General features: G+C 38.4%; 2 protein-coding genes across 2 annotated transcripts; one reads left to right on the top strand and one right to left on the bottom strand.

Moving 5' to 3' along the window:
- Window positions 1–20433: 20433 nt before the first annotated feature.
- On the top strand, window positions 20434–21414 carry B3GALT1 (beta-1,3-galactosyltransferase 1; the record flags this gene model as incomplete). The annotated part of the gene is made up of 1 exon (XM_084288792.1): window positions 20434–21414. One exon carries the CDS (start codon window positions 20434–20436, stop codon window positions 21412–21414), a length of 981 nt encoding a protein of 326 aa, XP_084144918.1.
- A 21490-nt stretch (window positions 21415–42904) lies between these two features.
- Window positions 42905–130736, bottom strand: STK39 (serine/threonine kinase 39; the record flags this gene model as incomplete). Its single annotated transcript, XM_084289682.1, has 17 exons — window positions 130458–130736; window positions 114879–114987; window positions 109582–109690; window positions 108364–108505; window positions 106195–106250; window positions 105590–105699; window positions 105400–105501; window positions 103933–104066; window positions 100513–100561; window positions 100341–100406; window positions 82895–83017; window positions 82734–82766; window positions 80327–80394; window positions 65585–65637; window positions 63655–63723; window positions 48581–48645; window positions 42905–42979 (listed from the first exon to the last, which is right to left on the bottom strand). Exons 1-17 carry the CDS (start codon window positions 130574–130576, stop codon window positions 42905–42907), a joined length of 1482 nt encoding a protein of 493 aa, XP_084145808.1. The 5' UTR covers window positions 130577–130736.
- Window positions 130737–144179: the final 13443 nt, after the last annotated feature.

Genomic DNA, 144179 nt, shown 5'->3' with positions numbered 1-144179 from the left:
TCTGCTTGTACTGAGTCCATGATTTTACAAACCTGGTACCCACACTCACATAGGAAGCGAGCACTGATATTTCCAAATAACTGCCTGTGATTTATGTTCTTCCATTAGGCTTCAACGTGTATGTGTGGTTTTGAGAACATTGTCCAGAACAGCTTTGATAAAATATAAGACTTCATTATTTTCAATATTTAACAAGGTTATAAACTGAAAACAAACAAGCAAAATAAAATACCTTTTATAGGCTGTTGTTTTCTGTTTTGCTTTTTTTTCTTCAAGTGATTGGAAGCAACTGTTCATTCCAAGTTCAGAAAAGACAGTCCCTCCAACAGTGCTAGAGAAATTTGGAGAGGGAACTTTTTGTATAAAATGGAAGGGCAGGAACCCTGGCGATGTGACTGACAATATGATCAGACCTTCAGCTTTACACAGTGTGTGCCTGCATCATCAGTGTTAGATCACCGACGCGGGTGATTTTCTGATAGACAAATAGCATTGTCATGAGAGCGTGCATTAGACTACTGCTGGGTACATTTCTTTTGATAACTTCAGCTGTAACCTTATCTCAGATCTTAATTTTAAAATCTGGAGCTGTCATTTGTCTGAGAGGTGTTTAGGCTTGCTTTAAAATCATTACACTTTTAATGCTAACCTGCTGGCACTAAGAAGCATTTGCAGTGAATGTTTTATTCAACAAGACTTAAGAGAGAGTTTTGTCAGATGTGCTTCCTGTCATCCTTTATTACATTAGATCTTTTGATATTTGAGCAGAAGACTTAGAAATAAAGATGAAGGTCAGTGAAATGGGAGGAATATAAAATTTCTTTCATTATTCCTGTTTTCATATTGTCCATCAAAACCACAGTTTGAAAATGTCAGATAACAAGGGTTTCATTTTTAATTGCTTAACTGTATCATACTACAATAACTTAATGACTATACGGAATATTTATCATGAGAAACAGGGATTACAGTCAGACAGTTCTCCTAGATTACTGTTCATTATACAGGCAACTCAGGTCTAGTTATGCATCTTGTGTGATTTGGTATTTTCAAAGGAGTGTTCCCATATATTAGAGAACAAAAGCAAATATTTAAAGGTTTAGAGTTCAGATGAGCATCTGAATTTTTGAGACTGCAAGTGAGCTGTAAATCTCAAGTGAACAGGCACTTTTTCCTCCAGATATTCAGTGCTTACATTCCTAGTCATGCACAGAAATCAAAAATAAGATATATTTAAGTATTTTGAACCTTTAAAATGTAATTAAAAAAACAAAAACAAAAACAAAACCCTTTCACATCTAAATATATTCAGATATGAATTTATATGGCTGTTGGAGTTCCATCCCTATCTAGATTCCAATAATTAATTTTCCCATCACTTTAAACAATATCCTCATTAAATCAGATGCAGATTTTTAGATAAAGCCCCCCCCCCAAAAAAAAAAAAAAAAAAAAAAAAGAAAAAGAAAATTGCACTGAACAACAGCTATTGCAACTATCTAATGAGTTCTACTTTTACATCTGCCTCAACATCTCCATTACTAACACCATCCATCTTAAAGAGTCATTTCATCAGAAACAGACTTTTCCTTCCCAGTGCAGACTAGATGTAGCAGTTGATACGAAGGAGCTGTATGTGCAGTGGCTGCTCTAGCTTAATTGTCATTTGGGAGAATTTGAGTGTGACTTTATTCTGACTACTTTCTCTCATTTTTGTGCTGCAAGCAAATCATGACAGAGAGCAAAGCACAAAACAGGGTGGACTTTTATACAGGAGCATCAGAAGTCCACCATCAGGATTTTTACAATTTTGTTTGTGGTTTGAGGTCTGCTTATTTTTGGCATTGTTCTAATGCAGAGTAAGGACTCTAAAGCCCTTATTTACTTTGAGAATAATGGTGTTCATATTAAAATGCTTGAGGACATGAAAATCTTGACCCAGGTACAGCCCAGGTCCTTGCTACCATTTGTTGTAAAGTTTAGCTGCTACCATAGTCCCAACAAATTAAGAAGACAGCATCTTGTCTAAAAAAATATTTTATAGCAGTGACAGGTAGACATGCTGGATGTGGTGATGGGATGGAGGTGACAATGAAAATTTTAGAAGTAGCAATGGAGAAGAATGAATAATCATTGGTGAGTTGAAAAGTGCAGGTCCTCTTTGACTTAGCCACTGCTTATTTTAATATTTACAGGATACGATACCATATACAAGGAATATAAAATTCCCATCTGGTATTTGAAATCCCAGAAGCCTGAATGGCTCTTTAAATGGATCATATGTTAAAATTGGAATAGCCAGATGCTACATTCACAAAGTCAGTGTTCTGCGTCTTCTTAAAATCCAAGAGCTGCCACTGCTAAATCTGGTCTGTCAGTATCGAACCATTTATCAGCTAAACAGCATAACCTTTACCAGAGAAATAAAGCATTGTGTGATGTGAGATATAAACAGGCATGCACTGCCCAGGCCAATTATAGGCACAGGAGGCAGAAAACCAGGCATCAACAGGATTTTCAAAGGACTTTGGTAAATTAGCCTTTCCAGAGAAGACAGGCTGCACTTCTCACATTTGGAGTCTGTGGCCTCGCAGTCACTGCTGGTAGGGAGCTGCATGTGTCCAGTAGTTAACTGGCCTTCCATCAGGTAACACCAGGGCCATACTAAAAAGCTGCATTTCTTAGGACTATACCTAACATACCAGTCCAGGCTCTATTCAAAGCACATGCTGACAAAAATAACTAATATCATAATAGGCCTGAAAACGTACTAGAAACTTACAGTGGAGACAATTCAGAAGTATTTAATACCATTCTGCGTGCCTTTAAGGAGAACACTAAGTAACCCAGAGCTTGCTTAGCTATAGCTAATATCCAAAGGCTCATCCCAGTAGAGAGGAAACAGAGCTGATAGCATGCCAGCAGCACAAGAAGTTTGAGACGCAACTCATTTATAGCTTTAAATGTCAAGGCTGTATCTTGGAACTGTATCCATATGTGCACATGATCTTAGAGCTGAGAGAAGAACCAGCAGCAGAAAGGAAGAATCTCTCCTCAGCTAACCTCTGACAACATTGGTTGCGTAAATGCTATTTACGCAGCGAGGTCCAGACAGACTGCAATCAAAAAAAAAAAAAAAAAAAAACTCGCAAAATCAAGAAGAAAGACAGCCACGGTCCTGGCCAAAAACCCTTTCATTAGCCTCCGAGCAAGCACTGCACTCTATGCCGCATGCAAGCTCCGGGTCCATCTAGCGGATCTCAGCAATGAGATACCTGGGCTAGTTTTGTTCCCTGAAGGTCTTTTCCTACGCACTAAGATACAAACAGCTGCACTGTTTGGGCAAAGTCTTTGCTGTAACACTCAATTCAAGGTACATCTGTTAAGGGCAGATGAACAAAACTCCAGGTGATATTACCAGGCATCTATTGTAAACCTAAGAACTCCTCCCAGATGTGATGCCTGTAATTAAATATCCCATTTAGACAGAATGCAGAGCAGCAAATAAGCTGCATACTCAGTTTTAGCTGGCTGAGAGTACTTCTGCAATCACCTTGCTCTTGCTCATCAAGTCATTAAATTACTTAATATCCACTGGACATCAAGAAAAAGCATTGATCAGGCAGGAGCGCAGAAAGTGTATTATTAGGCTGCATACAGTCACGATTAATATAAACACCTCATTGAGCACCTCTTGTACCATTCATTGCCCTTGAAAGTTTAGGATTTTCCCAGGCTGTGAAACCCCCTGCAAAAAAGTTTAGCTGCATGTCTGTGTGCTCTATCACTTCTAAAATTGAGACACAGGAAGGGAACATCTGGTTTCATGGAAGCATGCCAAAACATGACGCTACCTGTGTTCACGTTGCTGCTACCCCAAATCTGTAGCAGCTAAAGTCATTGTTGACTTCTGCAATCTGGTCACAATAGTTGTTCTAAAACTGCTACACTGACTGGCCATTGAATTAAAGATGGAGAGGAACTCCACACGGTCATCCTTAACGCGCTTACCCTCTTCTCCCCTGCATTGCACTTTGGGGCCAAGCTGGGCAGCGTGGTGGCACCAGCATTCACCACTGCTTCTGTGAAATGGGTGTCCTGCTTTGTAGCTTGTTGGATGAGAGGGGATATGCAAGCACTGCAATGGGAAACGAGGCACTGCCAAGCAGTCACGCTCCCATTAAATTCAGTTGCATTTAGATGGCCAAATTTTGTACAAAACTTGTAATAAAGGGATAGTAGATGTGCTAATCAAAAGTATTTTTCCTAGGAAGAAAGAAATGATTGAAATAACAAACTACAGCAGGTTGTTACAGTCTTGTGGTCTTGACAAAGTTGTATTGAAACACAAAGTCATAGTGCTAATTTTTTTTCTTTCATTCCCTGGCATTTAATCTCAAATGTCAATAGTAAAGCTATAACAAAATGAATTTAATAGGCTGTGCAGGCACTCGAGATCAACTGCCAAATGGAAAAGAAAGGCAGAATTGAAATGCCCTGCTATATTACTTTTCTGCATGTATCAGAAAAAGTTACAGCTAAACAACTTCTGAAAACTACTGCAAAAGTAACTTCACATCTGTACACAGGTTTTCAGAGACTTAAAGATTGGTGCTCAGCACTCTGAACATCCCCTCATCCACACCTCCATTTCCCCCTGGGTGCAGTGGGATTTCTTGGGTGGGAAGGACTAGCAGAGACCCCATCCCCCCGTCACTTTATTCTTGTGGCACTGTCACATTTTGGCTTGGTGAGATACAGCCTGTGGGAGGGAGATGGGAGGAGGGGAGCACAGAGATGACTTTGCTACATCCAGGTCTCATCTCTGACCTCATGCTGCAGCGGCACGCAGCCAGCCCTGCTGTAAGAAGTCTGCCTGGGGGTGTCCTCACCAGCAAACCTCACCCAGGGAGCAGAGGAAGCACCGTCCTCCCCTCCCACCAAAGCTGCATCATCATTTGGCAAAGAATGAAAGGTTCGGGATGAGAGAGAACGTGTTTGATAGTTTTACCCAGTGGTGATGACACCAGCAGAGATGATTTAATTGTTCTAGTACCTATTTTTCGGAGTGGTTTCCTATGAGGACTGTAAAATGCATAATCCATCCTATGGAAGATTGCCCATTCCCTCTGAAGGGCAGTTATTAAGCAGCAGATGCCTGGGGGCACTGTTCTGTGATAGGGGCCTGCTTTATGAATGGTATTTGAGGCTACAGATGTCAGCTGTATAAAGACAACTCTCTGCAGTCTCTCTCTTCCTCCAGAACTTGAACTGCTGGAGTGTGCTGAAATTTTAAGACTTTCTTTGGTGTCTCCAGAGGTGTACAGGGAGAGGGTAGATGTCTTAGAATACAAAATCTTGTGCTGCAGTCTCTGGCTTTGTGATCCAAAGCAAACTTTTTTGTCTTCCTTTTTATTTTATCTACAGGGGTGGCTGACAAATGACCTACCTCTCAATTCAATATATCCACTTTTAGAAACTTGCAGTTTTGTTCCTGTCACCGCTGGTTTCATCATTCCTCAAATTAAAAGATGATATGTCTAAACTTTTAGTTACTTGACCAAGGCAACTGAGAAATCATTTTTCACATATGATACAATCTGATGGCTTTCCTTCCATATGTGTCAGATAGAGCCATAATTTACAGGTTGTTTCCTGCCAGCAAAGATAATAATTCGGTGTTGTCTGAGGCAGAAAATCCTTTTGGTGGTCCTAAAACAGCATATAGGGAACCTAAAAAATGTTTGTATATTTTGTCTGTTCTCATATCACTAAGATGTTGGAAAGCTCATCTCTGCTCCTTCCAGACATCCTAAATTAGTAAGCCTACTGTCATTTAGATTGTTAGACACTCCAAAAAACAGTTCTTGTTGTTTTGGAGGATGTTTGCCATTTTTTTGCTCATGGCAAAGTAATATTCTTACATGTGTTTTCCGTACAAGCTGTCATTTTGAAATATCTAAAAAATATTATATGATATTGAACATCCTGCTCTGTCCTTCTACATGGCAAGGACATTTGTAGTAGTCTATTAAAAAGACACTATCACCATACTAAAATTGCTTTTATTGTCATAAATTCAGTACACTAATTTCAAGTCACCAGCATTGTGTCTGGCTAGTCCCTGCAACAAAATGTGTTTATGTTGAACAAGCTAAAGCTGGAAGATGAGTGAGATGATTGACCTGAGCCAACATTATTATTATTATTATTATTATTATTATTACCTCTGAACCTCTTCATACTGGAAGCTTTTTAGATAACAGTGAATACATTGGGTATACATGCCACTTCCAGGGCATAACTTTTTTCCATAGATGTGTTTAATCATTCTCCAAAACCTGAGAATGAGAAGGTGAATCATTCTGCCATTTTGTTACAAGAGAAGGAGCAGTATATACCAAGTTTAGTTTGAAGACAAGTGTCAACAGGAAGAAGACTCAAATAAGAATCCAGTGAAAAATTACTCACTCTCTAATTAGAAAATCTGGTGAACTATCCTACCTCACTTTTATCACTATTTATTATATACCTTCATTTAGATGCAATAAGTTATTTTTTAGTTTCCTGGGAAATCTCAAAGCCAAAATGGTTTTTCAAAAGGTAATAAATGACTTAATTGCAACCACGGAAGTAAATTGTACACTAGAGAAAAATCATAGGCAAATCCAAAGCTAAACGAAAGCCGACCTGAGGAATGTAGTGACAGCTTTGAGGTACAGAACTAAAAAGGATCAGCTGCATATTGGCTCTTACCATCCTAATGGTGGACACTTTAACTAATATTTGGAGTGAAAACATACCAAATTTCATCACTCTCAAAACATTTGGATGGAGCTTGTTAATACGGTTGGCCTGATGACAGAGGCTTGACCCTACGAGCGAGAAGTGCAAGGACCTGATGAGAGTGATTGATATGCTATCTTCAAAACTGTGCCTTGGGATTTCATTTTGCCACAATATTATATAACCCTTGGCAAGTGACGAGCAGTCTATCCCTCGTTACACCATCTGGAGGAAAAAACAACGGCAAAAAAGCCCTGACATACACATTCTGTTTTGGCAAAGGCACGTGTGGGAGAATTGCCTACCTGAGCCAAGAGCTGTCTTCTGCTTCTAAAAAGAATCTGGCTGATTCAGAAGCTTGTGACAGCCCCTTACCATGTTTTCATTTTACAACAAAATCAGAATATCACATCGATCTTTCAAGTAGCGGCACATTCTCAAACACTGTACTATTCATGCCCTTTAAAACTGCTATATGCACGAACGGGTTTCCTTTTAAAATCCAATTATGTTTAAGTTCTGAAGTGATCTCAGGAGAGTCAAGGGATATAAGGAATCAGATATTGTGAAAACAAATTTAAAAAAAAAAATCAAAAAAGGATGTGTTTTTGTTTGCTGTTGTTTGTTTTTTGTTTTTTAAACCTCAAATACTTGAATTGATTTCCAAAACATCCCAGCCATCTCTGAAAGTTAAACCTAAATATTTAAAAGGCAAGCAAAGGCTTTTTGTTTCATTATTTGTTTCCAACTGATGCAAGAACAGAGGAGCTATTTGTATGGTCTTATTCTGGTGGAAAGAAACCTTGGGGATACTGCTATAGTCTCACGTACAAAAAGGGGATCGCTCAGCCCTCTCACAATCATTTAAGGCAGGAGTGAGGCCATGAAAAGGGATCTGCCCTGCTTTGCCCCGGCCTCTTGCTTCAGTCCCTTAGCTGTGTTGATCCAGGCTTTTGCACAGCTGGGAGGCAAATCTGACTGGGGAATAGATCTGATTAAAATAATCATTGACTGTTAACGCGGACATTTCTGTGGCAGTGATGGCTTACACACACAAACTGTGGCTCTAATTTCCCAGGTGCACAAGACACAAAGAACCATGTCCCAGCTTGCTGTAATGCAGTACTCAGCCACTGAAGCACCCTTCTCCAAAGAGAGGAGGTTTCTCTCTTCACTTACAGCTGAGAAGAAGCAAAGCGATCCTGCCCCTCACCACCCCTGCCCACATGTGAGGACTGTCACTTCCCCCAGTCACCAAGAGGTGCCCGTTCCCTGAAGGGCTGTGGCCAGGCTGCCAGAAGGCCTTGGCCTGGCTGCTGCAGGGTTGTGGCCTGCCCACAGGAGGGCCATGACCTGGCTGTCAGAGGGCCATTGCCCAGCTGCTAGAGGGCCATGGCCTGGCCATTGGAGTGCCATGGCTTGGCTGCCAGAGGGCCGTGGCCCAGCCGAGGTGCAGGATGGCCCCATGGGCAGTGTGGGCTACCCCACGACCTGAGGGTGGACAGCCTGGCCCTGCCATGCAACCCACAACACCCTCTGACCCCTTGCAGCTGCTCCACAACTCTTCCATCGGCAAATTTGTGCAGCCAAGCTTTAACCTGGACAAAAATAATAAGGAGGGTATAAACTTTAGGCAGCACTCTTGTAAATATCTATGTTGTCATATGTGAATGAACAAATTAAACCCTTTTTCTGCAGGAGGTAGGTGTGGCAAGGGGTAGAGAGAGAGGGAAGACAATCAGGAATAGGGGTTAAGAAAAGTTAAAGAAAAAAAAAAATAAAAAAAGCAGATCATCTTGGAAAGCTATTTGACCTTTATTTGATCCAGCCAGTGCATAGAGGGAAGAGTGGGAATGGAATTATTTTCCCAAATTAATGTGTATTTTTCGCAGAATGAATTAATGCCTCATTGAAAAGGTGATTTGCAGTTGGCATTTAAGGCAGCCTTGCTGCCTGGCTTTGGAATTATTCCCATTGTTGTTCACACAAAGGGAAAATAAACTCAACCACTTGGCTTCCTTTTCCCTGAAATGTATGTCTAAGATCACAGCTTAGAAAAGAAACTAAATGGCAGATGGTAACATCTCTGCAAAGTATGTGCACACTGAGCTATACAGGCTGGCAAATTAATTTGTTCAAAGAAAATGACAGAGAAAGAGAGAGCTTTTCTTAGAGTGTGAAGGAATGATAAAAAAATTGAAGCTCTCTTTAGAAAGTCTTGGGCAGCTCTTTGACTATGTGTGTTGTTACCACATAGTCAAAAAAAAAAAATATCAAGAAATTATTTACTTTTGCTGTAGGGCATTACTCTTCATTGCAATGGTAGCAAGAAATGCTTCTAGAGAATCATGTGAAGTTGTGTGTACTGAGGTTGTCTGCCTTTCCCTCACCTTGAGCCACACTGCATGGGGCGCTTCACAGCATGCACCCAGGCATGGGTCGGGCAGATATCCCCTGCCCTTACCCATCTCTGAGGGAGAGCACCAGGAAACCAGTTCTTTCCTCCCTCACAGCAGGGCAAAGGGGTACTGAGGTTTGCATCACTCCTCGTGATCCCTGGCTTTTTCAGTACGAGCAGAGTGCATCAGTGTGCACCTTCCCGCTCGCTAGACAGAAATAAAGCACCAGAGGATCACTGGCTGTGTCTTCTGATAGACTCCCCATGAAGCGTTTGGTCACACAGCAAAGCTACATCTCTCCCATGGCCCAAGTGATCCCACAGCAGTTGGCCCGACAGCTGCTTTATTGCATTTCATATCATTTTTGCTTCATGCTGCCTTTGGTATCAGAATAGCTAGAAAATAAATCAAACCACAGATTACAGAGTGCTTTTAAATCTCTTTTGTTCAAGAGATATCTCAGATTAAAATAATGCTGAGAGGAGACTGCCAAAAGCAAAGGAAGCATCTGAGACATTGAGGGAGACCTGCACGAGGTTCAAACATGCTCAGGAGAATCCCTGTTGTTTCTAGTGATGATACGAAACAAACACCTATCTCCAGAGAAGGTCTGAGGTCATGTTGTTTATATAGCAATCTCTTCTGATTCCACTCAAAGACCCAAACCCCCAAAGTTTGGAAAATGAACAAAAGGAAGGTTTAATCTTATGCTGCTTCTATAAGAAAGAGTGTCCCAGCAGAACGTCTCTCTGTGAAACAGCTCTATTTTCTTACAACCCTGAGGTGTATATCAAGATTTTGGACCCTAAACTTGCTTGGCAGATTTTATTACTGTGTTACCTGCCTCCTTGGGGTATACAGCTTCTCGGTGAGCTTGTGTTTGTAAAGCTCTAGAAGGTTCATAGATGGAGAACTAAGAGAAGCAATCTTTATCTTTACACTGTGTCCATGTACCTTCTTTCTCCTTAAGGCCTGGCCTTCAATACGCCGGTAACTAAGGTATGATATGGTTCCCCTTGGGCACAGTGACAGAACATATTTCCTATTTATTGCTTCACAGAGTTGATTTCTATCAGTAGTGCAATACATTTGTACTGAAGCAGAAGCCAACACATCCCAAAGAAAAACACACCGTAGAAAGAGAATTGAGTCTGTTGAGCTGCATGGGCATGAAGGCAGGCACCCATCCCCTGGGCCAGGGACACCGCTGGTGCAACACACCACAGCAGCGCAGCAGGGCCCTGAGCGATGCTGCACACACGCTGCTGTGGGATCTCTGGGGCAGCACCGTAACCACAGGCTTTACCCACATCACAGTGGAGTCTAGGTAAGCATCAAGCTGTGAGGAAGAAGACTGCTTTCCCTGCTTTTCAATTCTGAATGTGCTTGAGGCACTTCATATAAGGCTGCTTTGCATATGATTTGAGAAATCCTTCAATATAGACAATGAGTCTCCATTTACACCTATATCAGCCCACTAGGGACCACGTGGTTACACGTGGAGAAGCCAACTGGAGAGTCTCCAATTATCCTGAGTCGCAATTGCAATGGTTACACTTCCATAGTCACAAGACGAAAACAAATAAGGCAAGGTGTGCTGGCAGCATAATGAGCCCCCAGAAATGGGCCCTGCTACACTTAGGGAAAGAAAGACAAATACACATGTACTCCCATTAGGAAAAACTGCTCGGCTATTTTCCTAGTTACCAGTCCTGGCAAATACCCCTAATTAGGAAGACTCACAGACAAAAGATGTAAGAAACCAGAGCTAGTATTGCTGACTACTCATGCTGGTCTTCGGGATTTGAAATTTATGCTCCCCGGTGAAAACTTTGACAGTATATATGAATAACATCTCTAATGACATAAGTGATAAAAGTGAGTTGAAATAGGGTTTCAGATGTACTCTTTACCAGAATACAGGTCTTCCAGCAGCCTTATTAGACACCCCAGATGATCAGCCACATTCCATCCAGCCGGGAGGCAGAGTTATTAACTGAGAAATTCTCACAAAATGTTCCCCAATAACAGTTTGTGAGAAAACTTCCTCAATTTTTGCCTACAACAACTCTCACAGGCCTCAGGTTAAACTCTGATCTGATCACAAACAGAAGAGCTGTTGACTGGCTGCTTTCTCCAGAGACACCTGAGTTTCTTTCACTGAGACTAATGGACAGTGTTTGCAACTTTCACAGCGGGAATGAAATGGAAGAAAAAAAGACAGTCTTTGGGGGAAGAGGATGACTATGTGAGCATCTATGTAAGCTATAAGCATCACTGATACCCCAGGATGGATTTGCAGTTTAGCTGAGGAGGCAGCAACCCACTTATGATCCCCAGCAAACTCCTTGCTGGGAGTTTGATTGTCAAACTCCTCTCACTTGGAGACACAATTTCTTGATCTTTTGAAACATCCTGCGCAAGTGAGGACAAGTTTACTCTTTTGGATTCACAAGGATATGTATTTACCCATTTACTTCAGCATCAACTCCTTCATTTGATTTACCCAAAAATCTTCAGTTGCTAAGAGCCCATTTTTAAATCCTTGCCACAAGAGAGACAGCCTCTTGTGCGGAGTGAATGTTCTGTAAATGTGCAAGTATAAAGTCATATAATGGTCCTTTCAGCAGTAAGCTTCTGGAACCTAAATACTGACAAATTGACTGGGGTCACATCTGTTAAATGCTCCATATGTGCTGGTTGAAAGAGCCTGACACTACCTTCCTCTCAAATGTTAGTAGTTTGGCGAAAACACTCTTTTGCAGCTCAGTTCAATTCCCAGTAAAAGCAGTTTTTCATTTATTGCATTTATTTTTTAAGTTTGACCAAACCCCATCTGCCATTTAGTTATGACTGAAAAGAAACATACTTCCAGTCTCCTTCTACATGCAGGCAGATACAGGCAGCAGCGGTGGGTGCTGGCCTCAGCTGGACTGAGCTGCCCCAGGCAGGCTGGAGAGCTCCTGCCCCAGTGGTGGGTGCACAGCAAAACACCCCTCCACGCACTCATGGCCAAGCCAGCAAAATGACATCATTCCCCCAATGGAAAGAGGAGGCAAACCCCACTTTTCCCTGTGCCTTCTCTGCCAAGTAATTTGCATCTGTCTGGCAGGCACAGCCAGCCCTGCCAGCCCTCAGCACTGCAGGTGGGAACGGAGCAGGGCAGTGCCCTGGGGACAGAAAGCTGTGCCTGGGAAAGTGCTCCAAAAACTGGGGAATCTCAGCCATCACTAACCAATCACCACACCCCCAAAAAGTGTATGTCAAGGAAATATTTTTCATGTATTGGAGAATTAGTCATCTAGCTGAAGTATGCCCCATCTTTTCCAGGTCGGTGACATAACTTCTTAGTTTATATATTTACTGTTTTTTTTACAGCTCTGTGAGAGACTGGCAGGTGGGATTTTGAAAGAAAGATCTTGCCTTAAATGGGTCACAGCTACTTCACCAAGGGAATTAGAAGCTTCAATCATACAGTCATAGAATCTCCCGAGTTGGAAGAGACCCACAAGGACCAGCGAGTCCAACTCCTGGCTCCGCACAGTCAAGCCTGATGTATAAAATCTCATAGCGAAAGGTGCTCCACAGCACTGTTTCACATTAACCACTGTAATGCAAACTTGAATAAACTTGAACTGCAACCTGTTCCTGGGTGGACAGAGCTAGGCTCTGGGACCTTCTTGACACAACAAGTATTTCTAGAGAAAAGAAAATAAGTGCCCCCATGGCCACAGCCACAACGTCACCACATCCAACAGTGTCCTTGGACATCTTATACAATAAAAAGCTGTAGCTAGCTATTTTGCAATCACCCAAACTGACTTTTTGCAAAAAGTTTCTATCTCATTGTTGTGGAAAAAATGAGAAATTAAGTGAATTTAAGCCATTTTTTTAGCCTTTAAAAATACCTCTGATTTTGAGCAACCATATTTTTGGGTTTAGGAATACACTTTGCTCCCTTTCTGGGACAAGAAAACAACCATCTCATAGACTGCACCAATCCCAAGATGATGAAACAGCTATAAGGCATCTTTCTTGAAGAAGAACATATGATTTTTGAATCTACCACTTGCAGAGTTTGTCCACTAAGGCTTTGCACTGAGGACTGGACATGCCCGTTGAAACTCTGGCCTCGGTACAAATGGAACATGCCCCCTATATATCACTTGGAAGAGACATACTTACATGCATGCTATACCTTTTAATATCTTTAAAAGAAATACTGAAATAATGTTTGTAGTCTCCAGAAATCAATGTCCTCCTAAAAAATAAGTCCAGGAATAGCTTCAGATTACAAGATTTGTCTCTCTTCTCAATTTGTTACAACAAATATAGTCATTGTACATATACAACTGAAATAGGGAAGAATCCCTTCAGTAAATGTCAATCAATAATAGCTACACTCTGAGATTATAAATACGGATTTATATATAGCAATAACCAATGTTTTAAGCCTGAGCTGTTCCCAGTTTTGATTAGGTTAAAAAGCAAAGTTCCCATGCATCACAGCAGATACCTGAATGAGCAGGTTCAAAACCCTTTTAGAACTTTCCCCAGTAAATCCAAAAGTTGTAATTTGTATTTTTCCTCCAATACTCTCCGGATAGGACAAGAGCTATGAGAAGCAGATTCATTATCCAGTTCAATGAGTTACCATCACCACAGACCTTGTAAGTGCGATTTCAGGTGTTCCAGTTTTCACCTAATTGTTACTCCTCCTGTTTGTGACAGAGATTAATTAAGAATGGCTGTACTGCTGGGGTAGGCACCTATATAATCACACCCATTGTCATCTGTTCTTAGTGTCATAATGCAGACCACCACATCACAGACATCACTGTGAAAATGAAATAGTGAAATTTAAGAAGGTTAAGACATGAACAGCAATATATTTGATTTCAAACACATTACCTGAGTGTAATTTAACCTATTGACTTTGGTAATGAATTATGTAAAATTGTTTCATGACTAATAGATATTTTGTTCTCTAAAGGCTTTCCCCTTCAGAGGGGGGAAGAAAAGGAAAAAAAATTCAAAGTCCTATTTTTCATCCTAAACTTCCATTAGATGAAAAATATTGTAACTGATTTGGTGGTGACATGAGCTAAGGAACCTTGCTGTGAGATTTCACAATAGAGCACAGCACAATAGCTAAAGAAAATGATGGTTGTGGCTATGGTAACCCAAAATGAAATAGGTTATTTGCATCGGTTTATAACCATACTGGGATGCAATTTACACGTTACTACTGTAACAGGACATGATTGATGTAATCACAAATGACCTATCACAACATGAAGTCACAAAGTGTTTTTCAAAATTGTTTCTGAAAAGCATTCATGGGAAAAAAAGTGCATGACACTTGACATCTCCTGGGCAACTTAAAAAAAAAAAAAAAAGAAGAAAAGAAGAAGCAAAAAAGAAGAAAGACTGTAAAATCATTCTGCTATTTCTGTTCAAGTTATTTATTTCTTTTCTCTCCCTTTAGCTAGTGATAAGAATTTGCCTAAAATGCCTACTAATTGGTACATTCCCATTTCTAATATTATTTTAAATTCAGTAAAATCTAGGCGTTAAGCATCTACATTAATATCTGACCAAGCATAGCCAAGTTTGCTAAAATTCAGAAACCCACCCACCCCACCACTGGTCCCCAGGGTGGGGCCTGCCCTTTCACCTCCTAGCACGAGGTCAGCTGTGTGAGACCACAGCTGGAGACATGGGGGCCTACGCTGTCACAAACACACGATGACTGTGGTTAAGAGAGATGTTTAACAAAAAATAAGAACCACGAAACAGCAACAGGGTTACTGAAAATATAATGTTGAGACACGTCAAACAAGATTAAAAAAATACTTGCATTTCCTACAACACTTTTAAGAAATGATAATTTTCTTCTGTTTAGCAAACTGACTGTGAACATTTTGCTCACATGAAATACCCAAGCCCAGACAGTCTGTGTCTGAATCTCGCTCTCTGAGTGAGCCTGAATCTCTATCTATCACTACTTCCTCCTCCACCACCAGCACTGGGGGTTCTCCAAGGCCGGTTTTATCCAGTCAGGTTTATCAGCAAGAAATTGCAGGTACAGAACCCCTCACAACCACACCTGGTGCAGGCCTTTCTCATCACCCTGAGAGAGGACAGCCGCTCCCAAGTCATGCTGAGGCTGATTACCATCACCTAACTCTCAGAGGAGCTCTCTCTGCCTATCAAAGTCACCAAAAGGTCTGGGAATGAACTAGTAGCTCTCAAGCCTCTCCCTCCTTAAAGCTGCAAAACTTGGATGGGATGGTATAGCTTCAAATCTCCTGAGGTACCATCCAAGCCAGAGCAAAAGGCTGCTCAAATCAACACCGACTTTCCACCTAATCACCAACCAAGAAATCATCTCTTATGCCAAGCTCAGGTTTCCTAACCAATAACTTGTCCCAGTCCCCTCAGTCATGACAAGTCTGATGTTGGTGTGGATCCAAATATTCCTAAATATTTCTTCCAACAGTTTGATCTTCTGTGATTCAAAACTACATTCATAGCTTAGTCGTGGTGGAAACGGTTAAGTTTCTAACTTGTAAGTTATTCGATTTTGAAAAAATAGGTGGATAATTCTTTCTTAAGAACGAGAAATGCAAAGCAAAGCAAATATAGCTTACGTAAGACAATTAAACTGTCTCAGCAGTTCTTAGGAAAAAAAAAAAAAAAGAAAAAAATCTTATTTTTATAGACATTTTCACATTTTCCCTGAAAACATATAAAGTTGAAAATACAGAGTAGTCACCCATAAGTGGACTCATTTTCAGTTTGAATAACCTACAACTGGTAAAAGACAGCAATAGCTCTTCAAAGTTTGGGGAAGTTTCAGTAGCATGGGAACATTTGCTGCAAATTTTAACCAGAACTTGCATTTTTCTATCTAAGATTTAGAACCTTTTCATAAAGTTCCCTAATCCCCAGTCATTCTTACTTTTCACTGGTATTAAGAATACTTAGTAAATGTTGAAAAATAATTTATAAATCCCAAACTTATTTCCAGAGATCAATTCTTCCTCTCAGTGTTGGAACACAGCATAAAACTTTTGCAAATCAGCATTCATGCAAAGAGAACTGTTAGCATGAAAGGATCACTCGTGCAAATACTTGCTCTTACATTCAGTTTCTGCCCTGGGCAAAGTCCATCATCAATGTTTCTGTGAGCAAAGAACGATTCTCCATGTACAAATGGCATATCTTAAAACACGGCCTGATTTTCAAAAAATGCTTGAAGGCACAGAAGGGAAGTGAGCCTTCTTTTAGCATATGACAGCTGGGACCTCCCAAAGTGGAAGCATTGATTTTCCTAAAAAACGTGGACCTGAAATGAACGCTTGTACTTTCCTTCCCCAGGCAGAGACTTTGGCTTCTACTTTTATTACAGTCCCTTTCCACATATATTCTAGAAAGGTCTTCCTTTGCAGCTTTGATTTAGTTTCAGGCCCATTTCACTAGGGCACAGCAAAAGGATTTGGAGTATTTGAGAAACCTTCAAATGAAGTTGCTGGAGAAGAGCTCGCAATCTCCTGCTAAATCACCTATGCCATCTGTCCAGAATTTCCTCAAGAAATTACTACGAAAACATACAGCCAAGATCATAACGGTGTCCCCAGATTCCTTTGTAGATGTGTTCTTAATGTTCAGGGTAATTATCTTCTCAACAAGACTCAACAATAATCACAGACTTTTCCTTAGGTAATTTAAGGATTTCATAAATGGTGAAGACATTTCAATGTCTTGGTCTATATACAGATGAAAGCCATGATTATAGAAAACTTACAAAAATCTCTCTTCAGGGAAAATGAGGAGAGTTTGCTACATTTACTAAATAATTTAGCAGCTGCATTCCCTCCTTTTTTTCAGGGAAAGTAATAGGTCCATTTTGGCAGAGACGCGCAGTGTTAATTTGACTCGGTCGTGCTCTGCCTGGCAGGCTCGCAGGTGCCAGGACGAGCAGCTGCTGCCTCCCTGGGCTTTGCACCCGGGGTCTGCCCACAGCTCAGCATCCTGACTGCCTCCCTCAGCACCTATCTTCTGCCTCAGTAGCAGCTCGCGATATGGTATGGATCACAGCTACAGCAACATGCCAGGCCTCAAGAGCTGTGGTTTCTGTCATACTCCACCACGATCTGGTTATGTTAATCCAGTCATGCTTACATACAATGACTGACCTGGGCATTCTTGAAAGAAAAAAGACCGGCAACCTCTGAGCAGAAATGGCCGTGTGACACATGGGCACAGTCCTGCAGCTGGTGAGTGGCATTTGCTGAACTCGTTTTACGTCTGCCTGAAAATTACCCGTGAACAGTTAGCAAGATTCTCAAATGTGCTCATTAGCTAGAGGATTATTCTCCATGTGCAGTCAGCTTGTAAAAGGTTTGCTGTGAATAGTTGCAGTCTCTATCAGGACAATTACTTACAGAAGTTACACAGTGCTGCTTCTGGGCTGCAGCCGGATGACTCCTCTGGCTTGCGCAGCAAGAGCTGTGAATAGCAAAATTAAGCACACAACTGCAAGTCACAGGATGGAAACATGATGCTAAACATTTGCTTTTCACAACCATTTACCATAGCAAAGCTTGAGACTTTTCTCACTAATAGCATGGCAATCAGATTTGTTTCAAGAGACAGAAGTCCAAGGACCAGTATAAGAAATGTTCATTCTGGACAACGGGTATCTGTAGATCTCATAATTGACCAAGAACTTTCCCTAGAATAGCTTGAAATCTTTATTTGAAATGTTCTAAGACTTTTGTTACCTCTAATCTTTTCACAGCACAGATTGGACATCACAGCCATGACATTACAGGACTAAAAAGCTATTTTATGTAATTTTGCAGTGTGTAAGATGCACTGGCTACAGTCTCCATTTCCCTCAGTTACCTGCGCAGTACTCATGGTAATGAATACACCTGCCTTTATTAGAGAAGAGATTCTGAAAAATATACACATTTAGAGAATGCAATATATGGTTTCCTAAAATAACGTACCATATGCAGAATATTAGCAGCATTAAGGTTTCACAAATACTTGAGTCCTTTAAATGCACTGACCCACAAAGCCCACACTCCACGTCTCAAATCCATGGTGGCTGAATTTCTTAATTAACACAGCCTTCTAGATATTAAACTAATTGCTCTCTTTTTGTTATGTTGTGGCATTTCACACTTGGTTGTTTTCCCCAGTGAGGTTTCCAGCGTGGATGGTTGTCAGAGATTCACAATGAAGCCAGAAAAAAAGCTGCAGATCAAGGGTGTGCTTTGCCTTTCTCAGAACTGTGTCCCAGTGCATCCAGTGGGTTGCTACAACAGGACACAGTTGCTCTCCAAGCATTAAAGTGGCATTTGTGTATATATTTGTCATGGCTATGTTTATTTACGAGGGCATGTGTGGGCGCTGAGGTCATTGTGTTCCACCGCCTAACGGGACAGTTAAAAGCCTCACTTAAAAATACTGCTCCCAAATGTTTAACACTACTGATTAATGGGAAAAGATCACAAATCCCAAGTTCTGCGGCAAGTAGCAAAGGAGATGACAGATAATGTCTGCCTCATTAAATTGCCTGGGTTATAGGGCAAAACCTACTGACACTGAAAAACCTCCGCAACAAGCCACAAATTCATTTTCCTATTTTGAGGAAAGGGGAGAGGGCCATGTGGGTTCCGGTCATTTAACAGCTGACCTTGGATCTAATGAGGAGCAGGGCTGGCAGGACAGTGCCAGCTGTAAGGATCTATCAGCCTTCGTGGGAGATTATATGTATATATTTCTCAAATGTTAGATTGTTTCTCTCATTTTCACACCTCAGTGTGGATAGTGGCAGGGGATGACAGCCTGAAAGCCTGCCCAGCTGGGGCTGTCAGTCTGAAAGCCAAGTGACCCATTGCCTGGCAGGGGACCCTGCTCCAGGCACCTCCAGGCCATGCTCTCATCTGCTTTTATTTAGGAGAAAGAGACCATAAATACCTAATACATGGGAGGCGTGGGCTTCCTAACAGCATTTTGGTTTAATTCAAACAGGCTGCAGTAGCATGGAACCAGAAAGGACATTTCTAAGAGAGGGCTTCTATCATTTTACCTGAATCCCTGTATGCATTGTACTATCCAAAGTAAATGTTTAGTATTTCAAAGACTTCTGTAAAACTCATCTGTTGCAAATTTCCACTATCCTGTAGCTCTGAAGCTACATAACAGTAAAATCTAGGAATCGTGACCTACCCCGTACAGCATGCCAGCAATGTCTTCCTAGGAAGAGTGAAGTCTGGTTTGCATGGAAGGGATAAAGAGGGATAACTTCCAACAGGACTAACTGAATCATGTTAATATACTTCTAGAGTTTTATGGAGTCTACTGGGGTGCTGATTTTTACATGGGTAAGACAGCACACATATCCTCCTTTCTCCTCCATCGTCTGCTGTGTGTTTGCCCATCAGTACAATTCTCTCTCCTTGCCAAAGTAGGCTGTCGTTAGCTGGGCAGACGTTACCAACATTTAGTCTAAATAGGATTTGTAGATATTCACGTGCATCGTTGCCACTGATACTATTAATCCTAAGATAAAGTACATTATTTTTCATTCTTCAAGTAATTTCAAAATGTTTGGTGGCATATTTTGGGGGGAAAAAAAAAAAAAAAAAAAAAAAAAAAGTAGGAAACCAGAACAAAATCCACAAAAATGCTAGAAACCAGAAAATGATTTTCATATACTTTTAATCATGCATAGCATGTTGGCTTTTCAAGTAATTTTAGTCTTTATATATGTATATATAATATGAGATATATCATATATATATGAGAAATTATTCTTTAAAGCATTATTTCACTTATACTGCTTTATTCTAGTACACTATCTTGCACTGTGGTACCTCATGAGAAATAAAAAGGACATCCAAGAAATGCATTAAGGGACTTGGCTTATTAATGGCCAGCTCACTTTTATTGCCATAGGCTTTTATGATGTAGCAATGGAAAATTTTTCTTCATCTTTTTCAGAAATAACAGAGAATTCCAAGAAATGGAAGCTGCTGGTAGTAAAAGAAAAGCTGCGTATCATCAGGGTTAATAGCTGCTACAAAAGATCCATGAATGATTACAGAGTTACTCTTCTATATCGAACTTTCCAGTTCCATTGGTAATATGCTGCCAGTCTGGGACATCGGTGCACTGATGGTGAGAAGGCTGTTTATTCATTACACCAAATAGAAGAGCTACAGGAACAATGGCTTCAAAGGTCTCGTGCTTGTATGTTTTGACAGTAGTTTGTTGGGCAAGCGCTCTTTGGTACTTAAGTATAACTCGTCCTACTTCTTCCTACACTGGCCACAGACAGCTCAATAGCATATCAATAGCCAGGAAAAACGTTTCCTTTGGCAACATAAGAACTCGACCTATAAATCCTCATTCCTTTGACTTTCTTATCAACGAACCTAATAAATGCGAGAAGAGCGTCCCTTTCTTGGTCATTCTCATCAGCACAACTCACAAAGAATTTGATGCAAGGCAAGCAATTCGAGAAACATGGGGAGACGAAAACAACTTTAAAGGAATTAAAATTGCCACGCTATTTCTTCTTGGAAAAAATGCAGATCCCGTGTTAAATCAAATGGTAGAGCAAGAAAGCCAAATTTTTCATGACATTATTGTAGAGGATTTTATCGACTCTTATCATAACCTCACTCTGAAAACATTAATGGGGATGAGGTGGGTAGCAACATTTTGTTCAAAAGCTAAGTACGTTATGAAGACAGACAGTGATATTTTTGTAAATATGGATAATCTTATTTATAAGCTGCTCAAACCCAACACCAAGCCGAGAAGAAGGTACTTCACTGGTTACGTTATAAACGGAGGACCAATACGAGATGTGCGCAGCAAGTGGTACATGCCCAGAGATTTGTACCCTGACAGCAATTACCCACCCTTCTGTTCAGGCACTGGCTACATTTTTTCAGCTGATGTAGCAGAACTGATTTACAAAACCTCCCTTCATACCAGACTCCTCCATCTTGAAGATGTGTATGTCGGACTCTGTCTTCGGAAGCTGGGCATTCACCCCTTCCAAAACAGTGGCTTCAACCACTGGAAAATGGCCTACAGCTTGTGCAGGTACCGCAGGGTGATCACAGTGCACCAGATAACACCAGAAGAAATGCACAGAATTTGGAATGACATGTCAAGCAAGAAGCATCTTAGATGTTAAGATTTTTACAGATGTAAATACCTTTTTTAAATATTGCTTTAGCCTGGTTATTTTTTGACAAAGTGATGTACCGATTTACAGGTTAAACTGTGGGATATTACTGTGAGAGGATTTTTAATGACTGATTTTTCATTCTCGTTTTGACTACTGGTTTACAGACTTCAGGCTCTTTTCATAAGGACATTACACCAATCAAAAGGATCTAGAGTCAAATCTCAGATTTTGTATATTATCCTCTGTCACACATATCAGCTCCTGCATCTGTACGTAAACGGACAGTAATAAACTATCATGAGCTGCTTAACAGTTCATGCCCCAGCCTCTGAGGGCCCAAGAAATGAAGAATTACAAATATACTTTTATCCCTTTTTGACACCCTACAATCATCCCTACTCAGAGCTTTGTTAATAAAATGAACTGTATATATTTGCACTGATCTTACACACCTACCTTAGCATCTGTGTCTTACAGTACAATGTGTGCAATCTCCAAACAGCTTACAGATGGCGCAGTAGCAGAATTTAGACAGGTAAGAACATCAAAGTCTCATAGGCCTTAGAAACAAACCTAGACACACAAGAATATTTTTATTGCCCCAAATCACATCCCTTCAAATCATTTCAGAAAATGCCCCACTTCTTTCTAATGCCAAAAGTAGCCCCTAAAATATCAACTCAAATTTTAAAATGGTATAGGATCTGTAGATAAAATATAAAACAGCAGAGATGTATGAAAATACATCTTAAATATCTGTGATAAGAGTATGAATACCTTAATTTTAAAGCAAATGCAACATTTCTCATTAGTATGGGTGCATGTGGATCTCTTCTTACTTAGGAATACTTCAATAGGTCCAATAGCACTATCACAGACTTTTTTTATTTTCTTTTTTTTTTCCTTTTGTTTTGTTTTTTAAAATGATTATCTTATATAGCAATATATAATTGTTGATACACATCGTATTCCTTCAACATTAGTTCGTACACTATGTACCTGAAAAAAATAAAATAAACAAAAGTAAAGACAAAAGAACATTTCTTAAGGGTAAACTACTTTTTGCTATAGTGCATATATGAATGAGATTATACCATATTTATAGTGGTTTAGACAAGCAGAATTTTATCCCACACATTTTCTGTTGGCTGAAGAACTTACAGAGTACGTAATAGTTACGTACAATTTTTATAGCAAAATAGAGGGCTTTTAAGAATAACTTATTAAAAAACAAACAAACAACCTTCAAGCCTTTGTTACAAATCTGTAGCTCTCCATTAGAGCCAATACTCAGAGGCCAAGCTCGAAAAAGAACCAGAACTCAAGAGATCCCCAGAGCATATGGTAGAAATTAAATACACAAGATTTTAGTCAAGTTTTATAACGTCCTCATATGTTTTGAATATGAACATTGATGAAATGTGATGAAAATTATTTTCTGGAAAATTCTTTGATAGGTTCGAGCCATCCCTACTCAGTATCACCTTCCAACAAAGAATGAATATGTGACGTTGCTTAATGAAGAATTCACAGGCAAGTCACAGGTATAAAACTCACCAAATGTATTATTAGCTGTAGAGTACTCACACCATCCACAGCATGTACAAATATCTCATACATTTCAGCTGGAGATATGCATAATGTGAAAACTGGTAAGACTGTACATTATTCAGGATGTCTATAGAGTTGTCAGAAATTAATGGAACAAGGATTTAAAGGAAAATTCTGAACTGATTTTCCCATAGGTGTACATAGTACTTTGTAATGATAACAAATGAATGAAGATGCTACCCCAAAAGTTTTGCAGTTTTATGACAAAGTGTTAGTCCCATTCACACATGCAGCACTGTTTTGAAAGGAACTACTTGTAAATAAGGTGAAGTGCACCTGGCCCTTGAGCCACAAGCATTAGATGTCTCAGAGATGTACTTCAAATCTAAAGGCGAAGATGCGCAATACATAGCCCAGGAGTTACTGCTAATCAACAGGAGCTTGTGCATCCTTCGTATGTGAAAATCAGTAGTTTTATAAAAAGAAATACTGAATCTCCTGCAGCATATTAAGATTTATCCTTCCCTAGTTGACCTACTCCTTGTTAAAGTTGCTCTTGCTTCCTGTCAAACTCAGAACTCCAGCAAAACAAGGTCCATCTAATTGCACATATGAATATATGTATATAATACACAGAGAATGAAATTCAGCTTTTCTTATCGAGGCCCCAGAATATGCAGTTTAGGAAGGGAAACTAGGGTGGAATTCATCCCCAGCCCTCGTTTAAGTCACAGAGCACGGGCGCAGCCCGACCAGGGCATGCTTTGTAAGAATTCCAGCCAACAGGCTGCCATCACTTCCCCGTCTGTCTGTGCTGTGCTGTAATCTGGGGTTTCTGAATCCACAGCCAAATGGACTTGGTGGCCTTTCTTCTCCCACTGACACTTTTGTGGCCTTTGGTTAGTAACCCAGAGGACAGCAGGGCTCCCAAGTCCTGGTACCTCAGGGCTCAAGTAGCACAGCAGCCTTGAATTTCTCCCCTGGTAATAAATAGACTGCATTAATGATTAGAGGATACACCTTGAAAATAGTATCTGAAAAATGTATTTCCTGCCATTTATAAATAGATAGATCTTCAACAGAAATGTAAATGTTCATCTTGGAACTTATGTACATATTTCTAAGACATTTTCTTCTGTATTCAGCTGTATATATGCATAGAGTCTGCTTGCTGCGTAGTATTCTGTTGTGCATGGAGCTGAGTTAGGCATTATATTTGTCCAGTGTTTCAAGAGCCTTAAGCATGTGTGCCCTAACTTTTGAATGTACAAGATTTTTTTTTCTTTTATTGTTAAGTGAATTAAAAAGAAAACAAGAGCCTAATTTTCTACTTCTATTAATTTTCTGATATTAGACTTCACTAGATTGTTAAATATGTATGAACAGATTTATTTTCCCTTTGCTCATAAACTGCAGTATTGCAACCTAGAGCTAGAAAGGGAGCAATAGAGCTACTCATAGCAGTATGGGAGTTACTGTCCCTTCCACTCAGAAGTATTTGTGGCACCTTGGGTACTGTTAAATAAAATGTTTTGCGTTGGGCTTCCTTTAATCAAAAGTATTTAGTACTTAAAGGCCATTTTGTTTCACTGGGCATGGGGCAGATGAAAATTTGGTTAAGATGTTCCAGCTTCTAGTCACTCCAAAAGTGTGAGTATAATCTTATTTTGATTTCAAAACGTACATTAACAGAGCATATTGAGCTAAGAATCTATTCCTCACTTTTAGAGGAATTTTCCACTTTCTTGGCTAAATCTCTGACAGTATTTAGACAGAAGTCTCAAGATTCATTTTCCATCTTTTCTAATAATAATGTTGAGTATCAATTTTGATTCATTGTAGGGATTTTTTTTTTTGTCTTTATAACATAGGTGGCAATGGCAATTTGTAAATGAGGAATGTAATTAACTAGAAAAGCTTGTCAACAGTAACCGAACTTTAAGTGTATCATTATATATGACTGGCTGTACTTATGTATTTATTTGTCTAAATTGTATATATTGTTTTATCTCTAGTGTCTGTAGGAGTGCATTCTTTTAGATTAAAGTATTATTTACAGTTTTGTGGGATTGCCAGCAAAGCTGCTAATCAAGATACTATTTTTTTGTATCAATGTCAAATAATAAAAAAAATTAAGAACAGAGTCAAAAGAAAGATTAGAAGTGTCATGTACAATTTTCTTCTTCATTCCTCTCTAGAAACATAAATGGTATTCTCCAAAAGCATGATACAAATAAATAGGTTCATTTGTCATGAGAAAGAATATTGTTCTGTAAAAGCAGATTAAAAAAAAATAATCATTGGAAAAACAACAAAAATATTAGTTTTATTCATTATTTGTGCAAAATCTTAATCAGGCAGATGTCCACACTGATAAGGTGTACTACTTTGTTTGGTTCCAAAGAGTTAAGACAGCAATAGTAACATCTAGCAAAATTAGCAGTAAGTTCATCATCTGCTCAGCATGCCCAGCTCATCAAAGTGAAGTTTGGCAGCCCGGAGGTGGAGGAGCTGTTTGACTCCACTGGCCCTGCAGCTGCTGTACCTCTTGGTACCTTAATACCTAGGCTTGAAGCCACGCATGAATGGGGGCAGGGAAGCACAACTGTCCCAAACCCTTGTATTGTTAAACCACAATAAACTCATTCCGAAGTTGCTGTATGACCCCCAGAAGGACACCTGCACAAAGGGAATGGGTCCTCCCTGGCCTCTCCCAGCGACACACCAACACGGTCACAGCCTTCTGCTTCCACAAGCCCCAGAAAAGCAGCAGAGAAATTAATGAGAAAGCACAACCTGAATACAAACAGATTATGGAGTTAGTCTAGTGTGGTGAGTCAGGCTAGGCTCCCGACACAAATATATTAACATGCCATTTTTCCAGTAGGAAGGCCTGGGTAACCTTAGGGTCTCTATCAAAGAGAACAAAACCATAATAAGAAGACAGAGACCCTTTTGTTTCAAGAACTAGCTGGAATAACTCCTTTCCCTCTGCCCTCCCCTTTGCGGTTTCCTGCCTGGGACTCAGTACCTGACCATCTTGAGCTCTGGTTTCAGAGCTCAGTAACCCAACCTCACCCATGGAGCTGAGGAGCAAATCCACCCACCTAAGATGCAGAACAAGCCTTTTGCAAACCAAAGTGTATTTTTCTCCTTGGGTTACCTTTTTCAGAAGCAGCTCAAGCCCGTGACAGACTTGTCAGGCATCCTAGAAGTGTCTGCGGCAACACCATCACCTTACAAATTATAACAAGCTGCTTTAAAACAACTTTGCATGCATTAAAAACCCTCCAATCATTTTCAGATTTCTCTCAATTTCACCATAGCCACCCAAGTCTAATTGCAACACTTACATGGTGTTTAATTAATATACAGCTTGGAGATATACAGATATTAGCTCTAGTAGGGTGGATTTCGTGTAGCTTGATTATCTTAATTACAAGCATTCTATTTTCTCATTTACTTAATTGATTGTCATAGATTTCCAAAGAAATTTTCACTGCCTTAAGTGAAAACAATATATTAAATAAAACCATCTTAAACCTGCTGAAGGTTTCCAACTGAAACAGCAACATGCCACAGAAGAAGACCCATATGACACAAAATGTTGTAGTGAATAACACCTGCTTATTTTTCTCTTGTTAAAAATGGGAATTTATGAAACAGAAGAAAAAGTCATAAGAAAAAGGATGAATATGCATTATTGACTCAACTGCACCTGTAATAGAGTTGTCTCCAGCCTCTCCTCTGGTGACATGCCTAATGCAGAAAAAAAAAAGGTCCATTTTTCTGGCTAGGTCTGCATGTTAGCTCTCTCTACATTATGTCTCTGCCTCATCTGAAAGAGCTAAGGAGAGCAAGAGGTGATTCATTCTTCATGCAAGATTTATCTTTGAACATTTATTCTGCAAAGGCAGTGTTAATGTCAAGCTGTGCAGAATTATGTGAAATGGCTTTGTAATGCAGACAACATTTATTTGAGGCAAGCTAATAGCCCAAATTTGAGGTTTTCTAGGTAATACCTACTAACATCTGCAGTTAAATCAAGACTACCATGGATAATTCCAATTCCAACATCCCCTTTTCCTTTAGGGGTTCCCTTACTCCAGCCTATTTTCTAGTGTGATCCCTTACTTAGAGACTGTGGGAGAGAGCAACAAATCAGAAGCCTTAGTATGCCAACAAAGTGGGGAAGCAGAGAGCTTCCTACAGCACCATTAGGGACGTGCTAGGAAGCCCAGAGTACAGAACTATTTAACGTGACATCCATCCTTCTTTGGCGATGAGGATAGCAGCCATTTAAGTGAGAGAAACCACAGCCAGCACCTCGACTCTTCCAGCCTGATGGAGCCTGTTGGGCTCCGAGGGCAACGTGCTCATATGGTAAGAGCTGATGCGTGATAAGACATTTATGGGAACATCTTAAAGAGAAAAGCAGTTGCAAAGTGTAGCAAGAGAAAGGGATAAGACATTTTGAAACGTTCTAAAACTTTTTATTATTTATTCAACTTCATTAAAAATCCCTCCACAAAAAGAATCTTGAATTGTGAGACATTCCAACAGTTATCCATTATCCATCAGAGCTCACTTCATACATATTCAGAGACAATGAAGTAAAACACCGGGCTCCATTAGCTGCTGTACCGCACATTACATTTGGATTGAGCTGTGTGAAACAAATCAGATTTGACTCAAGTCACAATGCAAATCAGTTTCAAAGGGATTTGTGCCTTTTTTTTTTCTTTTTTTTTTTTTTTTTTTTTTTTTTTAAAAAAAAAAAAAAAGGGCTGGGTTTGATTTGATTCTCTTTATCCAATTGAGGTCTCACTCCAATTCAAAGTGAAGTCAACTGGGATATCACCCAGGTTTCTGGGGAAGATTTCTGGGGAAGAACACCATATTCCAGACGGTGCTTTACTCACCAGAAACTTCATCTCTCATCAAATGCAAGCAAGAAGACAAAGCAAGCAGTAACCTCTCCAATTTCCCATTAAACCCACTCCTTATGAAGACAAAGTAGAACAAAGACCTATGGGTTTGTAAGCTGTGCAATGACAGGAGGTGCGTAACACTTAACTCCTGACAGGAGAGAGCCCTCCGCTGAGTTATCTGCATCACCTGGCTCTCTGCCACTTCACTAACATGTTATATTCTGCTCATAAAAAGCCTGCTTGGCAGCACTAAAAAATGCACACTACTAGCAAGAATAGGAGCCCCACAGGGCCCTATCTGCTCCTTGCAATCTCTCCTTTTCCATTCCCTAAACTGTTTTTATTTTTGCAGTCATTGCATTGGAGAGAAAATGGAGGCACAAAGATAACTTTGCTAAACTTCTTTCACCTGGAAGAATCCCAACAATCTCTGGCTTAGGGTAATTTTATTGCCCCTTGATTTTTATATTTTTTTTTCTGTTCAGAAAAGGAAATAACAAGTCAAGTAGATTTTTTTTTCAAGCTGGCACCAGGCCTTGCTGGTGACCCCGTAGTACCATTGGTGCCCCTCAGATCATGCTGCACTTAGAGCTCATGGTGCGGCCCCTCTGGGCTCTCACCCAAGCCCATAAAGCAGTGCTAAACCTCCTCCCTTTTCTCTGCATACTAACAGCCTCTAGCACAGCATAGCTCCCGCACCAAAGATCTCCCCTCCCACACCCACATGCCCCCTGGCCAGGCCAGGCCAGCCGCCCTGCCCACCCAAGTCCCAGCCACCCACGGTGGTGGCTCAGCCCGCAACATGTTCTTCTTCCCCTCTGGCCCCTGTCTGCCAGCCAGCCCTGGAAAGCTGCCACACAAGGTTTGCTATTCCCCACTTAAACCCTCTTCTGTAAGAGAGGACAGAGACCTTGGCTTTCCTCCTCTTGCTCAATTTGCACAGATCTCACTTCAACCTCACCCCACTCTTCTGCGCTTCTAACCTGCTTCACTTCCCTCGTTTCCTTCACTCCTCGCACCTTCCCATAGCACAGCATCCCCTCACCAAACTGATGTACCCATCCAAAACAGGCACAAGGAACAGAATGCAAGGTTGTGAAGAGATGGTCCCTACCTGAAAGGTTTATAGCCCTACCTTGTCCAAAGCCAGGCAAAGTAAAATCAGTGAGTTTCAGAGGACAAGCTGTCCTACATAATGTACAGAGGACAAAACTGCTCTTTCAAGAAAAGAAATATCTTCTTTGGTGTTGTCTCAACCAGGTTTGGTGTTGTCTCAACCACTGCACAGCCTGTGTGAGATCGCACAGGTCTCGGTATCACACACTTGCCTCATATGAGTTTTTTCCATATATATATATGTATATACACACACACACACTTTTTTTTTCAATCTTTTCTCATGTTAGCCTTAAGCAGCTTGTAATTCAAAACACTTTTTTTTTTTTTTTCCCCCACCACAGTTTAACTTCCACTTAATCAAGTGCACTTTCATCCACCATTTCAATGCCCTAATCTTTATATCTGCTCCTGCTCCCCGCGTTGCCTCCCCTTTCCTCACTGCTTTCTAATATTCAGGCTTCCAGCACTGAATGTGTTACAGGTGCATCTGCATGAAGGCTGAGCACAGCAGTACTTTGCTCTATCCCTGTTTTTGAGGTATCAGCGACTTGGTTATTGGATTCGTTTCAACAGACAGGATGATTTGTCTTATATGATCACACTTTAAAAAAAATACTTTTGCTATCATCTGGAGCAGATAGCAAGTCTACTGGGCTAGAGTAACTACAGACGGTAGGCATCAACATACCCACGTTGCCTTTGAAGTACCTAGTTAATGAACTTGACAAATATTCCTCCTTCAAAGGCCACAGAAAAGTCCTGATCATCCAGGACGAAGTCATCAAGGTGCACCGAGGCTTTGTATTAAGCTCGCCCTCACTTTGGAAACACCTATTTAGCTTCCAGTTTTATTAAATTTCAGTTGCTGGTTGGCTTACAAAATGAAGTGCTGCTGTCTCCGGAGAGTGCTATTATGTACAAACGAGAGTGGCTTGGTACTTCCCGGGAACTGTTTTATTCTAACAATTACAGTATATCTGTACTTTGAATTACAAACTCGGCTGATGGCAAGGTTGATGATAGGCTGCTTTAATTGGTCATTAAAAGCCAGGATTATTTACTGCCTTGTTCCTTGGATTCAGCATCTCTACACATGGGGATAAAACTAATGGGCCAGAATAAAGAATATATACAGCATGTAATTAAAATTACATTTTTTAATAGAGGAACATACATGCACACACTGCAAGTGCTGGCATATACTTGGAAGTACAGGTTATGGAAGTATACATTTTAATTTGTATTATGCTGCAATTTAGCCATTACTTCAAACAGATGGGTGAGTCGTGCAACATTTTTAAACTGATTTAATTACTTGTAAAAGTATTGGCTCGTGTTAATTAGGGGCCATAAATTACACAATGGTTCAAGGATTCCTTTAAAGGGGATTTTGAACGTAAAATGCAGTGAGTTTTTTTCACAGTATCAATAGGAAAACAAACTGAGCATTGCAAGCCAGTACTCGACAAAACAGTTATTGGCTATTTGTTTATCGCTACAGAAACAAGATCAAAACATTCCACCACTCTCACAAGCCAAGAATGCACCTAACATGAGATTTATTGCTGTGCATTTGCACCTCAGAGGTAGGCGAGTGTCAAGAATAACATGTAGACGACATATCCATCCCTATGCGTAGAAGAGGGATCAGACTGAGGAAAAGCAAGCCGATAACCCTCACAGTCCCCCCACCACACACCGCTGCGTGCACAGTTGAGGTACCTGGAGCAGGAATACCACCGCTGTCCTTGTTGAGGGCAAAGTCATTTGCTGAACTGTGAGTTGCAAGGAAGCAGGTCCTTAGGTAATCTAAACGCATACTAGTCTGGGAAATATTCCCTATTCGCTTTAACACTTAAAATCCAGATGTTGCTTCTTATCTTGAACTCCTGGGATGCCTCATAACAGTAACCTTCATGCCCAAGCACCCAATCTATGAAAATAAACTACAAACAAAAATAGATGCATCCAGTAAGTCTAAACTAAGTAGAAAAACGTACAACCCCATCAGTACCATAAAGGAGTACACTCCAAGTAGATAACCAGACAAAAACCATATGGAAATAATGCTTATGAATCTCCCTTGTTGCAATATTAGCACAGCAGAGGTTAGCAAGGAGGGGCCTTTCTGACTGATGATGCCGGCTGCTCCTTCCCATCGCTAAGAGTACTGGCTACCCTCATACCACGTGTAGTGGGATACGCTACAGTGTATCCTACAGATCCTACAACCTGAAGGCTCACATCAGCCTCTGGTTTGAGCACTTTCTAGCATAACCGGGCAGAAACCTGGTAGGATCCTTGGTTACAACTTAGTGCAAAGCTTTCACTGGGGAGCCACACATTTTACCTCGAAGAATAAATCATTGTGCTCCCAAACATTACATTTTATCACTCCTAGGCTGTAAGGAGAGCAAACCCTGCGCAGATTAAGTTGTCTCATTTGTGACAGATGATTATTTCCCAGACATTTCACATGATGAAATGCCTTTTTTTTACGGTTTGGAAATTGCTGTGCTGGAAATGTCATAGAAAACAAGCTTCCACTTTTACCTTCTGCTAAGCCCAAGAGAAATACCAAATCAGAGGAGTATACCGCATTTCATTTGAATGCTGGGCTTGCCACATCAGTAGTAAACTAGAAGCTGCTTGTTGGTGTTAATGCTACCAGCGCCTTGTGTTCTCCCTTTCCAGCTCAGACACTGATCATCAATCACATTTCATTCTCTTCATTTCCATGCCCTTCCTTTTGAAAGAACCTAACAGCCTATTTTCTTATCCATCACAATTTCAGTAAGGCTGCCACTTGTTTAAGGAAAAAATGCTTAATGTAGTGCAAACGTTTGTAAAGAGAATGGAAACAATTGCACCTGAAAAGTTTCACTTGTACGTACACACTGGCTGGCAAATTGCACGTGAAACACAGAAGCGAGATGAGAAACATTTCCCTGTTCCTTGACATTTACTGACAGGAGGTGACAGCTCATGAGGAAAGATTACAGCAGACAGGGAATTGTATGCATTGGAAAAGATCTCTCAAATCTTCAAGTCCAACTGGGACTTCCCAGGCTTTACTTTTACCAATGGTGCTGTTGTTGAAGAGGGAGAAAAAGGAAATGTCCCAACCAAGCTGTACGTGTACTGACTGAACACAAAAACTTAGGGTAGTTTACAAAAGTACATTTTGAAACTAGGCTGCAGAACTTTTATAGGAAGAGACACACTAAGGATACAACTATTTGTATCTTTGAAGCCTACGTCAGATAACAACACGGCTTTAGAAAAGCATACGTGTTCGGAAATTTCACACACGCTGCTGTCTCTGATCCATCTTTATTCTCAGTTCTCTGCAATGCCAAGACGTGTGTTTGCTTTGAACAGTAATTCACGATGGGTTAGGCAACTTCATCTGTGGGATTTGCAGTTGCCTGGAATACATCAGACAATTGGCAACAGATTTATTTTAACAGTTTTTAAAGTACTATAAAAAGTGCAGTTTCGCAAATATGTCAGTACCCACAGGATGATGAAATGCAGCGTTTTCAAGAGCAGTGTGCACTCTGTCATCTTCCCACAACTCATCCTAACACGCTTTCCAATAAATTCAGCTCTAATAGTGCATTTACAGCAAAAATATATTTGCTATCAAATTTAAATTCCAACATACTTAATTTAGCCATAAACCATGTGCTCCATTTCCTCAAGGTAATACGTCAGTAGTTCTAATTAATGGTGAAGTTCACTTCAATTAAAAAATTGTTGTTTTTATTTTTCTGACAAAGTATCTTCTGTGCTAGATTGAAGAATATCTAAACGAGAGATATGTTGTTAATAAAAACTAAAATGGCACACATCACGAACCGACTTAGCTTCACGTGCCTGAATGTTAAAGTGGCATTTATTTAGGCGCTATTTTGCATCTTGCAAAGTAAGGGCATTTACATCTTTGTGCCTAATTTTGCCAGTGTCTGGTATCATAAGACATTACACACATAATCCCTCTTTGTTTTAACTTACCATAAATCCAGACAGTATCACAGCTCAGTTCTACAGGAACAGATAAGCTTTGAAATCCCCTCCAGAAGGCAATACTTTTGCCTTTAATTATAAAAATTATTTTCACTGATAGAGATTTCTTTTGTGACTAATACAAGGATTATGATCTTTGTTAGATAAGCAGCAGAAGCCCCTATTTCCCCTGTTTGTCATGTACTTGTGTTAGCTAGTGTCAACATGTGCATGTGTTTGTCTCCAACTGAACCCTTCAAAGGGTTCTCACTGAGATCTGAACACACAGAGTTGAAGTGTTGTTTTGCCTTTTTTCCAACCCCAAATGCCTTTAAAAGTAGCAACAAATTGTTTAAGTGCAGATCTAAGTTAAGATTTATTTCATCGAGCATTAGTAACACTCCATTAGTTTAATGTGTTGACATACAAACAGAGCCCAGGACTAATTGGAAAAACTCGAGTTCACAGGTGCAAACAAAAGAAAAACAGTCTGCACAGACCCAGGGCTGAATGCGGTAAGAAAGCCCCAATTACATACACCTGAAGCAGCAGCTACCAGGCAGGTGGGGAATTTTTCCCTATACCCCAAATAACTGCGTAGGCATCGAAGCCGTGGCTTGGTTTTGTCCTTAGTTATAGTAGCAGATCTTAAAAGCCACACGTGACTGCTGAGATAAAGCAAACCTGGGGCAGTTTGTGTTACAGACCATTCAGACATCGCTCAGCAGTCAGTGTGGCTGCAGCACAGGCAGCAAGGGGCAGAGCTGGGAGCTTTCAGCACAGCCGGCTTCCTGCAAGGGGCTCTGCCACACACCAGCAGCTGGGGCTGCCAAAGCAGTCTGCGGGGACAGCGCGCACCGGTGCGGCAGCAAGGGCAGGCAGGGCACGCAGCGCAGCGCTGAGAGGACCCCAAAGGCTTCCTAGTAGTAAATCGCCCACAGAAAGGGAGAGCTGCAGGGCAAGTGGCCAGGGTCAGGGGCTCAGCTTGAAATCTCTCATTTCTCCCCTGCAGGGTTAAGTGCTGCAGTGCTGGAGCCCACCCGAAGAGATAAATCCTGATGTAAAATAACATTTCAGAATGAAGGAAAATTATTTATCTTGTGGACTGCAAGGAGCCCGACCATTTCATGTAAATATTTATCTATATACAAATCAGGAGTTAAAAATAAAACTACTTTGGAGAGCCGAACACTTATTGACATGGTTTTGAAAAAATCAAATGTCACTGTAAAATTAAATTGGTAAGTGAAGTAGGAGCTTTTGGCTTGTTTTAATTGCTCCCACGTCCCCACTAGACAGGAACCAAGCCACAAATAAATAAAGAGGAACAGCCCAAAAGCATGTGCACCCCCAGAGAAGATTACACGGTTATCAGGAGCTCAGTCCCCACACCAGCCCTTTGCTGCCATGCAGCAGGGTGAGCTGCGTGCGGCTCCTCCATGAGTGTGGGGACGGCAGCACTGTGCCCAGCTCCATCTCTACAGGAGCTTCTGCAAAGCCACGCTGACTGCTAGCAGCATCTGGAGCCCAGGCATTTGCCAGGAAAATCTCACCAGAACAAGCTGATGGAAGCTAATGTGGTTAATACAGGTTTACTTCCACATGAACATGAATGACGATAGTTCAGTGTAGGAAGAAAAAAAAAAAAAACACCATGAAAAGATGTAGAGGGCCATACAGAGTTACAAAATACTACTTCTGTGTGTTACCTTGGCAGTCATTAGCATCAATACATAATATGGTGTATCTGTAACACAAGCGTACCTGGAACATGCAACAAAACAGAACTTTTACAATTAATAAACAGACAAAATTTTATCTGAGGCTAAATAACATCTTATGCCTCAACTACCTTGAGCATTTATCACCTGCTTGTTCCAGTATCTGGAAGTAATTATTAAAAGCCCTTATTAAAACAAGACAGCACCAAACATTATCAGGATGACAATTTTACAGCAAGAAAAATGTCATCAGTGTTCTGTAACACCAAAACTCTACATCTAACAAACTCTATTTTGTTTGTAAATTAGAAAACAAATCAGTTTACTTTCCTGGACCAAAACTGATTTTTTAACTCAGTTTGTTGTCATTTTTTGCACCCAACAGCTGCCCATAATTTACACCTGCATAAATCTGATTTGCTACAAGGTCACTGAATACTCTTCCAAAGGTATTTTTAGGCCTTTGCCTTATGCCATACACAAGGAAGAACATCCAGTTGAGTGAATATTCTGTCAACTCTTCACATAAGCTCTTACCTTGCCTAGATCAATTTGTAGGGCATAAGGAAATGTAACAACAGTCTCAGTTGTCTTTGGACTGGAACAAACACATGCAGACTTGCTACAGAACATCTGCAATTACTTTGTTAAAAATGAAAATCTTTGCCTATGAAAAAGGCTGCTTGACGACGTTGACAACTGCGCATCATGACAAAAAATGGGGAATAAGTACGGCTCACTGGCACAAACACAGCCCTGCTTTGATTTCCATGGGCCTCTCCAAGCCACGCTACCTTCAAACAACCAACCTCAGATTCAAACGTTTCTCAGCCTCATAAATCCAACAAGGAAACACCACTGTACAGTACACAAATGTGTGACCACAAAGTGCCCTTAAGTACCTTTAGTAATTTATTTAAAGCCAAGTTGGAGCTCAATAATTTCCACCCAAGATCAGAATCCATCTGGAGAAAAAAAAAAGGGTACCAGGCAACATGCAAGTGCAAAAGTTTCTTCACCCTTTCAATCTTTCACGAAGCATCAGGTTTATGGATGACTAGGCCGTGCCCCGTCTGACAGACAGATTTACAAGGTTAGCATTGAACCTAATCAGAAACAATCAGAAAACTCTTTCTCTCTGGTGTCATTTTCTGCTTGGATGGCTGCACTATGCTATTATAAATAGGAAAAGCTTGCAGCACAAGCAGGGTGGAAGACTTCAGGGAGATTTTAGTAATCACCTTCCATTCAAATCACACCTACTCTCTAATCACGATCGGATCCTTTTTCATTTTATAGCCCCAGGAGTAAACTGAGCAGCTCATAATCAACACAGATAGGGAGTGAAATTCTAGTCCCGCTGAAGCTATTGTAAAATCTTATTAATTCATGGGGCCAAGATTTCAATAACGGTCCTTCCCTCTGGATTATCTGTTCTAATTTAAGGTGCTTTTCTCCACCCTCTTCCTGTTTCTTCTAATATAGAGTAACTGCTCCAGCAGAGTCAAAGTTTGTTTTAATCAGAGATGTTATAACAAGAAAAAAAAAAAAAACAATATTGAATTCAACAGGATCCGTAGCCGGTTCTCTGAGCTGCTGGGAATTGTTCCAGGTTTAACAATCCTAACCATGTACCTGTTGCGCTTTTCCTCAATGTGAACGCTTCACAGAAAGCACAACCAAAAAATAAAAAGCCGGGGGGGGCACACTCTCCAAGCTTCCTTCTTTAACGCGGCATTTTCTTCTCTGCTGGTTAGTAACAGAGCACAAGTGCGACAGAGGGCATTATCAAAAGACACTCATTTGCCAGAACAAAACAAAACCAGCTAACTGTCCCCAACCTTAATATTACAAATACCAACAGGTTAAGGTTACAAATAACGCTGGTGTGCTCAGGTCTCTCAAAGGTCTTTGATGTATTGGAGAAAATAGCAACTGTTAGAGACCTGAGGAGCTTTTCTCGGTACAGTCTTCAAAAACTTTTCTTGCCCTTTACATGATGAAACAGCACAGGTACAGGTTCTAACATCAAAGTACGTCAGCTCCAGCTCTCCCTTTATTACTTTTTTCCATGCTAGAATGCTTCAGAAATGCAGTTCCCCAGGTTCAAAAACACAGAGACAGGTAGAAATGCAGACCTCTACCTTAAAGATGCATTCCGATTTAGCACTGCAGCCTTTTTTTTGAGAACACCAAAAAGCTTTGCAACTGGGAAATATAATCTTTTTGCTGTTTTTGTGTTTCTGTATGACCTGAGTAGCACAGAGTTCAGCTCTTCAAAGTCACTGTACACACGCTGGTCCTTCTGGCTCATTACTTATAATTGCCTTTTGATGAGAGCTACATGTGCTACCTGTAAGCAAAGAGGCAGCTGTGTTACAAAACAAACTGAAATTCCCTTACATTGAAATGCCACGTCAATTATCCTCTAAGAACAAAGCCAGATTTACAGGATCTGCAGATGCACAAGTAAACACGATGAAACTAGAAAAGCCTTTTGTTCAAAGTAAATATTAAGAACCCCAGCACTCCTATGCATTAGCAGCACCTTCCCCTAATGAACCTCATTATTACATGGATGAAAGAGAACCAAATAACCATCTAGGTTCTTTTCAGACATTAAAAAAAAAAAAAAAAAAAAATTATATTGGAAAAATAGCTGTTTCTCATTAATTCATAAAATTTGTACCTAAGGGGGGAAACAGGAAAGAATTGTATTTTCCATCTATTCCAATTCAATTTTTCATAGCCGTTCCTCTACAAAAACAGCTCCAGTTGCATTAGTGATTTTCTACACCCTACTGAGACAATAAACAAGCATAGCTTTCACATTTGAAGATTAGATAGCAAAATATTCATGTCCTGAAAGGGACAAGATTGCATCCCTATTGGTTTATGCAGTGAAAATTAAATATTTCTCCTTCTTGCCATACATTCTAAGTCCCTGTAATTGCTCATTGATCCATCATCGCCCATATTCTGGACATCATTAGAAGCAAGCAACTTCACATCTACCGGGTTTGGGTCAACATCTCAGATTACAATGACTATGCAAGCAGCTTGACAAACAATAACCTAACAATCATAAAGCAGCTATAAAATCACATTTTTATGTGCGTTGTAATGTTGGGCTTATTCATAGTGAGAAAATGGATAAACAAAATGTCATGATGCTCGACTAATGCGCCTGGATATTTAATCAGTTGGACCATTGTGTAATAAAACATAAGTAAATCAGACTTTGTTGGAGGTTTTTGTTTGGTTTGAGTAAGTCCAGTTGCTCCACCAGCTCATTAATACAGCACATGAACAGCAAACTTGAAGATGGAGGCTCCTGCTGCTTTTCTAACTTCTCATTTGAAAGTAATTAGCATTCTTAGTGCATGCACATGCATGAGTACATGGCAAGAGGGTGGAAAGGCTGCCCACTTGATGCAGTGAACAAACACGCAGCAATTGATTAAATAAAGTTATATTGCAATCAATTTAGATAAAAAATATATCAACTTTTATTGGCTATAAGCAAGGTCTCATATTTTCTGCTGCTTTGAAAAACACTGGGTGGGGGTAGCACTTTCTGCTCCCAGCTAAATAAAATCAGCATTTTCCATGTACTCAATTAGCTGTGTTTTAGGTCTGTGTCAGATTCCTCATCATAGTTAATTGATTTCAGGCACAGGCCAATCTCACCATCCGACATCATTATGCAGAGGTAGGTGGTGAAAAGGAAAATAAATCTCCGATTAAGAAAAGCATGAGGGGGAGGCACATCATTTACAAGCTGCAAACAGCATTCACTCTCATAGGAAAAGAGTGGAGGTTGAAAACATTCTGAAGGGATGCCCCGTGATCAAATTTTACAGGGCTGCGCTGGAAGCCTCCAAGTTAGAGAGCTTAAGTTAGACTAAGCCATCTGAAATACATTCATCTTCATCTCAGAAGAGGATGTGGGAAAAAATTCAGTGGTGTTTCCTGGCTTATTTACCTCTTTCCACCTCTAATCTCAACCATAAAGCAGAAGTATGCTCTGGGGCAGGGAGGTCTGTAGAGGAAATAACGGTAACACACTTGTAATACTTTTAGAAAGCCAAAATTACTATCACAGCTTGCTAGCTGCTTTACAGTTTGCATACAACTCTCTGTACGTGTGGTGAGAGTATCTAAGGTCAGCACTTACCAGAGGAAAAAAACGATGTGTTCCTGTTTTCTTTGCCTGAGAAGTGCACATTGCCAGGAGTGGGAGGTAGCTTTCCTGGCCCAAAGCCCATACTGGAATCCCAGGAGAGAAAAGGCTGGAAATGTCCCTCCTCCCCCAAGCCTTTATGCAAGCACAAACCAGTTATTCCCCAAACACATCTTTGTGCTAAGTTGTATGTTTATATTCTTCTTTTTTAACGCTTTGAAAATAAAACTACAGAACGTTATTTCCCCTCATCTATTGACTTCCAGCTCAGTCCACAACACACTGCTATTTTCATCGCGCTAAAGCAGAGCACTGACAGGCCTGGGTCCATGGACAGATATCAGCCCACAGAGCCTGCAAGCAGTGGCTTGTAACCATCCCTATAGAAATTTCCAAAACATTTCATTGAGCCCAATTTTCCTGGCCTCAGAGACAGCTGAATGGTAACTCATCTGTTCCAGCTTCATCTCATTTAGAATTAGAGACCTCTTCCTCTAAACACAGGCAGGTGCTGCAGGCAGCAGCAGGCCCAAGGTTTGTCCAGCAACACCTTCGTAAGATGTGCACTACAACTGCTTTGGAGCAGTACATGTCATGTCACAAATGAGAACTGTATCCATTCTCCTTCATGTAAACATGGAACAAGTGAATAGTTTCTGTTTTTCTCTTTTCCCTTGATATTCAGACTATCTGGATGTGGTATTCAGGAAGCTAATTCCTATTAGATTTGGTGTCTATTTCTGTCATCACTTCTACACTACTTTCTATTGCAACTTACTGTTTATTTTCACCTTTTTTCATCTGTATACATTTGGGGGCAGAAACTAATTCATGAACGTCATTTTAACAGGCTTTAAAGCTTAAACTGCCTTTTCCCTCAGGCCAGTTTTCTTCCAAACTCATTTTACTTATGCTGTATTTCTTAACAATACTTTAGTAGCCGCAAAAAAAAAAAAATTTAACAAACAGCCCCAACACAGCTGTGATAAAAAGCACTGCTGCACAAGTTTGCCGCATGAAATTGCTGTCTCACTGAGCCAAGGAAGCTCAGTGAAGTATTTCCATGTTTCTGCTTCAGACTGCAAGTGCGTAACAACTGCAGTTTTATCTTGTTACAATGCTGCTGAATGCTTCAATTAAAGTATTTACATTCCTTTTTATTTAGATACCTCCTGCAGTCCCAACCAGCACGGCATGTAAGCACTTCTGACAGTTGCTACTCATACTCCAACACTCTTTTCCCGATTTTAGGGGAGGCAGCCAGTGAGTGGCACAAGATTCTCATCATTTAACATATTCTGACTTCTTTTATAGACCTGTGAAAACGACAAGGTACCCTGAACAATCATTTGCTTGCCTGAAAAAGAAAGCTAACTGCTTTGAAGATGGATTAGTCAATGCTGGCACAACATTTTGAGAAGCAGGCGTTAATATATGTAACAAAAAATAGTCGAACAGTAATGCCCTGAACATAACTCCTTCTGGTTCTGCACAGCCACCAATTGTTCTCATTGGAGTAGGAAATTAACTCTTTTCCCTGGAAGACACACATTTAAGGTACTTTCTGATTTACTCTCATTTCAATACAAAGGTTGATCATGACTAATTAGCTGTGCTAAATTGCAGCCTTCCCTCAGCTCAGAGGCACGCTGCCCTCAGTCCTCGCCCACCACAACCATGGCAGAGGCACCAGGCCCTGTTCTGGCATCTGTCCCACAGCATGGCCTTTGTCCCCGCTGCCACTGGTGGCAGCCACAAGTCCCCTGTCCCAGCTTCTCCAGCAGCTGGGCTCGGGGCAGCCAGCAGCAAAGCGTGCAGGGGCCAACCCAGGGAAAGCATCAGCCAAAGGTTGGCAAGGATCAACAGCCTGGAAGAGTGTGCTGAGATGAGGTACTGCTGATACGTAAGCGATACTGAGCAGATCATCAATAATGTCACACTAGCTCCTACACAGTACCTCAAAGCGAAGGAAAGACGCACAGTTTTTGTCACCGAGGGGCACACTTACCATTTTTGTTGGCTCTCTTCAGCTGGATGCAGGCCAGGCCTGGCCCCACTGGAGCCCAGGGCCATTCTGCCCACCACAGCACAGCACCCAGCCCCTGGCCACTGCAGCCACGCACCACCAAAGCCTTCACCCAGGCACCAGGCTTTCCAGATACTGGTCCTGAGGGCACCAGTCACCTGGGGAGGGCCTTAATTGCCCCCAGCAAGTCCCAGCTGCAGCCATCAGCCCACACCTGGGCCAGCAGCAGCAGGTCACAGCCCTAGCCCCGCCCTAAGGCACCCTCTCAGACACACCAGCTTCCCACAAGAATAGAAGTCCTGCTCCAGAATAATTTCTTGAAGTATGAACACCTCAGCAGTTCAAAGTCTTAAAAATGGCTTCCGCAAAGCACTGTGAACAGGAAAATGGTATTTTCTCCCTTTCTTCTCCACAACATAGGGAGCCATGTACCTTGTACAGGTACCACTCATCATCAACTAAATAAAGGCAGCAAAGAGTTATAACATCACCCCACCACACAGCAATTGAAATGTACACAGAACACAGAAATTCAAAATGCAAATCTGTTTGTGCAATACACTTCTATTTTTATTTTTTACCTTTGCAGTCATCTTGGAGTAATCATCATGTAAACAAGAGGATGGAATGGAATTACACTGAGTCATACGCAAATGGCTCTAGAACACCTCAACGATTATGACAAGGCATTATAAATAACTTCTCTTAATAATATATATTTGCCATTTTCAGTACATTAAAGAGCTGCCGTTTATCTAGGATTAGCTAGGAAGTAGTTTAAATTGTAATGTCCGAGAAACGTGTCTCCATATTTGATAATCTTTCTAAGGTTCACTAGCTCCATAACATCTATGCCACAGGTTAAGCATAAGACTACTTGGGTCAGAAGTGTTTTCTTTCTAACAGTTTTACTGGATCATTGCACAAAGCCCTATTATTTTTACTCCACCTTGGTATTTTGCAGAATTTCAAGTAAAGCTTCAGAAATCTGTTCTTCAAGTTTTTATCACCTGTATGAAACCAGTTTCTATCATTAAGGATACATCAAGTCAGAGATGGACACAGTAAGCAGTCTACCTCAACAACAACAGTTTAAAGTAGTTCTAGCTCATACACTCCCCAATAAAGCATAGTCAAAATACTCTAACACCTTTGCTACTGTATAACCCCTCCTTGCTCAGATTACTATTATATAGTACCACATATATGGTACTTACAGAAAATGGAGATTATTCTAAATTGAAGCAGCCTCAGGCACATTCTTAAAACATTAATGTCTTCAAGGCACCTCCCACATCCTTGACAATCAGTTTGTGGACTGGTTTTTAGACACAACTAACAAAAGCTTGCTAATGCCTAATTAATTGATTAAAAAAAAAAAAAAAAAACGCAGCCTAGAAGTTCAAAGATATACCTGAATTATTATTTTTTTTAAATAATGGGAGATTAACTGCAAATAACATGTAACCAAGTCAAATAATTTTCTTATTACTAGGATGTGTAAAGCATAAATATATGAAAAATAAAATTCACAGTCAGTTTTAAAACTAGAATTCAAGTTCAGCTAGTAATTCTCAACTTTTATATTTATGCTAACTTCTAAGTATAACAGAACAGAGGCAGTATTATCAACCACAAGTACAAGAAGAAAATAGTATCACTCAAAAGTTTATGAAAGAAGCTTGATAGAAAATTCCTTTTGTAACCAATGAATACAGCCACCTGAGTGCATTTCCACAGGCTTTTCACTTGGGGGAAATCCAAATCAACTGCTAAAAGACATTTAGTAGCATTTTGAACATTAGCAGCAGCGGTGTAGCTGTGGGCTTTGCTTGTTCTGACTTTGTGAATTGCTAGAGAATGAAGCAGAACTCAGTGTGTGGTGCATTAATTTTCCTTTGCATCTAAGCTGGCCTCTTCGTAATCTCACAATTCGGCTTGGGGCATGGGACAGACATCAGCTGACACTTAACTGAGCAAACCCAATCAGTTTCACTTCATCAGGAATCTCAGTGCCATCACAGCCAGAGGCCTGCAAGTAAAAACAGAAATGTTTAGGACATCAGGTTAAAAAGGAGTGTTTGACAATCAGGCTATAAATTTTCCCTGTATTGCCTAGTCAGCAAACAGCTTACTTGGAGGAAAGCTTTCACATTACTCGGTGTATTTTCCGTCAGCATCAGTCAACGCACCCTTCATTTTAGCACAATCTTCGAATCAATATTGGAAAAACAAAACAAACAAACAAAAAAAACATGAAAGATTGTGAAATGAACACAGAGAAACAAAATGCTCTCTGCAGCGATCCCAAAAGGTCACTTAAGGACCAAAATTCTTTAACCCAAACTTCCCAAATGTGAGCTGAACTTTTTTATTCATCTGAGCATGCCATTGTCACTTGAGCAAATAACCTACATATACAGAATCCACCTTTTACTGTTGTGCTGTAGACACCCATGTCTGAAAAAAGGCTCCTGAGTCCAGCTACAAAGTCTGTTCGGAATACCAACCCAATGATTTTTTAAACATGAAACTGAAGCAGCCTATGAAAGGTATATACAAATAGTTGCAAAAGAACGTCCCCTTTCTGACTATACCATCTAGCACTTCAAATTGTATAGATCAGAATCTTTACTAGTGGCTGTTACAGAACAAAGTGGCACAAATAATCGTTTTTCATAAATAACATGAAGAATATAAAAACCATCTTGCTTCAGATTGAACAGTTGATTTAGGTCTGCTTTAAAAAAAACATACTACATAGGCAAAGCATTTTAATATTTTGATTTTTAAATATAAAATCAGCTTCTGTAGCACATAATTGACTTTTTTTTATTTTTTTTAAATGCATTCTACACTTACGGAGCATACAATTCAAAGTAATAATAAAATTGGGTGAAGTGTGTAATGGTAAATTACTTCAAAAAGTGCCTTCAGAATCATTAGCATACCCCCCCCCCCCAAACTGTCAGAACCTTTCAGATCACACATACAATGTGCACCAAGTGATATTATACTTGAGTTTTCACAACCAAAAATAAACTTTATTGGTACTCGTGAAAACATTACATCAAGCTACTCCTTCAAATTTACTTTTATCACACACAGTTCTCCTTTCAGGCAGTATTTAAAAGGTCTTATTCCATTGAAAGAGCAAGCTAAAAGTCTGAGATCACCATCACTAGTTATTAGGAAGCCTCATTGTGTTTTTGAAGTGGAAATTTACTAAATAAATGGAGTTTGCATTTTGCATGTAAAATGTCATGATATAAAGAGTTAGTATTATTTACATCATTCTATACTCTAGCTTTCAATTTCCTGAAAGACATGCTAAGCAACTTTATCTAGATGCAAACAGATTTTTAAATGCCGTCCTGATCATCAATATTGTCTAATATTTAATGTACCGGGAACCTACTACCTTAGAGTTTGTGCTTAGCATAGTAAAGCTATATGCAAACTGCAGCATATGAGAAGAGCTCTTACTATTTGCAATTCACTGTTAAGGGACTGAACGCATTCTTTCATTAATGGTATTTTCTCCCTTTTTTCATACGAAAAATCCTTAGGTAAAATGTTAATTATGCTGCATAATAATTTTGTGTTTCCTCAAGATTACTTGTGTATTAAAGCAGCCTCCTTCCAAAAGTGTGGACAGCTGGATCCTGCAGAGAAGTCATAATTCTGTGTTAGCCACCACAAGTGAAGGAGGTTTAATATTATGCCTGTTTTGTAGAACATCACCATTGTAAGATCAAAGATGCACTTAAATACACAAGGAGACAAAACTTTAAAGACAGATTCATTCAAACACCTTACTTTAATTATTGCCAAAATAATAAATAAGTTCATTAAAGACAGAAATGCTGAAGACATAAGTTCCTGTTTCCCAAATGAGAACACTTGCTATTTGAATAGAAATAATATACCAGCAAAATACCAGCAAAAGCAATCTGCAAGCACTGAGATACTAACCAGATTCCTTGTCCACAAATAGTAACTAATCCTATACTAAAGAACACTTTCCAATTGAATCCTCCGAATGGATATAGGATTACCTAGATTTAGACTTTGAATCCCCATGAAATATTTACCAAAAAATGTGTTTTAATAAAATCATATATAAGCGCTCCCAGATTCAGTAAGACCTTACTGAGAGGTGAAGAAAACAAACAAATGAAAATTCTCCTGGACAGTTTATTTAGCTACCCCGCTACACAATATAAGAACAGGTAGAAATTGAACATGTATTAAGTTAATCAAGAGTAAGAATTAATTAGATACTTGTTGTAGTTATGTTCTTTTCCCAGGGAGCTGGTTAAAACTGTCAACAAGAGACTTAGGATAAAAATTAACCTCAGAAACTGTTACCTAGCCAGTGGAACTTACCTTTAGAAGGGACAAAGACATTGATTTAGGCCTGTCTATTAATTCTCACTGCGATAAGGCATACGAACGTAACACCATTCACTCACTGGAATCTGAAACACCTTGTGACATTGACTGCACCCCAGCATTTAAGCAATACATCAAGCTAAAACACAGAAATACCCCAACCTAAGTTTTCAAGTTGCTTTGTTTTCAATGTATAAAAACAATAACTGGATACTATGGGATATTAAATTTCAGAATCTCAAGCCTCTAATTTAAGTATGTGAATTAGAACAATGCAAACTTCTATATCACCTCTGGTATATCTATTTATCTAAACAGTCTTGGTGAGATTCCATTGCTTATACAATAAAGCCAAAGTAAGATATTTAGACAGCAAGAACAGATCAGTTAAAAAAAAAAAAAAAAAAGGAAAAAAAAGCATCAACCTTTAAGCTATATTTAGATAGTAAGGGGCAAAGAAACAAAACCATTTGAGTTACATGTCCTGTACCCCAATCCCTTCCTAAAAGGAAACAGCTCTTTTCTGCTAATTTTACTAGACTGTAGAGGAAAAAAGAGTCCAAATGATTTAGTCAGATAAAATTACTCAAATCTATATTTAAAAAATGACATCAGAAGAACAATCCTGAATTAATACATTATCACCAACTAGGTCACTTACTCTAAAAATGGCTCTTTACAGCCCATCTGAAGCAGCTGCTTTTATAAACAAAGCTGTGATTCTGGAGACTCACTTATCTAATAGGCATTCAGTCTAGTCTTTCACATGTGTCTGAGTCATTCTCAGCAAGGGGTGCTGAAAGCTAATTGTCAAGAGTTTGGTATTTACATAGCTAATCATTCGATAGTTTTAGGTATGTAAATTTTTCAACTTGATTTTACCAAGAAATAAAAACAAATGCAGCACACATCAATTCTGAATTAAGACTTTAATACTGAAAAATTCAACCGAAATTAGGACTCATGGTCCAGGGCAAATACTGCAATTCAGAACAGTCCCAGGCACGATGTCGGTTTCTTGTGATACACATATAGAAGATAAAAAGAGGATTGGAGGGGCAAACAGTAATGAAATACAGTGGAAGCAAGATTAACTTTCAAGGGTGGATGCTTCGCTGAAAGAAGGTTGATGTGAAGAACTAAGGACAAGAAAGCAGCGGAAAGGGTGACCTTTGTAACTGAAATAGTGGCAGGTGTTGGAAGAAGTGGGATTGGAAGAAAGTGTCCATTTACAGAGGACTACCAGAACTAAGAGTAGAGATAGAGGGAACTTAACCTAACAGGTAGTTTTCTCCAATTTAGTTCTTTCTGCAGTTCTTCCCTGGGTTTTTCACCTGTTTTTCACTGAAACTTCAAAATTCCTCAGAACTGATGTGAATGAATGTCCTCCCCCCTGCAAAGTGGTGGAACTACTTGACTTCATATCCCTAATGTCCTATTAAAGTAGGTTTTAGGTTCTCTCTCACACATAGTAATTTCAGTCACCTTATCCGTCAACTTATCTACTCAATGAAATAGCCGAAAATGAGATAAAATCCAGACTCCATGAATATTATAGCAATTAGTTTCTTTCCTTCATGCTTCCTTTAGACTACCTAAAAACCATTTCCATTACACTATTTCTTAGGTTGTCACTATTAAAGACATTTGACAGAAATACTGGGGTCAGGGTTAAGTCCTTTCACTGAGGACTGCCCACATTCAATAAGGAAATTACTTCACAAACTGATGAACAAGTGACGTCTGCTTCCTCTTCCTGTTGTGCACACAGCTGCTCAATGGCATTTTTATGTGCATAAGCAACTCCTTACAGCTAGAATTATGTCAGAACATACCAGGCAGCTTTTGAAGTACCCCAGCTCTGTGGAAAGGACCTGGGTTACCAGTGGACAACATGCTGAGGGTGAGGCAGCAACATATGCTTTCAGTGATGACTGCTGTGTATAGGGCTGGATTAGCAAAGGCATAGCCAACAGGCAGGAGGTGATTGTTCTCTCAGTTTGATGCTTTGGAGATTTCACTTGAAGTACTGTGTCCACAGTTGGGCTCCTCAGTACAGACAGACATGATGTACTGGAGAGTCCAGTGGAAAGCTACCGAGATTAGTTGGCAAGAGCGCATGACATCTGCAGAAAAGCAGAAAACCCTTAAGAAGAGAAGACGAAAAGGAGATCTTCCTGCCCTCTTCAACTACTACAAGGGAGGTTATATAGAGAAAGAAGAGAGAGAAGATGAAGCCACGCTCTTCTTGAAGGTGTGCAATAGAAGGACAGAGGACAGTGGAAACAAATGGAAGCATGGTAAATTCCATTAAGAAACTGGTGAAAAAAAACTGCTCACAATGAGAGTGGTTAAATATCAGAACAGGTTGCTCAAATGAATCTCTATCCTTCAACATTCAAATTAAACCAGGGAAGGCCATGAGTAACCTCATGCAAGTTCAAAGCTGGCCTTGCTTTGAGCAGAAAGTTGAGCTAGATCACCTTCAGAAGTCCATAATGAAAATAAAATATTCCACAATTCCTTGCAAGAGTTTCTGGATAACTGGAAAATGCAAATTATTACTTTGCAGTGTAAATCTAATTGGCTGTCTTACAAAAAATCAGTGCTGTAACTGGTCTAGAGATTAAAATCAGCCTTGTGAGCACTTTTGATATCATCTTTCTACAGACTTCTGTTTTGCAACTGGTGGGCATGACTGTCAGTCACAGCTCACAAATTGAGAACTTCTCACAAAAAGTTGACACGCTCCCTATTCTGTTTCTCTAAGTAATAACTAAATTCAAATGTAACTGTTCTATAAGGATTCTCCCCACACCTTTACCATCCTTCTCCACCCTATCAAAGACAGAAGTTGCATTAAATTCACATGTACTTAATCTTTGACAACTTTATTGGATGACAGCATCCAACTGGTTAAAATATATTAGGACAGATGGAAGAGAATGAGAAACAGCACAAAAATATAGATGCTTTCACCCTCAGGAAGTCAGAAGAGATACTGTCACAGATAGAAAGCTTTGTTCAAGCATTACAAGCTCAAACCTTTAAGAGTAGTTTCTTGTCATGTTTTTCAGCTGATGTAGAGAAGGCTAGAAAATGTTTTTCAGTTTTTGCTAAATGGTTGGCATAGCATTTTCAACTATTTGAAAAAGAATTAACAGTCTGTTCTTTAATAAGAGAATAATTCTGTTTCTCAAGTTGTATTTGCTGTATTACCCATTACTTAGGAACTTACCAACTTAAAAGTCAATGTTTTCAAGGCCTTTGGATCATCTACTATCTTCTGTAAGTTAGCAGCAACTGTAAAATAAAGTATGAAAAAAATTATTTTACAGAAAATTGCATTCAACATGGCATCAAACCTCATACTCATGCTGGGCTATCATCTTAATTCTATACACGTACAAGCCTGTAAGTTACCACTTGAATCACTTAATTGCACTCTAGTTTTCGCTTGGATGTCAGAGGGCAACTCGGCTGCCATAAACCTGTGTCCTCTCTTTTGTGGTAGCTTGTATTTTGTGCCTACGTGAACTGAGTAAAGGAAAAAAGCCTGAAAACCACATGATAGAAAACCCTCAAACAATGATTTTTCAGCCTAGCCTATTCCCTAAACTTGCTCAACAATCACACAAATGCAAGTGCATGGTAAGTCATAAACAAGTAGCAACGGCTATGCAGAGCCACAGCTCTCAAGATTTTTACTGTAGTTCTGCTAATAACTTGGGCCTCCATCAGCACAAGTTTCTAGGATAAGACTGAGCTCATTTTCCTCCAGATGTTCTGTTCCTCGTGGCTATATATTTGTGCTTCTGTCCCTTATTTGGGCTGGCAACAGGACCCACACAGACCCTTAGTGATCTTACAACTCACTGAACTGTGGGCGATGACGACATAGCAAAAATAAGAATGATATAAAATAAGAAACTAATCTTAAAACTACTCTATGTATGACCAATATTTGTGATGCAACAGTAGTGAACACTAAATAAATCTACAGATAAAAAAAAAAAAAAAAAAAACAGAGGAGGGAAGAAAATAAACCTTTTTTCTATGAAAGCACACAAGTCAAATTTTTAATTGTGGTATTAGTTTTGGTGGTTTTATTTTTTATACACAATATTGTTACTGTTAATATTGGACAAAAAATGTGGCTGCTTTCAGCTTTGTTGGTTTACTGAACTTGCTCGCCAGCTTTGCACAGTACTAGACCCTGTGCTAACTGAATAACTAAAAGCCTCTGTTCAAAACTGACTGATGAGCACAAGATGTCATCAACAGGATATCAACATGAGAAAAAGAATCCACACTTTGCAGAGCTATTGAGACATGAAATAAACAGGTATTAAGTAGTAGAGACTTCTTAGTATACTGTAAGGTAAGTATCATACAGCAGAGAAACATCAAGCTAGATGTTCTCTGTAATAATACTTGCCATGGACTTCCTAACGTGGAATATAAGATATCGAGAAAACAATTTGCAAGTTGAATGTCCTACTGCTACACGTATGTTTGAAGCATGCATCAAAATTCAGGTTCCTACTTCTTCCACTGGTTCTAGTAACACAGTGACAAGATTTTCACTCTAGTGAGCCTGGTAGTACACGATTCACTCTGTATAGCAAAACAAAATTTGGCCCCACAGAGGGAAGTACCGTATTTGGCTAGGGAATTTAAAGAAATAAACAATTATGCCAACCTAATGTTTACCACCATTAAATGCAAAAAAAAATTTTGGGGGTCTCATTTTCTCTATACCATTAAAATGGCAGAATATTGCTTGCAGACCTGTAACAAATTAAACCAGGGATGAAAAAGTATTTGAAAATAAAAACGAACATTAAAAAACAAGCAGAAGGTACATTCTGTGTGGAACACTTCTTGGAAAGAAAAAATAATAATCTTCACAGTTAAATGAACTCAGCTACAGCCACTAAAATAGAAAGTCTTTCCACTTTTAAAGTTTCATTATTCATAATCTTTATTCTAGTCATTACAAACAATTTTTATTTTAATCACACAGTTCACTTCCACAATCAGTAATTCATTTTTATTGCAATATGTCCTACCTATCAAAATACACGCAAATACAGATAATGCTTTTCATTGTAATTAATACTTAATCTCACATGAAGGCAAAAATATTGTGTTCAGGCTCATAGCTCCTGAAGCCATGATAGAATATCTTCAAGTTTGTATGTCTTAAATATCTATAAAATAAGATCATGTACTCAAGAGAGTTCTGGTTTATCCAAAGCCCCATAAACATTTCTTTAAAGCAAAATAAAATAAATTCTCCAGCTAGAGTTACTTGGCTTCACCAAAGAGAGATTCAGATCTACAAAATGAGATAAAGAATCGGATCTCAAGTCCAAAAACTTCTAACTTTACCTATTATAAAACATTACAGTAAGATGAGCTTTAAATGGGCCTGCAAGAGGGCCAGCCTTTCATTTAATGCAGTCCAGCTGTAGGATGACAACTGCAAGTCAGCAGGCTGCTTGGCTATTTCACCTGAATGCAAGAACTGCCACCTGCCTTTGGGCAAAGTTACTGTTCCTGCACTTGCAAGCACCAGCTAGCTTATCAGCAAGTGTTTTAATAAATATCACATACAATTATCAAGCAGGATTGAGGTCTTCACAAGCAGTATCAAATCTTAAAAAGCTTAACACCCCTCCTCTCCCCCCCACTGATTCTTTACCAGGGAAGAAATTCAAATTTTGAAAGCAAAAGTAGCAAGAGAGATATTAGCAATATATGTAAATAGTTGAGTCAATTTACTTATCTTTATTAAAATCTGTTACAGAAAGGAGTGATATTTTAGATTGGTAACTTTCTTTACAAAATTGCTTTTCAAAAAACCTGGTTCATTAGATGCTACAGTTATTTGTTCACCAGTCTTTACTTTTAATATGAACACAAGCCAAAACCTTTTACATATAAAATGCTGGAGAGACATCTGAAGTAAGCATATGAAATATGCTTTATTTTTCCTTCTCTGATGGGCCATAACTAGAGTGGGATGTGTTTAATCAAACAGAAGATTAGGAGGATTTAAGGGAGTGATGCCAGATGTTTTCAGGCTACGCTTGAAAATGAGAAAGCAGACCTGCAAAGATTCCATAATATTAGAATAAGAATTTACATAAAAATAGGCACACCTGCAGTTTTCTACAGATATCTTTTCAATTTCAGTTATATACATTCAGCATTGTTCAAGTAAAACTGGTGTTTCACCAGTGACTTCTGATACTTTGAGTTTTACATTTTCTGGCCTTTACTGAAAGGCAGGAAAATTGAGTTTGCCAGGATAATGTCATTAATAGTTTGATAAAGCCACAATGAATGCAAATCCCCCCAAAGGCTGGCTCTTTCTGCAATATCTGAAAATGTAAGTAATTAACTAAGAATGAAACGTGTGAGTAATTACCTACCAAAACCACATAGTACTGTTGGGTAGCTTGCTCCTTTTTCTAACTCCTTGCTTTTGTTTTTGTAGGTCTTTGTCTTTATTTAGAAGGCAAGGCCAACAATTAGAGCCAATTGTCTTAACTTAGTTTCCCGAAACACACACTTTGTGTCTAAAATATGTTTTGTTTGTTTTTTTAAGAGATCATGAGATAATTATGATCCTTTTTATATTAGTATAAATGAAAGGTTCTAGGTACTTCAGTAAGCATACAGGTGCAGAGAGACGTGTCCCAGTGCTGAATAGCTTGAAGATATTGACTCAACTGATAACTTGAATCTTTCATGTCCTGATGTAAATAGCTAGGAAAAACATCAGTGAAACAAGAACTGCAGGTGTTCATGGCATCTCCAGTTTAGTTATTTTCCTTCAGAAACAGAGCCTGCAGCACAGGCAGCAGAAGCCATCCAAGCAGCTAAAAATCCTTCCTGACAGCCAGCTTGCACTGCCTTCCAATTACTTCTCCAAAAAGACTGGGATTCCACCTTAACTACAAATAAGACATCCTCAAGGTTACAAAAATGAAAGTTAAACACCACACTCTAGAATGGAAGACTCAGCCTACTTTAAATGCAATAAATTAAGTTGTTACATTTAAAACAACTTACTACTATTAAGGATATACTTTAAAAGTTTAGGACTGTTACTACACCTACACAATTTTGATGATTAAGTATGCAAAGTCTCCTGAAATACACCTAGAAATTTGTGTCAGACATGCACACAACAGTAAACACTGTTCCCCACAAACAAGCAGTTGCTGCTACAGTTCAGCCCTATTCAGAGTTACTGAACACATCAAGCAGGAAAGAACAAAATCACTGAAATAGTGCTGCTTTTAGGCTTTACTCACTAGTATCTTCCCCAGCTACTGAATTTAAGCTCTTTTCATCGAGGAAAACAATTCACCAGGCTAAGATTCAAGAACCCTCCCAGTAAGGTTTACACAAAGATGTCATTTTCCTTAGACATGAAAAAATGAGCCTAAAGTTTTGAAATGCAGATGAACCCAAGCACATCTGTGAACACTACCAGAAGCTTAAGGGAAATAGGAGGAAAATCTTACTACCCTCTCTTACTACCTCTCCTTCCCCGTGCTCTCCAAGATTTTTCCTTCACAAGTTAGCAAGCCAAGTAAATCTGAGTTTTTAGAGAGAACAGTGGCTCCAAGAAGGGACGAATTACTCTCTCTGCTGATTCTTAAGCTACTTGGAAAATTGGGGACATTTTAAAACACATGTCCCTGGATCCTACTCTACAGCTCATCTCCAACATAAGTATACTACAGTTTCGATTGACAAAGCCATTTTTCTTTGAAGTACTCTGAAGTCATGCCTTGGATACTGTACCTCTGAAATTCCGAGTAGATTAGTATGTCTGCAAGCAGCACTAATTGACAATTTGAAAACCTTGTTGGGAATTCACCATTTCCACAAGGCCTGGATATACGAGACCCTACTTTTTATTTTGCAAAGCGTTTCTCAGGATGTTTTGGCCATGCTACTATAAAAGGCAGAAGAAATATGGACAAGATAACTTCAGGAAAAGAATTAAACAGTGATGGAAAAACCTTTGCCAGCAACCCCCCAAGTAAATAGAGTATACTTCAAATCGCGCCTTGGAGCAAAAATCCTCTTCAAACCTTAGCAGCAGTTAGCACAATGGGCTTTTGTTGTTTACAGCAATAAATGAGGGGCCATTCAGCTTGCTTCAGAAGGCTTCTGAAGGACATATTATCAACCCATGTACCACAAATCATTCCAGGTTCTTTTGCAGGTTTTGCTCAGAGACAAATGGTTGTGTCACTCTGTCAAAGTGAGCGTCTGCACTTGTAGAACATGCAATAGGATAAAAAAGGTCAACACCAGCATATAAATATACACAACACAGACAGCTAATTGCAGATATAATAAATAAGAAGCTCACATAGCTAGCATCCTCTAGAACGCACATTTATTTAGCATATACTACAAATCACTGTCTGCTATACAACATTTTTAGCCTACTACATCAGTTAAAATTTTAAATAAGCAAATCAATATGAGCTAATTCAACAGAACTAAAAGGCTATCTCCATGATCACACACACACAAAAATACACGTAACAGACTCAGCATACTTGGGGCAGTCTCAAATAGCTGTTTTGCTTCTCCAAATGTGACAGGGTTCTGCATGGTTATTGAAAATTTTTAACACAGCATGAAATCTAACCCTAATGGCTTCTGAATAGGGAAAACTTCTGAAAAAGTTAAAATTAATGAGACAGTAAATAAAGCTATATGAAATACAGTAGAACTATTTCCTGTACGATGGCAACCTAGCCAACTGAGCCAGAGCCATCTGGCATAAACACAGAAACAGGCAGCATCTAAAATTCAAGGCAGTATTTCTGTGGCACTGAAAAGAATAATGATTCAAATGCTTTTCCATTTTGAAAAAAAAAAAAAGGATGGTGAACTCCTGAAGCTATGCTTAGGTTCAACGATTTGGAAAGCTACTGCATATTGTAATCCTGAAATTCAGATATGAAGAAAGGAAAGACATTATTCAGGCACACAATTACTGTCACCTGTCACAAAAAAAAAAAAAAAAAAAAAAAAAAAGCTTTGAGAAAATAAAAAAGTGGTTTTAAATAAATGAAAAATGAAATCATTTTTACGTAGTCCAAGACTCAGTCTGTTAGAAATAGCAACCTTCAGCTGCTCTCTACTTCATCTGAGTGTATTGCTATTAGAAAGGCCAAACTCAAAGCACCACAGATTTATTGGCTTTCCTCCGATTGTTTCAGACATTACCTCTCCCCCAACTGTAGGGGGTTATTTTGCCATTTTCATCTGATACATGGAGTTCTACATAATAAATGCCTTGGGAGTCCACTGATTTGAGGATTAATGCTGTATCCTCCTGTATGGGTCTCAAGAAGGAGGAAGCCTGAGTGACAGGGAATACTTTTTACTAGAATTATGATCCCTGGTAATTCAACTGCTGGTAGGGCTTCTCTCCAAAGGGCTGAATTGATGATGCATACTCATGAGGCAATTTCACTTATTACAAGTCATTCATTACAATATATACACTCATTTGTATTTTGTACTGCAGGGTGATTTTCATGCATTTGCAAGATCAGAACAAAATCAAAACTAAGTTTTGAAACCTAGCCAGCATTGGATTACTTTATATTATGCAAACAGCCATAGCAATCAACCTTTGGTCACAATTCTTCCAGATCTCTCTATTATTATTATCTATTATTATTTAATAGCTCACAAACTGTCTGCATGAAAGATTAAAAGCCTTTTCAAATAAGTCAAAAAGGTCTTCTAAGTGAGCATGATTCCATTAGTTCCTCCATTCAGGATGCTAGTCAAAATCCCTTTGTTTATGTTGCTTGAGAACAGTAGCAAGGGAAATATTAAAGCATTTTGAGATCTGTGACAACTAACTAATAAGTGTTTTTTTTGCGAGAGGACTGCAAGGAGCTAGACGTGATTCTTATAAGAAAGAAATGAAAGAAAATAAAGATCAGCAGCAAGCCTAGCTTCTATTCCAAGGAAGCTATTGGACACTGATAAAGGAGAAACATTAAAAACATTTAGAAATATATTATTTATGACAAGACTGTCATTAGGAATTTATCAAAGTAAGATTAAGACTCACAAATTTGTCTGAATTCTCATTGCTGAATTGGGATGCAAAGACAGTGGAAATGATTTATTCTATTTCAAATTTTGATGCTTTAATATCCAAGAGTTTGATTTGCAGCTTCACAGTCAGAAAACACAGTTGCAAGAGAGCAGTACTCATCTACAGAACAACAGAGGGCCAAACAAGTTTCCTCTTGAATAGTGAGAAACTGAGAAAATCTCCTTCAGCATTCTTATCAGCAGGACTACAATTTTATGGTGCTAAGCAATTCACACAGCTAAAAGTGATTATTAAAACCACTTGAGTCCTGTGGTTCACGTGGTTTCTGAGCCCCAGCATAGTAGACCATGGTAGAAACCAGGAATGGATTCTTTCTCACATATATATGAAGTACCAGGCACGAAGAACTGTACTTGATAAAACCATCCTTACCTCCCTAAGAACGGCCCATTTAAAAGATGTTTTTAAAGGACATTTAACTAGGAGTTTGCCATCGAGCTATCTTGCTCCAGGGAGCGGGGGAATAATTGAGACCAAAGCTTCAGCTCATGAACAGCTACGCTATGTTACTCAATAGCAGAAGAGGCAAAGGCATGGAAGAGACATCAGGGACGCATATTCTTGACTGACCTTTAAAATCAAGTCACGCCCTTAAATATTTATCCTTGCTCAAATCAAAAAAATAAAGAGCTTATGGAATAAGTGTAGATCTCAAAGGTCTGCACATTATCATCCATTAATACAGGGAATCGATGCCCAGGGTCACAGACAAAAATTGAAAAACTGAAGACTGAAAAATACACAAGATTTTTCTGTAAGTAGCTGACAAAAATTCCCACCCAATAGAAGTAACGTATTTTATGAAGCAGAAGCACTGCAAATGCAAATGGATAATGAAATGTTTTTAACGCTATGAATATAGCTATTTCAATTCCAATAGCAAGTTAATCGGAACTTTGGGTGTTTGATGATGATATTTAGTATAAATATCTGATCCCAAGATGATGTATTACATTTACACATTTACACTTTTAGCCCCTGTGCCAAAAAAAAAATGAAAATGTGATATCATTTTACTGGTTAAATTAAAATACAACTGCAACTGGCAAAATGCTCCTTTTCCAAGAAACTTAAAAAAAAAAAAAAAAAAAACCACAATGCTAAATTTTCAGGATTTATATTTTCCTCCCCAGAAGTGTGTGAAGAACACTTAGAAAAACCACTGCATATTTAAAACAGTGTGATAAAAAGGTAGATAGAACATATTTGGATACCTAAATGCTTATGAATTTTAGACCTTGATTCTGTGTGCACTTAATGGGGGTAGATGATACCTAGGAAGAATTCAAAGGGTTGAGGCAGGAGTATATACAGATTTCACAATTCCCTCATCATTTTGAGAAAAGCGTTCTGATGTTCCTAAGCATTTTAAACCACAGTGCAGTCTCAAATGAACATTTAAAATAAAAACGTAGTCCTGCTGCCCAACATTGCTAGTAGGGATATTTAACAAGCCTAAGATATTACAGTAAATCATGCTCATAAATTTTCTATACAAAAGAATGAGTCAGAGTACAAGGTTAAAAAAAGTCATTTGCCAGTGACTGAACACAGAAAGCAAGTGCTAGCTTTCAGACAAAGGTTTTGACAACAGTTTGAAAGACATCAGAATATCAAAGACAGCTCAACAGGCATCTTTATCATGCTGGATCGGAGTTGAAATGTAGGTCTATGCAGAAAAAAGCAGGTCACATTCTGCTATGCATATTATCACTTGGTAATTCCTTTCCTCATCAGATGTTCACAACTCCTCCTGTCCTCAGTTCTGCTATGAATTATAGATATTGTTCTGACAAAACTATTAAGAAGATGAAAGAGCAGCCAGGTTACTTCAATACCTACGTCTGAAACTTGAAAGAAGGAAAAATGTATTTAGAAACGAAGCCCTGATTTTAGTAGTTAGGTTCTGAAACAGACTACCTCTAGCTTGAAGTATATCAATAAATCCCTATTTTGACATACTTGTAGAGAAGTGAATGCCAAGGAAACAAACAACACTAACTGAATTACTACTGAAAAGAGGAACATAGTTGTCTTGACAATTTCTGATTCAAATTCACGATTTTTTTTTTTTGGTGAACCAGAAATGAAAGACCACAAAAAAACAACTCAGACCTATGAGGGCAGGGAACACTCTGGTCTTAAGTTTATCACCTACTTTGCCAGGCAAAACCCAAACTAATCCTAGAGATTAAGAGATAGGTTTGTCCCCCACCTACACAGGTGAGTAGGAACAGCTTGACTGGATGAAAAAAAAAAATGAACCTTTTTTGAAGGCAACTGCCAACTCCACCTCCACCCCCCCAAAGTAATTAAAAATTATGATTTTCTTGTCCATAACTATAAGACAGATAGGCACATCGAATATAATACATTGGTACGTGTACAGATTTAATTGTTTACTTTGAGGATCTTTTGTCATGTATTCACATCGTGTCATGTCGTAGGTCTGCTGCAGCAGCCATTACAGCAGCAGTTACTATTCACCCAACACGACGTTCTGTTTTCCATCTTGAACCCCTAAGTTTCCATCACACAAAAAATTCAGTAAGGTGGGAATGTGCATGAAACCAGCGTTTTTCACACAATATACATTCTCAAGTGCATCCGTTACATATGACATATAGAGCTAAAGTAACTTTGAAAGAGCAACTAGATGCAAAGCTTGATTACCTAAGGGTGTATCTCAAATCTCCAGAACTCCTGACAGTCTAGTCATTATGAGTCACCCTTCAATGCATTAGCTCTAAATGAGCCAGATGTGTTGAAATATTTAAGTCCCTAGTTAAGCCCTTGGGACTTTTAGAGAGATTCTCCTATCTGCAATGCATGTATATATATCTCTTGCTATAGAGATACAGAGTTATGTGCACACATTGAAGGTAGAAGAGTTTACAAAATACCTTAAAATATTGTATTTTTTTTTTTTTGTTTAAACATATATATACTTGTATATATGTATAAATTTCCTCTCTGGGTAATATATTAAAAGGTAAACTATTTATTCTGATGTTTGGAATTAATTGCTGAGATCTATAAAGGCATTTTCTCATTATAAAGCTTATGGGAACCTCAAACTTTGGAATATACAAAATGTGATACACAAAAAAACAGTTATTTCACCTATTTTGAACAACTGACAGGAGGAAAAATGTTTCTAGCAAACTCTCGTCTACCAAAGATTACAAAAATCAAATGTTTTGCATCTCAAAACATTACTGATGTTGAAAGACAAACCTTTGCTGCCTTCAAATGGTAGTGCTACCCAGGTCACGCACCCTTAGCAACACCATTGTTCTTTGTGAGGACATAAATTTATGCAATACATTTTCTACTTATGTATCATGATCATATTTTCTGATTACAATAAAATATGCTGAAATTAGTTGAAAAATGTCATCATTTCATCCAGTTTTAAAGCTGATTAATCTAACAAGACAGCAAACAAAACAAGATATAAGCAAAAGCAAGACAAAAACAAGGAAAACAAATATACACAGAGGAACTCTGTGACAGTGTCTATGAATTTGATTATCAGTGTCACTGTGAGTTAAGATGCTATTACAGACAGTATACTAACAAAACGGGTTTCTGCTTTTTCAGCTTGTCATTGGAGTATGAAACTAACTTCAGCATCAGCAGAGAGGATACCGTAAGACAATCAGGTGATTCAGTTTCAAATGCTTTAACACTCTTGATGAACTGGGAGCTATGCATATTATTTACTGCTTAACATCCCTTGAAATCTTGTCATTCTGCATTTGGCCTGATACGTGTTCTTTGTTTCATGGCCAACTTAGTCACAAAAGGCCATGACTTCTTTTATTCTGGATGCCAATGTTAGCCCTATCCACCTACCACAGTAACTGCTTCAAATTCACACACACACACGCACACAAAATCAAACTAATTTGGCATCTGTTCTATTCTCAATTCTAAGAAAATAGACAAGATATTTAAAAAAAATTGCGACTTTCAAAATATCTAATTTCAAAATTTGACTTTTGTTTTTTTTAGCTGGTTCTTCTAAACATATTAGACCTTACTAAGCAGGAAGCTTTTTCTTTGTCTTACTAAAAGCTGCTCTTCCAGATATTAAAAGGATATCTGGGTCTGGTTCCAAGACAAAAGACAGATAGCTGGCTATTCACCAGTAGTTCGTGTCTGATGTAGTAATTGTGAAGGTACATCTTCTCTGATTCTCAAGGTATTCACAGATAATCGTTGACAAAAACCACTAAAATTAAAGTTACATTAACACAGTGACGAACAACTGCACATTTCTTGACCACAAAACTACCAAGGCTTTTTTATTTAAGCTTTGTTTGGGAGGTAGTTTTGTTTGTTTGTTTGTTTGTTTTTTTCCTTTAAATAACTATAAATAGACACGTGTAGGTTCTGAAATTTAAGGATTGCCTCCAGAAGATTAACTATAGCCTACAACTTTGCTGCAATTACATGCACACCAATAAAGTGGGATTGCAACTGAGTGTTGATATGTTTCAACTTTCCTTTACGGTACCAAAGAAACTGAAATAAAGCATTACTACCTGAACATTTACTACCTAATATACATATATTGCATATTCACAGACATTTTATCTCAAAACATTCTGAAAATATCACAGATCTTTTACATGATTTAACAGCTATTTCAGAGCTGCATAAAAATACCTCATCAACTAGATGTCTACATATAGGCTCCAAGACTCATTCCCTTCTGCGAATTCAAAATCTACTTTAAAACTAAATTTTTTGTACTGATTCCCTTGATCTAGAGACCTCCTGTGAAACAATGCTACTGTCAATAAGAACAGAAACCAGTCAAACGTAGCGAGAACTGAACATGCAAAATGGAATTTTTGCTTCTCTGCAGAACACGTAGCTGAACTTACTGCTTATCAGAATGGAAATCTTCCTGGGATGCCTGTGTTAAGTGAAGCAAATCCAGCAGGACTCAAAAGGTGAAGAGTGCTGATGCTTAGCAGTGAATTCTATAAAACGTACACATCAGCTGGTCCCTATTAACAGCTTCAGCTCACGTATGCCATGGCCATACTTTTCACAGCAGCCTTTGCTGACTCTGGTTTGAGTACCCATTCAGAAAACCAGTTGTTACACCAATAAATTGTTGAGTTCAACATAAGCACAGGTATTTTCACTTCTTTTTTCTCCCAGCCTCTACACATCCCAGCTTTCATTAAAAGAAACTACAGGAACAACTTTAATGAGGCTATCTCAGAATTTTGTTTTTGTTCAGGTTATAGAGGCTGAATTTCTGCATGCTTCAGCTGAAAAGTGAAAGGTAATTTATCAGCTGCTTTCAATCTGTAAGCTAATGGAATCAGTTCTTCTGGTGAAGAAGGTTAACCAAACTCATCTCTACTATTCCCCTATTCCTCTACAGGAAGATTTTAAATCTTTTAATTTGGAGTGAACAAGGTGGCAAAATCATTTTACAAAGAAAAGGAGTTTTGTAAGCAGATTTACATTTTTCAGCACCATCTGTTCTCTTACATGAATATGACTTAGTGCGTTTAACTAAGGGACTGAAGCATGTTTCAGGACCATGCTGCTAACAGTGGTGATGACAGCTCAAAACTTGCCCAATTTCTTGTAAACAGATGTGGCCAGGACCTTCACATCCTTGCTGGGGTAACCTGGCATTGCTTCTAACTTTCTAAGATACTAAGATATTACTTACTAAGATACTAACTTTCTAAGGTACTACTAAGATACTACTAAGATGTTACTAACTTTCTAAGATACTACTAATATACTAAGTTGCATTGCACTTTGAAGTTGCATTCTATTTTTTTTGTTTTGTGCTTTTGTTTGTTTTTAATTTGAACAGCTATATTAAAATATGACTGGATTGTTAAGCATTTTTAATGATAGATGCAAGAACTTAGTGAAATGAAACATGCAAGATTCAGTGGATTCATTACTGCTCCTTACAACAGTTAAACATCCCATAATCTTTCTTCTTCCTACTAAGACTATATAATCACAAGCTGAAATTTTCAATAACATGCTTGCATGCAAGATTTATTGCGCGCTCATACAACTCTTAGCCATTTTTGACACGTCAAACCACAAACCTATTCTCAGAACTACTTTTTTCCTTAATTAAAATCTCAGTAACAGAAAAAAAAAATAAGTACCAGAACTTGTGTTTAAGTAAAACATGAAATCTATAGTCATGTTCTGGGAAAATAATGTCTCAGCCTAATTGAAAACTTAACTTCACAGGTGGAAACAGACAAGTGAAAATTACAGTAGAAAGCAATGCAAGAATTTGTGCCTGTGGAGCTTGAGGTAAGGGCTTATGAATTCACAAAAATGACTTGTAAACTGATTAAAATTAATGAAATCATAAATTTCTTGTATATAATGAATGCACACAAATTACACTGGATTTCCTTTTTTGCGGGGACAAAAAGGACCATTGTAGCACTAAAAAACAAAGTATTTGATGAAATTCTAAGGAGGAACTAAATAAGGGAATAAACTTATGTTATTAACTAGACAGTGGTCTAGCCAAACACGCTAGGGAAAACCACATTACTTAAATATTTGTGCTTCTTCAAGGGCCAAAGTCCCATAGAATCAGAGAATGGCATGGGTTGGAAGGAACCTCAAAGATCATCTAACTTCAACCAACCCTAAAGCCATGAGGGATCCCTATATTTGCCTTTCCTCAAACTTCTCCTGAAAGATACCAAATCCTACTCATGTTGCTATTTCCACAGAAAGTATGAGGAGTTTGCAGCAGAAGAGAACTTTGCAGCAAAGAGAAAAGGGAAGAACAAAGGCAAAAAGGTTTCCACCAGGTCCCAGTGGGAACTGCACTGCAGCATCACCACCTAATGCCTAAATTCTGTACAACAGAGTGCCAGCTGACTGCCCAAGCAGGTGTGACAGTCAACAATTCTTCTTAAAAAATTACCTTAAAAAGTTAAATATCTTGAAACTATAAAAAATCTAAAAAAAAAAGCATCAACAACAGTATGCTTACACCATTTTTCTTCATGGATATTTCAAGATTAATACACTGAGGCCAAGCTGTCCCCTTTCCCCTGAACCCTTATTGTAAGAGCATAGTAGAATTGACTTCTAAAGAGTGCCTGCTAGTCTGTACCATCTGCTAACCTTCCCTAAATACTTCTTCTTTAGAAATCAAAGTAAAGGCATAGGTAGGATTTTTGTTTCTTCCATCAGCTAGAGTCAGCCTGTCTTCTGGACATATGAAAACAAAAGGTATTGCCTTCTCTCTGAAATACCCTAGCTAGCCTAAGAATGCATTTAGTGTGCATTTAGCTAAGAATGTATTTAGCGTGTATTCCAGGCAAGTCATATGAATTTAGGGATTCATTTGGTAATGAGAACTGAATCAATTGATATGAACTTCTTTGACTACAACACAAAGATCAAGCTACTAGGATTTATTGATTCAGCTCTCATATTACAAACATTTACTATCATTCCTCTGATTTTGGCAACTGTATTTCTACAGGCATTGAACAATCAGAAGAGGGGCAACTGGAGGGAAAGGAACACTTTCAAGTTCATCACATTTGCCAGGCACTAAATTTCATCAAACAAACAAACAAACAAAAAACATTGAAGCAAAAAATAAAAAATAAAGTATTTTTTTCTCAGCAGCCAGAAAATATTTCCAATTATCTTTTGTTTTTCCCATAGAAATGGTATCTCTACATGCAATTTCCCCAGATTCTGAGTTCTGGCATGCTTCTACTTCCATGCACTCAACAGGATACTTACTAACTTCAGAGCTGCCAAAACATACTTTGAATAATTCCACTCCAAAATCATTTTATTGTTAAACAAAAATTAAGTTAGTGCAAAAATGATCAATCACTGAATTGTAAACAATCCTATGGGAGATCTGTGTTATATCACTCCTCTCAAACCACTGAAGAGTTCCAACTTCCAAAAACAATCCTTGGATTAGTATGAAAATTGGCTTGCTGATTGAACTATGCATACATGAAAGCAAAATTAGGACAAATAGGATTTTTTGAAAACCAGCATCAGAAAATACATTTTTTCACATCCATTTAACACAAATTTGTCACAAGAGCATAATTGCAAACAAAAATGTAATTTACCTATAACTACATCATGGCCATCAACCAGGCCTGCAGAGAACAGCTCCTGAGAAACGCCATCTGCTGTGTCTGTCCAAAAGGTGAAATGAGTAAGGATGAGAACCCACAAAATAAAGTATCCAAAGCAATATAACAAAACCATATTTTAGTTCATAAACTCCCATGGTGGCAGGCTTGAATTCAAAATCATCTTTCATTAGGAGGGAAAAAATCACCACAATTTTCCAAGATAATTATCTTATCAGCCTCTACACAGCAAAATGAGGTGATGATTTGATTCATTACAAACCCCCCTACAGTCCTTTCCTGGCCACAAGCATTTCTTCTCTATTTAACTAGGTACTCTTATGTGTTTACAAGTTCAGTATTTTCGTGACCAAGAAAATAAACTATATTTTGGTGGTGTTTTCATTGCTTCCCTGATCACTGCTATTGCTCTGCATATTAGTGCTATGCTATAGTAGATTTTCTTGTTTGTTATCAGTTGGTGAGTTACATAGTTACTACTTCCTTTGAGGTCTAGGCTCAAAATAGGTTTTAAGTATTGTGACCCAGGAGATGATGGGCATCAACTGCTGTACCTGAGTAGGTTAATTCCAAAGTCCCTGTGCCTACTACTTGTTTCTGGATAAAGACTAAGGAAGGCTTAAAGGTAAGAAGTAGGAAACAGCAGGAACAAGCCTATGTTCCACCAAAGTCTCAACTGCATATGGTGTCAATGCCAAGTATCTGCATTTTTTTGAGGCTGTTAAAACATTTGCATAATTTCCTTAAGAAAAACACACGTGAAAAAGAATATAGCTGAGTGATTTGTAATTTCTGCAGAGCTTTGAGGATAAGAATCAAAGCCTCGTTCTGGCTGCCTCGGTAATTATTAGGAACAGTCTTGCTGTACTTTACTCTGACATTTTTTTGACCAAGTAAGACATCTTGCATGGCTTATGAAACTGCTTGGAGAATATTTAAGTAATTCTTTTGACAGTGACTAAACCAGGATACTCTGTGCCAAGTTAAGTAAAGAAATCTCTCTTGTTATTACCCATTATCAAAATTAATGAGAAGTGCAGGCAGACAACAGAGTATTTTCACAGAACTACTGCATAAGAAAGCTACTATGATTTACAGGAAGAGAGAGATCTTTCCCAATCTGGTTTCTTTTAAGGTGGATGCTCTTTGAAGGCTATTCTAAGTATAGTGAATACTGACTTCTAAGAAAAATGAAATGTGTTCACAGTTCAAAGGGTTGCTACGTAACGAGAATGATACCTTCTTTCTCAACATATCCTCTTGTGCATTTTATCCCAGTAATATCTTGTATTCTTCAAACAAAAATAAATCTTATGACTTCTTACAATTCTTAGCACTGGAAACCCAATAAAGTTCTACAAGCATTCAGTAGAGTCATCAGTTTCAATATCAGAATTAAGTTTGGTGATGATACATAAGCTAGAAATGCAACTCAACTGTCAGTTGAAGACAACGTTTGAAACAGGGCAGGGTGTACACTTCATACTCATTAACAGAATTTCTTTTATTACAGAGGGCAAGTAAACTCAAATATTACCACCATCACCTCATGTACTTTTATGGCTATTATATTGCATTTCCTATGACGTCTTCCAAATGTGAAAAAGTAAATTTCAAAGCCATAAATATCACTCTGCAAGATCTTACACACCACACAGATCACCTCAGTAAGACACAAAATTGATGAAGTATACATGTACTGTGTAGATTATGCTGTACATTATGCTACCTTGCCACTAGAATTTACATACATCTGCAATTCTTGTTCAAGTTAAATCCCATATACTGTTCTGCATACTAGGGAACATTCCACAGAGGTAGTTTATATTAACCATAAGCATTAATCAGTTTCTGAAATACCTTTCTGAACAATCAGAGAATTATTCAATTGAAAGAGCCTTACCTCTCCCTGGAGTAAACTCAAACCTTATGTCATTAAGTTCTTTTCTGGAGTTCCTGAAAAACATTCAGTGTATATATTAAAACATAATGAAGAACGGCTTATTCAGAGAAACAAAATTCAGCTTTAAAATATGCTTTTAAATATGTGAAGAGTACTTAATTTTATGTTCTAATATTGCCCCAACTGGAGGACATATCCAAGGTGATTAAAAAAGCTCAAATCCCAGCAAATTTATATTCTCTCCATATCAGATCAATATATTATATGAGGTTTATAAAATACATTTTCTCACCTATGACAAATACTGATATAATTATTTGTTACAGATCAGTTTTTACTCTTAGAACTACAGCCCTCAGATGCTAATTTTATAAATATTAAAACTGTTCTAATAAAACAAATCTTCTTTAGCATTAAGGCTTCCACACTTCTCATTTACAAAGCTCTTCTGGAATCTGAATAAATATACACAAACCAACCAAACAAAAAGGGGGAAAAAAGCCAACACATCTTTGATGCATGGCTTGTTTTTATCTTCCTTCACAATATCAGAGCATACCAGCTAAAGCCAGTGGAAGACTAGGTCTTGGTTCTTTCATGCCTTTAATAAAATACGAGAAAATATATTTTTACAGAGTTATCATGATTAGAATCATAGAATCATAAAGGTTGAAAAAGACCTCTAAGATCATCCGGTCCAACCATCCACCTACCACCAACATTGCCCACTAAACTATGTGTCTAAACACCATAAGCAGAAATTTACACAGGCTTCATTCAGAGCATATTCTGTGAAAAGGGACGTTGCTTCTTAAACCTAATCAGATGATCTGGAACTTTGTAACGGGGTATAAATTCTGGCTGAAACCCTCCCTATGCACAAGGGCCAGACCCCTGCTTGATACTCCCACATAAAATCAGGCAGGTCAGAAACAACAGCTGCAAATCCCATCCTTGATATTGCCCAAAAGAGATGCTCAGTTATTTTGACATCCACATACCCTACTTCCATTTACCAGACCTGCCAGAGTCCTGATTTTCTCTCTTAATGACTCATTTTCATGGCAATCTCATGATTAACAGTAAAGCTACATGAAATTAGCATCAGATAAAGTACAGAAAATAACATACTGGCTTTCTAGTGACAAGTCCTGAGGTCCTACGTCCAGACAATGCAAATAGCATTGGCAAGCAATTTTTTGTAATGTGAACTTTCCTCAACTTCAAATATGCTGCTCTCCCAAAGCATCCCAACAGGAGAGACTTCACCACATTTTCATGGCAGTATTTTGGTGAAAACCAACAAAAAGATGCTTAGGCTGAAAATGACTGCCCAGTCTAAAGGATAAAATAACATCCTATAATTCCTTCCAATCTTCAAAAGACACTCTGCCATACCAGGTCTACCAGTTCAGCATAGTCTGAATAGTATATATCACACTTCTTCTCCAAGAGTCACAAAATATTCACTTGGATTTAAAGCTCCCAGTCAGAGATCAACTACATACAGAGAAGCTCATTTTAGAGACTGAAAAGCAGGTTTTGATGCACAATGTCTATTATGAAGCTGTTTTGAAATGAAAAACTTCTTTTACTGACCACCTTTGCCTCAACAGTGGAGGTACTTCGTACACATAAAATAAATGGCAGAGCATAAAAGCCAGAGGTTTTCTGCCCCTGAGAGTGCTTTAACTAGTTAAATATATTACACAGTCATACAGGACTTACTATCCATGTTACAGAACTCCTTTATAATCTCATACTGTGTTCCAAACCTCTATCCCTTGCATGTTTCCAACTTCAGTTTTAGTTAATGATTTCTACCATCAATAAAACATTAGTTTCTTCACAAAATAGATGTCCACCTCATTTTTGGAAATGGCAAGCTGACTTGAGCACAGAGATGAACTTAAATTGCTGTAGCACACTTTTTCCAATGAATAGCTCAATCCACTTGAAAAGCTAATAGCAACAGAATGTGTTTTGCGGTCTATTATTCTTCTCCTCAGCAAGGAGAACTGTGAGCAAGCTCGTATTTCAGCATACCAGGTCATGAAGTCTTGCTGTGGGAAAACTAAATCCAACAGGCAAGCATATTCAACTGTGCCTTAGAGCTTTTATCACTTGTTAAATACTTACAAAAATATTAGAATCAAAAAACCAGCAACACACAAGAAAACCAAAACCGAAGTGATTGGCAACACAGACAAAAGCAAAATAGCAAACCCTGAAAAGTAAGTATGCCAAATGCAGTGTTTAAAATGAAGAGTACTCATTTACTGAATATACTGAATGCTTCGAAGTGGAAGGAATTTCAGGTTCCCAAAATTTTATCCTAAAAAGCTATAGAGTTTCAACATGTTACTACAAAGCTGTGGATAATGCAGCTAGACAGGTACAGCTTTACTAGGCTCATTTACTTCTGTTGTAAAAATCTGCTGTTATTATATAGACTGCCGCACTTAGTCTATTTTTATTCAACAGAGAATTATTATGAACCTCAGCTCTCCACTTCCCACTGCCCAGAAAACCTGGATGGCTTTCTGTCAAGAAGAAAACCACACATGACCCATCTCCAAGTTCCCTTTTGACACTCCACTCCCCTCTGCTGAAATTTATTATGTCTAATAAGCTTGTTAAAACTGCTGCTTTCCAAAAAAAAGGGAAACTGCACAGAAATTTAGCATTCTGAGAGAGGGAGGGGAAAGGGGGGAGAGAGATGTTTTGACTGAATGTGGGATTTAGCTCAGACTTACATACCCTCTTCCTACACACATTTTTGAAGAGGCAAATCAAGGGAATAAAACCTTTCTCACACCTTTACAGAGATAAACCAGAAAATCTTGCTTATTAGCAGCTATACCGAATTGCTCCAGCTTGCATATCTTTTTCCATGTAGTCAAATGCTAAATACAGCTGATGAGAAGAAATTCTGTATATTTAGCACTCTTACCAATCACCTATTTAGAAACTAAAAGATTAGGCTCGCAGATGACCTCTGTCCCCAAACCTCCCATAAAACATGCACCATATAAAAATAGCTCTGAGTAATTACAAAGTTCCACAAAAATGACCAACTTTCTAACAGACCAATACACCTGGGTGAGAGACCAGCTGCTCTCAACACACTCTTTCCTAAAGAAGGGTGAAAATGGGGTCTATTTTACTTGGTTTTCAAATTGAAGAATGTCCCAAATAGATGTTAGTTAGTCAAATATTTTTATTAAAGCGAATACAAAAATTCAAGAAAGGTTGACATGCACTGAGCTGTCCAACTTTGCTGTCTGGAGAGGTTATACTTAACTATTTTGAAATTAGGATGCTGCTGCTTGCTGTCTAATTGTACTCTATTATTCAGGAAAGAAAACAAAGGAAGTTTGGCGAGATTCATTAGCTAGAAGCCTGTAAGTGCTTTTGCTTCTGGTTCCATTACCTTCCAGACGTTTATTGATTTCCATAAATTATTTATGCCATTATATATTCCACCTAACAGAAGATGCACTTGATTTTTCCCCTAAAAGCTGCTCATGCTCTTCTCCAGTCTTCAGACACTTCTCTGGTTCTAGTTAGTCACTGTTACTGCAAATTAGTTTCCCTGTTGCCCCCCCGTGCACACTTTGGTGACAACTGTTCGGGCTTGTTGGTTTATTTGTACACAGCTTCCAAGTACCATTTCATTTGTTCACTGGAGTTCTCTTTTTAGTTACGTGAATTACACTCACAACATGCAGTGGCTCACAGAGACTTTATTACTGCTACATAGAAATAGTCTTTGAAAAAAGGCACTTATATCTTTGTGATTAATAATTTTTATCTTCTCCCATCATTTCTTAATGGTCCCTAGTTTCTCTAATACATTTGTGAAAAAGTTATTTCTATTTTAAAATGCAAACTCAGACCTTTTTGCCATCTCTTCTAATACCTCTTATTTGCTTCTTGCTCTCCGTGCCATTACAGACAGATATACCTTAATTATCATGAGTACAGATAGCCCATCTCTTTTAAAGAGTAGTAAGTTTTAAACACTTTTGTGCATTTTAGCACACTGCAATTTATTAATTTCCTGCCTTTTTTTTTTTCCCTGCTTTAAATAAGAGCAACACCAAAGCAAGCTATGGTAAGATATTTTGTCAGTCATCTTCCTTGGTAAATAATTTCAGAATTTAAAACTTTGCACCTTACAAAAGTACATTTTCCAAAACATCACTATGATTTTTCATCAGGGTCATGTGATGTCCACATTAAGATCACTAGATCTGCTTTCTGATTTTCTAGGAAGTAATGTTTCCCTAAAGAATCAGCAAAAACGCATGGGCCAACTTTATGACTTCGTCCCCTCTGCCTTTGGACTTAGAACAGTCTGTTATTAGAAGACGACAAAATGACACTCTATTCTGAAGATGATTTGCAGAACAATGTTTATATTTACAAAAATCAAGATTAGAGAATAAACAAATTACACAGCCAGTTAGACTGATATAGGTGTACTAGAAAAATCAGACATGAAGATTTCAGACATTCACATTTAATGACAAAGCCTTAAAAATAACTACCTGATAATCTAATTCCTGCTATAGTCAATTAAATGTTCCATGCAGTTGATAGATCTACATCATTGAACTACCACTTACGGTGTGAGATTAAGATAAGAAATCATGTTGGTGCAATGACTACACTGTAAATTGGATACATCAAATGTCAGTATGTCTTTTGCCTTTCTGCACAAGACACCAATCATGTAAGCGAGATTCAAGAAAAATATGCATCTTGGAATTAAAATTAAGGCCTAAATCACACTAGGGTATCTTGACTATGTAATGAACAGATTTTCATTGTCTTTTACTACTGCATTTTTTTCAGATGTTTATACACTATCTCTTATAAAGAGTTATCTGAAACATCATCTATTTCCAACAATTTTTAGCATTTTCCATATAACATTTAGGGAGAGTCTGTATTCCTTGATGAGATACATGTTACAACAGCTAAGTAACAGTACGCGCACTCTTCCTTTCTGAAATGAAGGAACCCATCCCAACAGTTTTCCCCTCCCCATGCTCCTGTAGGCCTCACTCGCAGAATTTCCCCCACCATCAGGGATTTCTGATGTTGGCCAAGTCTACATCAATTTGCTTTAACAAAACACTCAAAATAAACGTTACACTTGTAAAAATTTTATGTCTCACAGATACTCTTCCCCTCTGATATTTGAACTACATTAAAACTACCAGTGAAGCAAACTAAGTTACATTGGAAAAGCAACAATTCAGTATATCTTAGGAAACAAAGGCAAGCAGTATGCTATTTGCACTACCTCAACTGCAGTTGTTGCTGTAATCAAAAAGGCAGAAGCATTTAAATGACCTCTGCTCATTTAGACTGCAAAGAAAACATTCCCATCGAAACAGAGCTGCCTAATCAGTGATAGCTAGGCTGTACATCCCGGAGATGTACCCATTCGATTTCCATTCTGCATCTCTGGGGCAAGATCTTTGTATGTAGAATGCAAGAAATGTAATTAAAGGAAAAGCCCAAAAGACTAGGGTTTGTGTCTTTTTGTTTGTTTGTTTAACTTTGCTTATATTTTTTCCTTTGTTATTCAAATATGGGGGGAGGAACAGGGGAGTCAGAGCAGAGAGGATATTATTTGGCCACACCAGTTGGTACTCAAATTCAAAAGATCATCTTCCTTCCCAATATTTGTCACTCATTTCTCGCTTTCACATGCTAAAGGCATAATGCACTAGTTAGACATGGGTTTTGAGGTCATGGTAGGCTGAATGTAGCAGAACAATAACTAAAGCAGTACGAACAGGAAGTCTGTTTATTAAAGTAATTTTGTGAATCAGAACTTTAAAGCTTCTATGGTATCATTCAAACACAACAGAAGAGAACATTTACTGTAAAGCAGCATTAGCCTCCTGAGGATTCACTGCATGTTTACAGAAATCTGTTTAACACTGCAACCCTCAACTTTCATTTACTAATCAACATCCTTGCACCTCTATTACACATCACCACACTGTCAGGAGCAGATCACACCTCTATGGCATCCTGAAGGGAGATGGTTCCTCTCAAATTCGTTTTAATGACTTCATTTAAGTTCCAGACTAAATGGAAGGACATTTCTGTTAACTCTTGGTAGTCTCAGAAAAGATACTTAATGTCTGCCAAGCTTCCAGATTGACACCAACCAGAATGGCACTAAAATTTACATGTTAGTAAAAATGTGGACCTGAAATACATAGCCCTTTGAAGTCTATTAAAACTTTACCATATACTTCAGCAGATTTGGGAAAACGCTCGTGAGTTTACAAATTATCCCTCTCCATATACATTACCAACAAGAGGAAATATGGTTAGGATATGATGTTTCAAGATCAGGTTATAAGACCCAAAAGAAAACACAAAACACCACCATTACCACTTAATGTTTACATGTTCTTAGGTAAAGAACAGATCCCTGAAATGAAGCAACACATATATTAAACACTATTTCAAGAGACAGCAGTAACACAGATGGCAAAACACAGCCCAATCGTGCTTTCAAGACTGAAAAGCAGACAATGTCACAACAAAACACCATCATTTGATTATTATGCTGTCAGAATGAGACAGCAGTTACCTATTAAAGATTCCCCTTGCCATCTACCAAACAGAAAAAGGATGTGTACATCACCAACAGCAGCCACCAAGTGACTTACAGTCACAACTAGATCAACTTAGAACACAGTCCATAGTTCCAGGGTAGACACTGTTCCTCCAGCAGAAGACTTTGTGACAGTTTTATCCATAGACCTGTCCCAAGTTACTTAAAAAAATTAGAATGCTTTTAATACTGTGACAATATATGGAATGTGATTGTAAAACTAAGAGAATGCACAAGTTGTTTGGTTGAAGAAGCAACAAAACTCCAGTAGACGTTGAAGTACCACCAGAGAGGTCTACAAAAGAGTTTATCATCTTAGAAGCCAAATATGAAAACAGGTCCTTCCTCCGTCTGCTGATTTACAGCATCAAGCCTTCATTTCTTGACATAGAAATGTAAGAACTACAAGTATTTCAGATTTATCTATATACCTAAACACACTTTTAAATAGGGTCTTTCCTCTTTCTGTAGCTGCTGCTGTCATAAGCTAAATCAAAGCAAAGTTATAAACCCTTCAATTTTTTCCTTGTTACATTTATTCCAAGCTAAAGTCAAACAGCAAATTCTGGAATGGAGTTTTTAATTTCAGTTCTCAATTTTCCATTTCTCTGCACAGGTCCTTGCAAGTTTAACTTTTGCTTAATGAAATGAGTTTTTCTGACCTACTTGCAATGAAAAAGTATTCACCTGCATCATTTCTGGATGCTTACACTTCCTACCTGCTCTCACACAAGCAGATGGAAACAACTTAGTTAAAGAGCTATCATTTTTGTTGCTGCAGAGGACAGTATTTTAGTTTTTCCCTGAAATTATTCATGAATTAGCACAAAAGGCGGTGGCCATTTTTTTTTTGTTGTTGTTTTTAAGCAGTGGTAAAGATTTAATTTGTGAAAAGCACCAATATATATATTTTTTTAGTGTTTGTAATGCATTGAGCAGCAATTTCCCCCTAAAACTTGAAAATAGCAAGTGTGCTTCACTTTGTTACACAGAAACACTTTTTTCCCTGAATTACTTTAGATTTGTAGTTCACTGCCAGGTGCAGTTTGGATCTAAACCAAATTGAAAAGAAAACATTCATTCAAACGTGAGAGGCTGATTGAATTTAAAAATCAAATAGACACTTTATTTCTTTTGCAAGTACAATAAAAAGTCGGAATGGAATAAAAAGCTCTATTGATTTTAAAATTCCAGCATCAGCAACATCTCCACATGCAATTAATTGCCCACACAATTTAAACCACAGCTATGCAGGTTAAACACCTAATTCCATGACATCTAAATATTTAGACATTCAAATCTTCTTGATAACCTAGATTTAATAAGCAAAAAATATTGATTATGTGGTTCAATACTCAATTTTACATACAAAAGTATACCAGTTCTCTATTAAGTAAGTGACGGTATACAAACTACATTTTAGATGCTGTTGTTAATTAAAACATTTTTCAGTGTTTAATTTTCAATAAAAACCACAGAGAAGTATAAAAACATCCTTAAGTAGTGAATAAGAAATGCACAATTTACTATTTTCAAGGAGCGAGCTCTGAAGGAAATAGAGGTACAAACAAAAAGCAGGATTAGAATCAATAGTTTAATCAAGGGTTCCTGCCTACTGATTTCAGTCATGATTTAATCATGATTAAACAGGTTATTTAAATCAAGTCTCTATACTGTGAAATCAAAATTCACTTCAGTAACCACATTCCCACGACTGCCTGAAGGAAGGCAAAAACTGTAGAGGTGATGGTAAAATATCATATAGGAAAATGCTCAATACCATTATCAAAGGTAAAATTACTTCAACAATTCTACAAATGGTTTTGTTTATGTTGTCTGTTACTGGACCAACTTTCAGCCCACAGACAAGCTCTGTTACTTTCCCCGTTGTAAATCTACCACACAGCTGGGAGTTGGTCTGTTGATTTTGTCATTAAACGCACTGGAGAACAGAAGCTATTCTAAATAAGCAAAAATAATGAAAAATACCTGTCCTTGGTGAAGGATACACATCAGCCCCACTTCTTACAAAAGAGCCTAGAATAAAAGTTTCAACACTAGAAAAGCTAGAAACTGTACTACCAAAACAAAACAAAAAAATACACACACACAAAAAAGAATTAAGAATTCTTGATTATGTTGGGTCAATTATAGACTCATTCTGGATCTTGCCAGAAAAGATTCTGGGTTTTGTTTTGCTTATTTAGATATTTTTTTTCCTAAAAATTAAGCTTCAAACTTTAATATTAACAACACAAAAGGAGCTCTGCTAGGTATCTGCAGCCAAGTACTCGTATTTCTGACAGCAGTCAGAGTGGGTGCCTAAGAAACAATGCAGAATTGGGACATGGCAATTCTTACTACAACTACTGCCCCAGCCACAAAGCATTTGTCTTTCAAGAACTACCTCAAATTGATGTGGTTTCTAAGCATTTCATAACCCTCATGAATTTTTCTTCAACATCTTGGGGCAAGGAGTTTCAAAGTTTAAGTGCACCTTGTGTGATTTTTTTTTCCCTTCTCCTTTTATTAGTTTAAACATAGTCATCAGCCAGTTTCCTCTCATTCCTCCAGTTTCTGTACTGAGATAATGAATAACCAACCCCTGCTTTCAGGCTTTGTGCCATTATGTTCTACACATTATATATTTTTACTATATATAGATATAGAAATTTCCCTTCAGCTTTCATGGAATTATTCCTCTGCAAACCTTTGATAATCCTTGATGTTCCTCTCTGAAATTTTTGAGATTAGGTGTGACAGGCAAGAAATGATTAAAACCACATACAGTGTGCAAGGTACAGGAAAACCCAGAGATCGTATACAGTGTGACAAACCAGCTACATTAACCGAAAAAATGTTTTTGTTAAAAATACACACTAACATTTATCTGCAAATAACACGAATTATCAAAGTATTATTACAGGCAATTCTGCCTTAGCATTTTCTCTACACACTGTTTTCAATAAGACATTCAGTAATATAACTGAACTATTCCATTTGCCAGCGCCTTGAGTAAAAAAATTTCCATTTGTCCCTTTTGTTCTTCCACAGGCTTAATTCATCTGGTGCGCAGGAACTGTATTAAATTAGGTCCTGGGACATTCTAAATTACAGTCAGTAAATTATCTTCCTGTCATAGGAGCTAATTTAACCATCTTAGATTGCTTCAGATAATTTGCAATTCTTAACTATTAACCATTAACAAGTTTCCTAATTTAACACAAAATGTCTCTGTTATTAATCTAAATAGTCAAATCCTCAGACAGTGACCTTCCCAAATCTGTAACTGTAACAACACAGTGGTTAAACTGGAAATTTCAAGTGAAAGGTGGCATCTTCTCTCCACTCCCCTTTACCCAGTCACAGCAGCGGACTGAATCACAGAGAATTGCCTTAAACCTCCTGCCAGGGTCCTCTGCTGAGACACACGGCATGTGCAGCCTCCTGAGAGAATACTTGGAATGCAAATTTCTTTCCTCCCCAGTACCAAATTCCCCTTCCTCTGTGAAGCAGAGGATGAAGCAGCATCAACATTTCAACATAACCATACACAGTTTGGGTTTGCAGTTCGGATTATGGCAACAGATCAGGCAGTATCTGAGAACCATTTTTTTTTCAGTTCATTGCAAAAGCCAAACACAGTCTCTTAATTAAAAGCTGAACTTTAAAATACTAATGGTCAAAATTAAGTTTTGAACAACACAGCCTTTCACAAGCTTTGTACTGCATTACTTAAAGCACTGCTGCTAATTTCACTTCTAGACAAAAATACTCCAAGCTACAATGGTGCAAAAGATAGAAAATAAATTGCAAAAATGCCATCTGCAAGTGAAGATGCAAGTGAACCATCAATTGGTCAGAGCAAACTTTAAATTCATTATGCTACCTGAACTCTCACAACAGAGAATATTTTTCTAAGTTAGCCCCAACAAAAAAGCTGCCTTCTCAAATAAAAAGGAATTAAATACAAGTTTAGGGTAGAGAAGTCAGATACTCAAGTTGGAAATTACCCAGACTAACAGAATTAAATACCACCACTCCTACAAAGGATGCCATGGGATTCTGTAAAGATCATTTCAGGATGAAGTTACAGTTCTCATCCACAACATGCCATTTGCACTAAACAGAGGCTGGTGCTAGTTTGGCATTCGCTACTCAGTTACTGAGTAAGTCCAACCCTGCTGTTTGGAAAAAAATGACAGAACTTGACCAGCCAGTAAAAGAATTACTGAAATGCACCAATTTTTCTGCCAAATTTCCTCCTTTGGGAGGGTAATTTAAAATTTTTGCATATACTATTAACCTTTTTGGAACAGTTTTGTATTTTTTTCCACAGTATTATCATCTAACATTTGATATTTTTGGTGTAGCATAGCTGCATCCTTTAGAAGGGAAAAAAAAAAAAAAAAAAGAGCAGAAGAGCAGTTCCTTTTTTCCTTCCTGCCAAAGGTCATCCATCTCCCAAGACTCTCAACACCCATCTGAAATTACTTCTCCTGTAAGGCCCTAAATGGTCACTTAGGCTTCTATCACAAATTCTCTGCAAACTAAGATAGTTCCCCAGCCAAAAAGAGTCAGCAATACTATAGCCATCGGTTTCCTCCCCACCATCCCTTAAGCCCTTTCTTGTCCAAGGACACTGGGAAAAATGCCTTTTCTCCTCAAATCCTTGCCCAGCCAGCCTCCATCACACAGGAAGAGTTCGTTCACATTTGAGATGCTCACCTTTTGCTGCTGTCAGTCACCTTACCCCACAGCCCCTCTCTTCAGGGAAACAAAAGGAAAACAGCAACAAGATAAGACCTTCTTGAGCCTTCCCTTGCCATGTTTAGTGCCCTTCCTCTCTCAGTCTCACCCCCTACTCTGGCCCCGTAATTCATTCCTCTTGTATTTTGCTGGTATTTACATTTTTACCCACATCAGTACTTAACTTTTTTTTTTTTTTTTTTTTTTTTACAGTAATTTACAGCATCTAAAACCAGTGTGTTCTGAACTCATCAAGCTACTGCAGTTTATATAATTTGATTGCCTCCAGCGAATTATTTTAAAAGAAAAAGCTTCCAACATTTTGGATAATATGCTGAGAGTTTTGAGTCTTCAGATCTGGCATGTAATGTTCACAATGTTTATCTGAATACCAAGGCATCCTTTAAAAGCTATATAATAGTGGTAGATGAAGCATCACAGGAAATTGTTTCTATCCTCATACTGTAGCTAACTTGCTTCATAATAACATGGTTCACAACTTATGGTTCATTTTAACAAATCCCATAAAAATACTCTGATGTGCTCAAGTCTCTATCAGCTATATGACTTAATGATCAATTCACCAAAAGACATCAGCAGAACAGTTTAAAGCCTGCGCTGGAGGTGGATAAATACAGAAATCCCTGTGAGTGTATTAGCTGTTTACTACATTACGATCCTGAGGGAATGCCGTGTGATACAAAGCAAGTCATCTACCCAGATTTTATTAGCTACAAATGCCAAAACTATCATATTATTTTTCTTTCAGATGCTCAAAAAAAGTTTGCTCAGTGATTAAAACAAAGGAGAACACTTAGGGGCCACAGTATCTTTCCTCATATACAGCTACTGTAAATGTAAGCTCAATCACCCCACAATAATTGTAGCATCAGGACAGCTGGGAAGCAAAAAGGTGCTAACCCAGGACTAACTGATCATAACTGAGGGCCTCCAGGCTACATCCTATGATATGTAATTTTTATTTTTTATTTTTTAAATGAAGAAACCCCTCCAGTAACAAAATAAAACAGTTGAATTAGTGCAAAACATTCAAAAATTAGTTCAAGCACTAATATACTAAACACTACTGGCTTCCCAATGTCTCTTAGTTTGTCATGTACATTGCTTGGTGCAATACAGGCTTGTCAATAATTCACAAGGATGCCAGCCTCAAACTCATCCTGTTCTTTCATTAGCAGAATGATAAGGTCCAAATTTCAGGACTCTTTGGGGGTAGGAAAGAATAATCCTAATACTACGTCCACAATTCCATTACCACAACCACTACTTTTCAGAGCTTTCCCCATAGCTGGTTTCCTAAATTAGCTCACTGCTGATATACCAACCCCAAAAGAGAAAAACTGGTAAGTTCTCTACTTAGGTGCAACCACTCACTGACAGGCCAGGGCCACTATTAATGTGTCTACAATAAAGCCAAAGATGAAAAACCTTTTAACTGCATATACCAACATACACCCCCTACACACATGTGCCAGCTCTGACCCTACTCACATGCTTAGATTTCCATCAGAAGGAAATCCAGACAAACACTGCAAGGATATATGATTCATCCCACTTCCTACCACCGAGGCAGGACACAGCCAGAGCTCTCATGGGGCCAGGAATGTGCACAGGAGAGCATTCTGCCTCAGAATATAGGTCAGCCAAAATTAGCAAAGCTCAATCTGCAAAATTCTGCATCGGGTTTTTGTTTTTCCAAGACACAGTCAAGAGCGCTCCCAGGCCCCTGAGGGTGTCTCCTGTTGAAGACTATTTTCTTTAAGAGAAGCTTTCTGGTTTCTAAAAGCTAAATTCTTGTTTACATGTTTAATGGTAGACAGCGAAGAAACATTCGTAATCGTAACCCTAGTTACTACAGTTATTCAGAATTGCTTTTAGGGAGAATGGGGAGGTAGGAATTTTTTCACCCATAAATTAGGACTATTCTTTAAAAAAAAAGAAGTTCATCACAAAGAGTTTGGAAACTCAGGTCTTTCACGATCACTCCTTGAATTCTGGCTTAAGAGCTACAAGTAAAACTGAAAGCATAATCTCTACCCTTAGACTGTGTTAAAATGTTTGCCCTTTGGATATGTCAACATTGCAGGTAACTGGGTAGAAGCTTATCACTCTACAGGTTTCAGCATACTTTCAAAAATACCCAGTCTCCTCACTGGTACTTCCATGTGCCAATATCAATTGGTCTGTTTTGTAAATGGTTTCATCTACCTGTATGTCAGCAGAAAGACAAAAAAGAATATTGATAGCATAACTGGGCTGTTATGTAAATTGGACAACTAAACCAATTCCAAATAATGTTGAAGTATTTTCTCTCCCCACAATAAAATTTATTACTCTTCCCTTCAGTAAAAACCTTTGGCAGCCAAACAACTTTTTGCAGCTGTCACTAGGAAAGTAGTCAAAGAAAAGGGGAGATAATAGGTTTGGAAACTTGACACTCATTCTGTACTGTGTATTTTTTGTGATTATTAACAGTTTTGAATGTTACTGTTTTAAAGCTACTTGTTGTACATTCATCTGCTAATTGTTGCTAATATACTGGTCATAATTTTGTAAATATTTCTCTATTTGTGTTTAAATAACATTTACTTCTACCTATATAAGTGTTTAGAGTATCTGTGAAATATTGTAATCACTTGTCAAAACAAACAGGCTGAAAACAAGTTTTAAAGTGAGTGACAACAAGTTTTTTTAACCAAGTTAGCCATTTAAGGAAAATAGTTATAAATAAAGAAAGAGCTATCTAATTTTTCGTTACAACAAACACTTCTATCCAAGAATTAAACTGCATAATTAAACATTATCAAATCTTAGTTGTAAATTAATTTTAATGAAAAGTGACTCATTTTAACCACCTATTAAATTTAAAGTCAGACAACATATTTGTATCCATTTCCTAAAATATCTGTCATTTCTCTACAGTGGCTGATCAAACTTGCCAGTGAAAAATGTTTTTTGAGTAGCAACTTGTAATATAGCTATGGTTTATTTCTGTCAGAGGCTGACTGCTGAAGTGTGAAAGAAACTCATTAAAAATCTCTCACTGTGATCCTGCATTGCAAAGGAAAAAAAGAAAGAAAATACTTAATGAAGGATACATTTAGCCTGAAGCCACATTCATATTCTGCTTTTCATTTTACTCTATTTCAGTAAGCAATTAAAAGACAGCAATTAGTCACAGAAATACTATTCATACTGGTCATACTGGGAGATTAAAGAGGTTAACACTTATTTTATGTTAATATTATGAAAGTAATGAGGGAGATCAAGAATAATATAGTCACCTTACAAGGAATGTTAAAATAAATAGAAGAATCTCTTACCTTAATCTTAAGACAAGATTCACTGCACATGGAACTTCACTATATTCATCACTAACAGCAGGCTGAGACTATTAAAGAAAAAAAGCAAAACGTGTTATAATAGATGCCAAAGAAAAAAAAGTCCTGAAACACTTGCCATGCTAACAGTCTTACTTCAGAGAATATTTTACACATCCCCAAACTCTCAAAAGGCTTTTTAAACACATTCAGTAACAGTCTAAAATATAGCTGATACCAGTAAAATTGCTGTATTTGAATTACAGAGATACAAATGGCAAGGCCTATATTAAAGCACAAAGAGTAAGAACTTTTAATCTACCTTGCATCAAAACTCAAGTAATCTATTAAATAATAATTGCACAGTGAGAGTATCAAGTTACTATTCCCATTATTTCTGTATAGCAATTTTGATTCCTCAAGTCTACCCACCCGCTAAGTACAAGTAGCGTATCAAAGCAGGCATCACAGCTTGGAGAACAGCTTTCAGAGAAATCATGAATACAGATATCTTTCACACTATCACTCCTACCTCACAGACTGTAATACCCTGCCCAGCCCTCCACTAGCATTTATATCAAGTCTCAAGCATTCTACATGCAGAGTACCTAAGGGTCCTCTATCCTACCACGATTCCATACACAACTTGGCACACTGTCACCACTCCCAGAAATTCGTTTAAAGTTACAATCAAGTCCTCCCAAAACAATTTAACGATGTGCATCACAAACCTCATTTGATTCTTTTCCAGCAGTTTTTCACATTAAAGCTACATTTTTAATACGTTATATGAGATCTGAGATATACGAGATTTCAATGATCTATGTATTTTAAACAAAAATTAATGAATATTTGGAAAATTATTTGATTACTAGAATTGGAACAGATTTTTTTTTCTAGCTCCATTAACTTTCTTCCATTAATATAAACTAGTACTCTTATATCTGCATCTTTAACAGGTCTGTTATGTCCACTTACAGGAGCATGTAGTCCATCAACAATGAACAGAGACACAACAATAGTGGCAACCTGCACAAGTCTGCGGGCATTTTCTGGAACATTTATGAAAACAAAAGCCAACAGAACTTTTTTTTTTTCCTTCACCCAGATGACATAATGGGGATCTGCTCACCACTCCTTCAAAAAGGAACATCAGACAGAGGTAACTGCTCTGAGAAACCATTCCTATCAATACAATAGGTAGCAGTCAGTGACCAGAGCAATGCCTTTGAGGTGTGGCCTGTTGAAATCTGCTTCCCCTGTGGAAGCCATGCTTCAGAGATCATCATCAGAGCTAGACTGACCACTTCCATATGTGCTGCAATTATGGGAAACCATTTCCAAGACTTCACTAATACAAGACATTAAAGCTTACAAGTGTTTTTAAAAGAATGAAGGAGTATAAATGATCCTCAAAATGATCTTCAAGTGATACAACCAACAGGCGTGTAAAACTACTCAGTGCAATCAAGGTCTTCCCTCTATAAACTGACTCTGGCACTTGAAGCCCAATTTTAATTACATGTTGATTTGAAATCCCAGAGTAAACTCCAGGGTGAGGCAATCCCCAAGTTTTTTGGGAGCAAGAGAAGCATGAGGAACAGCACACAGGCCCCAAGACATCTCAGCCCTTAATGGCAAGTTCGACAGGTACCAAAGCAGCATGTAAACTAGCTGTAAACACTGAAACACTGGGGGCATCACAGGAGCAAACAGGACCAAACCAGCAACTCTTTTTGCAGATTTCTGTGACACCATGAAAATCAGAAAATATAAAATTGAAGGTGAAGTGACAAGTGTCACCACCCATGGAACAGACATTTTTAAAAAGACCACCACTTTGGCTGTAACGGGTAAACTTCTTAACCCATTATTTACAGCACTGATGCTTCCTACACTCTCAGCACAAGGCCATGAAACTCAGTATGGTATTTTATTACTCTGAATTAATCTACTATTCCACAGTACTGAACTATTTTACTTCATACAGTATCAAGAATTTTAATTAGAAGCTACACATGATACAAATCCTGAGAATGAAAAATTATTTGGACGTCTTCTAGCTACTCCGAAACAACCATCATCATTCTGACAAAAAGACAGCAATTAGTGTAATCCAGTTAGGAGGACTCATTAAAAATGGCCAAATTACTTATCTTAACCAGTTCTCCTGGGCACAAAAATAACATCACTTTGAATTTCCTATCTATTTCACCCAATGTGTACTCAAATTAATTGCTACAGGCCCAGCTGCATGCAGCTCTATCCTCACAAGTACTTGCCGTACAAAGCTGCAGAACCAAATCAACAACACTCCCCCCTCAATCCACATTTTTAACAACAGAAATTGAAGGAGAAATCCCTTCACTCACACACTAGGAAGAAAAAAAAATGAAAGAGACATTTTTACCTCCATGTTCTCCTCTTCTTTTACTCTTCGTGACTGGAAAACAAATGCAGTCAAATATGAACGATCCAGTTTAATGCATTAAAGATCCAGAAACACTAACAATTAACATCAAGGCAGAATACCTTGCAAAGTACAAATGTCTTGACACAAACAAAAGTTACCTTTTCCTGAGAAACAGCAGCTTTGCCTTCCTCACTCTTCTCATCCATTTCATCATCACTCCATTCCCAGTCTCCATCCTCTGTTTTATGGAGGTGACCACTGGAACCCGGTACTCGTCTAACCTACAAAAGTATTAAGTGCTCTCCATTACACAGACATCTTTTGTCTTCGCTGATGTTCTGGTTAATCAACAGCTCTTCATGATTATTATTCTATACACTTTTGTTTAGTTTATAGGAGGAGTTCCTAGCATAATCGAATACCTGACATCTCTGGTCATTTCATATTCCTCCCTTAGTTTCTCTCCTGCACAATCCATTAAAAGTGGATTTAATGCAGAAAACTGTACAGACCATCAGAGGAATATCCTGCTCCGTTGCTTAAGGACAAATTCTGCATTACCTTTCCTGTTTCCAATACCAGGCTCCTAATGCACTAGTTTTAGCTACAGCTGCACAATCAGTGGGTTCTTGCTGTCCACATGACCAGGGAAACAAGGGAACTCAGAGCAGGCAATTTGCCTGGCACTTGCCGTTATCATTTATTGTCCTACGAGGAACAGCCCTGATGTAGTCTGTGCAATTGCACAAGCATTTTCCCCAACAACTATATACTAACCTATGAGAGGACATCAACCACAAGCAAAAACATGTTTTTCAAAAAGAAAAGAATGTTTTACAGAGACATTCACATACTACATGCACTGATCAAAATCTCTTCTGCATCCATTTTCAGTTGTTCAGAAGACTTATTCTAACTAGAATGATTTTAATGGAGCTTAATGATGCTAGCAGAGTTATAGCAGAAAGCTTTACTGATGAAGATAGAGTGCATTTCAAGATTTTAAATAGATTGCCTTTTAATAAGCAATAAACAAATGGCTCAAGGAAAAGAAAGTAAGTTACTTCAAAATAAAGTATTGTGTTAGATTAAATGATTTTCTTGAAAGGTGTCTAAAGGCAGAAAAACAAAAGTCTAGACTTGTACTTTGCTCAGACTGATTCCTACCAGCACACATTCACAGGAAATCCTAATTTCTGCTATAGTAAAGTCCCCAACCTTATTCAGCCTTCAAAAACTCAAAGTTGTTGTCTACCACACCTTTTTTTTTTTTTTTTGGTAGCTGCTTAACATTTGCATTCTCTTAGAAATGAAGTTGTGGAATTTTTTTTATTAAGAGTGGCTTTTCTCAGTCTCAGTTCTGTTAAAAGCCACAAAGATTCAGTCATATAAGGAAGGCATGTATCTTAGGTGTGGCTCAGAGCAAGAGAGGCACACCATATGAGCAAATCGATTGTCTCTTCTCCCATCATAAACCCATGTAGCTAATATCACGTAGTGGATGAAAATATATTAGCTTAAGTTTCTGTTGTAATACATACGAATCAACAGACTTTTAATACTAGTAGAGCTGTTTCTATTCAGATTTTCTATTGTCTTTCTCATTGCACATTTGTTAAAATGCATACAGATATGAAGTACTTTAGGAAACAGCTATCTTCAACTTGTATTTGAATAAAAAAAAAAGGCAATGGAATAAAATACACCACAAAATGTAAAGGACTAAAATGTACATTATGCACCCAAAGCTTTTTAGTCTTTGAATTTGGAGCAGCAGCCAGAGAAGGACCTTAGAGGGCAAAGATATGGCAGTCAAGATAATCTAAGAGTTTGTTACTATGGGAAGTCACAGTCAGGGGACATCCACCAGCGTTGCACAATCCTATACCTCCATCCTGGAACCAGTGTGGCTGCACAGTGAGCTGACTCAGCCCATCAACCTGTGAAAAAAACACTAGTCTTTTTTTTTCTTTGAAATTTTATGTAATAGCATTGTAACGACAATTACAGAGTTTGGACACCGTAGTAGCACCACATTAGATATATGAATCAGGGAGGGGGGCAGCAGCCATTGCAATGTTCATACAGTTCATAACACAGTGATCATACTTTTGATAACTACAGGATAAATGAAATCAATTTTACCACTTGTTCTTAAACACTTGTCTTTGGGCACCAAAGATCTGTCTTTTGTGCTCTCCCAAGTCCTGATTTACAAGGACGCAATATAATCTTTAACCTGTTTTTAACCACCTCATGAAACAACATGGATGATGAAAGCAAGCATATTTTTATAAGGTACATCAAGTGCCTATGCTACAATCTTCAGAAGATTTTTCACTACCTCATAATCAAGTCTTTCTGACACTTAGATTACTCTTGAAATGTTCATCAGTCCGGTATAGCTCTATATTCTTTTCTTGCTTACAGGACTACAGAACAAAAAACACAGAAAATGCTTTTCTCTAGCATGTACACTAAGGGCAATTATAACAGGCCTACCAGCAGAGGAAAATGAAGAAAAAGGAACAGAGATAAACAATTACCTACTGGCCCCATTGCTATAATTATGTTTGAAATGCATCTTAATTGAACTGGTAACAAAGCAGATATTTTTCTAGACAACATTCTTCCACAGCTTTGTGTTATGATCATTTCCTTTCAATTTACAAAATGGTTGTGTAATACAGAGAAGCACTTTGCTGAAGAACACAGACATGTACTAACTGTAGCTTGTTCAGCATTCACATTCCACAATACAACAGCAGGAATCTGTGCCACAGGTACCGCACATCTGTAGCAAAAATATTCAGGTATCGCCCACTGAGGGAGAAGGAGGAAAAGATTATCCCATTTTATCCCATCAAACTGCAGCCCCTTATGGGAAAGCTTACAGATTCTTTCCTATGGCAGTTGGCAGCATGACCTTCTTTGAAATGCTTCAGCTTGTAAAAGTTAATGAAAAAACAGTGCAACGGGCCAACAAAAAATCACTACACAGAAGTGATTATGAGAGTTTGTGGGGACCTGATGGTCTACTTAACACTCAATTGTTATCAGAAAAATATAAACTGGATGGCTACAAATGGAAGGCTACAGAAACCTATGTTCACCACTGCAAAAAGTATCCACCTATGCTTTGCCAATAATCTCAGCTTCACTTGGTCACTGCAAGAAACTCTGGAAAAAATGGTAGAGACAGCAGCAGATCTGAAGAGATCACACAAACTGACAGCAATAACATCAAGATATTTTCAAACAGCAAGGATATTCCTACCCAAATTCACAGAGACAGTGAAACAAGAACACCTCTCTCAGGACATCTCAAATCCCACTTAGAGAATCTCTTCTATTTCTGACAGATCTTAAATCCCAGCTCCTGCTCAACAAAAGTGTTTTTTGTTTTCTGAAATGCATGTTGAAGATAAACTTAAATACAGACAGTAGAGCTTTTCTGCCTTCAAAATGAAGCGTTACAGGAAACTAATGAAAATGAGTAACATCAAGTGTATGCAAGACAGAGCACTCATCCTAACTTCTAGGCGGGGGAACGGAAGCTCTATCCTCTATATGTAGGGGAAAATTTACCTGAAGACAAGGCAGAAGAAAGCTTAAGTACCTAAGACAAGTATGGTTCGAAGACGTAACTTAGGGATGAGTACTGCGTAGCTCTCAAAGGATGCCATACAGTGATCAAGAAAGCAAGCAAGCCCAGATTGTGTCCTGTTTATCAAAACTTTTGATGAGATTCAATGACACTTTACCCTTGAGTGATGAGACAGAACTATTTTCTTCTAGTTTTATCTTACAAAAATAAATTGTAACATTTGACTCATATGAACTATCCTGCAAACAATGCACCATATTCTTCATTTGTACAGTGGGAGGGGGAAGAAGGTGGGAATTTGGGTGTCAAGACTAAAGATATATTTGGCAACTGAATCCACAGTTTGCCGTGATTGTAAATTCACAATTCAAACTGCTGGAAAGATGACATGTCTGTAGATATTCATCTGCAAGTCTAAAACAGTCAGTGGACTTCAGCCCAACCCTCCAGTCTTTCTTGTGTTGGTGATGAAATTTGCAGAGAAACCCAGCAGCATGAGAATGGGCATTTGTCTTCAAGTGACATTAGCCATTAGTACTACAGGTAGCTTGAATTCCATATTCTCATTAAGATCCAGACTGTGGAGTTTTCTTACCTGTTCATCCAGCACTTCAGAAATTAACTTTGCTTCTAGGCCAGCATCACCTAAGACAGACCTTATACCTTATAATGGTTGCTTGGGTTGCTTGTAAGAAAACTAATGGACGGTCATTTATCATTGTATTGGAACAAATCAGATTCCATTCCTCAATGAAACGTCATCTCTTTGGACAAGAGCTCTTGTTCTCACCTTTCTTTTGTGAAGCAGAATAGCCTTAAGTCATTAATAAATTCTTGCATTATGACTAAGTAGTCGGAACACCCTTCTGAGATCCTGATGCAGGTTCTCTTTCTTGTGTGAGGGCAGTGTGATCACAGGGAGCATGAAAAAGGGAGCACAAGTATCAACCAGCCTCAGAGAATGTACTGCTTTAGCATATTAATTTTGATGAGAAAGGAAGGGGAATAAGAACAACAATCTTAGCACTTGTCCTAGCAAGAATACATCACAGGGGTTGTATTTGGAATCTTGTAAATAAGTACCTGCAATTTTACTATGGGTTTATCATTTCAAATACTATTACAAGACTGCTAAAAAGCAGCATGCATGCATTTGGCCCCTATGATTAAAGCAGTTCAGAATGTTCTATATATTTCTCTTATCTTGGTGCAGGCCTCCTATTTTTATGAAAGAAAATAAAGACACAGACAAAGGTAGTGATTTATTCAAGTCCACAAATCAAATCTGAAACAGCATGAAACCAATACAAACTTTTTTTATTTCTACGAAAATAGGAAGTTCTTCTACATGGCATGCAACTGCAATTTCTCCATCAGCTTTAGTCAAAATACACAGCATTGATGGCTCTTTATGCAAGGATTATCTCTCAGTAAATAATTCAGAGGGAAACGGAAACAAGTTAAAACATGCACAATTCTAAATTGGGGTTTATTGTTTTAAAAAAACAAAATGCTCCTTCCAAAACAGAACTAAACTGATTCATAACTTTAGCTAATAAAGAAAACAATGCAAGCCTTCAGCTTAACAAAGACAAATTAACACATATTAGAAAACATATTTCACATAAATCAGAAGAGCACACAGGGAATAAAAAATGGGTTTGAATGACTGGCATTTAAACTGCACCCAAGACAAACGCAGCTGAGAACATTGTAATCTGCAACTAAATACACTCTGTAGGAAAAAAAACTTAAGACATTGCCAGCATTACCACAGCTGTGGAAGAGACAATATGAACATCAGCTGGAACACAGAATGCTTAGACAATGAGAGACAAAAATGTAACTACCACAAAATTATTAGATAAGTTATTACTGTGTACGCTGGTTATTCCAGAATAAGAGTCACATAAGAGTGACAAAGATATAAGAATAAATTAGTCTGTTGACAAAATTATTTGCCCTTGCCCTTTTAAAATAGGATACAGATCATTAATATTCTTGACAAAAAATAGCATGCATAAGCTTTCCGGGAGAAAGTCTGCTTAACCAAATGAACATAGCAACTGTAAATCTTAACCATCAACAGTTAGCTCAAAGGTTGCCTGATACAGAGAGAACTCTAGCATCAGAATGCAGAAGCTGCCCACTTTCCCAAAGTTTGATGAAAAGCAGAATACGACAAGGAAGCAAAAGAAATTGTTGTCTACTAGGCACTGAAGTGCTTGCTATATGTAGATATTACAGAGAGCGGGGGAAGAAGAATCTATTATTCATCACTGATTCTTTTGCTTCTGCAATCTCTTTACAAGTTTATTTTTGTAGGGGGACAAGGAAGGGAATGAATGTTTTCTGAATGTTAAGATCTTTCTACTTCCTTATTCACAGCTACTCAAAATAAAAAAGAACTTGGCCTGGTTACACATTTAGTGTTTTATTTCAGTAGCTAATTTTTTAAAACCAAAGGACATACTGTGGGATGCCACTGAATACAGGCATAAAGAAAAAACTACTGCATTTCATACATGGTAGAGCACATCATCTAGATCACATTTAAAACCTTTTTTTTCCAGTATGAGTAATAACTATGCATCTATTGTCTTCCTCATTCAATAGAAAGACTACTGAACTAGCCATCCTGATTTGTCCAGTATTTCAAATATTTAAGCTTTAATATTTAACATTAAAGTCTCTAGCAACCGAATATTTGGGATAGAATCACATCCAGATTTATAATATTTTTTAACTCTGCCCCACAAAAAAAAAGTAAAAGTAACCTGAAAATATGACAAACGAGGTGCATTTGTGCAAGCAAAATTCACAGCACTAATGAGCACTAAACACTTCAGTTATATAGAAGATGCCACTACCATGCTCCATACACAGGTAACTTACATCCCAAAAGCAATTTGTTCCTAAATTCTTAAAAAGAGGCAAATGTGTAAATGCCATCCATTTCCAACATCTGCAGAAGCCTTCACGGAACCCTAATCCTGCTCCCTATTATTTCCTAGCTATGTAACAGTCTGCTATTCTACAGTTTGCATGCTGTAGATTCCCAAGTGGAAAATCTTTATCATTATTAAAAAAAAAAAAAAAAAAAAACATTCTCCTGGAGATCTTGCATCTCATGGAATCAAATAGCTTAGCTTCTTCTAGGTAAAATTGTGTTTTATTTTACCACTGATGCTGTTCAGCTACATCTGCTAATACAGTATTCAAGACATACACGATCCAACATGCCCTAGAGAGTGAGAATGACAAGCTGGTTATTTAAACACGCATTTTCTGCAGTTTGTCCTAGTAAGAGGCCTGATTTGACTTTGATGCTGGAAAAAGAAAGACCCTAAAGACTTCTCCCTCTTCCAGAGGAAGGCTTTCTCCTAAAGACACCTTGACCAGCACGGCACTTTGTACATGCTTTGCTCCCTGCTACAAGACAGTTACCGCTTTTATAACAGAAAAATAAGAGTGGTCAGAACTCACTGCCGCAACCATGGCTGCAGGAAACACAAAACAAACATTAGCTCAGAAAAGCAATATGGTGTTCATTCAACTAAATATTCTGCCTATTCCAAGAAAGCTGATTAATTTATTCCTGAATTTCAAGGGCTTTTTGAAAAAAAAAAAAAAAAAAAAAAACATAAAGGTGAAGAAATTAGCATTGGTCTGGTGGCATGTCCCCAGATAGGGGGAAAATACAATTAACACTAAGCTTACTGGAGAGGAGACAAGGAAACAGTTCTACAAAAATGAATAAGTGTTTACAGAATTGTTCCTCATGACATTATCTTTTCTACTGCTTCAAAAAGCTCCAAGATTTTATTCAAGAAAATTATTGTGTTATTACAAAGATCATGCTGTTAAATTTTACACTTAAGAACACTTTCCTATTTATTACACTCAATTACTCTCAAATATTTATTGTCATTACTTCACACAACCTTTGCAATGGCAGCAAAAACTACAGAATTTTCAAAACAGTGTCTCGAGTAGCTTTTTTAGCATATGAAATTATAGCAGCTTTTGGATTCAAGAATTAATGGAAAGCCTCACAAAAAAAAACAAAAGCCAATATTAAATCTCTCTTCACTTGAGGAAGAAAAAAAGAAAAGCTCAAGTTTCTTAGATAATTGACAAAGGCCAAGAACACGCAGGTACCATTACCTGGTAAACTCCCAAGTATGGGAGTAACTGATGCTTTCCCCTGCATCTTGCATTAACATCAGTTATACCCCAGCTCTTTCAGTAAGAGAGGGGGAGTAATAGGAAATACTCTGTGTTAATACTGGCCATAAATTATACAGACTAAAGACATGAAGGAAACCTGTCAACATGGATAAACACAAGCACACCAACAGGAACTCCAAAAGAAGCTAACAAGCACATTTGTAAGCAACTTTTTGCTTCTCTACTGTGTTCAAAAAGATGCCCTGATACAGGATCATCTATTTAATAGGAACAGCAATAAACAGTCTTGGTAGAATGACACTTACATGCCTCAGTCAAATCTCAAAGGATAAACCAGCTTGAAAAACGCAAGTACAAACTCAAACGCAAGTGGTAAAAAGAATTCCAAACAAATTCAGCATCTGTCCTTTGCTTCTTGAGTAAATTAGTCCATGACTCTAATTTTCAAATGCCTTCAAATAAATTTGTGTAGTCACATAACTATGGAAAATTTACAAAAATTCACACTAAACTAGACAAAACTTCACTTGAACAAATTTGCCAAACAACAGATTAAACAAATTAAAGTTCAAGCGTTTGTGATTCTGAAATTTTATAAAATCATCATTAGAATCCATGTTTTTTCACTGGTTTGTGGAACACAAACAATGAAAACCATCACTGTTTATCAGCCACAGAAAATAAATCCTAAACATGCCTTATTTCTTTAATATATATATATATACACACATGCAACAGAATCCTACTATCCAGCTACTCTCTAGAAACTTCATAAAGAAGTCCAGTTTATTCCAGACAGCTTGAACATAAAACTGTCAAGAAAAAAAAAAAAAAAAAACAAAACAAAAAAAAAAACAACAAACAACGACCAACTAGAACGTTGTTTTCTCACACCATCATACTACAATTGCCCTATGTTATGGATTCAAAAGTAACTGGATCATCAGTTGCCGTTTAAACATAATAAGAGGAATGTAAACATTAAATACAGGCACTCTGATTTGTTGCTGGAAGCAAGGAGGAACCACTTAAACAATGCTGTACATTTCAACCTTTCCCTAAAACTGTGTAATGGTTCTTGCAGGAGATAGGACACCACTATTACAGATCCCCAGAATTTCTTAAAGATAAGATGGCTGAATTGCTCTTTAAAGTACTAGTATTAATTGGTAATTGATGAGGTAGGTAGGTTTTCTGTTTATACCCCCCTCCCCCACCCCTTTTTTTTTTTTAAATTACAAGGCTCAAAAGCTTCACCTCTCATACAGATTCAACCTAAGAAATTTACCATGCCATTTGCTCCTGTTACTTTTAGTTACATACAGATTCAACCTAAGAAATTTACCATGCCATTTGCTCCTGTTACTTTTACACGAAAAAAAGAGGAATAGGACATTACAGAACACAATTCTGTTTTTTAGCAGATTTTGCTCTGTGCATTTCTCTAAGAAACAGACCAGTTCCCTCCATACTCATCTTAAGCCTGTTGAGCAATCAGGTTTTACAAACTTTACCTTCAGGCCTCTTTCAAACCTTTCCTGAATGTTTCCCAAGATACATAAACTAATTTAAATCCTCACATCTATGCATCTATTTGCATTCCAATGCAATGAATGAAATCAGCTTCCCATCAAATTTATCCAATCAGAGCACAAACCTTTTGCTTAAAACAGTTCTAAATTTAATCACAGCTTAGCACTTGGGGTAAAAGGCAGATATTGGAGAATTCACTTTTCTACAAAATATTTTCATGCAAAAGATCATCATTCATTTTGCATACGAACATCTACGCTGTAATCACATTTTTCCAAAAAGAATCTGAGGTACAGGAGAGAGCCTGAATTCCCCCATGTATATGTCATCCTCTGTTCAACAGTCATGATGTTTCCTCAAGAGATGGAGAAAGTCACCATTCAACTGAGTCTTAAAGGCCTGTGGATACCCCAATCCCTTCGCTGTTGGTTGTTATGCTCCCCTGAGTTCATTATGTTGGGAAGTTTCATTTCAACTCTGATGTAAGCCAAAACATCCTCCAAACCCCAAAATGTAACTGGGAAGGGTTATTTTTTCCCTCACCAATATCTATGCAGATTATCATTATTAATGGAATGTACCACTACCTTTCTAAAATAACATCCAAATATTTCTGCTCTGTAAGAACCAGGTGTTAAGATACTACAGTAAATTGCTGTTTTGATGTTTGCTTTCCCTTCTCTTAAGCCTCTCTGCACAATACAAGTTCTGATGTGGAAGCACCTTTTCTAGATTTTTTTTTTTGCCCTACTTGCAAAAGTAGTTAGACAGAACTCTAAATGTTTTATATTTATGTGCAGGAACATTTTTGTTGTTGTTGTTGTTGTGTTGTTTGTTTTTTTTAAATGCAGGGAGGCCTAAGATGCTGTTTTGACAGCAAGCATTTTAACCTGACATAGAAACCAATTCTGCAATAATTCTGCTCTTTCAGGGCCAGACACTAATTTGGACTCTCATCTCTGAATTAAAATTCTGTTACGTGCAAGCCATCACTCAGGACTATGTAAGTCCTTTCCCCTTGCAAGATCTGGGGAGGTTTGCTGCATCACAGCTTTCACTGTACAGGTAGCTTCAAATTCTCTATTATGCCACCCACGTCTCCACATTATGGAAACATTCCTAGGGTTACAATTCATACCTGCAGAAAATGATAGGTAAGGCTGGCCCTGAACCTTGAAAATTAACCAAAGTTACAATTCATGTTCTACATCACATTAATTGTTATTGCTTCTCTATGTTGTACAACCACATCTAGGTTCTGCATAAAGAGCAGATTGAGAAGACACAGATGAGTGAAGGTTTTGCTGTTGCTGGGAAGTTTCTTTAGGCATTTCTGGTGGGTATATTACATATGTAAGAGAAAAGAACCTTTTGAATTAAGAACACAGAGAAGCTCCTGGGAAGCAAACATGTTATTTGGTGTACACATCTCCTGTGCTCTCAAGTCTCAGTCTGAAAGTTTTGAATTTCAGTATTCCAAAGTGACCTAGCCAGAGGAGACAAAGCATCATCAGAACTTCAGGTTGTATGTCCTAAGTCAGAAAAAGCATGAGCAGTGAACATTCTCACATATACATTATCTCACAAGATAAAGGAAATCTTGTGGTATCCTTCAAATCCAAGAAACTTTTAATTCCAACTGAATTTTTCAATTCCAAGTCAAGTGTAACTGGTGTCCACAAAACATGGAAACACTGATAGAAGTTGTTATCCCATTTAAAATTTCGTATTAGAATTATGATCATAATGTTTCATTTACTTCGGTATTAGGCTTTCAAAATCAAATTTTGATCCCACATTATTTGTCTTCAATAATTAACTGTACTTCTTCTGTTAGAATTAAAGTACGTATTAGCAGCTATCCAGCACACACTTGCAAAACAGCTGTTTACTTTGAAGTGTGCAATGTCATGTTTATGAAGCATATATAATTACCTTCAGAGAGACAAGTCAATAAGGGAAAACTGTGAGACACTAATGCAAATTCACAACTACTTATTTCTTCCTTAATACAGCACAAAGGACTGCAAAAACTGAAATGGCACCTAAGTCATTTAGTGCATAAATTTTGTTTCAAATCTCTAAATTACCAGTTTTACTCGCTACTGGAATCATTTACACTGAAAATTTCAAGTCAATAATTGCAAGATCATTACTTTTTCTTTTTTTTTTTTTTTTTTCACAAAAGAACAATGCATGAAAGAGATGGATAATTTCAAATTGCATAGGACTTCCTTAACTCTCTACTGCTTCTTGAATAGTGTCTCTTTTATTTAATGGATAAAACGGCACAAGTCAAAGAACAGACGTGTTTATTAAAAAATAAAAAATAAAATTAAAAAAAAAGAATGCTTTAAATACATATGATACTGGTTTGTTTTCAAAGCCAAACACAAACAGTATCATGCTCAGATGATGAATGTGACAGAAAAACTGAGAGAGGAAGGCAGGGCCACGAATTAAGAAAATTGCCAGGAACACTTACCTACACACACAGTTTACACATTGAATACAGGGGAGCAATCAGAGAGAGGAAAATGAAGGTATTAAAGAGACCCAAGCTTATTCAAGACACTTAAAAGGAATTAAGCTGTTCAAAACTAAAAAATGAGTATAGTTCTCAAAAAAGTTATAAATGATCATGAAAATAATGAGCATAAATCTACAATTTTCATAAAATCCAAGTATTTAAAACTCCGGTGTTTATATTTTAGTATGACATAAACAGCACACATTTTACCAGGCTTTAGCATTTAACATTGCAGACCTAGAGGTGCTTCTAACTTTGCAACGTTCCCACAGCCTGCATGACTACAAGGACTGAACTTGTACTGTGTTAGATACGGCTGCCCTCTGCTGTCTGTGGCTCTCCCACACAGCAGTTAGGATGCACAAGCTTTGTAATTCAGTTGACTTTTTTCCCTTTTCATTTTACATAGTACTTAACCGTATTCAAACTGTGCATGCGCAGGTGAACAATCTTCTCCCGGAGCTACTCTTCAGTGCTAAGCATAAGTTGAACTTTGCCTGCACGCTATTACTATTCCAGTCCATCTTTCTAATCTGCTAGCCTTAAACTGCCTGTTCTGATTAAAACCTTGAAGTTTCCAGTTCTTTCCATCATTTTAACTTCTCGAGCCAGAAGCACTTTTCAGCTAAATTAATTCCTGTGTAATACCACTGGGCAGCATAATCTCAAGGATGTCCTGCTTGACCCATTCTCCCCAACAACTTTAAGAATACCATTACAAGACCTCCTGATCAAAGAATATACCATCAGCATCATGCAGTTTCTTTATGCTGTCTCAAGTTTTTAGCCAGAACTCATTCAACAGGGTCTTTAAGGATATACTACACTCGCATTTCAAGGTAATGAAACTCTCCTCCAGTATTAAGTTTCAACAACTTAGACAAATGCTAAGTATTTAAGTTACTGGTCTAACAAAAGAAGTTCTCATCATTCACCAACTTCATGTTAGTCATGGTCTAGACATTTTTGAATGGGTCAAGAGGTTACTAACACAACATTGGAGTAACAGCACCGATCTGCTCATTCACGAATGACGATGGCTATTTCACTACATAAATGAATTCTGAAGTTGAACTATGATGCTTTAAGAACTGGAAAACACTATCCAATACAAAGTCGGATTACTTGTTAATGGTTAAGATGAATCGCATGTAAGCTTTTAAATGCCGCCAAAAAAAAGTAATACAAGTTACATGTATTATAAAAAAGTTTACAGTCATCTGAAGCATAAAAGACTCAATGAGACAACTATTCCATAGTTCCTTTTAAAGCCTGTCTGTTCTCTAACAGATTAGCTTCATTTAAGAGCACAAAATCCAGCTTCCTGAACTCTCTACAAATGGCAAAACCATACTATGAAAGAACAGATGGGCGAACCCATATACATCATATGAAGTTCCTCATATCTTATGGCACAACCACATTTAAGTGTAACTGACAAATGTTGACCACAGTCTTTTCTTTTTGTTTTGTGTTAAAACAAAGCTGATGAAACTGTAAGTGTCCACCTCTTAAAACATTTTCCGATTCCACTAACCACAAATGGAGGCATAACTTTCCGATTATGTAAATTTGACCCCCCAAAAAATCACATTTCGTGGGAAGTGTTTCTGTTAATTTTTACTTTCAAAATCTTGCAAACAAACCTTGCAAAAAAGACAATGCCCTTTTCTCCTCTATTTTTTTAGTAATATTCAACAACATTAAAAATAGCTGCACTGTTTTTTTCTTTGTTTTTGCTTTTATTTGTAGCAGTTCTATGGGTAAACTGAGGAGTTAATACTCTGCGGTGGAGTGGCCTCCCCAACAGAGTCTTGCCAATACATACTTATCATTCAGTTGCTGTTTTCCAGAAAAATCATACCAAGACAGCATCTGTCCATTCTCCTTATATATCAGCCATAATGAGGTAAGAATTTTTTGAAGCATCAAGAATCACAGCAATGAATATATGCTTTTATTAATAATCTGGGCTCATATTAGTGTTGCTCTCTGCTTTACAGAAGGTCTGGAACACAGCTGTATGAACACCAACCCTTGATGAAGAGCTTCTATTAGATCAAATCCATCACTGCAACATGCAAATGTTGCAAATGATACCTTGCTTAGGTCGTATCATACTGCTCTCCCTACTAGGATTGTTAATTTCTTTAACAGGATAACATGCCATTCGGATCCATTTCCCTTAATTAGCTCTACCACAGACCTAGAATTTCAACCCATCAGTAAGGGTATTTCTACTGAAATTTTAATAAAAACTGGTATCACTCACACTAATCATCTCTTTATGCTGTCATTTTTTTTCCCCAGTAACTTACAACTCTAAGGTTTAAAGAGCTTCTATTAACAGTGCAGAGCAATAGCACCTTCCCAAAAATAGAATTCAAGCCCAATTACTCAGAATTGTGTTTTTTTGTTTCATTTTTTTTAACTAGTAACAGTTCAGACAGATATTAAATGTAACTCAGGCACACCTTTTTCCCTGTTCATTTTGTAAAAGTGGCAGTTATACAGGAGGTTCTCAAAATTAAAGAAATGCGATTATAAAAATCACAGAATTGACAAATGCCCTTTGGGCATACAGAGTACGTACAGTAGTAATTAATTTTTTAGTTTGACCGGATTTCAAAGCTGACTGTGGAATTCTGGAAGCTGCTTCTAACTTCCTATGTTCCAATACAGCAATTTTAGTCACAAATGAAACAAAACTTAGAGTTCAGTCCAAAACTAAAACTACTTCAACACGTGTTAAAACATGTATCTATACAACAGCTTAGCAAGAGCTTAACAGGGGTGTAACACAGCCCTGATCTAAGCAGGACAGGACAGGCTTCTCTACCGTAACACCATCTAACAAGCAAGAAGCTTCAGTCAGGCCTCCCACATTTCAATCAGCAACAAAAGTGTGGCCTTGGAGATCTGTCCCCTGCTTGTCAGACCGCGCTGAGTTTGGAGCATTCACAGCAGCCATTTCTCCAGTTTTTCTAGACACCAGCAATGGTCTCCCAACTGAATAGTAACATTAACGAAACCCTAAATGGCCAAGTTGCATAGTGTAACACTTGTTCCTGTAGATCGGTACTGATACGCATTTAAGCAGGTTCTGCACATAAACAGGCAAGATATGTTCCTCCTGGGCCAGTCAATTCTAGAAGTGTTTTAACGTTATCCTTGATTACCTGAAGTACCAGGAAGAGGCATCATTTCAAGATTAACACAATTAAAAACGAACAAAGGCACATGGGTAATACATGCACAACAATGTAGTTTACAACACAGTAGTTTCAACCCACGCTGTAAGACCTGTTGAATCTTATCCATTTGGTTTTTATAATAGGAAACATCTTTACAGGCTTGAATGTTTTCCTCACACATACAAGACCATGTGTACCTGTGATTTCACAAACAGGCCTGTATTCATATTTAGTCAAAACTGCTACCAAATGTAAGTTGTAAATACAGCAGCAAAACATGAGAATACTATGTCAAGAGAAAAGAATTTAAAGTTAAAACTACATTGAGGCTGGAGTTCTGAGCAACAAAGCAAAGTAACTGTACGTGCAGTAAGTGCAAGAAAAAATAAATTACTACAGGGCAGATCAAATACCTGCACTGACAGTGGTACTGTAGATCACTAGTTACAGGCATTTCTTACCCAGTGCTACAGAAGATAATTGAAACAGTGATGACACCAGTTCCTTCCTATCTCTTACCCAGAGACATTCTTTTTTCCATTACAAGGGTTGTTCTTTCCAAGGGTGACCTCTTAGACATTTTATATGTTACATGAATGTTTGAGCAACCGAACTCTGCTTAAAGCTTTTTTATTTAAAAAAAAAAAAACAACACAGTTTTAATATTAAAATACATTTATATTTTATAGTATCTTAAAACAGCAGCTACATGCAAAGTTGCAAGTGAATTAAATTTTAAATTCCTAATGAATTTTAATATTGTAAAATGTAAATAATTTAGTATTTTCACAAGCTAAAACCTTTTTTTTTTAATTTTATGCTGCAATTGAAAGACCTATAATTTATTACTCTAGCATCATTTAGCTTTTACTTATTAAGAATCACTCCTCCTCCAAATTAAGAAGAGTTGTACAAAAAAACATTCAACAAGCTGTTGCTGATGGCACAAGGGAAGCTACTATGAATTCATTTTGCAATTCCAGATGCTAACTTAAAAAAATCAGTATATGTACATGGGTATATATGAGTTAACATGCAGCTCCTATAGCTGACCTGAGGACTCAACTGAGAGAAATTCTTTGACGTCCATGCTCTGTTGGAAACAGAGTTAGTACTAGAGCATGCCTAAATTACTCCTACAATGCCCAAGAAGGAAAATGAAAAAATGCTCTCTCTCTACTTATTTTTCTCTCTCCAGTTAGGGCAATTTTTATGTGAGCATTGCTGCCACCACATGGCCAAACAGCTGAACTTTGCATTTTGCAGATAGCGCACCGCTCAACAAGCTACTACTACCCCTACACTACAAGAAGCCCTCTCTTTCCAGCTTTGTTTTCCAGCCTCTCAAAGTCCAACCATTGCCACTGATTTCCCAAATTGCTTCTACCTAAGAAAAGAATTAGAAAGAACTCATACTATACTGAACCCACTGACAGTCTCTTCCTATCACAGAACACCAGCTATAGAAACAATTACATGAAACATTCACAAAGACAACAAAATGTTACAAGCATCAGTTCAGTTCACTGCTAAGAACACATAAGAATAGTCCTACAGATGTCCAATAACCCTGGAACTGGTGTGTCACGCAAGACTGCAACAGTTCTTTCCTGGAAACACCCTCCTTCAAACATCTTCTGAGAAAGATGACTTTGAGAAAGTTAGACTGAGCACTTTGTCGTGATACCTGCAGAGGTTTAGCAATCTGAGCAGCTTACTCATACTGAACCTATATTGTGAGTTTGTTTGGAATTAAGTTTAACTTCTCACAGACTACAAAGCAGGAGTCTACATTCATTCCTGTCTAGTAGCTCTTATGAACAGTAGCTTGCTTCATTATTTAAGTTTTAAAATATTTACCTGTTAAGAATTTTTTAGTTCTGCTGCACCTCACCTAGTAAACTCCTTTAAACAAGTGCCAAAGATACCACAGAAACATCAGCATATGCCATAGTAGTGGGATAACTAATAATAATTAGTTCAATATAATAATTAATAATTACTATTCATTAATAATATCAATAATATTGTTAATAATAAATAAGCTAATGGTTTAACTCCATACATTTTGGAATAAGGCTTTATAGGTCCAAGTAACTCAGGAGCCCTCTTGTAGAGTTTGACCCTGACTTCTACACATTTAAAATATTCAATGTTTAAAATAACCCAGAGAATGAGCTAGTCGTCAGTAATTACTACTTCAGTACCTTTAGCTTTTCCTTAGATAATCAAAGATACAAGTTAGTTATGCAGCTGATGAACCTACATGTATATGCATGCAGATCTGCCACTTTTCATTTGCACAACCATTTCACCTATAAGTTTCCAAAAGGGACTGGGGAAAAATAATCATATCACATACAATGATATGTACCATGCATCATTTTGACAAGGCCAGCAACAAAGTCAAAATGCCCAAAGGCTACCTTGAGAAGGCTATAAAGGAGTGCATAAGAGAACAGCTCAGTCAAGTCAATTAAAATTTAAGGGAATTAAACAGTCCCCCCCTTTCCTTGCATACAAGTCAAGAAAGAGGTGAATACACTCACCTTTTTTGCTCTTTGTGCTATATTAGGTGTTCTAGTGAGAAGCTTTTCAATCAGATATTCTCTATTCTGCAAAACCAACATTTCATAAGTTAAAAATCAATACAAGGGAAGAAGAAAAATCATGTAGATTTTAAGGCAGAGCAAAATTTACTTGTAGGGTTAAACATTTTACCTTGGCTTTCTGGAAAAATTTGCATTTTAAAAGTTCTGCTGCTGTGGGCCTGAAAGATCAATAATAAATTAGAACAGAAAACAAAGACCCCTCTCAGTGAATACAGTACAGGACGTTAGTTAAATGGTACGTCTCTAATACTTTTGAATTAGTACTGTATGAATGGGGAAATGAATGGCAATAACTACTGAATTAACTCATACATACTTACCACACATGAAAAAAATGTTTCCCTATGGCAAAGATACAAAAAAAAAACACCACCACCACACAAAAAATCACTAAGTCGTACATTTTTCTTTCTTTCAATGCAAATATATTTTACCCTTAATACAAAAGGACAAAAAAGAAAAAGTCAAGTAAAACATGCTTCCCCAAGTGACTCCATGAATGCAACTAAACTTTCCTCCACAGCAATTAAAGGTTAATTCCATTTTCCAAACAGTAACATCATATTTCCTAATTGCCTTATTTCTTCAGTGATGCAAGCAGGTATTCACAAGAAACAATACTGACACTATTAATTTGATGCAAAAACCAAAGAACCATGAGGAGCTTCACCCAACTAAACAAATACCAATTCAATAGCTGTAAGGTCAAAACCTACACATTTCACGCTTACTTGCAGTTCTGTTCAAGTCTATTTCTTCCAATCACCTTCAAGTTTATATTTTTGAAGTTTCCAACAGATTTTCATAATCTTACAGCTACTGAAATGATTCCAATAAAGGGATTTGTCCCCCTAGCTTCAGGGATATAAAGCTACACATCCAAACAAAGCCACATTGTGGTACTGAAGCAGACTCTGGAGAGAAAGAGAAGCATCTCTTGGGATGAAATAAAATCCTTCAGGTGTTGTTTTGTTTCAATTCTTTCTATTAGGAACTGAGGCCCCTACCCAATGCTGATTTCAATATGGCTAAATCTAGGGGAGCTGGAATCTCCGAGATTCATAATTTCCAAATGAACAGAAGCAACATCTGCTGTGGTTTTTCATTTGAATTACAGCAATAGAGTGGATACAGCTTAGATTTGATAAGACAGTGGAAAGTTTCCATATGGAAAAATAAAAGAACAAAAAGTCTGAACTAGTTAATTTCTCTGAGGACACATCTGAAGAGGAAGTGAAGAAAAACAGGAATGTATTCCAGCTCGCTCCTGCTAGAAATAATGAAACTACTCCTGTCATCAACAAAAAGCTTTCAATTTAGACATAAGACAGTAGTTCCACAGAGCACTTATTTTTCTCCCACTCCAAAGCACCAGACTCTAAAATAATGGAGTTCTTAGTGGTGATACTGTGAAAACCACCAATCTTAGCTGTAATTCACACAAACCTTGGAAGGGCAAAACGGCAGGGGAACCTTTTAAAAATCAGTTTCTGCATTGAGTTTTCAAGTTCAATCTCAAATCAACTTTAAACTTTAAAACAAATCTTTGTGACCCAGCACTATTCTCTCTCAACAGGGATATGCACATTTAAGAGCCAGATTCTTGGTAAAGTCTTATCCAAACTAGTGTTCATTGCTCCACCATTATTTATACCAGACACTTCTGAACAGGTCTGAAAGTGCTTTCTTGGCCTGTTAGCCACACACACTTAGGAGTGAATTACAGCCGAGGATTGTAACCTACATACTTTTCACTGAGGAGAGAAATACTCATATACAGAAGCCCAAAAGAAAAACATCATGGCCTGAGAGACAACAGTGCAATGCCAGTCACAGAATTTGCCAGAAAAAGCAGTCTGCTACACAATGACTACAGAAGTATCTCTAATGCAAAACTAACTTCCAACTGTGAAGGAATAAAATGTACCAATAACCCTACAATATAAGGACGCTCTCTATCAAGTTAAGAGTAACTGGCATGTAGATCTCATCACCTATATGCTGGGCTAGGTGTTCAGTTCAGATCAATCTAGAGCATGAAAATACTGTATGTGTTAGAACACTACTGTTTCAACACTGGTATCAGGTAACTCTTAGCATTGTATATTCAAGGAGAGGAGGAAACCCATTTTAATTTTATATTTCTGTTTTCCTATTCATTTAATCTTTCCCTGAAAATTGCTGAACATAGGACACTTAAAAGAAACTTCAGAGAAGAGAATCATAGAATGGTTTGGGTTGGAAGGGACCTTTAACGTTCATCTAGTTCCAAACCCACTGGCATGGGCAGGGGATACCTTCCACAAGATCAGGTTGCTTATGACCTTGAACACTTCCAAAGACGGAGCATCCACTTCTCTGGACAAAGATTATACTTGATTTGCCAGAACAACGTTTCATTCTGATCCATAAGCAGCCAGCAAATTGCAGTGCTAAGCTTAAAGAATTAGGACTTGATACTAAGACCACCAACTGGAAGGAACTGAGGAATCTGAAATGACCTTTCAGTCACAGCAGAATTTGAAGGATTTCAAGAATAAATATCTTAACATGCAGTTATTTTTTTTTTCTTAATTATATATGTCTAGTGTTACTTCCAGTATTGCTGTTATCCTTGAAATTTGACTTGCTTCATACCTTGGACTTAATGCTAGTGGAACATCAGCAAATGAAGAACATACCGTAATAGACCTAATCACACTACTCAATCAGAATGGCTCTTTCAGACCATAATCTTTTTTTTTTCCCCCAGAAATGTCAGCTGTGAATGTTTTAGAAAAGTGCTATATTGAACACCCTCAGGAAATAATGTGAATTAGAATGTGCCTCCTCCACCTCTTCAGCAAGACACCTACAAAACTTGGTCTGCATAAAAACGAATAAAGAATAAATAAATGAATTGCTCTGGGAACCGGAAACTTCAGCAATAATTCTGAAATAAATGTTTAACATTTTCATCGTCTTGCCTACCCCATTCAAAAAATACAGCAAGAAGAATCAAAACACAAAGATGATCGCCTACAGTAATACAAGGATCTCTGAACAAGCTCAGAGCATTCCACTTCAAATTACAAAAATATCTCTTAATAAGTAATTTTCTCTGGAGATATTAAAGTTAAAAGACAATACAAAGCTCAAGACTTTTTTTTTTTTTTTAATTATTATTGTAAAGGCCAAGAGGTCATAATGTTTGGGTACCAATAGCTCTGTTCGATCAACTTGAACAGTCTTGTTAGATTACGGAAAACAAAAATTTATATCTTGCCTCCAATGAGAAATTAAGATATAGAGCAAGGAATTTTGTTTGATGAGAACAGCGTATTTAAATATAATCAAATTAGGTTAAAAAGATAGAATAAAGCGTAAGTGACAATTCAGAGACAATTTCTTCTCCCCATATGAAGATACTGAAGGTTAGTATTACAAAACTCAAATCATATGCTTAAAGATGTTGTTTAAATATTGGAACCCTAAATAGTCTGTACATTTAAAAAATGTAATTCCACAGTGTGTGGCAATAATGACTTACCTTTTGGAAGGATCTTTTTGAAGGCATAATGAAATCAATTTTCTAAAGGATTTGCCATACTTTTTCATCATCTCTTTGTCCTCTACGCCTGTCTCTAAAGTAGGAGGATCATTTTGCAATGTCAGCATTAACACCTACAGTAAAACCCAGAAAAAGGTACTGTAAGCAAAACCAATTCAAAACATGCAGAAATTAAAAGAATAAATATTCTTCAGATATTTAGATATCTTGATTTACTACTAAAACAAAGTAGTGCTGACCATCACAACAGCATTTCTATGCAATCCTCAGAACAACGAATGGTATAACTGATAAAAAATACATTAAAAATAAAGGATATATACACCACTTTAAAATTCCCTAAATAGATGAGAACAAGTGGTCAGAATACTTAAAATGTTGGGCCCAGGTGTTGCATCCTTGCAGTGTGGACTTGTGAGAATAATGTGAACACATACGAGTGAAACAGAAAAAGAGGAATAGTAAGCAAGGTTGCTGCAATTGACATTTCTACTGCACAGATCAAAAAAATACAAAACACTGTGGTGAAACACTGCAACATTTACAGTATTTCAGACATAAATGCAGATCTCATGCCTGAATAATGAAATATATTTTTCTAGGATGTTATAAAAATAATAAAAAAACAATTATTCCTTTATCAGCTATGTTACACACCATTCTACACCTTTTCAGAAATACTACTGTGTACAACAGTTGCTATAAATTTAAGCATCTTAACACTATATAGGATGGTGTATCTTCCTAGTTGTGAACTTTTAAATTTTTTAATTATTCTAGGAAAAATAAACATCAGCCACAAGCTTCCCCCCTTTCTCCCAGCTTTTTTTTTTTTTCTCCCAGTACGCTTCCCTAATAGGCTACACTCTTCTTCAAGAGGAGGCACAAAACTCATTTCCAGAAAACTCTCAGTTACTTCCATTATTTTATCAGAATTAGTGACCCAGCACTATTCTCTCTCAAGAGGGATACAGTAAAGTCTTAACACTTCTTAAGTGTTAAATCACTTTAAAAATGTCCAAATTGAGGAGACACTTTTTCAGAAAACCTCTACATCACCCTATTTGAAAAGCCAATAGGCACAAAAACATAATCAGAAAGACAGATGAAATCACAAAGAATGTACTACATACTTTTCTACCTTCAACAGAAGTGTCGTGTTTATTCTTTTTATTTCCTCAAAAGTGAATGAAGCAACCCATCTTAAATGCTAGTAAGAAAGGCCCAAAAGCCCAGTTTCATAGGTCTGTGCCTTGCACATCAATGCTCTCACACAGCTGCCTACACACCATCACCACCACCACCCACATTCAGCATCCACAAAGTTGCTCTACCTGTAGCCATTTGTCAATAGAAAAAAAAAAAAATTACAATAACCAAAGAAGTTTAAAGACAGAACAAACTGATTTCTAGAACCCTTTGGCACTAATATAAAGTGACAGTTACTTTCATAGGAGGATATTTGTGATAAGGTGCTGCTCCTGTTGCTAACTCAATGGCTGTTATCCCAAAACTCCACATATCAGCCTTGAAGTCATAACCTCGCACCTGGAATAGAGCAAGAAAAAACAAGGTGGTGATTTCTCAAGTTATAAAAATTAAATATTTTATTTTTATTTTTAAACGTTTGTAATACCTGCTCCATCACTTCAGGGGCCATCCAACATGGAGTACCAACAAATGTTTTCCTTACTTTGTTACGAGTCACATCGCCTCCTGTAGCTAAAAAAGCACTAACACCAAAATCTGGGGAATAGGAAAAAAAAAAAAAAAAGTTATAACCACTTGAACTACCAGCAACAAAGCAAAGGTTTCATACAGTAGAAGTGAAGTCAACTCATAAAAGTCAACTCTCTTTCATAAGAGAAACTTGGGGTGCAGAATAACGAGCAGTCACAAGGGGAAGACCTAAATGTACTTTTTGCAAATAAGAAGCCAGAAGGTAAAATCCACGTTACAAATCAGGTACCTATTCTTCAAAGATGAAAGGAGATTTTACTTTGTCAAGGCAAAAGCATGTTACAAGGAAGAATATCAGCCTTTGGACACAAAAATACTGAGTAAATTTTAAAGTCATGTATCATTAACCAAACATCCTAAAACTGGACCACCTACAGCTACAACTCTCCAGTTAAAAGCCAATAGGAAAACTCATATCTATTGTCCTTCAGCAAGCCTCATATTCCTTGTTCTTTTATTTAGCCATTACTTTTTTTTTTTTTTTTAAATCACTGCCATTACCTGCTATTTGTACAGAGCCATCTTCACCCAGAAGAATGTTGCCAGCCTTCAAATCTCTGTAACATACAAATAAGAAGTTACTTTTATGTAAGATGTAAGAAAATACATTAACTTACATTTTATGAAGAAAAAAAAGCACATCTTCATATTACGTAGTTTCACAAGATGGTATTTGACAATTTAAAAGGCAGAAAGAGGAATTGAAGTATTACAATAAAACATAGTGCAGAATAAACTCAAGCTTTATCTTTGTGTACAGCCACACAAATTGGCCTTGGCATAAGTTGAGTAGAATTCAAGGATACATTTTTAGAATAAATATTTAGGTCCAACTGTTTTACCTCCTTTTATAGATGTAACTTCACAAATGGCTTCAGAGCTTTATAGCAAGAGTTAACACTTTCTCACATTGAAATGCACCACTAATAAAAAAAGTGAAAAAAGTTGTCTTCTTTGATCTCCTGAGAGATCGAATGGTAAATATAGTGCAGATTTCTACCCAATTAAGTTATTAAAGCTCTGAAATAGCAACCGTGTTTTTATAGTGTACTTGGATTAAAAGTTACTTGAAACAATCTGTCAAAAATACGCGCACTTAAATGTCAACTACCTATCCATGTAACACACTACTCATAGATAACATTTAAAAAATACTTTCTAAAATAGAAATGTACATCCCATTCTTAATGCAGAAGATAGATAAATCTTTCATACAGAAAATGCCAGAAACATTAACAATTTCAGCAAACCTTTCCAGGATTTACTGAAAGAAATTAACACTTTGTTGTTGAAAACTAACATAACCTGCTTCCTTATACATAAAGGAGAGCACACTAAAACAACAAAACAAAATCCCTTCATTTTTGAAACATTTCCAACAGGAAAATACTGCTTAATACAGTGTTCCCCAAACCGCAGCTTTCACCTGCAACATACATAGAGAAAAGGAATGCACATTGTATTCTTTTGAACAGGACTTCTGTGGTATTACAGTTTATAAATTAGGTATTATAAGGAGGAGAAATCTTATGTGTAATAAGAAGCTTTATCCTTAAGCTCCTTTAAAAAGATACAAGGGGAATTCCCAAATCTGACCTGAAAGGGTCCTGTTATCCCTAAAAGCTAATGAATGTTCCATCTGCAGCCGTATCAGTGTAATAGAAGACTACAAATTAAGTTTTGTGTCAGATCTTTAGAATTCCAGACCAGAAGTCAAGTTAACTGTTCTTTATTTCTCCATTTATCTCAATTTTCTCTCTGCAAAATGAGGAAACAATTCTTGATTTACATCAAAGGCAGCTCATTTCTAAGATGAGACGTTAGTAGTACACAGAAAAAGCCATTACTGTGTTATATCCCTGCCACTGCCATTATCAGTTCTGTCTACACTGAGTTTTTTGTGATAACACTCTGTCATAAAGACCAATGCTAGAAACAGAGCCCCTTCTTGGCATCTTTCTTAAAAGGCAAATTCACCTCAGTAAAATTAATTAGGGAGGTCAAAGTACAGCACTTCCAATTTCCAAACAGTGGAAGCAACCTCCTGATCACTACAACAGGTATGTATAGACCACACTGGGGGGTCTACACAATTTATACCAAGGTAGCCAGCATAGAGAACATACAGAACATAATAATCACTTAGATATGTATACATCAAGATGCAGATCCATAATATCAGACCTGGCTTTATGTATAGTCATGTAGAGACATCTGTAGAATTGTATTAGACACTACTAATTATCAGGAAGAAATACATTCCATATTTATGCAGCAGTGCCCAAGTGCCTAAGATAATGTGTTTACTGTGCAATACAAACACAAATACATGTATAAGCCACAGACCACATTGCAAACTAAAGTCAGATTAAATATCAGGAGTACCAGCAGTTACAGAAGTATAGACCACAGTTTTGGCAGACTTAGTGCAGCACAGGCCTATCTTGGCTATAAAAGGGACAGACAGAATAAAGACTAAAGTACAAAGTGATAAACCACAGTGAAGATTACAGCATCTGCCTGAGCAATCTGATTTAAAAATTACTGATCACATTTACAGTACGTGAAATAGGCAATACAATTTGCTTAACAAAGCAACTGCAGCTGACCAGTATCAACACCCTACACATGCAACTTAGAAAATGCTTTTCACTGTATACATGCTCCTACCTGTGAATTTGTCCATTCCTGTGTAGATAGTCTAAACCTTCCAAAACTTCTTTAAGAATTGTTGCTATTATGGGTTCTTCAAGGACACCATTTTTGTGCTCACCTCTATTGACAATATACTTTATTATATCAAGCATTGAACCTATATTATAGATCCAGGGAAGGAAGAAAAAAGAAAAAAATATATACAGCATTATCATATTGTATTCTTGAAAGTTATTTCATCATTCTTCCCTTGTTACTGCAATTTATATCTTCAGCTAATGAGCTCTCAGAATAAAGCAAACTATTACCTTGTTCAAATGAGAAACAAAGGAATGGATTTTATCAAGCATACCATAACAATGATCCATTAGGAAGACCCGCTTGGTAAACTAAAAATTCAAGACTAATCCAGATTTAGACAACAAGCACACCAAACATGTTTTTATTACCCACCTTAAATTATAGTTCAGGAGTTTATGATGTAAACATGCAGCTGCAAGACTAGGAGATATTCTTTGCACACAAATGATGACTACATTCCTAGCGACTTGCGGTTTGACATTGAACTTCAGTTACTACTAATCTCAAGGAATTTAATTGAAGTATCTTCTTCCTGTCCAAGTATTTTTCAATACTTCACAGTACATCAGGGCCTCACTTGTCTAAGCCAGAAGCCTATTCAATTTAATCCTTTTCTTCTTCCAGAACCACATACCATTTTTGTACCATTAACTATCACCAGAATAGCTGTAAAGGGTGCTCAGTTAGCTTAAGCAACAAAAAGGATGTGATATTTATAAGACCTGTCCTAGGGAAGAATATTCCTTGGATAAGAAATGAGAAATACCAAATAAAAAATCTTTACAAAAATAGAAGGGATTTGTAACTCAAAAAAAGGCCACATTGACAGGTATCACTTAATTCTCATCATTAATTTCCCCTACACAGCCTTAGCGAACTTTAACATAGTGATTTAGAATAAAAAATAACAGCAATTAGATTAACATAATTTATTTCAGTAATTCCTAGTATGTATTATCAATATAGAGATGTAGACTTTTTAAGCTTGTACATTGCTGTTATAACATTTAGCATGTCTAGGTCCTCAAGATTCATCCTATAACATCTCTCTTGCCTTCTCCTTACTTGGTTTAGGTCAATTAACTCACAGACCACACATTAGAAAATTTATGCAATTTACTTGCAGCTAAACAAGTAAAACCAGTAACTTACCCCCGCTTAACAGCTTCATAACCAGCCAAAGCTCATCCTTCACCACAAAAGATGTGTAATAGGTCACCACATTGGGGTGATTGCATTGACTCATTGCTTGAATTTCTTTCTGTAAGAAATACAAAGTCCAACGTAACATGGCCAGCTATCAGTTCTGCTTGTGTAAAGTGAAAGTTTAATTCCAAAGTGAAATACTGTAACAAAGCTGAAATATGCAAAGAATATGCCTCAAGGCATGAAAACGTTTCAATTTTACCTATAGATCTACATTCAAGACAATACATTATTGCAAAGAACATGAAGGATGCTTGGCCAGGAGATACAGGCATAACTGCATCAGTTTTCTTCTGATATCAGCTGAGAAATTATGTTTAAAGTCCCAGAATGAGCAGTGAAGAATAAGCCCACTCCAAGAGCTGAAGGTGTGGGAATAGACTGGACAGCAGAACACAAGGAGAGATTAAAACCTATTGCCTTTCCTGTTCAAAAGGGATATGAAAATACAATGGGAGCAGGAGGGAAAGAAGGAAGGAAGTGGTAGGACAAAATACACATCTACACTGGCTCTATTTACTGTGAGATGGACAGATGGACCACAGTCACGTAAGCAAACAGCAGTAGAATAGGAAAAAGCAATGTTACTAACTGAAAGCCTGAGGAAACAATTGAGCAAAGGAGCACACAATCACCAACAGATGCACAATGATGCAGCATTACCAAGTAACACAATCTACAACACAGCTGTACACATCAAGAATGACAACCTTGTCTCTTCTTTTCAAGTAGAGAGCCCTTCTCTAGTTAATCTTTCACTTAACTGTTCTGTTACACCTTTCTGGCTGTTCTTGTTGTTCTGCCAAACCCCAATGCCTTTAAACCTCCTTTGTATTTGAGTGTTTGGCATCACAGCAGCTTAAGCTCCAACAGCCCTACCTCCTTCTCCCTCTCTGCCTCTGGCCACACAGCCGTGAACCATCCCTGACACCAGATGTGCTCCTGGAGGGAGAGCCATTCCAGGAGCCAATCCATCCCTGAAAAGCCACTGCTTTCTGGTGGACCCATGCTACACCGATTCACCAGTACTCACTCAAGACAGGTACTATGGCAGTCCCAATTAGGTGGATTACAGCTACCACAGAGGCAGTTTTCAACTTTCAGCCTCATTTCAGCGACAATTTTATAGACTTCGGGGGGAGGAAGGGAAGGCAGTGTTCAAGATCACAATCTCTTTACAATAAAATGTTAATTATGCTATTAAAACCTGATTTAATCTCATGCCTGTTGGCAATTAAGTCAGGCTGTAGTCTACCATACATTTCAGCTAGTAATGTTGTCAAGTCCTCCTCCCCAGATAACTTCTCAGCCCTGAACCACAGAAAGATGAATGTCTGCATAACCACGCAACGAGCCTAACTGAGCAAATTACAACACCGTGTTTTGGGTGAATTTTTGTTTGTTTTCTGGGATTCAATAGACAGCAAACAAAAGAAAAGAAATCTATGCGGGGCACATTTTCCTTTCCCAGTAGATCTTAAAGCAAAGCCAAATCATTGTCTCTGCCTCAGGTTCTTAATTCAACTATGCATACCAAATTCTTACCTTAACTCTCCCATTCCATGACTATTTCATACCTTCTACTGGCTTATTGCTTTCCTATGCTGGTAATAGAATGGTTGCTCATGAAGTCTGCTTGCCACTAATGGACGAAAACAGGTCTTAACTGTTTTATTAATGCATGAAAACTGCAGGAGTATAAATAATCATCTGAAATAAGCTTCCCAATTTAACCCAAAAATGCTTCAAATGTTTTGGCTGTCTGCAACAACTGGTGGCAAAAACTGAGCTATCACAGTAACCATGGCCAAAGGTACCTTGTGTCTCAGCTTTGGTGATTTCTTCCAAACAAGTCTTTACAAAACAAAGTAGAAATCACCCCATGAAAAATAAGGGAATAACTTTTAATAGGGAAAATGTTAATTTCTGATGTTTAATTCTGAATAGCCCTTATCCCATGCAGTAAGCCTCCATAAACTTCACTTATTTGGCTGAGGCCCATGACACACAGGTAAGAAACACTTAATTAAAATATACAGTCTAAGGAAGAATTTGTAGCATAGCGTCCAGGTGAATGCTCAGGAGCTCTCTTCATATTCACATCACTTTAGACATTTGGCAGCACCAAAGCCATAGTGGCATTTAAAATTTCAAGTCTTGCCCTTATCCCCCTGCTTCTGTGCTTCTCCCTCCCCTGTGGTGTGTGTGAACTGCATCAGCAAACATGTCCAGGTTAAAAGCTAACTTATTTTCAGCCAGGTTATTTCTGATCCAGTTTCACTGATCAGCTGCACAAAAATATGTCAGCCTAAGGGCAGGTGGGTGACGCAGCAATAAGCAACTGCAAGACAACTACTTTCAGTGCTAAGCTGCAGCATTCACAGGACCTGGGTTCAGCTCCAAGTAAGCCGGCAGGTGACCGTTCTGTGGGTGTTTCCTGAGGGACACAGACACGTGGGACACTTTGAGGAACTGGACGTACTGTGTGAGGAGCTCCTCCACACAGCCTACCTCAAAGGACTATCAGACCAGAACTTCAAACATTCTAGAAAAATGTACTCAAATTTCTTGGTGAAAGAGACAGTTACCTGGAAACGGCTCTGTCAGGGCCTTTAGGTAGAAGGCTTCATTTCACTTTTATTGAACAGCTTCGCAAGTTCCATATTGATCTGACAGTACTCCACTGTAACAGCTAAGCCTTGTAATGGATTCAGAAGCTACCCTTCATGACATGCACAGCTTAGCTACTATCTAAAAGCCAGTACACAACACACAGCAGGCTTACTGCTATAATGAACATACAAGCAGTACAAAACAGCATTTTCATGCTATCCAGACTCTCATCTTTCCTAGAGTGCAGAGAGTAAGCCATTCTACAGAGGGCTTTTTTTGTTGTTTTATTTTCATTGTTTGGCAGGTTTCTTTGTGTTTGTTTGTTTTTTAGGGGGGTGCTTGTGTTTGTTTGTTTTTTTTTTTTAAGACGAGCTGAAGGGATGGGAGAATATATTCTGTCAGAACAATACTAAGGACAGGAACTTCTTCCTTGGCTTCTGAGGTTAAGTTACGTTTAGCACACAATAGTGAGAGCACAGGATGCTGCAGGAAACCAAGTATTGAATTTCAGGAGTTGGGCAGTTTGTGTGTAACGTTAGTATTATTTAAACCCCTCCCCCACTGCTTTTCTATTTTAATTGACACTGGCCCAAATCTTAAGTCTGTTTATGTGGACATCAAGCTTGCTGCAATTTCTACTTTGCTGAAGGCCACATAGCTGAGAATGTGAGGGAGGCCTTTGCACACCATTCATAGAAACTTATCAGCAGGATTTTTCCAAAACAGCATGTTCAGATGGCAGTTTTAAAGTATCCCCATACTAACAGAAACTGATCAGAGCAAGTGATTGAAAATTGAGCAGACTCAAAAATGTTAACAACAAAACAGAACATTATAAATATTTAATCAAGGGAAACAAAAATGTTAGCACAGGTGTAACAAGAGTTGTGAAGGCAAATGGTTTCCTTCTCCAGAATAGCATCTTTCTTTTAAAAGCAATTTTTAAGTCTTTATTACAACTGAGTCAGAATAAGTATACTTTCACTGAAAAAATAATTTTGTATGTTTAGGCGTGCACATGTGTGTAGAAATATATAGAAGTATAAAAGAAGTCATATAGCCTTTTTTCCCTAACCTTCTAACCAGGAATTGAGGAAGACTGAATTTATGTTAAGCTCAAAACAGATACACAAATAAAAGAAAAAATCTTAGCACAGAAAAGCAGAAACTAACTTATGTTTAAAAAAAAAAAAAAAAGATGGTATGGACAGTTGTCTGTACCAAAGGAAAGCAATGTGGGACCAGAAATTCAATAGCTATTGCCTCATGTATCAGACAGTGAAGGCATCTCAACAGTAAGGACAATCAAGTACTTGCCAAGGTAACTATATACAATCTGGTAAGTAACTGTAGTCATCTGTCTGCACAATCTGGGCATCTCTTGCAGAGTTTTGGCCGTTTTGTAGTTTGTGGGTTTTTTAATCTGTTGTAATTTTATTTCTTAATTCCCATTATTAGTTCAAATTCTGATGAATAAGACGAATGTTTGACCATTTAAAATATATTAATTAGTATTTTTAGTTTTAGAGAAGTGTTCTCACTACCCCAGTCTTCTTTAAGAACACAACAACATCCCATACAAACTGTTGCATAAACTGAAGGCAAATGCCATCGATCACCAGGGGAAGAGCATTTTGGGTCCTCCACTGCAAACAAGCCATTTTATCTGAAGAAAACTGGATGGACCATACCCTCTGTATCAAATTCAAGATATCTTTTGCACTGGCAATTCCCTGCTGAGGAGATCATTTCCTTCAGAGGCAGGAATTTCTGCATTAGAAAAAGCCCACAGTCTCTAGGCAGTAGTATAACCTGTGGAACAGAAGAAAGTGTTCTCACTTTTAGAATGGATCTGTCCTTCAGTTCTTGTTATGCTGCCTATACATAAAATAAGCAATTATCTTGTAAGCACCTGACCAGGAGCAATAGAAAGCAACAGTGCCTGTTTGCTTTTTAAACAAGTTTTGTGACTTTGGATTACCATAACCAGTGCGGAGGAAGAACTCTTTTAGTCCCTTTTACAAAGGGCATCTTATAGGTACCTCCCTGCTCTGATCAGTGACCTAAACAAATAGCATTCCTCAAATGGTTTGTTATGGCCTGTTGGATAAATGTGTGTTATTAGCTGTAACAAGAGTTCCCTTGTGTAGCTGGTAGTGTAGCCATTTTTAGTTTTCCCCACAGAAGACAGTATGAAATAATCCATCAACTACACTTTTCCACTTTTGGTGCTTTAGACATTAAGAAACCCTTCTAAATTTTACCTCCACATTTTTGATCATTGTTTAACCAAAGGAAAAAAATATCTTTCTCAGTGTTAAGGAACAAGAGATAACCAGACAGTAATATCTTGAAAATCAGATCTCCAGAATGCAAGGGGAAAGGTTTTTCCCACAGTTCCCAACAGTTGGTTTATCCCAAACAATTCAAATTTGTACTTGTTTTTGTGGCGTTAGAAAACATACATAAGTACAATTTATTTTAGAGAAAGGGCACACCTCTTTCAGGTTATTTTCTGGTCCTTTTCCATTATCCTCTACAAAATTTTGCCCTCACTCCGACCAAGCAAAAACTGAAATGAAAACAGAGGAGCATCTCCCTGTAGACATTTCTCCCTTTGATTTACTTACAAGTAACTCATCCATACTGGTTTGGCATTTTTCTAAGTTGATCCTCTTTATTGCTACACGTTCTTGCCTGGGTTTGCATAGCGCTGCCTGTACAACTGCTGTAGCACCGCTACCTGAAAAAGGACAGAAAAGGAACACAGACTTAATATAACAGAAGTATAAAACCATGTCCCGTGCAAGAACATAGCATTTAAAATGAACTTAATTTTTTTGTCAACCCTTTTTCAGTGCTTTCCCCACATGCACATCTTTCTATAAGGAAGTCAGTTTACACATCTCTCAAACGCAAAGAAGTCTCTACCTCAAAGCTTCTGTCCCATACTCCACAAACAATTCCCAAGATAAAAACTTAAAATGATGTGCTCTCTTATCAAGTCACACCCACCTCTTAAATGCATTTCATATAGTTTGGGAGCCATCACACCTTTGCCTTTGGACACATCTGTGTCAATCAAGAACATAAGTCACAGAGTTAACATGATTTAGTGTTAAGGGCAGAGGGGGCGGGGAAGAGTGCTTTATCCAATGTTATTTCTTTCTGTTGTTTCAGGTCAGTCCCTGCTTACCAGGCTTTTGTTCCCACTGTGCAATGAAAAGAAAAATACCATTAAAGTTGAATATGCCAAACTTTCTACAGGTTCATATGTGTTCCTGCTCATTCATCATGATTAGGGTAACATCCTACAAAAAGCATGCTGATTCTTGTAAAGAACACAGGAGGCACGAGTATCACACCAACAGTAAGGAAGTACGTGTTGCTGAATGGCCTGGCAGGGAAAGTCAGTCCCAGTTGATGTTTAAATCACATACGGTCAAACAATACACAGATAACAATGCTTGATGGAACTGAACAAAACATTAGGGAGAACATTTTGCTTTTTCAAAGCATGCTTTATTTGTGAACAGCAGGAGTAAGAGGGATTGTTGCTTCCTTTGTCAAGCACCCACTGGCTTTGCCTCAATCAGATGATTGCAACTAATATTCCAAGAGCTGTACGCTGGTTGCGCCTCTTACTGCCACATCAAATACAGCAGTGTGGGCTTCTTCAAAGTAATTACATCATGCTCATTTGAGCAGAAATCCAAAATTCCCCAATGAGTACTTTCTACCTGCAATTCCAACTATTTTAATATACATAATGGATTTCTGGTAACTCACTGAATTGAGCAACATGTTATAGTTGCCTGCTCATACATTATGTTCTATTTATCCTCAATAATTGGCATGTCCTAGATGAATACAAACTGTGAACAAAAAGCCTTTTGTTGTCAAGCTCTACAAACGTGGATTGAGTTACAAGTTGACTTAAGAACAATTGAGAGCTTTTCTCTCTGCACATCTGAAAACAGCACCGACAATACCTCATGACTGAGAATTATTGTCCAAGTTTTAATTGCTATTTGCTTAGATATTTTCATATTTTCAGTTCATTCACGTGTTTGGTGTTTTGGTTCCTTCCTCCCACCCCCCCTCAATCAAATCACAAAGCTTTAACTCAGTGTATGAGTTATTAAAAAATGCTGAGCCCATCTTAAGAAAGAGAAGTCTCCACAGGACTAACTAGTCATTCTTTTGCAGGATGCGGTCACAGGCAAATATTGACATGTCCTGCTCTGTCTGCTTACAGAACAAAGTCTTTTAAAAATTCAATAAGCAATAAAAGAATTAAGGGATTTAAAAAATAAATAAAACATCCCAAGGACAAAACCAGCAAGTCAGCACAATGCAACTCTGAGATTTGTCCTACACCATTCCATTGAAGTTATTGCTCAGTAGACATCAAGACAAAACCCCTCTCTATTTTGGCTACACAACTGTAGGTTGAGGCAGGGGAGAAGACAACATGTTTTTTACCTACTAAAGATACAAGAACTAAGATTAAGGCTTTTCTTGAAGCATCTTTTCTCCCTATGCCAAATAGCATTTGCTACTTGTGGAAAGCAATCAGATCATCACTTCCAAAATGGGTTTGTACACTATGACCACATAAAAGATAAACAGAAAAGCACAGAAAAATTATTCAGTCAAGCCATGATGAAATCCTGACTGCTTCCTCAAGTTGAAGTACAATGCCAGTAAGAAACACTTTAAAACACCATGGAAAAATAAATTACTAAAAAGAATCCTGTCCCATCACTGACTCCACAACTACTACAGCACTTGTGAAAGTTCTGTGAGACCCCAAACCAAAGAGTATGTCCTTACTGCTATTTAAAAGTTCGTGATTACAAAAGTATTCCTGAGCTATCCTTATGCAGAAGTTGAAGATCTGTTCCTCTCTTGGCTACTGAAAATGGATGAGACGTAAGATTTTAGGACATGAACTAGATTGAAATTTATTTATATAAAAAGCTTGTCACAATGCATTTCCTGGTGTTTTCTCCCCAGACACAGAGGAGGCCTTTCAGTGCGATATTCTCCACCCTATGAAGAATATGATGCACTGACAATGCAAAAAGCTTTCTATGTTTAGAACAAAGTCAAACTATCTCTGTATCTCTTCTTTCTTTTTGCCTTCTGAATACCATATGCAATACAATATTTTGCTAGTCAAGGCACTCTGTGCACGCTGCCTTCTAAGTGGTACCTACACACAAAGCCTGTCTGAAAAAACAGTTTTGAGTACTGAAGTACAAGCCAGGCACTTAGTGGCTATATGCCTCCTTCTTAAGAGATTTTCTCCTCTCCTCTTCTGGCAAACAACCAGGGATAAAGATGAGGGAAGTCTGAAGATTTCCCATCTGGTCTGAAGATTCCTTTTTGTGTAAAGGAAGATGCCCTACTCTGGGGTCTACTAAACAAGCAGAAATTTGAAGTGTTCCTGAGGAACAGCTGCTATAAAATGGACTATCCAGATAAGTAATTCAGTTGAGTGAGAACAGACTACGCAAGTTATGCTCCATCATACAGTGAAACAACCACCACCACCACAACCACGACTTCTTCATGTATACTGAACCTTACCAGTCTTCCAAAACCTACTCCTCATAGCCGTGACCATGCTAACTGCGTAACTGAAGCACAGACTGGTTTAAACATCCCATCACTTCTCTCTTTAGAAAACAGATCTAGTATAATCTAAGTGCAGGCAGGATAAACCATGAAGCCTTTACATCCAGCTGTCTCCTGCAGAAGAACAAAAGGATCACCAGTTGACAGACAGGAAAAAAAATAAAATAAAAAATAGTTGTGTAAAAGTGATAGATTTTTTTTTCCCACTACTTGAAATGTCATCCTCCTGCAACACTGGGAAGGAAAGTCAAGAACTCTTTTGGCCAATTTCAAAAGTTCACAGTGAAATAATGCAATTGCAGTCCATATGAAGATGCCTATTTCTGCCTGTTGTGAAATAGGAGTAGGTCAGAGTAATCTTGAACTCATTTCTTACTGTCATCCTTCTTTGTAGTACAAGTGTGCACTTAAAACAACCTGTTCCTTCGTGCTCCCAACTATGCACTCTGTACGACCCTGCCTTCAGAGCAGCACAGCCATTAGAAATACTCTTACTTTGGTTCATGCAACAGAAACTTCTTCAAGAGCTATTATGTACGAATATATTTCACTTCTGAAAGGACATAACCTAAGAACAGAAATAAAGTTCTCTAAAATTCCAACAAACAAATCTGTCAGGGATTTAAGCTTATCTGATTAAGTTCCTTAAAGTTGTTCTAAATCTGACATTTTCTCTCTGCTTTTGAAGTAACTCAACCCTCGCAGAACCTGTTTCCAGCTGGCAAAGAGAAGGATCTTTGAACAACTACTGACAAATACATTTTAGCTTTACCTACACTCCCCTAGCCAAGCCTCAAAAAAGAAGAGCAAAGGCAAGATGGCCACACCATACTGCGTGCACTTTGCACGCACAGATACACATCATTCACAAAGGCATGCAACAAATCTCTTCATTTATCCCGTTATGTAGAAAGGTCTGAGACTTTCCACTCACTAACCATTATGCAGTAACTGTGTTCAAAACAGGCCTACAACTATTCCTTTTTCTTTTCCTCAGAAAAATAAAGACAGCATCCTCATTACCCTTGTAACAATTTACAAAGTCTTACTTTTTAGTAGCTCCTTTTTACTCCGATACAAACATCTTTTAAAGATTCTCACATTTGTAAGTCCCTTCAGATACTCTACCCAACTACACTTCCCTCCACTCCATAGTTCTTCTGTTTCGTCTCAGTACAGAAGAGAAAAACATCAAGAGGATAATGTTATTTGTTGGTGATGGTAAATTTTCTTGACGACTACATATGAAGAACAAGGTCATGAACGTATTACACCAAGTCCAGAGGAGGACCATGAGGATGCTCAGAGGGCTGGAGCACCTCTCCTGTGAAGATAGGCTGAGAGTGTTAGGGTTGTTCAGACCGGAGAACAGAAGGCTCCGGGGAGACCTTACAGAGGCCTTACAGTACCCAAAGGGAGCTACCGGAAAGCTGGGGAGGGAATCCTCATCAGCGAGTGTGGTGATTGAACAAGAGGGAATGGCTTTAAACTAAATGAGGGTAGGTAGGTGAGATACCAGATAGGTAGGTAGGTAGATGAGATACCAGAAGTAAATTCTTTACTCAGAGGGAGGCAAGGTACCAGACCAGGTCGCCCAGAGAAGCTACGGATGTCCCATCCCTGGAAGTGTTCAAGGCCAGGTTGGATGGGGCTTGGCGCAATGTGGTCTGGTGGAAGGGACAGAGGATGGAATTAGAACGTCCCTTCCAATCCAAAACATTGGAAATCAAAATTACCTCACGATTTCTCTCTCCATCTTCACACAACAGTTCTTAAGAACAAAAGCATTTCAAGATAAGCAAGCAAATACTGCTTGCTTACAATTCCTGTCTACTTTGTTCTTAATTTAGGCTGCAATCAAATCCTTCCTCTTATAATTCACATGCATACCAGTTTGTTTATCCTTGTCTGTTAGGACACTGACAGAATTCGCTTAAAATACACTAAGTGTCCTAGGAAATCTGGGCCCATACATACAACTGCTAATTCTGCCAGGTCATCACTTCACAACTAATTTGCTTAACTCCTCACTGAGTTACATAAAATGAATTTGTTCTGCAATTAGGCATTTAAGAACATTACCATTATGGCAATAGAGGCATTAGTCAATCCAGTTGTTCTACGTACTTCTTGTGGTGGAGTAGTTTATGCAAAGTGTGAGGCCTAGCAATGCTTACCCCATTCTATGTGTTGAAAGCACATAGCATAAATAATCCAGAAAAAAAAAAAAACTCTCCAAAGATGATAAAGGTCTATAAATACTTCTGATCCCATTGCAGTCTTAGGTAAATACCCTGAACATCCATGTCAATTACTATACATTGGGGAAAAGCTAAAAGAGAATTTCTATTTAAGCCCTGATCCAACCTGTGCTAAAGACAAGATACAGCAAGCTTGAGCATGAACCAAACATCATTCTCCATGCAGACAAATAGGGGGATTCACAGTCAGCAATAAAACAACACGTAAAAGAAAACCAGAGACAAGAGGGAATTATTTTTCCCCTGCTTTTTGAACTCGTATTTTTACACATACACACACACACACACACACACAATAAAATAGTGAAAGGACTGGTTAGATGAAGTATTTTGTTAGATAAACTCCAGGAAATATTTTGAGGTTTGCTATGCAACACTGTGTTACAACTCCCTATCAAATCTGCAGAACAAACCTGCAGAACTAACCTCCTCCTGTTGTACACCCAACTGGGGCCTTCCTGGGATAAGGCGAGATGTGGACACGCTGTGCTCATCTTGAATGACTCCGACAGATTCCTAGCCATTTGGCACTTTCCCAACAAAAGACATGAAAAAGTTGAAGTGAAAAATGTGATTTGGTTTAAGAATGTTTCAAACACCAAAATGGATTTTGATTGTCATTATCCATTTATCTTCACAATATGTCTTTTTTTTCAGGCAATTAAGTAATTTATTTTTTTCCCCTTTTATAGTTGTACCACCAACTTGCTATCAAATTCACAAAGCCAAAAGACATACAAAAGAACATCTGTGTAAAGCATTTTTTTTGCTGCTGTAATATGTTGAGATAAAGTCAGATTACATCAATGACCTAACAGGTCTAACTTTTCTTTTTCAACTTTGTCATCCATATACAAATGCTATTTTGTATAGCATTATACAAAAATGTTTAAATACGTGTTAGAGGTCTTGAGGTTTATTGCAACATTTGACAGAACTCAGAAATTTTGCCTGTGTTTTGAGACAATAATATTTTTTCTCTTATCGGGTTACTTCAAAAGTATGTTTTTCACATCATTGCTTCCAATACACGTTTTAAACATTCTACCACAGACTTCAAACTGTTATTACGAAGAAAAGTTTCCAGGGATTCTGTGAAGGGATTTCTACACTAAGTCTGAGAGATCCCCCTGTCACTAATTAGCCTTCCAGAAAGGACTGCCAGCATAGGCATTCTGTTTTTCCTTCATTGATCTGAAGCAGCATAAAACACTTCGCATGGATACAAGCGCCACAAAAGGTAGCTTTTTTCTAAATCCATTTGAAAAAGCTGCTAGAATAAACTTCCTTATCATCCAGTCAGCTGCACAACAAAAGAACACTGGGTAATAAATCTCAACTTAAACCAAAGAAGATTATCTAGACAAGAAAGAGAAATCTGACATTTTCTTCTTTTAAGATTTTGTATCCAAATTTGTTGTTAAAGGTCTAGTTTTATCTTAGGTTGAAGAGTCAGCACAAATTTCATAGGAAAAATCATAACAGCAATATTAAGGAACACCCATGTCAGCTGCTTCCTAGATATGTGACAGCCTTGAAAGAATGAAGCCCTAAGCATATTTTTCTGCTGTTTCATACAAAGATACCACCAAAAACTTTTAAACCATGGACCCAGAGTATCATTGAAGGCTAAAGGAGTCCTCTAGAGATCACCTAGTCTGACCTCCCTGCTCAAACAGGGTCATCTGCAGCAAGTTGCCCAGACAGGTTTTAAGCATCTCCGTAGATCAAGACACCACCACTCCTCTGATCAATCTGTTCCACTGTTCGATCACCATCACGGTAAAAAAAAGTTTTCTTATGTTCAGATTGAATTTTATGTTTCTTTTTGTGCTCATTGTCTCTCACCCTGTCAACTGACACTACTGGTGTCTGGCTCTCATCAGACATTGTCCCAGCCCTAAGCCTCAAATCAAAGATGCCCTGAGGCCCTTAATGATCTCCGGGGCCAGGGACATGCTGAAGTTTTGCAGGCTCATGCCTGAAGTACAAAGCTGAAGAAAATCTTTACTGCAAGACTCCCAGAACAGGTTTAGTTTTTCCAAGCTGAGGCTTGACCGGCAGGGTTCCATTTTCTACTTCTTCTAATCTCCTTCTTACACATGCGTCCAAACCTTATTCAGCCCTCAGTTCTCAGAATAGCTCAAAGCAAAGCCCAAGAATAACACTCTGAATAACATCTGGAAGAAACGACAATTTTGAGCTATAGCTATCTATACAACAATAATCTAGAAGAAAATAATGTAAATTACCTATTAAAAAATGTTAATCTAACCATTAATTTGAATCATGTTCCTCAACAGCACTGGCATGTTATCACACCAGATATAAATGCACTGCTTCAGAAGTAGTTTTTTACTTGAAAACTTCAGAGATACAAGGATATTTACTCCAATACTCTTCTAGCATAGAGTCTGGTATTCCTAAACTACATCTACCTTAAAACACAACACAAAAACAAAACCTATCCAATCATATTTCGTACTAGAAACTTTAAATACTTTTATGTTAGATGGCAAGAGAAGTTTCCATAGAGCTTAGTGATGTGGTTTTGGGGAGGACTTTTTAGTGTTAAGTCAGAGGTTGGACTAAGTGATCTTAAAGGTCTCTTCCAACCTAGATGATTCTGTGATGATAAATTTCAAGATCTGATTTTTAGTTGAAATATTTTCAGAAGAGAAACATGGACTGTGATTATCCCATCCTTCCTGTTCTTCCACCATCAGTACAGAAACCACTATTCTGTATACATACAAATGCAAACACATTTGGAAGGCAAAACTCACCCTGGAAATGGCTCTGCATAGCTACACCAGATAGGAAGTTCTTGTACTCATTGTACAGACCAGAGACCCCTTATCAGGTTATCTTCTTAAGTCCACTTCACCTTACACAAGCAGGATAAATAGAAGATTTGCTATGCTGAACCATATTTCATCCCCAGGAAAAAAAAAAAAAAAAAAAGGTGTTAAAGGAATTAGTGTTCTTGCACAGAGTAGCACTACAAACAAACACTGCTGTTGATTTAGTTAGTTGCCACATTTTATCGTTTCTCATTTAGTTTGAAAGCGAGCACTTGGAACAATTCTATTTTCTAGGTCTTCTGGATGTCACCACATCCTGCATCATTCTCTTCTGAGAATGGAGAGCAGCAACCTACCAACACAACGACAGTTCTGCTACCGCAGTCATGAAGATCTGCAATTAACATTACAGTGCTGAGTTATAAAGCATCTTTAGCTAGCTCACTGCAACAGAATACGTTCTGCTAGAATGAGCCTGTCATGGATGCACAGTACAAGCAAAAACTTACCTATTTCTGATTCCATTCCTCATGAAATAATAGAGAAGTTGGAGCAATACAAATGCTATCATAGTATTGAATTTTCATCAGGTGATTCTAATCTAATTCCAATAGAGTTCCAGCTCAGACTGGAAGCACGAGGCTAACAGAAATAAGTAAGTTTAGATTCTGTCCACATAACAAAATGTCTTCAAAGCAAAGAAGTGAGAAGGGAAAATAAAATTTATAGATCAGTTTTGATCCTTCTCAGTCTGAATATGATCCTTCTCAGAAGACAAAAGGTATAGCCGAAGCCCATGATCTTGTCCATATTACTTTTACAGGATAGAAACCATGATCAGCAGGTAAATACACAACATTTTTCCAGTATAGTCAATTAACTATTTTTGTACCAGTACCATAAAACAGGTATACTTGGCACACAGTTTGCTTACAGCTATAATCATTTGTTTCTATTAAGAAAAACCTCAGACATCCAATATTGATCTTGACCTCCAAGATCAAGAGTCTTAGGTTCATGCTACATCTATCTGAAAGCATGACTAGGAACACTGAAAACCTTCCAGTTTTCCACCTGCTTTATTCCCCCATTTCTCTTCAAGTTCATGAGCATAGCTCTGCTTAAAAGCTATGCAACATAATCATTACAGCAGCCTTACACGACATCCTTGAGTTTCACCTACATTTTACTTCTGATCAGAATACCTCTGAGGCACGTAGATATTCACAGGAATAATTAGACTAATAAAACAATTCAGAAATCGTTAATCATAAAGATAAAGGAATAATGGAGACAGCTAATTTATCACAGTGAGGTTTCACCAAGCCATGGAGTGAAGTCACATGCTTAGTCAGATACCTGGGGACAAAGGACCGGAAACGTTAACTCCATCGATGCCACAAACTGAACACACCAGCAACCAAATGAACAATGGTGACAGTTACAGCTTTCTGCTGAGCCTCACTTTGCAGAAAGTAGCAGAACTGCCACACTCAGCACCCTTGAAAAATTGCACCAGAAGTCTCTTCAGATAGGCTCTTGAAAACCCACCACCTTTATCAGCACTGCCATTGTCTTCACAGAGTCACAGAAGCTCCCCAAACAAGTCACCAGTCAACCTGAAGTGTAGAACATTGTATGATACATGAAAGGAGGAAAAACTTTTAAAGCATGTTCTTACAATGCTGCTCACAGCAGCTGTTCCACACTGAAGATGCAAAGCCTGGCTGCATGGCTTAAGAAGAATCAAGTTTCCACACTTCCCAGCAGAACTGCTCCTCTTGCAGCACTCAAGCCAATTCTGGGCTTTTGGGGTCTGAAGTTCCAGACCTTCTCTTTCAGAAGAATCTGGGGTGGGGGAAGAGGGTAGAAAGCAGAGGGACGCGAGATCCAAGTGAAAAGGAGGCAGACGGATTCCAAGAGCTGGAAACACAGCATACGCTCATGTAAGTTATAATTATGTAGTACCAGTCAACTGCCTGACATGCTGAGCGTGATGATTATGTGTTCCTTTACCCTTCAGTTTAACAAATTATAAACAAGACTTGCTAGTTACTTGCAATAGCAACAAAATCAAAGCAAGTTAGCCAAAAATGAAGAAAACATGTACTCTCCACACCATTCAGATTACAATATAACTAATCTTCTTCCTGACAAGTTTGAATCCCAATTGCATGAGCTACAATTTTAAAAGTTACTACAATAGCAAGGTTTGATCAATGAATCACTTAAAGACCGTTGTCTTAAAGACAACAGAAACTACAGTTTTGTCACCAATCTCAGTATTTCTAGTACAGAAAGTTCATTTTCTTTGGGGAAAAAAAAAAAAAAAAAAGGTCAAGACAGAGCTCCTTTCCCCAACACTGCTATTATCATGTGTGGACATGTCAAATAATAACTAAGTGCTCTGCACAGCCTTGTCTGCAGCACGGCACTGAGGATGTTCTAAGAGGTATTTTTAATTGTACCATGGCAGTCTTTACATTGACAACTGAATTAAAAGCCACCCCCCTTACATTACTCAATGAGGATTTAACTTTTGTTTAGTTTCTTCAAATGGTTATTAGCTGACAGGAAATCTCAATCAATTATATCCCAAAATGTAGAATTTTAACCTGCAAAATGAACTCTCCCTGTCAAGCTACAGATGTATGAAGCTATGTTCACTTCAACTCACATCATGAATGTTTTGAATGCTGTATTCCATGTGCGCATACACAATATACTCATGCTGCCTTTATAACTTAAGAGTTATTGTTAACAATTGTAATTTGCTTTGGATCAGAATTAAGGTAAATACGCACGTTTGTTCTGACAGAGTTTTAGGATAAAGATGTCAGGTAGCATTAAGCATTACTTATCAAATTACACAGTTTTGTATACAAGAATTACAGGGGGTTTCAAAAACCCCTGTAAAAGCAAATATCCAAGGTGACTGATTCAAAAGCCCTTCAATTGTTCACCCCACCCCAAACATTCTCAAAAAAAAAAAAAAAAAAAAAAAAGGCAAGTTAAGCAGAGGGATAAGAAATTTTTGAAAGTGTGAATGAGGCACAAGCATCTAAGTAACAAAATACAGTACTGTATTTTACCTATTTAACTACAGAGAAACTTTTCAAAACAGCATATACTATGCTTACAAACTTGAACATCAGTTCCTAAGCATCATAATCAGACCCTCTCTACAGAGCCAAACTAAGATCCCTGATAACAACAAAAACAGGGGAGTATTCTCTGTCAGACAAAGAGCCTTTAGCAACACACATGCAGCAAGGGAAAAAATAATAAGTATTCAATTCCACAGAAACACCAAAGACCTCTTGGCTGTTAATGTGAGAGCGGCTCATAGACCTCTTACAATAAGGGCTACAAAATGAGCAGAACAGCCATGAGCCATAAGCTGTTTTAGTCAAACTCCCAACACATTTGACTTAACACTGAACATCCCAAGGTAGCAAATGACAAGATATTTTGGAGTTCAGTTAGAAAGGCTAACTAGAAATACTAGATGGAAGCCTCAGTTCAATTAAAGTAGCTTTTTAATGAGCTGCAACCAATGTAAAGATAATCCATCATTTGGAACTAACTCTTTATTTTTCCAATTAATTCTGCCTGTTTTCTAGATTCTTAATTCTCCAGATCAGTTGCAACTGGAGAAGTGAAATTATTGCTTTGTAAGAGGAGCAAGCAGCCATCCTAATGGCTCTTTGTCCCTAACGGAATCTTCCCCCAAACTATCAGTGCAGTCTTACAAACACCGAGTTACAGCCAGTAAGAGAACATCAACTCCAATGCAGTTTTTCAAGAGCAAAGTCTCTTGTTCATATCAATTAAAAAAAAAATAAAAAATTTAATGCTGCTTTGTCTCATCCATGTGATGTAGGACTCATAACAATATGAAGAATACAAATATAATTAAGACTACTCAATTTTCATGCTTTTATATTGATTATCATTTAAACATTTGTTTTGTGCAGATTTCCATTGCTTCTCAGGAGGAAAAAACCTTGCTTGCGTGACAGCAATTGAGATAAATCTATTTCAGTTGTCTTATCCAGGCTACTTGGAAATAAACTCAAACTGAAAAGAAATCTCAGAGTATTGGTTTTATTACCTCTGTTATTTTGTTTGTTTATTCTTTTAATCTAAGTCATATCCAGATACAAAATAAATAAATAAAATCCACAGCACATTTTATCTTGATATATTAAAGTCACAAGAAGATTTCCCAAATCTTCACGAAATTAAGTCTGGCTGTCCCTTAATAGCAATTACCATTTTTATCTCTAACTCCTACAGGAAGGCTGCTTTGGACCCTCACCATCTGAACAGTCAGGAATCCCCTTTTAATGTCTAAATGAGTAGGTTTCTACAGCTTATATCCATCTGAATTAATGCAACAATTTCCTTATCTCTATCCTACACATTTACAGACAGCAATCAGAATTTCTTCTTGCCCCAGTAAAGATTTGGATACAGGCATTAATAGGAAGAGCCTCTTCTTTCCATGAGATCAGCCATGCAGCAAATCAAACAGGGAACCTGATCTGACCGAAAACTAACCCAGCAGAACTAGTTTTCTGACAGATCAATGAGATCTTCTCAACAGCTGCCTGTTGCAGCAGATTAAATGTATCATGCAACTGCATACCAAGAGTTTACAAAGAACTTGCTAACAACCTTAAAAATAAAACACACATGAAATAACATCTCCTAAGAAGCACAACTTACAGATAGCATTCTCACAGGCACTTGAACCTCCTAACAATTGCAAAGAAAGCAACAGACAGAGAAGGGAAGGCAGAAGAGCCATATTGTTTGACATCCATACCATGTGGTCTTGCTTTTCAAAATTACATTTGGCCAGGCACAGATGAGCAATAAGAAGCATTCACACTCTCATAAAGAGGGTAAAATTTCTCTAACCCGCTAAATCCACAGGATAGAGACACCATATATGACAAGTGATGATTTTAACTTTTTATCCTATGATCATCACAAACTTTTAAATGCCCCCTAGAACAGCCCATTGAAGTCATTTTGCACCGTGTATACTAATTACCATATGATATAAAGTTTACTCTTTTGTGAAGTGCTGTGATAAAGCATCTTGGAGTACCTCACCCTGTGTACCTTTCCTCCTGCAAAGCCCACAGAGACACTCCAATACATTATTTTTCACATTTAAGTGGCAAAGGGCTGTTGTACCTGAAGCCAGCCCTGAAGACTCAACCCAGTCCCTCTGGAAGAGCTGGGCAGTGCCTTCCACAGATGAAGGGCTCTGCTTTGGTGGCGCATGGTATTGCTCGCATTCACAAGGCATTTGACCTTAGCACGGCTGCTGCAAAGGGACAGGAACGGCTGCTGAGCTGAGGTCAGGCTGGATCCTTCTTCCCTCCCTCAGATATAAAGTTGCTTTAGGAAGCCCTCACCAAACTCATTCAAGTAACAATTCTGGAGATGTTGGATGAATGTTATACCCACATTTGGTCAACTGCATGGAATTCACTGTTTGTTTTACTGTTTTTAAGAGCATTGCAACCAAATTTAATGGTCTCCAGTATGTTGAAGCAAGTATATATACATATATAAGACTAATCATAAGATTTGTCATGATAAAAAATAAACCTCAATGCATTTAAGAAAAAAAGTCACATATGTAGCCTAAACTTAGTAAAAGTTCAACTCAAGCCAGCTAAGTTCACTATATCTAAGAACCCAATTCAACACAACCTGGCCTCAACTTCCTCACTAGGCATTCACTTTACCGCAGAAATATTGATATCTAATAGCACTAGTAGGTAACAAGCAATAAAGTTTCCTTCAGATAGGTATTTGTGACTCCAACGAGCATCTACCCTTATAATGGATGAATTCTTAAAAATTATTATTTAGAAATGATTTACACTACAAAAAAATGCAGGCTTTATAAGTGGAAAGGAGAAAGACATTCAGGAACTCTCACCCAGCCCTTCTGCAGAACTGCAAGAGAAAATAACCACTATTAAAATAACTCATATGACTCACGTCACACCCTAAGCAACCCTAGACAAGGCTTAATCCAACACTTTCTGATGCTTTTTTCTTAAAAGCACTTAGAAGAGACTCGCTCCTCAGCAAAGATAGAGCTTATACCAGTAGAATTGCTTCTGCTGGGCTAATTTAGACCCATCCCCATACTGAGCAAGATGAAAGACTCTGGGAAACAAATGTGTGCCTACATGGGGCCTTCACCAAGAGCTGCTTCAGGTGCGTCACCTCCCTGGACCTGTTGGTACCCAGCTCCTAAACCCTCGGCCCTCCTTAGTCCCTTCTCACAGCCTAGGAGGTGCAGACAAGCACAACTGGACCACCTGGGCTAGCAGCAAGTCACCCCACTTCAAGGAAGAAGTTCTCAGCTCTTTGGATTGTGTTCATGGAAAACAGCGTAATGACAGAACTGGGTACCCACAGCTCGTGGCCCCCATCGCCAACATGCATTCTGGTTGTCCTCAGCCTGACGGTGGTTAGCAATGGGTGTGCGATATCAAAGATCACCACCAGCATCACCAGGCAAAGCTCCTGGATTTTTTCATCAAAATGGCCTCACGCACACGCCACAACCCCAGTCCGATCTGGCTTTTACCACCTGCAGCATCTGCTCCAAGTTCAAAGCGTCACGCACAAACACAAGCAAGTTTTCCCAAAGTAGTTTATTAGCAACAAGCAACGCGTAGATCAGGAGACAGACACCTGCCCGCCCCACGCACTGCTAGCCACAGCCACCTTGCCACACTGCAGAACTCCACACGCATGGGGCGAAGATGGAGCACGTGTGACTCGCACTGACCGGACAGACAGACGGACAAAGCCACTGCGGAGGGGGGGCTGGCAGCAAACCGGGACAAAAGCCGGGGTGCGCCGGGTGAGCCGGGCTGCAACCCCCGGAGCACACGGCCGGGACCGGGGGCACGGGGAGGTGGATGGGGGGCGACAGCGACCGCTTGGTGGGGAGAGGACAGGGCTCAAGAGCAACCCAGAAAGACGACAAGAAAAGCGAAAAGGAAGTCAGGGCGATGTAGCAGCAGGTCTCCGGGCGAGCTCTACCTCCCCCATCCAAGCACCGGAAAAATGCCGACTAATCGGAGCGGATGCGCGCACAGCTGCGCGCACGGCCGGCCGCGCATCCGCAGAGTTGCCGGGGTCCCGGCGGAGAGCGGGGCTCGGCGCGGGGCTGACGCCGCCTCGCAGGGCACCGGGGCGAAACCCCCCGCGCCGGGCCGAGCCGGGCCGGGCCGGGCCTCACCGGGCGGGGCGCGGCGGTTTCTAGAAGGAGCCGCCGCCCCCCGGGGCCGCCGCCGGCGGGCGGATAAAGTTTGCGGCAGCCGCCGGCGGCGCCGCCGCAGTGCCGGGCGCATCCGCCGCAGGCAGCGAGCCCCAGCCCGCCGGGGGCCGCCCGCCCCCCCTCCCCCCGCGGCATCCCCCCGCCGCCCGCCCGGCCCCGCTCCGCTCCCCGCCGCACTGACCGATGACCTCCTGCAGCTCGTAGGCGTCCCTGCAGATGGGCCAGCCGACGGCCGGGGCGGCGGGCGCCGCCTGGGGCTGCTGGACGTGGACCGGCGACTCGCCCGGCTCCGCCATGATGCTGCGGGAGCGCCCAGGCACCCGGCGACCTTCTTCAAACTTCCCTTCCAGCAGCACCTTTCGGCCGCGCTCCCTCCCGGCCGCCCGGCGGAGGGAGGGAGGGAGGAGGCAGGGCACCGAGGGGGAGGAGGCAGAGGCGGGCGCCGCCGCCGGCCCCGGCCGCTCGCCCCGCGCCGCTGAGGGGAGCGGCGGTTGGGCCGCCGGCGGAGCGCGGCCCGCGCCCCCCTCGCACGGCCCCGGCGGCGCCTCCCGCCCCCTCCGGCCCCGGCCCCGGCCATCTTCCTCCGCGCCCAGCCCCGCGGGCGCACCCCCGGGGGAAGCCGAGCCCCGCGGCGGGGATGCCGGCGAGCACCTGTTAGGCCAGCAGCAGCAGCGGCCGGGCACACAAGCCTTGCTGCCGGCAGCGCTGCTGCCGCACGGTTGTGTTGGAGGTTCAGGGCACCGAGAGCCGCTGGGGTTTCGCGGCTCCGAGGGCTCCGCACGGCAGCGAGGCGGCCCCTGGGGACAGGTAGCGGGGCCTCCCTGCAGCCAGCCCCTGCCCAGCGATTCCAGCAGATGTGCCAACAGAGGTCATAGCTAACCTTTTCCACTGCTTGCCCTCATGCAAGATCAGATTTTAAGAATCCCTCATGATTCTCTGCTATTAATATTACCGTGGAATTTTGTTTTTTAAACTTTTCCACTCTCTTAGCAGTAGTGCCACTGTTGCATAATGCCAGCAAGATTTCACTTACTATGAAATAATTTAGGAAAAAGAGAGCTATTTGTACAGTCTGCAGTCTCACGCCTACTTTGAATGCTTTGCATTAAAAGATTTATGGAAATCTGAATGGTAAAAGATTTTCATCATAGATTAAAAATTTCACTTCCTACTACAGGAGGAATTTAAGGTCATTGGAGCTAATAATGGAAACGTGAGCAGGAACCTTCTCAGAACAAGCATTGGTTAATATCAAAATCCAATCTCAAAGTTATCAGGAAGCATGATGAAGTGTGCTATAAAGCCATAACAAAGGGATACACGTAGCTTGTTAAATACTTAATTCAGTCCTAGGTCAATTCAGGATGAGCCTCTTTTACTAAACTTAATGTAGCTTATTTGGTAAAGACTTTCAGTAACTAGAAGCAAAAAGAAAAGATCTATTTTACTGTTATTCTGCTTTCTCAGTAACAAAAATAAGGTTTTCAATCACTGCTTAACATTTCAACAGGTGCATAAGCAACTTGCAAATGGGGACTCATTTGTGCACTGAACTTCTATTTTCTTACAGACAAGAGCTAAGCTCAGTATGGCGACCCACAGTAATAGAAAAATCATTATTGCGTGCTTTTGTGCTGAAATAATGATTTCCCTCAAACTAGTTTTTAAAAGCAATTCAGATATCTTCATATACACACATTAGAAATTATCTGCCACAAAACTAAAGGTCAACATGACTTGGAAGAGGAAGTATTAAATTGTCATTCAATATTAAACTCAATGCCAAAACTAGACAAACTTGTTGTTAGTAGAGAAGACCTTTCTGCCAGCAATAGCATGGAAAAAAAATAAGACAGCATAGGGCAAATCAATCAGCACAGAGAAATGGGTTACTCACTAATGATGGAAAACAGCCAGCTTCTCCATTCGTACTCAGCTGTTGCGGGTGGTGGCAGGGGGATGTTTTCAGTTCCTGAGCCATGAATTCCTGTGATGCTCCCGCCCTTTCACTAGCTAAACTGCTGGTTTATATCTGACACCATCATAGCACTATAAGTCCTGGGACAAAAATCACAACTTCGGTAATTTCTAGGGAGTACCTGCACTCCCCAATTTCTTGAAATTAGCAGCTTTTATAGGAAGAATTTTTCAGGATAGCAACTCAACAAACAGAGGGACCTGTGGGAAATGCTCCGTGCAACCTGGATAATACTCAAAGTTCCAGAGCAGAGTACGATAACACAAAAGAAAGCAACAGCAAGACCTTGAAGTAGTTGGTTTGTGCTAGTAGGCCAGCTGCCTTTTGGAAGCAGGTCCCCTGCTGGAGATGTACGGGAATAGTCCTGCTGCTTAAAGGAGTTCAGGAAATACTGTTTGATCATGCTTTTTAAACATTGAGTGAATAGCTATCCGAGATTCTGGATATCCGCGATTCTGGACTTCGTGAGCTAGGACTCACAAAGTCAGCGTTCTGGACGTCAAGGAGAGCTCAGAACAGTCCTATCCCATCTGAACATGGTGTGGTCTTTCCAAGTGCTTCAGAAATGTAGGACTCAGATTTTCGAAGCCACTGGATTGAGTCATCCAATGATTGATTTCAAAAGTGAAGTGTTTTACATAGCCAGCCTACAAAAATACTAGTGCTATTTAAAGGCTTGTAGACCACCACAGGAAAGAGTTAAGACAGTGCTCATACCCTTCAGTAGCCCCCCCATAGTACCATGTGAAGACAGAACAACAGTGTTCAGAGCAAAATAATTCTGGCTCGATCTGTAGGTTTGAAGGATTTAACTAAGAATAACACTTGTGTCCACAGCAACACAAGTGACCAATTAGTTAGCCTTATAAAAATACCTATATAAATATATAGGTAAATATATAAATATACCTTTATAAGGTCAGAAATAAGCATAAGGAATAGGGGTTACAAACAATAACACATACCACTAGAAACACACCCAATCCTTTTTTTCTGACAAAAAGGGAAGAAAAAAATAGGAAGAACAGCAGGCACAACCTACTGCCACATAAACCACAGCAACCACAACCATATAAACTAGCACAAACTTAAACAGCAAGAAAGAGCTATCTTTGCTATCACCTCTGTCTTAGAGACACAAGCAAAGCAAAGCCATATTCTCACCCAAAATTGGCCTAATATTGCAGTTATAACCATCACATGGTACAGCACAGCTGCCTGCAATTTTGTACCTTAGGTTTGAAAGCCTCTAATTTGATAGGAGTGAGGAATGGCTGTGCTTTTAAACGACACCATTGAATACAATGGCTGATACAACAGCAGCTGGTGCTGATGGTCGGGGACTAAATGCTTTCAATCACCCTTTCTCTTCTAGTAAATATATAGTTAAGTAGGTAACAGACACATTATTGTCACTGGGATGCTTACTTTCATAAAAGCTTGTAGTTTAGGTTAGTTTTTGCTTACACAAAAAAGCATTAGTATCTTTTTGGCAGTATGAATTACAAAAAGGGTCTTAATACACTGGGACCTTTGGTTCATTAGTCACTGTGTCAGCTCTGCTTTTGCTAAGTCTCCCTGAAATTAGTATCTTACAGGGCATAGTGACCTTACAAAACAAGTTGCTTTTTTTTTTTTTTTTCCTAGGCTGAAGGCCTTGATGTCTGTGTCTCTTCTCCTCTGCCTCCCTTCTTTGTAAAGCTTTGCAAGCTCAGCAAGTTTCCTCCTTAAACTCAGGCTGTAAGATTTTGTGTTCTGGGTATTAATGATTGTTGAATCAGTAATCATTAAGCTGCAATTCATTGTTATGTAGTTAGATTGGCCTTTTAATTATTTCTTCATATGCTATGCACCAAGCTGTTACTGGTCCTTGCAATAGAAGCTTCCACTGCCTTTCTGGTAAGTGCATTCAGTGCCCCAACACCTACCCCTGTGATTAGTGGCTTTTCCTATCAGAAATAGAATGAAGCCCTGTTTTCTTTCATGAAAACGCCAAACCTTTTTCTTAAGTATTTTCTTATTTAACCATCTGATTTTTCAGGCCACAGATGCAGAAAATACTCACAACTTAGTCTCAACTGCTCTGAACTCAAGGGACCATGATGGGCATTTTGAAGAAGTCACTTAAAATAGTAATGGAGCCTATGCAAGCTTCTTTGCAGAGCTGGAGAGTGGAGATGGTCTCATACGAGCTATTTCTTCAGTGTCACAGCTAGCATTGCATGGTAGAACTACCATTAAGATAATTATATCTTCATGTCTTCCCCATCCAGTTTTTGAGATGAAACCATGAGAACGCATATTGCAGCTGACTTGCTGCTGTTACCAAGCCAGCCAAAACTGAAAATCACCGGTTTAAAAATGACTGGCTCAGTCCGGCACCATAAGCATTGGTGGCTCATTACCTACACCATGATGGTGCACCAATGATTATATATTTCAAACATTCCAAATTCAGAATTCTGTATACGCTCAGAATATTTATACAGCAGTTAGTCATGCATTGACAACAGTAGCCTTTTGGCAACATATACTTTTTGGAACGTGCCAGAATATCAATTTCTGCTATGATGATTCGAATGAATTTAGGATACAGTCACCATGAAGATTACACTGGACTAAAGATTAATGTTGCTTTTGAATTCCAGTTTAATATTATTAAGATGTTATGGGGGTGTCTGAGTTACTGAGGCTTTTAACAGGAATGAACTCTCTCTGGCTGTGGATGAATAAAAAACATAAATATGTTGATCTAGGAGCTTCCATGGCTTTCATGACTGTGGGGTATGAATGTCTCATGCATATTAATAAATTAATATTCACATACTGAAAGGCTGGGGAGTATAATTATCTCAATTTTACAACTGGAAACAGAGAGCTTTAGGGATTTGCTAAAGGTCGTACAAGAATTCTGTAGCAAAACTAGGACTATTATGCATTTTCTAAGGATGAGATTCCACATAGTCTCACAGCGAGATCAGGCTGGTTGCTAATTCCCAGTTTGGTTCAGCTGAAAAAAAATTAACTAGTTTACCAGGCAGCCAAATGAGTGAGAGAGGGGATGAACTGGAGAGGCATGAGAAACTGGCCAAAAGTGGAGAATAGAACGTGGTACCATTTCAATGAGAGCACAGTTTTAGATTTGTTAAATGGTTACGGAATGACAGTAAATCCTAAGCAAATAACTTCATTATAAAAGGCTATTCATTGCTTGTGTAAATGACCCTAGCCTTTCCACATTTTCCATTTATAATATCAGGAAAAGAACAGTTCATACTTTACTGGAAAGCTACAAACTTCAATTCAGCAATGTTTGTAAAGTGCTTGAGCGCTTGAGATTGAAACACTAAAAATAAAATGTTTTACTTTTACTTTGAGGGATGTAAGATGAAATCATTTTGTAATCTTAAAGCTGTAAGTATGCCTGTATATGAAACCCAACTATTAAACAGAAATTTATGACGACTTTTAAAATTACCTTTTTTTTTTCTTTTTTCTAATGGAAAACCTGGAGTCAGTACTGGTGGGCAGTGGTCAATTCCTTCTGGGAAATCAAAATGGCAGTTAAAAATAAAATAAGCTTTTCTCATATTTTATGATTTCTTTCCAGCATTATGATTTACAAATGAGAAATAAAGCTGTCCAGAGCCCCTGGCTAAGTTTCCCCTCGAGTAATTCAACTAGATTCCTAGTCTAGCTCAAGCATCATAAAAAGCTCAGGCTCCTATCTCTCAGGGCAGCTTGTTCTGCTTTTGGAGGACGGGCAGAGCTCCTCAACCTCGGAGGGAAAGGGGTTGCAAACACCACTGGAGTGCATGCAGCCCCGTCAACAAGGGCTCAGCACCAAGAAGCCTCCAGTGCTTCACATGTTGAGTGCTCCCTACACCCACCATTAACAGCCAGAGCAGCAGCACAGAGCAGAAGCACTCTCAGCAGAGCTGCAGATCCAGATTGCTTTAATTCCTTCAAGCCTGAGAAAGCAGTGAAACATGGCAATATACCCAAAGGGGAAAGGTCAGAAATTGACATCCTTTCCTATTTATCAGGCAAAGCTCACAAAGCTTACCAGTAACAAGGCAAGCTATGAAATAGTGTATGAAACAAAAGTCCTGTAGGAAATGAGTAGTCCACTCCAGGAAGATTAAAATGACAGTTAACACATTAAAAATAGAACTCAAGTCTAAAGAAAAATCTCTCTTCCTCAGAACAGTGAGAATCCTGTAAGATTTCTAAATACTGTAATTGCTTTCTCTTCCACCTGTAAGAAGAGCAGTAATATCCTTAACTGTTCACAGTAGTAAAGAAAAAAAAATGTTGACTCAAATATTTGCATTTTAGTCTTCTTTAAAAGACCTTTACCAATTGTTTTGGGCCTTGCACCATTTTTAATTGAAGAAAATGTGTTTTCCAATGTATCAGTATAAACAACATTATTTTCTAATTCATGTCTTAATGTTGTTATGGTTTCTTTAAAAGTCCAATTTATCCATGAGTGACAGCAATCTAAATATTTTAACACTGCTTTTACTACACAAGAAACAGAAAATAGGCAGGTTAGACACAACGTAATTTTCATTTTTTTACTGGCATATTATTAAAACAAACAAAACATCACCGATAGACAATTTTTCATAGATGCTATACCCATAAAAGCCCTACATTTAGTACATCCTAGTGGTATAACATTCAAAGGAAGCACTCCTAATTTTGTTTCAGTCATTACCGATACAGTAGAGTCAATCAATACAGTATGTGAAAATCAGATACCCTGGTATGAGCAGGTTTTTATTTTTTATAGCATGTAATGTGTACTCTGCAGATACAGATATGAAAGTCAGAGCTCTGAGCTGGTGCTCTGCCCTGTATGATTGCCCTTATGAAACTATTTACAGCAGTAAAAACTCCGCTTTCACTAGTTCTGATTGTTTTGCTTATGTAAGAGCAGTTATTGTTCTAATATAAAAGCAGAATTTTTCCACAGAAAAACATATTTGGAAATGGTGCCAGTCAAATGCAGCTTTTCCTCTGTTGGTAAACAAGTCCTAGCACGGGCACAGCTTTGTCTTACCAGTGATTACACCATCACGTGGCATCATTCTGGTATGAAAGTACTCACTGATGTACGTCATGCCAGTTACACAAAGCGTCAGCTGAACTGATGTAGTTCTGGCATTTGATCTTTGAGTGGCACCAGAGAGAGCTGTATGGGAGAGGATATTCTATTTCCACACACCAAGAGCAATGGGAGTCATCACAGTTCTCTCTGGAATGTGTAGGGCCCTGGGTAAATATTGCTAGATAACAATGAAAGGCAAGATTAGTATTTGATGCGAAGAACTGGGCAGCTGGAAGCACTGAAACAGCTGAAAATCTGGGCAGGCAAAATACAACAGGAAAATACTTAAACAGAGCTTTCATCTGAATCTGCAGGGTCAAGGAAAATAAAGATAATAATAAAAAAATAAAATAATAATAATAAAAAAAACCCTCTTGGAGTATAACCTGATTCCCCACAGTAACTAAAATCTCTTTAACATCATGCATATAGAAACTGCTTACTTAGAATATGTTTACTACAAACTTACATTACACAGACTTGAGCAATGCACCATGCATACATTTGAAACGTCAAAGTGCTGTGTCCTGTAACCTTACAATAAAAAAGGAAAGTGAACTTACAAGGGAATAGGCAACCTGTTTAAGCTGTGCACATTTAGGAAGTCAATCTGGTCTCCTAACTGGGTTGGATTATGAACAAAAGCTTCATTCCAAGTCTTTCAGGAGTCCAAAATCTCGGCTAGCGGGCTGGCACACTGAAGCAACTGAAGTTGTTCAGGAGGAATGTGTAGACAATGGAAAACAGCCTGATATTCCACACAGGGCTGAGAACCAGCACAGCCCTGCAGGAAGGAGCTCGGCAAAGCTCAAAATCAAGGATGACTTGCAGGTAGTCCTGACAGTAGTAGCATGAATGAGAACAATACCTAACATATAGAAAACAAATAAATGCTGGGAAAGCCTTTGCTTCCATGACTGGACAAAAGCAAGAGGTGGGTACTTAAATAAAGATTAGATTAAAAAAAAAAAAAAATACTGTCTTGAGCAAAATGTGAACTGTAATTGCCAAAAATATACCTGAAGAACAGAGCTTATAAGGTTAAGGCCATTAGCACAACTGGGGACAGGAGGTGCCCAGCTGCACCTACCAATTCTGGAACAAGATCCCAACCCAATGTCAACTTTGTTTTTAGACAGCAAAGTGCTGATCTGTAAAATGTTAGAGAAAAAAAAAAATCATAGGCTATGTGTGGATTTAAAAAGCAAACAATAGAGCTGGTAAAATTTTATATGGGCCTCATTGCAGCTTCTGTGTCAGATTTACTGTGGAGGTTTGTGATGCGCCACAGACACAACTTCAGTGAAAACAAAAAGAGTAGCTTGGTGACGAGAAAAAAAGTCACTGGTAAAATCCTTCATAGTCTTGTGTATGTTGGTGGCAAAAATATATAATTTAATATTCTCAATTTCCTGGAACAGATATGCTAGAGGAGTATCTCAGCTAAGCAGCTGATTGACAAAGTCAGAGTCGTTTAGCTGGATAAACATTCTAGGTTGCAATTTGTGTGGCACAAGTCTGAGCATGTCACAGTAAAGTTGGTGTCTTTTTCTTCCAATTCAACAAGATAGCTGAAAGTCTTTTTAAAGTAATACCATCCGTACTGAAAGGGACTATAGTGACAGCATAACATTCTGTTCCATTGATGCCATATCCTGTTACTTAATAGTGCAGACTATAATTTAGCAGTTCTAACAATGAATCATTGTTGGTAACCTACAGACATTTTTCACAAAAAAACTCCAAACTGGAATACTAATAACAGGGGAAGCTGGAGGCAGAAAGAAAAAAAAAAAAAAAAAAAAAAAAGATATGAGAAACTACAAAGAAATAGAAAACCTCAAATAGCAAGGGTGGTGAGTCCCTAGGAATGAATGCTGCTTTGAAACAGACAAAAATGGAAATAAATCATCGTAGATATCAGAGATGACAGCCAGGGTTACCACTCCAGCCAGAGACAGTGAAAGGAACATAATGGCTCCAAACCCAGAAAGGAGGGAGAACAGATGCTACAGAATGAGATGTAAGTATTGTTTCATTGCAGAGCTGAGGCAAGATCACCAAATCCCCTGACACAGAGCAAGCAGAACAAATGAATTTTCCTTATCAACTGCAGCAGTGATATTTCAGCTGAGAATCACTAAATATCATTTTTAATCTCTAAGCCATACAAGTAAGTTCTGGGTATCACCTGCAAATTTTAAAAATACCTTTTTATTTGTAAATGTTGTCCAGAAAGGAAGTTGAAGCACTAGATCAGGCATGATCACTTATGCCACCCCAGCTGAAGGGCAGGAACTCCTTTGCCTGCTACAAGGTTTTCAGCAAGCAGATAACTGCCTGTATTCCAAGAATCTATTAATAACATGGTTAAGGAAGACCAGACAGTCTTTGAACCTGCTTTTACACCTCACAGTTTTTCTCTAATAGGCAGAAACATAGTGGCCTTTAATAATGAGAAGGGAAAGGAGTATTTGCTTTGCTGCTTTGTCAGACTAAAAATAATTACCAGTTCTTTCTCATTAATTCTCCCAAGACTCCTAACAAGTGATAATACATACAGGGTTTTTTGTTGTCTCTCTCACAAATGTACTCCCAAAGTTATATAAGAGCATTTTTTGCTGCTTGAAACAGAGTAATAAGTAAACACAAATATGTAGGAGTTACAATATTTGCAATACATATTTCTTCTGCTGCAGTAAAATGCTTCCATTTTAATGGAGCAAACAATAGAAAAGGTTTATTTTCACACTTATTGTATCCTATTTATTGGTATTCCCTGACACTGTTTACTGTCTAAATGCTATGTTGAACAATTAAACAGCAGTATATGTATACTTATCTACATATAAATCAGAAAATGCTCTTTTTTAGATTCAGATGTTGTCTGCTGAATGCTTTAAATCAAAAAATAGGACTTAATAAGGGTCTTAGATTCTGGGCTATAAAGTAAATTAACGACTCCAAGCTCAAAGAAGATTTTTCCACAATAAGAATAAAATAGTTTTGGTTTTGTTTGTTTAAATTTACATTTCTACTGCAGATAGTACTAGTCATCTTCAAAGCTGCTCTGACAAATTCTGACAAAGCATTTATTCAACTGTGTAACTTCTGTGAAGCACTGGTATATAACCTAGTCAAAAAGCAGGAAAAAAAATTTAAATCTGTTTAATTTTTTTTTACCCCTCTTCCCCCCCCAAAAAAAGAAAAGACAATAATTTGATAGTTATATTCACAGAGAATCTAAAGGTGCCTCACAAGAAGTCCAGGACTCAGCCAGGGTGTTTTTATGCTCCCTGGCATCAGTACAACAAAAGAAGCATCGTCTTATGAATGATGAGACACTTCAGGAAACTGCCCCTGATGTCATGGACCCTGAGCTGGAAATAGTGCTGTTCAGCTACCAACACCATTAGGTCTGTTTTCTCATGAAACATATCCAACCATGTACCCAACACCTGTACACACCAATGACAACATGAGATCTCTGAATGAGTCTCAGGGTTCAAAATTCACCATTACTTTTAAATGGAAATCTTATATTCTGGAGATCCCACAATGACTGTGTGCTACTAGCTAAACATATCCGGCAGACTGCCTTCAGCCAGGGGAATTGCAACCTGACACACACATTATGAATCAGGAAAGTAACCAGTATTGATTTGTATTAGTGCTGATCTCATATTCCTCAGCAATATTCAGGTGACATTTCCATTCGCTTGATGAATTAGAAGTTCTTTTGTAGAAGCCAGCCAGACAAATCTAAAGGACTATTACTTTCAAATGAGAGCTATCATAACAGAAAGAGCCTGTTTTCTCAAGTTTTGAAGCATTTTTAACCTTGTGCCCCCCGAAAGTTGCCAAGCTGACTAGCATGGATGCTAGACGGATAATGGAACAAGACAATTACCACAGACAGACAGCAGGCTTCCCCAGGCTGCAGAGACAACACGATCTCAAACTCCATCACCTCATCAGTCTCCAGTACCTCTGCTGAGACTGCCACAAAGCATCATTTAACAGCAGCCCCGAACTGCAAGACAATGAACTAATTTTAAAGCAGCTGACACTCACTCAGCCAGATGACAGGGCTAGATACAGCCTATAATCACAGAGGCAAAAGGGCCTATCTCACTTGCAGATTGCCAGTTTCTAGATTTGTACGTTAATTTTTAATTCCCACTCTCGCCTACACTTTGCTTGGAAGTTCAGCTGTCTAAGCAATTTGCAGAAGCTTAAATTATTTTTAGCAGGTGGATGTCTACATCTTTCTGCTACTTATACTCAGTACAGTGACGTTTTGTTAGAATATAGCTTATATATATCTTTATACTCCCAGAAACAAGGCTACGGGAGAGAGGAATATCTCATATCATTCTAATTGATATTGTTGGGGAGACGAAGAGGAAAGAGAAGTTTTTTAGGTCACAACTTCTTCAGTTCTGAAGCAGACATGGGAAACTTGGAGATAGACACTGATCAGAAGCAGGGACACTCAGGGATGGAAGCACTCCCTTACCTTACAAGGAGACCGTTTTTCATGGAACTGTCACTCCAGCTCTGATCTCTCAGCCTTAGCCTAGGCTGCTTTCCAAAGATGAGCCTAGGAAGAGCACTACATAATTTTGCTACATATTAAAAGTCATAAATTCACTACAGAGATCATTTTTGCTGTACAGAGCCTGCTGTTGTTCCAGAGCCACTAACTCTATATCCTGCAGCCCTGACAACATCACTGCTTCCCGCCTTGCTGTCAGGCTTCTGTGCCTCACAGGTGCCAATTATCCTTTTCCCTCAATTGTTTAAGGAGCTTAAACTCCAAATAGTCGATCCTTACATGTATTTGCCAGAATTTTAGTGATTCTGCTCCAGAACTGAAGCTAGCCCGTATGTACAAAAGCCTTCTTAATTCTTTCCAGCAGTATCAGTGTTCTGTACAAGATAGGATCTTGTATCTTTATCCCGCCATTGCTTTACAACAGTACCACTCCTTACTCTTCCATGTACTTTGATTACTTTTCCCATGGGCTTTATATGGGCTTTATCACAGATTGAAGGGGAAGCACACACACATTTAGGAGCATCCAAGGGAGAATCTTGTTTTGCTTTTAACATTAGATGTATTCCGAGATTTAAAGCATTTTTAGAAGGTGTCTGGGCTGGGCAAATCCACAAGGGCAGGTAAGCCAGGCCCACGGGTGCCAAGAGGCAGCAGGGGCAGCGGCGGCCTAGTAGGCAGGATCTGGCCAGGCAAGGGGGTAGGCCCAGGGATGGCAGCCAGGAATGGCCAATGGTCTGATGGCCACCAGGCGAGTCTGCAGGGACAGGGCAGGTCCAAGGTGAAGCCAGGAAGCCCAGGCAGCAAGGCAAGAGATGAGGAAGAACAAGCCTGGCACAGGCTCATCTACAATGCAGTTTAGGCAAAGGCTTGAGGTTAGATGCAGGAGCAAAGGCTCCAGGAGATGCTCCTCACTGTTCTCACAGGAATCTGGTCCAGGCTGTATTAGAGCTGGCCTTGAGCACAGACAGCAAAACCTCTGCAAGGGGACCTTGCCTGGTGGTGCACTCAGTGCCCTGGAAATCCTGTGGTTTCAATTTAAGTCTGCTTTGTCTGTTGGGAGTTCCAGCTGCCAAAGGATAGGAGCTGTTGGTAGGACCTGCAGTCAAAGAAGTTCTCCTTGACTTCAGAGGTGCTACAGAATGTGAAGAGAAGCTGATGCAGGTTAACATTTGTACTAGATGTGCTGTAGTTCTTCACTGTGATCAAACTGAAAAATTCAGTGGTTGGTTGTGTAATTACAGTCACATCTTTAAAGATTCTTGCCACATGCTGGAATTCAGGCAGTTGGTAGCTGTACTTGTCTCTTTGAAGTTCTGGAATATGACCAGGTGAGGTGGGAAGGGCAGGCAGAAATAACTTGTCAACAAAAAGTTTCTCTTCATGTTTGTTCAGTCCACCACTATTTCACTTATTTATATTCGTTATCACATTCTCATCATCTTACCTGCTGTTAAGTTATCATTCCTTGTCTTTCCAGGCATTTATCTTTAAAAATGAGTTAAAGGTTAACAGCAGAATTTCAGTGCCGAGAACTACTATCTAAAACATTTTCTTTTAATCAGAAAGGACATCTAAATTCTACATCGTTCAACCAAGTCTTATAAAAGTTACTTGATCAAGAAAGTTTTCAGTTTATTTATTCACACTGGTTTAATTCCCTTGTGCATATAAGTACGCATAATGAATGTACAATGTAATGTGGTTGGTATACAATGCAGTTTAAAAACAGAAACAAAAACAGAAACAACTTTTTTTTTTGTAAGAGAATTGCAAAATCAGATTGATTGTTAACATTAAGACACTATGAGAAATTGCAGGTTACTGAAATTGCCTCATCACCTTCTGAACCACCACTCTCAAGGATTGAATAGTTGTTTTGCAAAGCTCTTTGGAAATGTAAAAAAAGCCACCCCACTACCATGCTGGCATACCAAAAATGAAATCCTTCCACAGTTTATCTGTCTTCAGGTACAACATTTGGTATGAAGAGTGATTTTTTTAAAATATCTCTAATACTTTGTTTTCCTCTTCAAAAAGATACTCCAATGCAGAGCCTGCTTTCAAACTTCAAAGAGTCCACGGAGCCCAGAGGGCTGGATATCAGACACCCACTGTCTCCCAGGAAAGCCCATTCCTCCTATCTTAGTGGGGAGGGAGCAAGCTGAGGCACTGGCAAGTGAGCAAAACATTAAGTGGATTCATTGTCCTGTGGTACACTGTGATGAGATACGCCAATGGTCATGG

The sequence above is a fragment of the Netta rufina genome (genome assembly GCF_964035555.1).
Source record: "Netta rufina genome assembly, chromosome: 6".
NCBI classification, from domain to species: domain Eukaryota; kingdom Metazoa; phylum Chordata; class Aves; order Anseriformes; family Anatidae; genus Netta; species Netta rufina.
This window is presented reverse-complemented; position numbering and strand designations above follow the sequence as displayed.